This window comes from Dermacentor silvarum, chromosome 11 (assembly GCF_013339745.2).
Source record: "Dermacentor silvarum isolate Dsil-2018 chromosome 11, BIME_Dsil_1.4, whole genome shotgun sequence".
Classification (NCBI taxonomy): Eukaryota; Metazoa; Arthropoda; class Arachnida; order Ixodida; family Ixodidae; genus Dermacentor; species Dermacentor silvarum.
The window spans coordinates 86656194-86776696 of NC_051164.1; the positions used below are offsets into that span (position 1 = coordinate 86656194).

Here is a 120503-nt window from a genome sequence, read left to right on the forward strand (position 1 = left end):
ATAACATATATTCTACGGAGTAGCATGATTTCTATGCTGAGAAATTCGGAAGGCGAAGAGTGCATAGAAGCGACAATATCTGGGATTTATTCGTGACTCATGGTCCAACATTCTGTGCCAACAACAACGAGATTCAAAAAAAAAAAAAAAAAAACAATAACCTAATTTGGCAAACATTACATTTCCTTAGATGCTCTCACACAACGAATGAACAAGATGCCTAGAATTTTAAAACGAAGCTTTCCATGTCTCACTGATTCGTCCGTGAGCGCCGAAAACACTGCAGGAAAGCCAACATACACAATGGAACTATCTGCGCATCTGCGCACACAATAGTTTACAATAGTACAACGGCGCACGACATACGTATCGTAGAACACTACAGTTTACATTCGCAGTTGTACCGATAAGAACAATGGGAACTGCAACGCCACGCTACCTAGGCGAACTGTATACCGGGTGTTCAAAATTTACCATTGAACTGTAACGGAACGGAATATTTAAATATCGCCCGTGGCAGGTAACATAATTCTTATCGTTAAGCTGGGTCATTCGAAGAGGCGGACATTAGTAGCACGAGAAATCGAAACACATATTCAAGCACGTTCGCACAGCACCTTCAGCGAGTTGGGGTGCATGTTCTTGGGAATTGGGGCCACCGCGATCGAACATTGCGGTCTATCTGTGCCGTTTCCTCTCCGCAATACTGGGGCCTCAGTATTTAAAACAAGTTTTCTTGCAGACGCGCAACCACACGCGATGAAGCAAGATACCTTTGCACAGCAACACCAGGCAGGGCGCGTTGTCGTCTGCTGCGGAGCAACCACAAATATGGCGAACGGCGCCGAGGCACCCCATCGCGGCCGAGCACATATCGAAAAAAAAAAAAAAAATCATGTGCCATTCCACTCTGTGAAGGTGGATGACCAGCGAAGCCGTTTAGCACACGACACAAAACTTTGAAAAAAAAAAGTTACGAACACATTGTCTTGATCGGTGGACAATTGGTGTTTGCGGCCCGCCGGCGCCGATTGCACTCTCGCATATGTTCTCGCCGTCGCTCTTCGAAGGCGCGTTGCTTCTCGGGAGTCCGACTTTACACTGATGCCCCAGTATTGCGGAGAGGAAACGGCACAGATGGACCGCAATGTTCGATCCCACATCGCGGTGGCCCCAATTCCCAAGAACATGCACCCCAAGTACCATCCCGGACGACGCAGAGCAAGGGCAGACTCGTCACAAACACGGATGCTAGTCGAACCAACTCCGACACGTTCACCGTAGTCTCTACGTGTCAGAACAACGTTCTCCGGCATGCGTGGTAGAGGCTGCAGCCGTCGCCTTGGCCATTCAGGAACGCGCGAGCGCCAAACCGATTCGGCAGTCATACTATCCGACTCACAAGCGGCTTGCCGCCTGTTTCTAAATGGGACGGCACCCCAGTCAATGACCGAAATTTTGGGCAATCGACTAGAAGGGCACCACACTATCATATGGTGTCCGGCACACGAGGGACTGGTGGGGAACGCGAGGGCAGACCGTATTGCTCGAGGATTAAACGTCCGAGCAACGGCAGGGCCCAGCGACGACCTTCCACCGAATTCCCGTGACATCCTTTTACAGCAAAGGCAGCAGCGGAGACGTTTTGGACATCCTCACTCGAATTTTAACAGCCAGCAGGAGAGGGACTGGCGTCGTATTCAGACGAACACATGCCCCAACCTGCACCACCTACACAGAATACACCCCACGAGGTTCATTGACGAGTCCCCGTGGTGCACAGACGTACCCACTCTAAAACACATCACATGGGAGTGTCCCAAGAGGCATCCGCACATAGACAGCTCAATAGTACTCAAACATCTACTCATGAGGAATATGCAGTGGGAGGCATGGCTTGCGGACGAGGGCCGGGAGAGCCAATTGGCTCTTCTGAAGCCCAGCGAGCCGCTCGTGCCAGTGGAGCGCTGGAATAGGGGCCCTAACCATCGAGCCTTCTTTTATTTATTTATATTCAATAAAGTTTTTACTCACCCACTCCGGACTATACGCGGCCTCCCCATTACGACGACAGAAGTGAAATTCAAAATGGAGAACGGGAACTAGTTCCTGGTTTGTTTATAAGCCGCCACCACGGGAGAGCGGAACGAAAGGAAACTAGATACGCAAGTCATGTCATCCGAGATTTGCGCGCGTAAATGTCGGAGGCCATGCACAAGCGCTTGGAACGCCGACAGAGAGCGGGCGGTGCGAACGTAGACATGGCCGACGCGGATCGCACCGCGGCAAATCTTTGAGAAACATTTATTATCTCGGAGTCTACTGATCTCGAAAATGGTTCCTATTGATAACTAAGCTACTCAAAATGCATATCCGAGGGACGTCGACGAGCCATCTGTGGAAGACGACGAACGCGTGAACGCGTGAATTTTATATTTAATTCGTCGGCACGAGCGCGTTCGCGCGGGACCTGAGCTTTAGCATTCACATGAAAATACACGAAACCCTAGTCATAAACAGCTTCGCGCGCTGTAAAAATGAAGATCGCGATCACGTTTATACAAAGGCGCAAGCGGGGCGAGGTGCTTGCGACGGGCCAGCGAAAGGTCTCGTGGATTTTCACTGCCCATCGGCGCCGCGCATTGCCGTGAAACACACTTCAAGACTAAATTTGCGTATAACCGACACCTTGATTTTAAAATTCTCGTTTTGATGCAGGTTATAAGCGCCAAAATACGGTACATACCAGCGCCCTGGATCACCGCGAATACGCAACCATGCGATATCAGTATTATCACGTGGGATTTGCACTTTGGATTGCTGACTGCGGTTCAATTCAGCCAGCCGATTGCCGCTGGCCAAAACACGCACGCGCGCCCAGTATGTCCGCCGCTGCCGGCAGACTATTCGGACACGGAGGGGGAGCGCACATGGATCAGCACTCTGATACTACGGCCATCAGTCTGGCCTGTTCTGATCGCCGATAAGGCCTGCGAGTGTGAACATATTAACGGCGAGCTTGCCGCGACTGCTTATGTCGCTAGGCCTAACCAGCGCGGTTTCGTCGGCAACCAAAGTTGCGATTTCGTGCCAGTCATGACCTAACTTAATTCATGACCGTCGTGTTCGCGGCAGCGCGCACGCGGTTCATGCCCGAAACGTTGTGCGGGGTTTGAAATTTCGGTTATTTTAGTGTTAGCGGTAAGTGGCGTTGCTGCAGGGAAATCCGAATAATCGCACAGGTCTGAAAAATCGGTCAGCGACTGCATTTTACATTTTTTGTTACCAGATTATATATTTTGAGGCACCTATAAAGAAAAATTTGTTTCATTCCAAACGATACCAAGTTGGATACCACATTCTTGATTTCGCTATATATGGCGGCTGTAGAATATCTTTCAGATAAAGCATGGCCAACCAAATTTTATATTTAATTCGTTATATTGAGGTTCGACTACAGTGTCAACAGCAAATCAAATAGTTTTCGAATAAACCTTTTACTTGCTAATGTTCCAAAACTGGAACATGCGAAACCTAATTTTTTATTTTCTTCCCCATCTATCACAGTTTTTTCTTTTTGTTTTCGCATACTCATTGATACATGTAGAAAACATAGCAGTTAAAATTTTTATTATCAACCTATTTAGAAGCTTTGGATAAATGCTCACAAACAGGCATATTTTGCGTTCCTTCATCCCCATACGTTTGTTGAATTATTTCGCAGGAAAAAAGAAATGTTCAATGAGCAAAGCAGAACCAAAATATCGGCATATGGTTAGGTATTACTGGGCTAAAAAATAAAAAATAATAAATACACTCTAGTTTTCAATTTTTGGAGTTTTATGCGAATGTTCCATTTTTGGAACATTGGCGTTTTACGGTGTCAAAAGCAGCACAGACTCGCGCGTGCATTTCGCCTTGTTTTTCTTCTTTTTCGTTCGCTTCCTTTTGAGCGGATATCACTCAGTTCGATCTGAGGACTCGTATTGCAGCACCGCAGAAGACCTTTGTATGCCTTTAGTTGCGACAGTGATGGCCCGCAATAGGTTCCGGCAGCTGAAAAGGTTTTTTTCGTGTAGTGGGCGACACTCAGTTGAGAGCAGGCGAGAAGATGGGCAAGATTCAGCCGTTTTACGACGAAATCTCCAAATGTTTCCGCCAGTTTGGAGTGTTCCACGAAAGCCTCAGCATCGACGAGTAAATGGTACCTTATTATGGCCACCACTCGTGCAAAATGTTCAGTCGCGGTAAATCTATTCGATTTGGGTATAAGATATGGATGATGTGCTCTTCGAATGGGTACCCCTATGCAATGGAAATATATTGCGGAAGAAAGGAGAAGGACGAGAAGGCACCTCTCGGGCTGATGGCTGTTAGCAATATGGCATCTGTCCTGCCCGCCCCTGAACAGCACAAAGTCTACTTTGATAACTTTTTCACTTCGCACAGTTTCGTGACGAAACTGGCTGACCAGGGGATTCGAGTGACGGGGATTGTACGAGATACAAGAACCGCTGGTTGTCCACTGAAGAGCTTGAAAGACGTCGGAGGAGAGGAAAGAGGTTCTTTCCACTACAAGTGTGACGGGGTGGTCGACACATGCAGGTGGAACAACAATGCAGTCGTCACAGTTTCTTCAAACTACCTCTGCCATGAGACTCTTGGAACTGCAAAACACTTCTCACGACGCGCAAACAAAAGGGTAGACATTACTCAACCATATTTGATCAAAAAATACAATGAGGGCATGGGGGGAGTAGATGGTTTTGACTGCCTCCTCAGAAGTTACCGCCGAAGACTTCGAAGCAAAAAATGGTGGTGGAACCTTTTCAGCAATGGTCTGAACATGGCTGTCGTCGCAGGATGGCTCCTTCACTGCGAGCTTCACAAAGGAACTGATGCCACCATGACGCACATAGCATTTCGGCGGGACGTCGTCATATCCTTACTGCACCTCAAGCAGAGAATCAGTGTGCGGCCTGGACCTCGGGTTCATCCGAGACGGGAGGATAGGAAAACTGATGGCCATCACATCATCTCAGCGACTCGGGGGAAGTGGGCAGAGTGCAAGAAAAACACAACGAACCAGTGTCAGCAGTGCAAAAGTCGTCTGCACACGAAATGCTTTGCAGCATACCGTGGCTTGGGAAGTGTTCACTGACCTACAGCAAGTAAGATGAAAAAAGAAAAATTTGCAAGCATTGTTATAAACATTTATACTTTTGAAAGACCTTGTACGACGCTAATAGTTATTCTTCTGTTGATATGAGTAAGCAATCCCCATTTAACAGTCAATAAAAGTTGTTCCAGACAAAATTTGTGTTTTTCATATGGGAAACGCCAATGTTCCAAAAATGGAACATGCGAAAAAATCTACTAAGCCTTTGTGAATGCGGCTGTATTTTTTATCATAGTTAATTTAGAAGACCAATGCAAATTACCAACATTTATTTCAGTTTTTTTACTACTACTTCATGGTGCGGCGCTTAAAAGGTTAATATAAAAAAATCAGGTAAGCTTGCACTCGGTCGCACAAAGCTTAGGCACAGCGAAGCTTACTGGCTGCTACTGCTATAGGTATGAACTTGGTTGCTGCTAGGTCTTACCTTCGTTTAACTACGCATGTAGGAAGGTATTCTCGAGCGATCATTTTCGGAGGTACCTTCCCTTTCGCGACATTTCACGTAGCGCTGGATGTGTGGGCGCCTACGAGCGACAGCGCTCCTGGCATGTCACAAACGCAGGTAGGCTAACCAAGGTTGGCACAGTGCCAAGAACGCTGCTGCTTGCAGACGCCGAATGCGCTGGAAGCTAGCCGCTAGATATCAAACGGCCAGCTTCGCTGTGTCTTGAGCTATGCGCGGCCTAGTGCAAGCTTTCGCCTTTTAACGCGATAGCGTTCAGGGCCCCGTGTCGCAGAAAATCCGGCGTCGGCGTTGCCGCCCGCGGCCGAGAAAATAATCCTCAACCACGCAGGCCCTCCAAATATATTTTACCACTAATGTTGCTCACACTTTGTCTTGCATTCTTTACAAAGTTATTCCTCGGAATTCTGAGAGTGACAGCCCACAAACAATTGTTATGAAACAAAACACTGAAAGTGCATGCCTTTTATGCCAAATCTTCTCAGGCTGAAATATTCCCAGCAACTGCAGCAAGCTGCAGTTGCTGGGAAGTGTGAGAAACAGTCAAGGATCTTTTGATGCTACCGCGTTCCACTCTTGAAGGCGAAGCTTAAGCGTCCTCCATTTTTTTTTCCTCTCCTGGCTCAGCGCGCCGCGAAGAGAAGAGAGGCAGTGGCGCACCGACGGGGGGGGGGGGGGGGTTCGGGGGTTGTAACCCCCCCTGAGGCCGAGTTAACCTCCCCCCCCCCCTTTGTTTAACCCCTTTTCTTTCCTTGCGCCTTTGAGTACTGCCACTAAGATATAAGACGCGCATGATGCAAGATGTAGCCATGGTAGCCATGGCAACCCAGAAGAGATCGTGTGCATGCGCACGCGGTCTCCTCCGAGTTGCTATGGCTACCACGGCTACGCACCACAAATTACGGCTGGCTTAAACAGCGAAGCTGTTTAAATGTTTGCTAACCCACAGTCTCCCTGTCTCTTAACGTTACACATAACACTATTTGTTCCACCATTCGTTGCACGTCTTTTTCTTTTCTCAAGCTTCTTCGTTAGCCTCCATGTCTCTGCCCCTCATTAAAATTATATATTATAAATTATTATATTCTGGGGTTTTACATGCCATAATGACCATAGCTATGCGGCCGCTGAGGCTGCGATTGAACCATATGTTAGTACTGGCATTAACATAGAAAGATAAAACATTAAATAGTGCCACAAGGTCTGAAGCCAGAAGCACAAAGACTAGACATACTCATGCATACTGCATCTCGTTTGCATGATAGCACAGCAGTGCCACAGTCCTCCCTGCTAATTTCTGTAGGAAACTGAATAACACCAATTTATATGTAAGGACTAAAGAGATAGCTCCACAACCAGCAGAAGTACCTAATGAAGGGTTTAATGAACTAGATGTCATGCTCAGGAAAACATAGTTCACGGAAAATGAAGACAAAAAAAAAAAAAAAAGCCAGTAACAATGACAAAATTAGTGCATTTCTCAGGTTACATTACTTTCTCATTCAGCTCTTGCTATGAATGAAAAATGGAATGCAGGAACAAGAACAAGCACATGGCACAACCTTTGCCAGGTACAAAGTGATGCTCATTCGCGAAGTCATCTTGTTTTTTTTTTTTTTTTTTTTTACTGTCGCCATCAACACAAGCAAAGTGACAAAAAATAGTTGGGAAATGCATCACAGTCACACCTTAAAAACTAAATTTAAGAACACCCAAAGTGCTGCAAATATTACGAACATAAAAACTTTATAAAATGAATGCAAATGCTAATAGATTATTTCTCCCTTGAACATAAACTAAACATATTTGAAAGCAATTCCTCAGCCTCTGCCCACCATGCTATACACATTATAATGACTTTACCAAGATGACAAGATACTAGTGGTCAAAATAGCCTAAAAAGTGATGTATCGGCAGTGTGCATCTTTAATGACATCAATATGCAAAAGAGTTTGTTCTCCGGTCTTATGGCTAATGTAGCCAACATGCGCACATTAACAAAGAAAGCAAGAAGTCACTGCAAGAGCCAAACTGAGTGCAAGTTAACATGGCCTGACTTTCGAACTTGGCACGCATGCTCGTGGTAGTTGCCAGCTGGTCGACTGCGGACTGGAGCGCTGCTTCAACGGCTGTCAATTTACAATTGTACGATGTACTTACAGGGTCATCTACGCCTGATAAGTACTCAACCAAGTTTAACTTCAGCATTTGTTCTACACCATGTGGTAAATCTGCCTTATGCAACACCTAATGTTGGCATCTATTAACGGAGTAATTGTCTGCTGGGTCTCAAGCCAAACTTAAGCTGCTTTTACTAAATTTAAGCTGTGCTTGAATACTAATGGGGTGTTTGTTCCTAAAAAGAAAGGATGTCCCTGTATAAACGTTGTATGTTCAAAACAGACAACAATTCTTGCACCGAGGTAGTGTAAGTGCAGCCTCTTTGGTGTAATGTCTAGCACGCATATAGCAGCACCAGACTCGCCTTCTCAAAGTCTTTACCTACAACATGAACATCCTTGCCTCCTTTATTGAAACTGCAAACAATAAAATTAAAAACATACACGTCATTCACGCTTAAACAATAATGGCAGTAATTTGAACGGCAGACAATTACAATGTGTCTACGTGCAGACAATTTGCTTTGTTGTCTTCGAGTTCAATCCTTGCAAGTGGACCAAAGCACTTGCCAATGCTCTCGCTAAACTGCTAGCAACTCGCAATTGCAGGTGCTTCATAATAATACTAATAGTAATGACAACGTTAAAGTCACAGCACTGGTTTGACCAAGCACAATCTGTTTTGTTCCCGACGAATTGTGGCTGGTCAATGTGAGTCCACCAGTTGCCCACACTGTCGCTCCACATAAGCTGCCCCTTACTCGCAATTACAATTAAATATAAATGAACCCCTGTATCAACCACACCCCGCCTTTGCAGCACAGTTCTTTGGCTTGAACTCTGCTGGCTGAAGCTGGCTTTGGTAAGTTTGGCTAGGCTGTGCTTGGCTGTTCTGATGGTGTGCAGGGTCTGGACCAGCTGGTGCTGCTGTCCAGCCTGCTCCAGAGGCGCACCGGCTCAGTCTGGCCGATATAAGGCATCACTGCAGAGAGACACCAGCACATGTATGTTCTGAATCCACACAGCAGACAAGAAACTGCATGCACTTAGGAACGTTTTCCTGGCCTGCTGGCATCTGCTACAGTGGAATCTCGATGATACGATCACGGCTAATACGAATTTCCGGATGATACGAATTTTTCTGTGGTCCCGGTCGAGCCCCGTTAGTTTGCAACGTGCTAGAGAACGGTTGTTACGAATCGATTTTCGACCCGCGTCGGTTCATACGAATAAACGCCGCCCCACCGACGGCCGCGAAAGAGAACAGCGCGCAGGCACGCGCTTTCTCCCTTTCCCTGCGCGCTGTTCTCCCTTTCTCTTTTGGTGCGGAGGCAGGCGCGGAAGCGGCGCCGGAGAGCGCGGAGGCCGCGACTGGGCGCGAAGAGTTTGGAGTTTGAAGCGCGCTTTTGTGGCTTTTCCTCCTTTTCCGCGTGCCATCGGCCGGACCGAGAGGCTGCTGTGCTTCGGGCCGCGTTCTTTGTGTTTGTGCCATTTTGCCTAGTCGCAGCGAGCTATGTCTACCGAGATACGATCTCGGCTGATTCGCGCGGCCGTACGCCGAGGCGCGGGAGCCTCCGTTGGCGCGTCTTCCGTCGACTGCGTTATCGGTGCCGATGGCACAGGGCGATTGTCTGTTTCGCTGCCGGAGTCACACGGTGCAAGATAGCGCGGCAAGTAATCCACTGCGCAAAGTAGCGCGACACGTTCAGTTGGGTGCTCCTCCGCTTCTCCCGCTAATCGCCGTATTTTTCTTCCTGTAGGATGCTTGCGCTTCCGTATTCCGAAGAGTGCTTCGTCCAAAATTTCTTCTCCAACGAGCGACGATCCATCACTAACCTGGGAGCTCTCAGTAATCCGAATTCTGCGTGTCAGGTGAAGACGCCGGCGTGGTTTACGAAGCAGACAACTGCTGTTGCCATCTTGCCCCTGTCACAGCAGCAACCAATGGAGACGCCTTTCAGCACGGCAGCCAATCGGAGGCCCGCTTTCATCGGAGGGCCCGTGTGACTACCTATCGCAGACCCGCGCTTCTTTTGTGTTTGTGCGTTTGTTACAAGATGGCGACGACGGACGAATTGAGAAGCGGAACGGCGAAACTTTGAGCTTTCAAACGATACCAAGATGGTGGCGCTCGGTGGCGGGAAATACGAGATATGTCTCCGTGAGCTGCGGTGATTTTGCGCGATTTAAAGCTGTTTTCTCACCCTGCGCACTGAAGAATTAATCTTTTTCGGGCACTTTTAGTGCGTTTTCAGCCAAATCATTTTGATACAGCGTAGATTAGGCGTTGCAGATACCGAAATGCGTGGTTTTCAAAAATCGATTTTTCTAGCGATTTTCGCGATCTGATCCCCGCGTCCCGCCCCCCTTAATTTGGCTAGTTTTAATTGCGTTTCGATGATACGAATTTCGGCTAATACGAATATTTTTCGTGACCCCGTGAGATTCGTACCATCGAGACTTCACTGTATAGGGCAGTGCTAAAGAAGCAAATGCAATGGCAGGACACAAGAACTATCAAGTGCAAATTCATTGCATATATTTACATGCTACACATTTCCGCAATGCTACTTTATGCTGCCACACTGCCCACGTCGGTGATGAGTACTCACAACTGATACGCTAGTGTAACTGCTTTTAAAGACTCTGACTTGGAAACCATTGGCCAAATGAAGGTAAAATACAACTTGTTTCACTTCACTGATCATAAAAAGATTGCCATCAATAGAGATTTGTACATCTGGCCCCCCTATTTTACATCAAACAACCCTGATCCTACGTTTAAGGGCCACGACAGGAAAAATGTGAGCTCAAATTACATTCGACGCCCATTAAACCGCATAAATCCAAAAAGCAAACTAGCCGTGTGTTGCATTGTGTGCGTTATCCTGATATGGTGCATGATTGTCCATGCACCACATCACCACCACCCATGATTCTCACGGTGGTTGAACGACCAGCGACACCAGGTTTTATTCTAGTAACCACAACGCGAAATTGTGCCGAAACCAACTACACACTCCCCACTCCCCTCCGGAGCCCTGTTCTGTAGATCTGTGCGGAATGAAACAAGAACTCACCTCCGCTTGGTGACCGCTGCTGCTGGTCATGTGTCCTGAGAGCAGCTGTCATGATATTAGGGGTAGCAGCGCCCGGTGGGCGCTCGGCAGGGGGGCGCTGATAATAGAACACGTAGTAGAAACCTGCAGCCGCTGCTATAACAACAAAGAATGTGTTTTGCAGCCAGCTACTCCATCCACTCTCCTGTCCTGTGTTGAAGAAAGAAGTGGTAGCCATTATTTAAAGTCATGACTCATGTTACATTTTACTGATCGCTTTCTAGTGCTCCCAGTGCAATGCAGCGCAGTTTAAATTTGGCTGATCGAAATCGAGTGCTCAGAACACATTTGAGTAGTTCTTTTGTGCCCTTTCATCTCCTTTTCCACCCGCTCGCCAACATCGAAGGAGTGGAAGGCAGACTGGAACAGGGCGACAAAGGAGTGCCATGTGGAGTATGCGGCCCAAAAGCAAGCGTAGCAAAGCGGCTCACATTTATTATTTTTCCTTTCCTGGATTTCGTATTCCTTTTCTTTTCAACACAGACACCCAGTTGCCAGAATTAATTGTTATGGCCAATAATGCAGCACGGGAACATTCTAGTAAGCGGTTTATTTTACCGTAGAATACACACATGAGTTCACAGTGCGGCAGCTTCTCATTGTTACACCTGACTATTGTTTAAATGAGTTTTGCTATAAGTGGGTTCGACTGTACTTATTCCTAATTAAAATGTTTGAATGTTTGTCGCCTCTGCTTTTCTTTGTGCAACCCGGTTATAACAGTTATCGTTTATAACAACGGGATTTTCTTGGCACTTAAATATTGTTATAAGCGGGTTTGACTGTACATACTATTGAAGCAATAGTAGCAAAGCTGCACTCCTGTTAATTGGTGGCTAGTGGACATGACGCAAATCCCAGCTCGCTGCCTCGAAGATGCTGTCAAACTCTATCATGTTATGGCGAGCTGGTAGCGCCACCACTTTCCTTTCATATTTGCACCCTTTTCTGGCTTACTGATCACGGTAAGAATGTCTTTTTTTTGTTTGTTATTGTAGTCGGGGGTAATTTACCGCTACAGCTGAAATAATTTTTCTTTTTGTGTCCCTTTCGGAAGTTATTAGAGTAACGCCTCGTTAATTCGGATTGCATAGGACCGTAAAAAGAAGAAAAAAATTCACCGACAATTACGATACTCCCTAGTGCAAAACTTGATTGTCACTCTATACCTGTTTTCATTTCGCAATATAGTGGCTGGCGCGGACAATTTGTCGTGCGGCGCATTGCAAACGGAGCGAAGTGTGGCGCGACTGACTCGCTAATCTGGAGATTGCAAGAGCCGGCACGTGGGTGACGGGCCGGCTCTTGCAATGGGAGGTCATCCGCCGCCACCGCTAGACCTCCCAGACGCGCTGCTCTGGCACCACGTCGCAGCCATCGTTGCCACATTACGCTTTTCTTCTCGCGCTTTTGCCATACCCTCCTCGACTTTCCACCTCATGGTTCCGCTGCACCCTGCTCGCACCTTTCCTCCCCCACTGCAATCTGCGTTTGCTTTTATCTTTCGCTGTGCTTGTACGCTCGGTTACGCCGACGCTTGCCACTGGAATGGGTGCGTAAGAGCTGCGGTCTAAGAATTTTCCAAAAAAACCGATTGTCGAATTATGGAACATATGACAAAAACAAGAAATACGTGCCTACCACATCAACATGCCTTCGTTCAGTAAAGAAAGTCACAACAGACCGTCTCGGAGGGTCATCTGAATTAACTGTTCTTTCTGGGGTTTTATGTGCCAAAACCAGTTATGATTATGAGGCACGCCGTAGTGGAGGGCTCCGGATTAATTTTGACCACCTGGGGTTCTTTAACGTGCACTACAACGCAAGCACACGGGCGTTTTTGCATTTCGCCTCCATCAAAATGCGGCCGCCGCGGCCGGGATTCGATCCCGCGATCTCGTGCTCAGCAGCGCAATGCCTTAGCTGACTGAGCCACCCCGGTGGGCTGAATTAACTGGTGCGTGGCCAAATACATTCGAATTAAGGAGAGGTTCAATGCCATTAAAAAATGCACATGATGGCTAGGCTAGAGAGCAAGTCTGAATTATCCAATTTTTCGAATCAACATTGAACAAGACTTTTACTGTAGTAAAACTTCATGAATCAACTATTTGGCTCAACAAAGCTTGGAAGGAAGGAAGAAGCTTGGTACCTAAGTTGTACTTCTCCAAAGGCACACGCAACCTCTGCCCCGTGCTTGGACTCTCCAACACAAGCCACGAAGTGTGCGAGGGTGCCCGCAGCGTCACCTTCCAGTGGCTAGTTTCACCAATCCGCTCCGGTGCCTTGTAGGGGGCTATGTGAACCCCGTCCGGCCGCCGAATCTGCATAAAGTGTACGAGGGCCAAAGATTTCTTATGACAGCTTCAACATCGTCACCACCGCCAAAGCCAGACTGGTTCTGGAACTGACAGGTTCTGACCAACAGGTTCTGAAATCATGAAAGCCACAGCAAATTCGAGCAAAGCACACATTCGCAAAATCGTAGTACATGCCCAAACTTGTAAACTTTACGGAAATTTCGGTAGATGTGGTGATGTGTCGCGTGGGTCGAGGACGCATTGAGTACCACGCAGTTACTAGGAACACAACAAAAGCTGCAACCCATGGGCTGCAGTTGCCTTTTATTCTTTTCTACTGGCGTCAAGGAGCCACAGCTTCGCAGTGTTGCCAACATCATTCTTGCTTCCACGCATGCGGCTGGAGCATGCGAACGTAACACGTGGTAAGTGCAGGAATCCCATGTTCTTGAGCATACCTGGACCTTGGTGGCCACGCTGGGACCGGCCAGGTAGACCAGTTGAACGTGGCTTCCAACGGGTTCCACGCGGACGAGCTGGATAGGCGCTACCAGCGACAGAGAGACCGGCTCAGACTCTCCTCCTTTGGCTGGCAGGCTGACTCCAACCAGCAGGGGGAGCTCAAGCTCGGCTGGCTCTGCGACACTCCGCACCCGGCACCAGTGACCGCCTGTAAACCAGGAGACCAGTCGATGAAATGCTATGAACGACACCGATTGTCGTGCATTAATTTTTAATGGGATCATAATTTTTTTGCACACCTCACGCACTTTCCAGTATCATATCTGTTCCTAACCTGTTTCCCAACAACTTGGGGCATTTCATTATGTGCCACTGGGTATGTACCCGAATAGACAATTGGGGATAGACAGCTTGGGCCACAGGATATGTGCTACTGGACAAGTGCCATTAAGTATGCGCATGAACAGACAACTTCGTGCACTTGGTATATGCAACTGGGCATATGACACAAAGAATGTGAACATACTTGGCCAATCATTCAGAATGGGTGTGTATCACTGGGCAGACAAGCAGAACAAGAGACAAGAGGTGAAGAAGAGGGCAACAGAAAACTGAAGAAGTCAGCTCCAGAGAAGTGAAAATGTCGGCATCAAAAGCAGCCGAGTGCGGAGAAAGAAGTGAAGTGAACAGAATGTGAGGAGCTTTGAGGAGCATTTAGTGAGGAGCTTTGGGCTACAGATAAGTGGAAAAAGGTGTAGGTAAGGAAAAATCGAAGTCTGCTACACGGAAGTGAAGAATTTGGTGATACGGTGTTGCTACACTGCTTCAATGCAAATTGCATTGACACTGACATTTGTCGCGAGATGGGTCTGGCAGGAACTTTTTTTTTTTTAATTGCAATACAACTATATGGACATTCCAACAGCACTGGCAGCATCAGCGTCATGTCTCATATCTTTCTATATGCCGTCCCCGCCAGCTGTCGCAGCCCATTTTCACTTCTATCATGACAACACATCAACTAGCCCAGAAAAGCATCTTAGCCCGCTTTTGGTGGCAAGAGTGTCGCAGAACTGGCGTTGTGCATACATACACACAGCGTTCCTGTGCAAGGGAACACAGATATAGTTTTTCTTGGCATTTGATACATCATATTTGACTAGATTTGTCTAATTAAAAAAGTTGAAGACTGTGGGAAGCAAACTTATAATTCAGACAATCAACTGCTTTACAACAATTGTTGAAAATAGCAATATTTGAGAAAACAAGCATAAAGTTTGACTAACTCAGCAATAACAAACAATATCAAATTCCAGTAAACTGCACCTATAAGGACATCTAAAGCAGACAAAACGACACTCTGAAGTATAACACTTTTTGAAAGTAGGACTTTTATAGAATCCCCGTAAACACTGGAATGATTTCACACAAGCTGTCAAACCACGTCATATTTGTCTACTTCAGGTGCTTTAACAGGTGGGTTTACAGAACTGCAGTTGCCTATTCTTGATGCAGAATTACAAATTCGAGCTTCTATTTTTCTTAAACTTTTCGGCAATTTCTGTAGAAGCTATAAGTCCATAAATCGAAATTCTGTTTTGTAAAATCACTAGATTTTAAGCTTCTCTCTCAAACACAACATATTTCATTCAATTCAGTATGGCTGTTGTTCAATGAGAGCATTTCTGCATTTCGCATTTACTTGAGTAAAGAAATTAAAGTTGACCCTAAGGTAAAGCCTCCGCTTAACCCCATAACTGCTATGAATGATTAAAAATGTTTAAAATTTTTTACCTGCGTTTACCTTGCCATATACGTATCTCTAAAAAAATATGAGACCAGGAATGCCTATAGCAATTCTTTTATCTGCTCTTCTTTAAAAAATAGCAAAAGACACTGTGCATTGCAGTTAAAACTCCATTTAACGAAATGATGACCATGTTCAAATTATTTAAATTTTGTACAAACTTACTGAGTCATTAGGGTAGGTCCTTCTGATCATTAATTGACACATCTAAGTGCTCCACATAAAGTGTATAATTTATTATAAGGTTTTAAATATGTACATTGCTAGCGATCGCAACTAACCACTTGCCTGAGTTCTCAGCCGCCCCTGACCAGGCGATGTGAAGTGACCATATGATGCCATCTGATTGGCTACCCAGGGCGCGTCATCAATAATTTTTCCAACCTTATGGTGAACAAATGTTGTTCGTAATAGTCGAATAAAAAGAAAGTAACAGAAAGAGAATGCACAAGGACAATTTATCACTACACTCAAGCACTTCCGGCACACATCTTGATCTTTCTTTCCGCGAGCATCATGGTTCACCCTTGTTACGTTGTGGGCTGCAAACGTAGCGACTGGCAATATGTCAAGCTGCGACATCATGTCCCTCTGCAAGGCAGTAGACAAGCGGAGTGGCTGGCAGCACATCGGACTGTCAGTATCCGATCGACGCCAAGATTTCCACGTTTACGGCCAAAAATTTACTCTGGCGGATTACCACCACAATAGTGTTTCGTGTGTCTGGTATTCGAGTAAACTCAAGCGGACTGGACCTGGGCGTTTTACGGAATGAGCGGAGGCGCAAACGTGAAAAGCTTGCACGGTGCAGGCACCCTGGTGGCAAAGAGCCCAACCAAACACAGAACTAATAAAGCAGTAACGAAGTGTGTTCTACTTTGCTGCTGGTCTAAATTTTTGGCAGGAGTGTAATCGTGACACGTTTTTCTAAATGTTTAAAATGTTTTTCACTTGGTTACAGCAACATTAGCTCTTTGTTTGGCTGGTTTAAGTTCTGCACCACCAGTTGGCTGGCACCATGCAGACCAATCAGCCGCTTGCATACAGCAATAGTAGTATGGAGGAGCTTTAGTTTACGCCTCCATCCATCCGTCAAAAGGCCCAGCTTGCCTGTGGTTACCAGAATACCGGACACGCTTGGCGCTGCAACAGAATGCTTGCAATACACACTGCTTTGATAGTTCTCGCTTGGGATCGACTGCCAGGCAGCTGGCAAAGACGTTGGAAAGGCTTCGCGCACTCACTCCAAGACAACCGGAAGTAGATGGCACTATGTCCCATCATGACGCAGAGCTATAGTGAAGGCGGAGCTTAGGCCTTACCACTTGGCAAACGAGTTGAGGAGAAAAAGCATGGCTATGGAGGAAGGTAACTTGTAATTGTCCGTAGCTCTCTTAATATGAGACGCTTCACACAAATTATGGTGCGAATGTTTTACTGTAGCTTTACTATATGCGTCTACAAAATTTGTCCGAACCGTTCCAGGGACCCTTTAAATCGGGAAGTTCGTAAAATTCAGAAATGGATTTTTCGGTCCTTCGAAATCTAAAATTGTAAAGTAGGCACCCAAAGCTACTGCGGCATTGCATTTGCCGCTAACCCATGCCTGTGCCTGTGAAAAATTGCGCGAAACGTACATAAGTCGCACCGACGAAAAATTCAGAAAAAAAAAAATGCGTATTATACACCGGAAAATAGGGTAGTTTCGCTAATCCGGGTTGATGACAACATTGAACCCTATGGGTACCTGACGGGAATGGAAATTTCTTTGTTAGATTGGGAACTCCGTAAAATCGGGTTTCGTTTGATCGAACTTGGACTGTATTTATTTGTGTCAAAATTACAAGGTAGTGCAACCTTTGTCATGACGAGTTAACTCGTCATCAGCAGTTAGGATGTGAAAGGAACACTGAAGGCTAATATTAGGTCAACATGGACTGTTAAAATACCATTCCAGAAACCTCGCAGCAGTTGTTTGGTGCAAAGATGAAACTTCGTTAAGGAGAAAATTGCATCTGAAGGGTCCGCATACCTTTAGTGCAATTCAAGTTGCCTGCCCCTGAGCAGGAAGTTGTGACGTTGCATATGTCGCCATCACCCTTCACTACTGTCGGTGAGCAAATTGGCACCCGACAACCGGCACTACGGCGTTTTGTGCAAAGTGTAAAAGCGCAGCCAGAAACCAAGCCAAAACAGAGCCGACAGTGCGAAAGAGGAAAGGATAACGCATGCCGAATCGTAAATGCGATCTTCGACGCTCGTCCCAATGGGCCTCGTTGACGAGCCTGACAGCACATTGGCTCACGATGCATTCCCTGCTACTTGCCGTTTGTGTGAGTTTTGCGAGCCAACAAAACCAGTGCAGCACTACACGATAACGAAGCTACTGAAACGCGAAAGCGCTGGCGACGCAGAGTCGAGCGAAAACGCAACGTTTGGAACGACTGCGTCGTTGTCAAGCCTAACATCAAAAAGTTCTCTTTTTAAGAGTCGAATTCTACAATTTCTAAAATTGAATTCTGGGGTTTTATGTGCCAAAACCGCGATTTGATTATGAGGCACACCGTAGACAGGGTCTCTGGATTAATTTTGAGCACCAGGGATTCTTTAAAGTCAGCCCAATGCACGGTGCACGAGCGTTTTTTCATTTCACCCCCACTGCAATGCAGCTGCCGCGGCCGGGATTCGATCCCGCGCCCTCGTGCTCAGTTAGTACATGATGGGCGAACATAAATAGACAAGTAGCATTTTCTTCCGTCTTGTAATGCAATGCAATGTTTTCTTTTTTTCTTCCTTTATGAGTGGCTGAATAATAGTAAAGGAATTATAATGAGGAGTTTCTATGTCATCGGGCTAGTACTTTAATGTCCCGGGGAAGTCTCAAATCGTGTCCCACATTTACATCAATTTTGCGATTACTAATGCTCTGTTCGCGATAATATTGACGCCTTAGGTGCGTTTCGAGCATTATTCTATCACTTTAGCTTGACTTAATACTTGCCTTTAGTGTCCCTTTAAGAGGCAGTTATACCTCAAGACCAACCCCGTTGTAAAACACGGAAATGCTTTTATGAGTCAACCCCTGGACCGATTTGAAAGAAGCGCACTATTGATTGTGGAAAGTAAAACTGATTGAGGCCTGAAATTTCTTACAAAAGTTGCCAAACATTGGTAAGCTATTATTAAAAAAAATATAGAAACATGAGGTTTACAAATCTGTAACTGTGCACCAAAACAGATATCACAGTTCTATGAATTTCATTCACTAGAACATCTTAAGTGGACAAATTTGATGAATCAATTTACAGCTTACACGAGTTTGTTACAATGTTTACAATGATTTTGCAAAAGTCCAACTCACACAATAATGGCATATTTTAGAGCGGTGTATAAAATACCAATATTGCCCACTTTAGGTGTACTATTAGGTTATAATTTGTCCTGGGTATAACTGTGGGTCCACACTTTAAAAAGTTTGACATGAAAGTTCAAATCAGCCTAGAGCATTAATTCTTGTACCACTGCATACTCCCATTAATGAAGATCATTTTTATATGCTGATACATATATATATTACACCATACATAGTTTAGTAAATCGCATACCTCCAAGGCAATTTACGAATTTTTCAGATTTCTAGAAAACTATTTATCTCCGAAATTTTCATGAAAATCTACTCAGAAATAAAAAGAAAGTTTGTAGATGCAGATTCTCCCCTTAAGAGAATTTTGATATCATTTTTCATTTCCGAGTTACCCTTGTTTGTAAACTTTATAGTTTTGTTTTTTGAAAGCATGAAATTTTCAACAAATTTTCAACAAAAATTGTCGACCTAAATAAAAATTTGGGTACCAACAGTCAATAGATTTTAACCTTTTCTTTTAAATGCAAACAAACAAACAACATCAAATTATTGCAGTGGTTGCCAAGAAAAACGGTTTCTCCATTCCCATGTACATATTTAGATGGGATCCCCCGAGCTAAAGCTTCGAACTTTACCCTGAGCGCACACCTTTTGTGGCATACATGCGCACTTAAGGTACACAAGCAGCAACAAAACTTATAACAGTGGACACTGACAAGCAACACATTGTCTTTACATCACACTCACTTTTCCAATTACTTCACTGCTGTCGATCTTGCCTGCATAAGGAATTACACTAAATAAACTGGCACGAACCTAATTCCCCCCGGTACACGAAATCTCGCACTGCTGCAAGAAAGCCACTTTTTTTTTTGCATACTTATTTTTTTTTGCTATCTTGCATCAACCCCATCATACAACAGCTTTAAACCTTCTTCAGAAACAATTTATTTTTAGCAAACCATGACGCAGCATTTGCAAGATCTTGGAACGAGACAAAGTTTGCCAGCTTCCCGTAAAAATTGGTGAGTTGGCAGGCATAAACATGTGCCCTTTAATCCATGCACAAATTTTGACATTTTCATAGAGTAGCCACATCACCCCTTGGAAGCCGTAAAGGCAAAAAGAAGGCGCCTAGGGTTTATAGCAGCTTTTGTAGAAAAAATGCACTAGTGTTCAAAGACTAAATGGCAACATTACATTTGATGGATTGGAAAGAGTAACGTTGTTAACAAGTAAACTCCTTTTTTTTTTTCAGCGCACAGAAACGAACAAAAATGGGAGCCCGAAAAAGATTTAGCTAGCAAGCTAACACTAACTGCCATAAATAGGCTGGCTACCTACTAAACACTCCTAACCAGGAGCGCCATTCCAAACACCGTTAAGACCTGCCATGTTGCCAAATTCCACCATGTTGGCATTTTGAGCCAATCAGAGGCTTGGTATGTTCAGATAGCGAATTGGACAACACTGTTGAATTCAACAATGCCCATAAGAGCACCCCAGAAACCACAAAGCTGTCAACCGGACTGGACTACGAGTTTGATTTCATGTTAACGACAACATCATGGCCAAGCATCTAAACAACATCCACCAAGCTCAGGTAAAAATGAAATTCAAGAATTTTTAGGCACTTAGTGAAACTCAAGTTTGAAAAATGAAATTTCGATAACCAAGGATTTTCTAAGGGTTTCAAGGACTACGTGTATTACGAACCCTGGACGCCAATCTGCACAGTAACACCCGGTGCACATCAGTCTGGAACTTTCACGTGAGCTCTTGTGACCCTTACACTCAAGAGGAAGGTTGACTGAAAAAACATGCAGAAGGACTCGAGGTCCCCCTTTCACGGAAGGGAACACTCACCATAGGCCAAGCTGAAGCCCGCCGACACTTCCAGCAGGTCTGGCGTAGCATCTGTACCATTCTTGTAGTGCACCCAGCAGGTGAAGGGTGAATCGTAATCTTCCTGCTCCTCCAAAGTGAGCACTGTCGTGCAAGGCTCACCTGAGTTCACAGAAGACAGTCAGTTTCACTAATGAGGTCAAGGCAATATGAAGGCAAGAGCACGAAATACTGCTGATTCGAGAGGAAAGCTTTGTATTCTTCCAGTTTAGCATGAAACCACAAAAGAAACCTAAGTATATGGGACTTTCAAAGAAATCTTCGCAGCTCAAAGAAATATAAATCCTAGTTCAAGAAATGAATTGTGAGTAACAATATTTCCTTTCCCGAAAATTGCAAATTTCTGCAGAACTTTTTGTAAAAATACTGTACTGGCTTCTTATTTCCAATAGAATATTTTGCATGTGTTATTAATAAGTTACTTGATGCTCAGAAGAAGAGTGAGAAATACCATATAATTTTTCTCCTGTGCTTGTACGCTGCACTGTCGCAGACGACCGTTTTAACGCGATAGCGTTAAGGGCCCCGTGTCGCAGAAAATGCGGCGTTGGCAACTGGCGTCAGCGTGCGATGCGGGTGGTGGAGAAAATCATCCCCAACCATCCCGACCGCGCAGGCCCTCCACGTGGTGCAAGATTTTGGTGAACAAAAATTGAACTTCTCACAGTGAAATTCGTCAGGAAAATGTTAAAGTATGACTTTACCATTCGGCGTCAGATTCGGTGTAGGATTGTTTACCAATCGGCGTTGGATTGTAATTTGAATGTACGAGAAAACCTAATTCTGCTACGAGGAAACTAAAAAACAAACCCCTTTTTCCAGCATTTCTACCAGACCTACAGCCGCGCGTTGCGATGCGAACGGGTCTCGATAACGCCTATCGCGTTCTACTCTTAAGGGCGAAGCTTAAGCGTCCTCCAATTTTTTAACTGAACACCTGTGAACGGGTTTCTCTGTTTGTGCACAGGACAGATAGTCCAGGGCAGTATTCTCAGTCACTTCCAGAGATACTTGTACTTGCAGGAGGTAAACACTCAGTGAAGCACCTTATTGCAGTAATGAGCATCTTGTCTAAAAGATTAACTTCTTTCTGGGGTTTTACGTGCCAAAACCAGTTCTGATTATGAGGCACACCATAGTGGAGGGCTCCGGATTAATTTTGACCACCTGGGGTTTTTTAATGTGCACTACAACGCAAGCCCACGGACGTTTTTGCATTTCGCCTCCATCGAAATTATACCTGTACATTGAAGTGATACAGTAAGCTTCCGTTAATTTGACTCCAATCAATTTAATTTTTCAGTTAAGCTATCCCGGACGAAGGTCCCGTCCGGTGCCTATGCCCTTCTGTGAGCCCAAGCTTTCATTATTTCGATCTTAAAACTGGCCTTCGCCAGATAATTCGAACTTGACCACTTAGCATGCAAGTGCCCGACCCATATGGGAACCCCAATAGTGACTCCTTTAGTAGCAGCGTCTGTCTCGGCAGAGCTTGGGGAACAGTGAACGTGTTAAACACACCTCAATCTCCCATCAAAAATGACTATTTTCGGCCAGCCCATTGGAAGATTTTCAAGCAATAACTGTAGCTCACAATTCCAGGTTACAGTTATGAAAGAGAAATGCACATCCCCGCGACACAAAGAGCACACTATGTGACTACTACGTCACACTTTTATCAGGCAGCTGTGGTCCCTTCATAGCGTGCATTTGTGGGCGGCAGTAGCACGCAAACTTGGTGCTCACTGGGGAGGAGGCTCACCGTAATCGACGTCACAGATGGCCCCGCCTCTTATCCCTGGGAGAAGTGTGAATGCCGCTTGAAGCATGCCTTTGTTTTTTGTTTTTTTCAAGAAAACTGGATCAAGAATTGCCTGCACTATGCTATCGGATACCAAACCAATACTGCCTTCCAGTTTTCATATGCTTCACTGCACAACAGTTTTATTGCAGCGAAGCTGACTTTAGGAAACCGGCCACCACTGTGCAACATATCGTATTTACTTGCATAATGAGCACCCCCCCCCCCCCCCTTCCAACCAAGTGTGTTTTATTGCAATAGTCACTTTGAGGTTCCGCATAAAGTCTAAGGGTGATAACGCCATCGCCGTGCGATCTATGCTGTATGTACAAGTGAAAGCGTGCGAGGGGAGACGACGAGCGTGGCTCAATTTGCTTACTCATTGCTTTACTCCGGCTGCAAGTGCATGTGGTGGCTGCACGCGGTTGTATCTTGAGAGCGATCTGTGTTGGGGGCAGAGTTTACAGGTGCGTCGGCGGCTCGTAGCTTTTTGCGTGCTGTGTGTTCTTGGCGCTCAGTTTGCATTGAAGCGATAGACAACTGCACGAAGGTCACTTCGCTCGGTGCTGCTGCTGCGTTGCGACTGCCGCGCTGACACCATGCTTGTTAATCTACATAGTTAGCGAACATTTGCAAGTTTATATGGCCAATAAAACTACTATCCTCACTTCGTATAGTTGTCTACGCATTTGCTATCACAATCTATGGTTCTCTTTACGGGCGAAACTGCAGCTTAGAGGTGGCCGTGGAAAAAAAAATCGCTCGACGTTTTACCCCGCATAATGAACACATCCCCCAATTTTGCACATATTTGTTGGAAAAAAAAGTCCACTCATTAGGCAAGTAAGTACGGTATATTAGACTTTTGCCCATTTCTCTTGCTCAAGAAATGGGAGTGCGTTAGATTTCTGCTTTGTTTAGGAACTTAATGTCATTTCTATGTTCTTTATTTTGGACAGACATAATGATCCAATTGAATCAGCAGCGTGTCTGAGCATTTTTTCTGCACCTTGTTTAATTCGACCCGCCAGATGATTTGATTGATTTCGGCGGGTAAGTCAGGGTCAAAGTAACGCAAGTCGACTGTACTCACAAAAGAGATCATATGAGAATAAGAACCCCCACGTTACCACAAGATGGGGTTCAGACCCTGCGAAGGCACCTTCCATAGACCTGAGCCTGCACCCTTAAACACAGTTGTGTTGGGCATTGCTGTTCAAAATTAAAGTTGAAAGAAAGAGACCAAGTTAACCTATAGGATAACCAAGTGGAAAGTGTTACTAGTTTAAGCATACTTTTCTAAAGGAGTTGCCAGTGACAAGTCTAACTTGTTCACTTATGCTTCAGCAAAAGTGTCTTGCTCCACTTGATTGGTTTGCGTTAGCCTAGATGTGACAAACTTTTGGACAACATGACACACACAGGATTATCAGAAGTCGCCTGTCACCTGCCTGCTTGCGTCTACTGCTTCATGCAAACACTTGACAAGAACGTAAATCAAAGTGACATCGAGCACTGTGGTCTATTTTCCAAACGTAGTGAAATGCTCAGTGCCTATGCTGGACAGCTGAAAGGCCTGCTTGTAGCTTTCTATACCTACTTGTGTACAAGGAAAGTTGGCACTGCTGGCTATGGAAGACATCTACAAATATGCTAGTTATAGACGGTGCAAAATGCACACCGCACATCTTGCTCGCTATTTTGATAGACAATGCCTATGAATGGCACACTCGAAATATCTCAAAGCTGATGCAACAGTGGAAGTGGTAGATTACTGAGTGGTAGCACAGCTCCAATAAAGGGTTAAAGCAATGCAGGACTGCACAGAATAGACAAGGAGGTGCTAACAGTGGTTTTACAAGCAAAATTAGAAGCCAACCATGAACACTGGAGGTACGCCCATCGAAGCGAACAAACAGCAAGCGCTCCTGGCCAGTTGGAAGAAGCACGGGCATGCCCTCTTCCTTCACAAGGCTGGGGATCTCCAGGTGCACTCTAGTGGCTAGCTGCGCCTCCAAAGCGCGTCGAAGCTGTCCCTGGGGCGAACCCGTCCACAGGGCCAGGCCAGCGTCCCCCAGGCAGTACCATGTGGGCCAGCGCGCAGCCGGGTGCAGCTGATGTGATCCGCAAGGGACCATGCTCAGCGACCCAGTGGCCGGCAGCAAATGGTGCTTGCAGCCAAAAGCGCTCGCCCACGAGCAGTAGACTGCCAGGTCGTCCTTCACCACAGACAGCAGGGGCAGCAGAACCTCGGCATCGCTACTGCCACTGACTGACCAGTGCACCAGCGTCCAGCCAGCGCCTCGCACGCGCAGCTTCCAGCGACCACTGTCACCATCCTGCTCCTCCACCGACACAAGGTCACTCCTGCGTGCGCAAAATGATGGTTCAGTGAACATGGGTGGTAGTTTGGCCAAATTGGTTTAGAGGGTTCTTTAGGCAATGGTACAAGGTGAAGCCACATGCTATTTGAGCTTGCAACTCGCATCAAAACTATCACATTCAAAGCATGCAATGTTTGTCTTGTCCATCCTTCTGTGAAATGGTGTCTGCAGTCAACGAAAAACTTTTGGACACACCCATTTGGATGCCTTTGCAGCACCATTACAATCCCTATAGAGCCAATGTATAAGGAGGTCCGAAATTTTGGATACCGAAATCCCTCGCTGCCATCACAGCAATGCAGGGCTTCAACATTCGCTACCAAGCTCCTAAGTTCAGTGTAGTGTTTTTCATTGAAAGAATTCACCTCTGTCAGCACTGGGGCCGATTCCATTTTTGTCATCCTAGAGGATGGCTTCGAAGCGTGGAAAGTACAGCAAGGGTCAAATTCTGCATAATGCCAGTTCCCAAAAGTCAGCTTCGCGGCTGTAGCACATGTGCCGGCCGCAGCTGTGTGGGGGGCGCTGCGGCTCAGGGGTCAACGGGGCCAAGCCGTAACCTAGGCAACCTAGGCTATTGCATACTGGCGTCTCAACGAATGCTTGTCCCACCAGCACGTCCACCAGTTTTGCACCGAACATTATCTGGTCGTGCCATTGGGCGGACTGTCAACACCTGAATTATATTTCTTACACCATGCACGGGACACAGTATGTATTTTTTAAAGAGACACTCAAGGTAAGTATTAAGTCAAGCTAAAGTTACATATTAATGCTCAAGAACGTCTAAGGCATCAATATTATCGTGAGCAAACCTTTAGTAGTCGAGAAATAGAAGTAAATGCAGGACATGATTTGAGACTCGCCCAGAAAATTAGAGTCCCAGCTCGATGACGTAGGCACTCCTCATTATAATTCTGTCACTACTACTCAACCACTTGTAATAAAAAGATTATTTCATTGTATTATAAGAGGGAAGAAAATGCTAGTTGTCCTGTTCTACTTTAAAAAAAAAAGAACTCACTGATGTTACCCTTCACAATGATGCGGGTGGTCGAAAGGTTTTGTTTTTGCTCAACTCTGCGCCGCCTGCATTTTCGTGTTTCAATAGTTTCGTTATCACATAGTGCTGTGCTAGTTTTGCTGGCTCGTGAAACTCAACAAACTGCAAGTAGCAGAGAATTCCACGTCCATGTAATGTTGTGGGAGTCCACGCCACTTAAGGGCAGCTGCAACGGCGAATGCAACGCTCTGTTTTCGCTCGGTGTTTCCATAACCGCATGTTTGCGTTTTGTGCAAGAAACAGCAGCGCCATCTGTCGGGCGCTGTTTTACTCACCGACGGCAGTAAAGGGCAGTGATGGTGTATGCAATGTCCCCACTCCCTGCTCGGGCGGGCAATTTGAATTGCGGTAAAGGTATGCAGACCCTTCAGACACTATTTTCTCTTTAACTATGCAAGTCTTTTCTTTGTATGAAAAAAAGGCACTGCGAGGTTTCCGAGATGGTATTTTAGCAATCCACGTTGACTTAATATTTGCCTTTATTGTTCCTCTAATTATGCACGCATGCACTAGCTGTCTCCTGTCGCAGTACAAGCGCTGATATGCCGAATAGGCGCACTGGCACGCCTTCAGAGTAAACTCGAACCTCGTTATAACAAAATATAGGATATGTGGGATGCCATGTCGATGAAAGGACGCATCCCAACACGAAACATAATGACTGTTTATTAGCATAATAGCAGCGGCGGGGCGAGAATACCGCCGGTGCGCTCGAACGGTTAGCGAAGGAAGGAACGTTCGAGCATGGCAGCTTGGGTTTATATCCATCGTCGGTGACGTAAGCCTACAGTTACGCTGCGGTGGCGCTGTCCCTTATCGGAGGCGTGGTGCAGCATGCAGCTGTGTCACGCCGGGCTAGCAAGTGGCGAGGCGGAGGCTGCGCCGGTTTGTGTGCAGTGTGTTGCCACAGATATAACAAAGTAAATTAAACTCTCCTCAAAATCCCCATAGAGATCCATGTATATAAAACCTCGTTTAATGAAGTGAACTTGTCCTGCCAATGGATATAACAAACTAGATTCGTCTCCGAAACCCAAAAATACCCGACCTTTGCACACCAAGTAGCACATCGCTTTCCGCAGGGTTCGGCACTCGTTCACCATGGCAGTTCAAAATTCCCGCATTGAGCACATCATCGAGCAACACTGGTCTTTCTCCCCGCAGTGCACCTGCGCACAAGCGGCAGCTCACTATTGCACTTCTCCAATGAACTCGCTCTCTAGCATGTGCCTGGCTGCGCGAGCCGTGCCACGCTGCACGGCTAAGCGTGATGGTGCAAAAGATTAGTGCATTCACTTCTCTATTTCTTTCTGGTGCTTTTTCGCAGGCAGCCACAGATAGGCCTGGCCTCAGAGACCTCCCAGGTGCAAACTGGGGAATCCCGCCCAGGCCGAGCATTCACTTCTCCCTCTTCCTGCCGCGCGGGCTGGCAACTGGGCGTGGCTTCCGAGATCACATTGGCATCGGTGCATTCTCAGAGGCCATGAGCCGGCCAAGCCAAACCGGCGTAGCTACGCTCGCTTGCCTCGATCACACAGCGGAGCACTGTGTTGTGTGCCAGGTGCTGCTCAACCGCGACGAGCCAAGTGAAAATCGGACAGCGAAAGACCATCACAATGGGACAGAAGGCAGCTATCTAAAGGCTGTCGCGTCAGGTGCCAAGTCGCGTGTTGCACACGCCGAAGATACTTTTGCTGTTTTATTCAAATTCCATTGCATGCATGGCCATGTAGCGGTTCCGCGGGCCGCAACACCGTCTTCTCATTTCCATGTTTACAATTGTGCACCCCACTGCACTAATTGGCAATAATGAATATAACGAAGTAACGGATATAACAAGTAATTTCAGCTCCCCCTTCACCTTCGTTATAACGAGGTTCGAGTATATTTTGGACAGGCCTGTGGCAATTTGAACCCCTGAGTGCAGTTAAAGGCTTTCATTCATTTTTTCAGACTGCCAGATTTTCCGGACATTTTTGCAGCCCTTTGGGGGTAAAAAAATCAAACCCATTTGTGTTTAGTTACATGTACTACTTTTTTTATTGTAAAGTGTATAGGCATAAAAACTAGGCTGTTGCATGTGATTCCAACTTATTGCAGTAGTTTAGCCAATTACAAAGAAAGGAAGGTATTGAACTGATAAAGCTTTGTTCTGCCATTGCAACTCAGATCACTCAGGGTTCGTACAGGTTTCCAAGACAAAAATTCAAGGACTTTCCAGGACCCATCACAGGTTTTTCAAGGATTTAAAGTGGCATCCAAAGTAGGATTTTTTTACTCTAACATTTCCAAAAATGAATAGTTTTATTGCAGTTATAATAAATAAATGTACATCACAATTATAATAAAAATGTCTAGTCTTGATAACTTGTCAAGATCACAACACAAAATGAATGCTTACAACAGTGGCTGAGATTTCTCCAGTATAGGCAGGGTAAAGTTCACCAAACATATTCAAAACATTCAGCATAGTGTTATTGCACTAAAATAAAATGAATAAATGTATATATCACAATGATGTTAATAACGTCTAGCCTTGATCACTTTGCGAGTTCACAACAATACCGAAAAAAAAAAGTTCACCAAAACACAATGAACACTCCCAACAGCTACTCTGACTTCTCCAGTTTTAACGGGGCAAGTTCACCAAACATTTCCAAAACATTCAGCGTAGTCTTGCTACACATCCATTATATTATAACAAATAAACGTATACAGTCAAACCCGGATATATCGAACCCACATACAACGAATTATTGTGTATAACGAACAGCAGTAAAATCCCCTTGCAAATCTTCGTATAAAATTTTAATTTTATATATCGAATTACCTATACATCAAACTTTTTTTAGATTCCCTTCAGATTCGATATATTCGGGTTCAACTGTATTGCAATTATGTAAAACATGTCTAGTCTTGATCACTTCTCAAGTCCGCAATATTAAAAGTTTACACAATGAACACTCACAACAGCTCCTCAGGCTTCTGCAGTATTAGCTGGGTTGGTTCATCAGACATATCAAAACATTCCGCACAGTGTTATTGCACTTATACTATATTATAAATAAATGTATACCACAATTATATTTAAAATGCCCTGTCTCGATCATTTCTCAAGTCCACAATATTGAAAAAAGTTCCCAGCACAAAAAAAAAAAAAAAAAAAAAATGTGTACAACAGCTGCTGAGAGTTTCTAGTATTAACTAGGTAATGTTCACCAAACATTTCCTAAGCATTCTGCATAGTTTGATTGCGCTTATTTATAATAAATAAATGTACATCACAACTATATTAAAATGTTCAGTCTTGATCACTTCTCAAGCTTACAATACTGAAAAAAAGAGTTAACAAATGTTCACAACAACTGCTGGGACTTTTCTTGTATTAGCTTGGTACTGTTTACCACAATTATATAACAAACCTCCAGCCCTGAACACTTTTTGTGGTCACAACACAATAGAAATGTTCACAATAAACTATAACAAGTTCACAACAGCTTCTGGGACTTTTCTTGTATGAGCTGCGTGATATTTACCAGCTCTTCCGCTTTACTTTTCGCAGTCTTCCGCAAGCTGTTGGACTTCACCACAAATGTAATGTCATTTGATGCTTCTGCTTTTTCCGAATAGCGGTAAGCTGAAACAGTCAAATAAGCGATGACTGCTTTCAGTTCCCTTTTCCTTTTCTTCATGCTGTCGATCTCATCGTTGATCAGACACCTTTGTGAGTGCCTAGCGTCCTAAAGTTTCTCCTGTTTTTGAGCCTCGATGTGTGCATCATAGCAGTTCCTTGCTGCTGACACTGATGTCCTCAGCTCCTTCGTGATGAGGACACTCAGAATACCACCAGCTTCGTCTACTGCATGACATATGATGCGTTGTGATACGTAGGACAGGACTGCGAGGTTCTCTACAGCAACTTGATGGTTTATGCTAAACCCACGCTCGACTGTTGCTTGTCCATGGCTGAGAACAAGTAGCAATTTGACAACATTCCAAAGCTCGCCACACGAGGAATTTAAGCCCATAAGCTCATAGAAGAAATCATTCAGCCTATTTAGACCCTTCTGAAAGAGCCGAAGCTGATTCCTTTCCTGTTGCAACAACTCTGTTTTGAGCTAAAACAGAGTCTCGTTGCTTTTCGTCAAATCTGCGAGGTATCAAAAACTGCTTGCATTCCATTTTGAACTGGAACACATCTTTTGTACTTGCTCTGCAGTCTTTGACAATCTGCTCGCACATGTGGCTTATGTCCACTTTTTCCAGTAGAACATGTTTGTTCAAATCTTCAATGTTTAGCCTCAGAAGGCCACTGATCCCTGCTGCAGACGAAATTGAGCATTTCATGAACTTCGTCAGCAGCTTTCTTACAACTGTCTCCGTGTCTCTTGCCAGAAAGAAAACAATAGGTTTGCCTACTTGATATTCAATCAAGAAGGGTCTGACAGCCATGGCAACAGTTAGGGCAATGTTCAGCTTTGCTAGGACAAGAGGGTCATGGAGGAACCCGCACAAGTTCTCGAAAGACGCGCACCTTGGCAGGGTCACATTCTTACTCCTTGCTGCTTCTATGCATTTTCTGATGTTGCTCCAAAGAAGTAGTGCCCTTTCTATCACACCGACATTCTCCACCCAGCGATGCGCTACAAACTTCACTGGAAATGTGTTCTGCCCCGTTATCGCTCTAAAATCTTCCCTTCGTGCTGGGGAGTCGTCAAAGAGCATGCTCAGACTTGACAGTAGGTCATAAAAGTCCCCATTTACTCGCCACGACACCTGCCCTAAAGGCATTATGGACGGTGACTTCGCGGTGCTGAAGGCACGCATCCGCCGCACGCACCGAGTCAGAACGAAGCTACTGTACGCTGCAACAACTGCGGATGAAACCGCGGTCGCTATCTATGCGATCATCGATGGCGACTCCGCAGTTTTTTAGGCACGCGGCCGACACGCGTACCGAGTAAAAACGAAACTACTGTTTGCCGCAACCGTGGCCGCTATCGATGCGATCGTAGATGGCGACTCCACAATTATGAAAGCCCTCTTGCGGCAAACGCAAGAATAAAGCCTCTAAAGACACAAATAGGCATGAAGCGTTCCGGCGTTGCTGTCATTCATGTACAATTTCCGCTGATGAGTATGGTGATGCGGACTCCGCCACTTCGTTTCGGTTGAACGCTAGCGCCGTTCTTGCGCGGCACTCCTCGCTCGCCGAGCTCCAAAAGTTGTCCGAATTAACCTGATCTACGGCCAAGTATGTCCAAATTAACGAGAGTTTGATTGCATTGAATAATGCATATGCTGGCCGGGACCAGAGGACGAGTCCGAATTATCCGACTTTCCGAATTAACGAGGGTCGAATAAACAAGGTTTTACTGTAGCTCTCTAATTAGCTTCACCTCGCGTGCTAGAGGGAAAGTAGGACAAGGCAGACCGATGGGCGAGGAGTAAAATGAAAGATAGGGTGAGGAAAGCAGCGTAAACACTGCCAGCCGAGCCAGCACCGAAGCACGGCACGCATCTCTCGCTCCGTTTGCGGTTTGATGCAGTGAAGCCTTTTTTTTCCACGCAGTTCTGCAAAATGGAACCATACGCGCTCACACCGGCATATTGTTTCTGAAATGGAGAGTTTGTCAGACCAACGCCGATCTACCACAGAAAGGAGGTCGCAATGCCGATATCAGAGTGCATTGCTCACGAAATTCAAGGATTTTCAAGGAAGGAAAAAAATGACAGGACTTTCAAGGGCCTTGAAAACGCACTTTTCAATTTCAATGGTTTTCAAGGATTTCAAGGACCTGTACACAACCTGTCACTATGCTACGGAAGCCACTCACCGGGAGCTGTGGGCCTCCATGGTTAGGTTGGTCGCGTGGAAGCGCTGGCCGAGACTGTTGTAAAGTAGTACCTCCACCACGAGCTCCAGACCAACGGGCAAAGACAGAGGCGCATCGACGGCACCCCAAGGCTCACCACCGACTGGCCGTACCAGAGCGTACGCCACAGTGTCCACCTGCAATTCGAGGACGCCCGTGTGTACTATTCACGGCATATTCTCAATTAGTGCACATTTAGTGACGCTTTTGCCCTTGCGGCACGTGGTAGCCAATGTGACGATTCCCTGTTGCTTTGGTGACGGGCACTCGTTGACACTACAACGCTTATGCAGTATAGCAGCTATCAGTACACGGATTTGTCTAAACCATTCCTTTTCTTTGCTTCGAACGACTTTCTTGACTTTCCATTGCAAAATCTTGAGCTGAATGAGGACAGGATTTAAAACTCGCCCTGGAGAGTAGTTCAAGGTAGGCACCAAATGTGTTTGACCCACCTGGACCAGATAGATGCGCTGCTGCGACTTTCGTCGGACCGAGAGCAGGGCAGAGCCAGGGGCCAACAGGGCATGCAGCACGGGTGGTTGCCGTTCCAGTCGCACAGACATGCCACTGGGCTCCATGGGCTCTAAGGATGGCTCCCTGCAAGCCAATGGGCAGAGGCATTTCACTTGCTGTCCACACACACAACCTGCAAATCATGTTGCCAAAGGGATCACAAATTTAGCCTCCACCGCTGACTGATATAACAAGTTATCAGGCAGTGAAGTAAGTTAAGCTCAACTGCCATGTTTTTATCCAGCAGGTGCTCTATACAAACACCGTAAAGCCAGTCTCACAAAACTTCGGTCTCACCAGGTATGACTGCAATGTCCCAGGAACCACAGCAGAAAGTGAAACCTGTACTGCAATCAATTTGAACTCTTTGATTACCGTTAGAAATGTGCTCATTTGTAGTTCTTTTATGTTTTAACATTTTATTGGAAGACGTAGTAGTCGTAACTTACACTGCGATACATAAAATTATAGCCTGATCCCTGGTGTTTTCAATTTATGTATAGCAGTAATAATTGCTCATACAATTTTTCAGAATTATTATGTGAAACTTCAAAGAAGCACTTTAAGAAACAAGTGATTGGGAACAAGTGGTAACATCACTAGCACAGGCCAGGTCTTGGAATTCTTTGGCAAAACCTAGTATGGTCGGCAATTTAAAAACGTTGTGGACAGCTACCCAAACATAGCCTGTTGCTAACCTGACTATTGCAATAACAGCATGACAGCAACAATGGAAATGAAGAAGACAACAATGATGATGGAAGAGTGGTGATTATAACAGCCAACAATGGTTTATAAAGATAGTGCAACCAACACAATTACACTGTCAGCGCTACAACTCAAACATAATGAGACCGGCATTGAACCGTGGGTCAGCTTAAATAAGATATTCGCTGTTTGACAACTTTAAAATTCTGGGCTTTTACGTACTGAAATCACGGAACTGGTTATGAGCCACAACGTAGTTTGGCAGGACTTCGTATTACTTTTGCTCGCCCGGGGTTCTTTCATCATCATCAGCCTATATTTATGTCCACTGCAGGATGACGGCCTCTCCCTGCAATCTCAATTACCCCTGTCTTGCGCCAGCTGTCTTTAACGAGCGTCTTTGTCTTCAGAACAATGTGGCCAGGATTGAATTCGTGACCTTGTGCTCAACAGTACAATGCCATGTTCACTGGGCTACTGCAACGAGTCATCTGAGAACTTCTTTCAAAGAAACAAGATTGTGTACACATGACGGTACCTGCCACCGACTCCATGAAAGTTGGCCAAAGTGTCCTTGCCAGCTATTAATGTGGTACCATTTCCCTTACCCTGACACTTCGAGGGCCAGCTGTGCTCCAGGACCCAAAACCAGAGACTCAGGCTGTGCCAGGGCTGGTGCTAGAAGTTTTGCACGCGGGACCACCTGCACCAAGGGAAGGCTCATCAACTAACTGCTTGAAGACTTCGAACAAATGAGCAGGCACTGCAATCCCCTATCTCTGCATCAGTATATTGGAGTGAATAAGTAGAGATTGTAACAAGGGCACCACTAAGCTCAACACCGCCATAACATTGAACTACCAAATTTCAACAGTGGTAGAACAAGGAATATGGCTTTTGCTTACTTGGCCTACCGGCTTATTCACCTCCCCCAATAAGGTTGGGGGAGAGTGAGCTATGTGTACATAAAAACACTGCTAAGGAAAGCAGTTGCTGATCTGATGAAGACGAGTCGCATTTTGAAAACATTGTCTTCAGCGACATTCCTTGTTCTACTACTGTTAATCACTTCCAAGCCTCCATATTGAAGTGTACTGCCAGAGTAACATCGTCATAGCATCAGTGTATAGCTCTCCCAGCGGTTAATAATGTCACGGGAGCTGCGATCGACACGATGGTCAGTGCTGCGTCGCGGAGCGCTGCTACGAAAATGAGGATCGCAGGCGCATGCGCACCGAGCATACTCCTGTTCGAAGCATTATGTGTTAGGATATTTCATTAAGCTCCACACAAAGCCCGCCACATATCTGCTATCAACACAAACATAAATATAAGCACATGTGCTCGTGTACTACCAATGGTTATAATAAAAAGTTGCAAACAATAGAGGTGCTGATCAACAGCAGGAGCTATACAGAGCCAAAATTAGGCCGATATCACATGAACTGCAAGTGGTGGAAATGAAATTATGCGCATTAGTTAGTCCTAAGTTGACGAGTTTCATTCTGTGAGCACTGTATTATCCACCGTTCCCACAGCAGCTGAACGAGCACAACGCCAAAGTTTCCTCTAGTAATTGTATTGTGATAGCAATTACACAGACGCTCAAGGCACATTCACAGTGTCAGCGCCAAACCGCCGCCGTTGTTATGCTATCCTGCCGACTTTGCACGTGCGGCTCACAGGTGGAGGGTTTCCAGAGATGCGGAGTGCACCTGGCTGCAAAAACAATGAAACGAAGTGGACACACCATCAACACTACACTCAATTGCCTCTGTGGCGTAGAAAAGGCAGCGTTCTGCTTTCCACTGATGGCATGCGTGTTGGACCCATGTGCATTATAAGCACATTAGCATTCCTGCTAAGCTGCTGTATGCATGCTGGTCTGAGCAGTAGACGTCAAGCTAACATTATGCAATATTCACTGGGCAGTGACTAACGCCAAATTCCGAGGCGCCTGTTAGATGTCAGGGCACCTTCTATCTAGGCAGGAGTCGTCTTGTATGCTGCGTTGCACCAACATGTTGCACCCATATATTGTCGGAACACCATCTGAAAGAGTTCAAATGCAACGCTAAACCTCTATCACTAACAATGCTTTGGCCTTCGGGCAAAACTGACAAAATCATTCTGTGGGAAACTACGAGAAGAATACCATGACCAGATTCTAGGCTCGGATTGCTGATTCTAGGCTCAGCTTGCAGACGCACCTCGAGGGGCAATACTGCAGCAGTGCGGTTTCGCCACTGTAGGCGCAGCTCCAGATGCCCCGGAAGGAGGGCGCGTACGTGGGCCACACACAATCTATCAGGAGGTGCATCTTGTGTCAGAGGTGCCACCAGGGACACCAGGCCGTGCTCTGAAGCCACCCAGCGCATGGAGCGGGTCAGTTCGGCCGACAGGCACACCACCTTGGGACCCAGGCCACCCGAGGCCTCCACATGCACAGCCACCTGCAAGAACGACGACCTTGATTTCAGCATACTTTTCAATTACATCTTTTCAAACTTATTAGGATTGGGAAATCGGCAAGGTAATAACAATCCATGCTTCTAACAGCAGCATTTAGAGCAAGGACAAGCAGAGAAAACATAAAGCTTGCACTGACTACCAACCGAGTTTTGTTGCATAAATTACAGCAGCTTACATATGCCACAATGTCACTTCTGAAACATGAACCTGCACATACACAGTCTAACAAGAGACTACACACTGAGAATTGAAATCTCCTGGGAGCAACATCAGAAGCAAAAATTCACGCAGTGTAATCTATATCGCGGTAGGCACGCAAGGCTTGTGCTAATACAGTATAGTCGATACAAATCTGTGTCAAATATAACCTGTCTGTTATATTTTGACACTGGACCAGAAACTAGCCTTCCCTGGCTATCAGTGCAGATATCTGTATAATCATGGTTATGTGAAAATAAAGCAATTGCAAAACTCTTGGAAGAGTGCAAAAATCCATATCACCCAAAACATAAAAGAATTTGGAAATTAAGGCGGGACACGGCAAAATTTCCGACTCTTTACATTTTATTTTCTCGCAATCCCAAGTCCTTCCTCTATTGCATGGCAAAATATTTGGAAGAAATACGCATTTCCCCGCAATCCTAAGGCCTTCCTTTATCTCATGGCGAAATATTTGGAATATGCAACAGAAAATGAGAAAAGTGCACTTTTTTTAGTGCATTGTCTTTGAAATTGGGAAAAAAAAACCAGGCTTCGAGAAGTGCTATCACACCGCTCATCGCGCGAGCGCTGCTTTCTGTTGACGGCAGCGCTGCCATATTGGTATCGCCGTAAACACGATAGATCAGGGATTCAGATAGCCACAGCACTGTATTTCTTCATGCAGAAATAAAAGCAACAAACGAGCGCGAAAACGAAAAACTAACGTCGCGATTCATTATTTGGCAGTCACGTGGCATGCAGGGGATGCTCTTATTGGCTTACGCGAATTTGAATCACTGGCACACTTGTTTCGCGCACAATGTGACAGCAGTAAGGTACGCACTTCGCGTGTTTCAAGGCCGACATCTCAAGATCTGCCTGGTTATCTCGAGTTTCTTTCATTGCTGCGCTCTAGCTGCTGCCCGATCATGATAAGTACACGATTTGCGCAAGATAAAGGACTGTTTTCGTTGCAGCAGCGAAGCTACTTCGTATTGTGTGATTTGACATTGTAAAGTTAGAAAAGTATCGAATTGTCATCAGGTGACGAATATGACAGAAGGCGTGGAATGCAGAGATAAGGCTACCCATGGAAGCAAATGTCGCCGAACTTGCTGGCACGCCAAAACTGGGTCGCATGTGATTGCCGGCTACTGATAAAGTTGCAAGGTGTTTGAAAACGGCCGACAAATTGCATGATACCGCACAAAGCATAAGCTCTTTTTTTTTTCTCTTCTTTTTTGAGAGGGGTGTAGAAGAAGCACGGCGATGGAGTCAAGGAAGAATGACGCAGGTCGCCCTGGCAACAGGAATGCTACCGGTGCATCGGCATGACCCCTCTGCCAGCCTGACAACAGTCAGTGTCTGGTGCTACTGGCGCGCCGGGGCCTCTTCGCTGGCTCCGCCAGTTATCGCGCGGCGGCTCAATTGTTTGCATCATCTGCTGCTATGCAAAAAGCAGTTTGCAACATTAGAAATTTCGCACATAAACTAATAGACTAGGGCCGAGACTAGGTGAAAATTCGTATCACCCCAAAATTCATATCAATCGTGATTGTATCACCCAGATTCTACTGCACACTATAATCACACAGGCACCCATTCACATGGCCACGCACGCACACAAGGGCACACACACCTCTGTGCCCTGGATGATCTCACGCAAGGGGCAGTGCAGTCCCAGCTCCTTGATGGCCACCACATGCACCAGGGTCTCATCTCTGCCACCAGAAGCCACGGCCACGGCCTGCACGCGGCCCTGGCAAGGTGGGCCCCGTGCCTGCACCAGTCCACTTGGCGACACAGACAGGCATGGCACATCTTCGACTAGGTCAAACTTGACGGCCATGTTGATGGGACCTCCCGACCAGACCAGCTGCACATACGCACACACACAAAGCTCACGTCACCTTACACTCCCACCTTTGACACGATGCAAGAGGCAAATCCAGTGCTGTTGTCTGTGTGCTGCACCAATGTGGCTGTTCAACCAGCATTACACTAATGATAGGCCGTAAAATAAAAAGTTTGTTAATTCAGATTTCACGGGGAAGCTCACTGAATTCAAATTAAGTGGAATTCGAACTTACGAAAGTGATAAACAGAAGGCTATACTGTATTTACTCGCATAATGAATGCACTCGCGTAATGGATGCACCCCCCCACTTTTCCAATCAAGAAGTGTGTTCTTTCTTTTCCTCACATAATGAACACACCCTGAACTTGCTGCCGTGAAGTAGGAGAGACACGGTATGATTCGGTGTCTGATATGGCGTCTGGCGTGTACGATTGTACTGGACACCATATCAGAAGCCAAATTGTGCCTTGTGTTTTCTACTTTTATTGCGATAGCAATTATATGGACACTACAGGCGCATTTTTGCCGTCGGCGCCGACGATCGCGCGTTCGAGGGAGAAAAGTGGGGAGGAAACGAGCCATATTCCGTCACACACACGACGCCGGGGGGAAGGGAGAGAGGGGGGCGGCACAGCAACTGCACATTGCACGGCCCTGCACGCCTTATCTTGAAAGCAATCAGCGTTGCGTGCTAAGTCTCGGTGCGACGGTGGCTTATACCTTTGTGCATGCTTCGTTCTCGCCGCTCAGTTTGCGTTGAAGAGCACGAAGGTCACTTGCTGCTGCTGCCGCGCTTCCTCACGCCAACGTTTTGACAACGAATGTCCGCAGTCCATAGAGTGTCATGTATTTACGTTTGCCTGTGAGTGCTGGCATCATGCTTGTTAATTTACATAGTTAGCCAATGTTTGCAGGTTTATACGGTCGATAAAACTATTATCCTTACTTCGTGTAGCTGTCCACGCATTTGCTATCACAATTGATGGTTCCCCGTTCGGGCGAAACTGCAACGTTTTTAGAGGTTGCCGCGGAAAAGAAATCGCTAAAAATTTTACCCCACATAATGAATGCACCCCTCAACTTTGCGCATATTTTTCGGGAAAATAAGTGTGTTTATTATGTGAGTAAATACGGTATTTGATGATGAAAGAAGTCGGAGCACATCTCGAACCATCATTTTTTTTTATGAAAGAAATCTGATAGTTATCAGCTATTTTTCTCTGAATGCAATACAACTGCAAGCTTAACTTCATGAGCTCGAATGGGTCAGAAATCATCTTCCTTCCCCTCTTCAAAACTGAAGAACCGCTGCACATGACTTATTCCTTCCATCACCTGCGATAACAATAGGGCACTAACACAACAAAGTTGATAAACCATGACGCGGCTTATCTTGCTTGCTTGACCTCTGCGACTGGAGAGTTGCCAAACGGGCCGCATCTACCACATGTTCCACTGTCCATGTCGGTGCAACTAACCATTTGCAAAATTAAACGCAAGAACATGATGGCCATGACGTGATTCGGCTCCTTTAATCCCTTCCAGTGCAAGCAGTCCGCAAAAGCATAGCCTTTGAGATCTGAGGGAACGGCTGCTGGGTGTGCATCAATGACAATGGTGATAAACACGTCACAGCACCTGTCGCTCAGCTGGCAAAGTGACCACCAGCGCAAGCCAGGAAGCAGGATCCTGTCATGGTAGCACTCAGTTTGATTTTTCCGTTGCAATCCCGATTTGCGTGCAAATTAACAAGCTTGTGAATTAACAAGAGATGAGAACTGCAGCTTCCACACTGCTGTTGTGCAAAATAAAAACAGGATTTGCCAATTCATTCAGTAAATTAAAGTGCGTTGACATAGTAAGCATTTGTTTGTTTTCATGATACCCTCGATAATTTGACATTCGGTTAATTTTGACATTTTCTTTGGTCCCGCGACATTCAAATTAACGACATTCTACTGTAATTCGTTATATTGAAGTCCATCCTATCGAGGCTTGACTCGACATAGTTCTATGGAGCTTTGCCGGACTGCACCAGTTAGCTGGAATTGTCCAAAATTTTGAACTAATGATATGTACATTAACAAGCTTTTACTGTACATGAAGTTGCTTAAACTATGTCCTTTCTGCTTGAAATGAACCTGTTGATTCAAGCATTACCATTTATGCAGTTAAGTTTTCTTGTGGTGTCAGTATTCTAAGTGTTGTGGTCATGGTAACTTCAAATCACAGAGTTCCCTACAAGAAGTACTAGTCAACTGATATTTTGGACGCTTGATTTTTTGGAGATGCCCGTTAATTCGGAGGCCTTCGCGGCACCACTACATACCCCACAGACTAATGTATAAGGATGTGTTAAATTTCAGACGCTGAAACCCTTCACCATCCGATCTTTCAAACTTTATGCCGCGACCACAGGTACAAAACGGCATTAATCGAAGCCACCACCGTCATTTTGATGATCTCAAAGTCTTGAACCAGCGCTTTCAGACACACTGATTCGCTGGCAGCCATAGCCTCACAGCATGTATATTCTTTAGTTATACACGCCTGTGTGTACTGTGCCTTTGGCGATAGAAGGCATGCATTCATTTTTTCGAAGTGCCCGATTTTTCGAACGTCTGAAATATCGGACTGTAGAGGGAACTTTGGCACTTGTGCCCACTTGTGCCCATGGCAGCTGAAGCATGGCAGTTCCAGCCAGCACGACTCACATGATAGGCAGTACATAGATTTGACTAAACTTCGTCCTTCTGGAGTATCCGATAGAGATGGGAAATCAGTGGTCAGTATTGAGAGTCTTCAAGGCTTTATAGGCGTGAGCCCTCGGCTAAGACGAGCCAACCAAAGTATGTCACCTCAATGAGGTAAGCCACATTAACAACCACTTCAGCACCGCCAAAATTCATGGCACATTGAAAATAAGTGTATTTTAGGCCTGTGAGCTCTCCTTTCTGTTTATGTGCAGTTGGCAAGCCCACATGCAGAGTACACGACAAAGATCCCACTAGAACTGGCATGAAACAATTGTGGCATGGCTGCTGGCAGCCTTGCAGCCAGTGGCCTGGTTTTCACCTGGAATTCAGAGCCCACAGGCAGGGTCAGGTTGCGGGGCTCCAGGCGAAGTGGGGCGAACACATGGATGGTGGCTGGGGCGCTGAACAGCTGTTTAGGGAAGGCCTCGGCCATGAACTGCACGGTGCCGCTGCCCAGGGCTTTGCCATCGAATAGCAAAGCGGCGGCAGTTGCGTCCCTCCTCCAGGGGCCGTAGGAACAGAGGGCCTACGGTCTGGTCGACAAGGGCCAGCGAAGCGGACAGTGGCTTGCCCTCCGTGTCCTCCAGGTGCACCGTGACCTCCACTTCAGCGCCGACTTGCACGTGAGGGGAGGACAGCTCGAGCCTCAGTTGGGCGGGCCACACGACCGACACATGCAGTGGCAATGCGGGGGCCCGAGGCAGGCAGAGGTCCCGTAGGTGGACCTCAACACGACCTTCCCTCAAGCCGTGCAACTGCAGCTGTCTATGAGATAGTGTTAGCCCTGCCACGGGAGCACCATCTGCACCGTCCAGTGCAAAGTGGCCCGAGCCATCCAGTATGCTCACATTCACCTGCAGAGGTGAACAGAAAAGACGATGTCACCTAACTTTTTCACACATATAGCTTTGCTTCTACCAGTGAAGTGAATACTTCCAAAGCAATACTGGAAAGGTAAAAGAATAAAAAAGAAGGTTAGACCATGAAGGTTAGACCTTAGGTCCCCCATTTCTGCTCCTTGGAGTAGTATTCTAAAAACTAGAACCACTACTGCGCAGTGCCATTCTGAAACAGCTGGGATCCCTCACCTGATGGGATGGGTGCGCAAGCATTCGCACACTGCTGCTTGACAGGCGCGCAGCTTCCACTAGCTCCAGTTGCAACGAGCCGCTCACCGTCTGCACCTGCATGAGCAGCACACCAACACAGTGTTGAGCATTGGACCTATCTCCGAGCTGGTCTGACAGCAAAGTCCACGGAATTCTGATGATGCATTACTCTGTGCAAGTGATCCGATGCTTTAGCAAAGCGGTGGGTGACTATGCTCCTCTGGAGTGTGATCATGCCCACAGAACCACTAGCCTCGAAAGCTATTTAATCTAGACACATTTCAACACTACCACTGTTCTACGTGTTCAAAAATCCCTATTACCATCTTTACAAGAATCCCTAGCTTCTTAGGCATAGAAGATTCCTAGGTATAAGAATACTAAATTCATAGGGCTGGCAGAACTGATGCCTACCCAGGCAAAAGATTTGGTCTCCTACATGTCTTTTTCTCTGTGACCAAAAGGGTATTTCTCTTTCATTTACACTATGCAAAACCCAACGAATCGGTGAAGAAGCAGAGCTTTTCCACAGAACAAGACGAGATTACACACACAAGCCCTCTTGTTCTGTTCAAAAGCACCATGTCTTCATCCAAGTGCGTATCAACAAGCCCAATGCTCTCTGTAAACACCATGATAGCGCAGGTGACAGTTGCAACACACCTTGTACTGGTGCAAGGCTTCCTGCTGGAGCACCTGGACACTGAAGCCAAGCACTGTTGCAGTCACCGTAAGCAGTCCAGTCTTCCCTTGCGGCTGCAGAACCTGAAAGTCTGCCCAACCAGCCACACAAAAGGAGCGTTGTCAACATGGCTAACTAACACTGAAAATGACAAACTAAAGTTTATTTACTGTAAGCCACATTGCTCTGATCGTTAAGTATAACCTGATGAGGATGCAGCAGAAAACAGGAAAAAAAAATAGTCCTCCATGCAACTAGAGTACCATAATATGAACAGCTGTGGCAACTAACCAAACCTTCTTGTGTTCTGATAGTCAAAGCCTCTTCATAAAGAAGCAGGTTAAAATGAACTAAATGATATGGTGAAGTAATTACCATTCTCATTGAAATTCTCATAAAACCCCACACATGCACTCATACAACTTCAAGCAAGCTCTTATGAGTACATATTTCGATGCATTCAAACTGGCCAAAGCAGTAACAGCACCTTCTAGCTTTCAGTACAATCTTCAGATGCCAATTCTTACTGCGCCCACACGTTGAAGGCCACACAAATGACATTAATGTTATGTCCATGCTCTTTGCACCCCAAGTTTCCAGAGGAATTCCCCTGATGTCATGAATGCACCAACCCCGAACAACATGACGGTAACCAGCTGAGCCGTCCACATGGCTCGCCACGTCCCAGTCACTGGCCATCTTGGCCAGAGTGTGGTCTGACACTTCCCACAGCACGTCCAGAGATGATGTGTTGGCCAGTTGCCGGCCATCAGCATCCCGCACAACAAGCTCCACCTCTAGGGGACCACCGCTGCTTGGCACCTGCCACAACATGAGCACGAGAAGAAAATCCAACTGTTACCTATCGCAGCACCCTCTGCCATTCCCAATGCTGCTATTGATGCCACTGTCACCACTGCTATTGCCACTACCACAAGAACCACAACACTTGAGTCACCCAGGTGACCTACGAACCCATACGCAACAACAGTGCTTGTCCTGTGGTACCCATATTTCTTGGCATCCTTTTTTCAGTCAGGCTGTTTCAGCTTATATTGAACAGCGCTAATAGAATTTCTCTGGCATTGCATTCAGGCTTCAAGCAAAATTTTGCATGGGTAGGCCTGCTATGTAACAGCATAGATTTGACCTACCTGATATAAACCTATTTAGTTGCAGGCCGTGTTCTCGATCAATCACACTTAGTACACCTTCTGTGGATCGAGGCACGCCCCTTCATCTTTGTACGAGGGTTTGCCTATTCTCCCTTTTTCACCTGCGACGGGACAGGGCGACGGCTGAGCTGTCCATAAGCTGTTGCTCTGCTCCAGAGTAATTTTCTACTGGCCAGATGCCAAGGCAGCGCTTTGCCCTGCTGGCCATGACTGCGCAACTGGCACGACTGGGAAAGCGAACGCAGAGAGGAGGCCACTCGGGGACCGCACGGGATGCATACACATTTTTTCTCTCATCCACCAGCCCCTTCGTTTGGGTATTGCTCGGGCTTGAGCGTGTCGTTGATGCCTAGCAGCTATGGCAGGCATGTAACTTGTGTTGCCCCTTTTCCGAAAGCTATGCCAAATAGCGGTGCTTTGTGCTCGTGCGTGATCATACTACGCCAGGAGGCACTTATCGGAGGCTCAAGCTCACAGAGGTTGCCCTAGCTCTCATGAGCAGGTCTATTGGTCACCATGAGAGTATGCCGCACAGCCACGAAGACACTTTTCCCTTAGCGGCATGTCATGAGGAGTCATGCTCCCGCAGCAAAATGCTAGCGGCATCCTTTCTGTGCTTTCGTCCTTGGCATGGGAGCCTCTGCAATATTTGTCAAGGTCACTCTGATAAACATACAGAGATGTAGAGGGTCATGAAATAAAAGGCACAAAACGGCTAGCTTGTGTCCACTGCCCCCTTCACTTCGGGCAAGATGACTGTGACCAGTGCAAAAAAACAATATGTACTGCACCCACATTGACACACACACAAAAAATATATATATAAACGTGTGAGAGAAGAAAACAACATTTTTTGTGCAACATAAGTGACGGAACAGGAAAATTTCCCTCATTGATTGGTGCCCTGATGCACAGCACTGTTCTGATGACCTGTGTTCAGTCAGTTCTAGGAGGGGAGACCAGATGCTACAAGGCAAATGATGATGATGATTTATTGGCATCCCCTTTGAAACGGGGCAGTGACAAATAGTCCCCTAGCCTGCTTAAGTTAATCAGGTATGGTATACATGTTTTTCATTCTAGCAGTCTTGTGTGCATTTGCTTAATCTTTTTTCTCTTCCTCAGAACTTCTCTATCTACCTTGTTCTGGGGGTCACTGCCTCCCCTTGGTGCACACCTATGGCTTGGTATGACAGGAATGCCTATGAAGCACTTCTTGACGTAAAACAACGTTAAGTATGAGCAGCCAGATTAAACATACCAGCTGTAGGTGGCTGCCCAGAGATGTAACGAAACCTTTGCCCGCCAGTTATCACACCTCTTAGCCACACTCACCTTGTTCTCAGGGCATGACGCCGACGAACTTAGCCGAAGTTCCACAGATGCAGGTAAGGAACATGCAAACCTGCACAAGAAAGCATTTGGCTGAGCATCTTACAGTTGATGTTGCAATTCACAAAGTGAGTTAAACATGGTGATGGTTGATTGATTGGGCTCAATGCATCCAAAAAATGGATCCATTGAAATGAACCACAGCAGCAGCGTATCAAACTTGCAACCCAGTTTGTGTACCCAACAGTGTACCCAGTTTGTGCTTATCTTTGCGAAGTGTTCGTGCGTGAAATACCCGTTGAAAGTTATATACCTGTATCTCTGCGTTTATATGTGTACTGCGTTCATGGTTTCTTTTGCTTTATAACACATTTTTCAGGTTTTAGAACACACTTGTGCACTGCGTCAATATATGTTATTCTTTTTGGTTATTTTTTAAAGACGATGCTGTTTTTAAATTTTGTTGTCTCAGTTGCCCTATACCTGCATTTATGTGTTATGTGACAACTTGAAGCAGGCGAGACTGACAAGTAACATTGTTTTTAGATCACAGTGACCTTTTTATTGAATTTGCTGTTGCCAATTTCACCAGCTTCAGGAACTTGTCTGAATAAACTTGCTCCAAGCTAGTACCCCGCCGGCATACGGCAGTGCAGGTACAATTACTACCTCTTTTCACTTGCACATTCGTTTTGCAATACCATGCCACGTCATCTTTCGAAACGAAAACATTTTCACGAACAGAATTTCTTTGTAAATCTTGATGCAACATTCATAAAATCATAGAACATGGCAAATTCGTGAACCTTACGAAAAATTCGGGGAGTCGGCAGGTGTGCACTGTCACACCCCCTTTATTTGTTAAATAGCCTTGTGTGCTAACTTCATGCTATGACAGTGATGCCCTAGATTACAATTTAATTATTATTATTATTAGTTATTAAATTAAGGGGCTTAGCATCAAAAAAACTCCACAGTGGATTATGATGGATGCTGTTGTGGAGGGCTATAGATTAATTTTGACCAGCTGGGTGTTCTTTAACCTGCACCCAAAGCAGAACGTACACAAGCGTTTCTGCATCTGCCGCCATGTGTCAAATATGGGACCTTGTGCCAAGCAGCACAGTTCCTTAACCACTGAGCTACTTCGGCCGTTGTGAGATGACAATGGCTCATGGACAGCAACACTAGAAAACAGCCCTTGCCTGATGGAATTCTGGCTGGTAGCTGGGCTTGGCAAGGTGGCCGATGCATTGTTGCCCACTACGAGTTTCAGGTCCTGCATCATTAAAAATATATATATATATTCAGGGCACAAGCCATTCTCACCTTAGAAGTGATATGGAGCACAAACAAGATAGGACATGGACAAAAGCAACAAAACAACAAAAAGTCGCAGTTTCGCCCAAAAGGCTAAGCATTGATTGCGATAGCAAATTAGTGGACAGCTATATGAAGCAAGGATAGTAGTTTTATCGGCCGTATAAACTTGCAAACATAGCCATACTAACTAAATGAACAAGCATGGTGTCACACGTGCACAAGCAAACATGAACACATCTCACTCGATGAACGCGGAAACTCGCTGTCGAAATGCTGGAGTGAGGAAGCGTGGCAGAAACAGCGAGCGAATTCCTTCGTGCTGCACCTCGCATCAACACGAACTAAGCCACGAAAACACAGCGCATGGCAGACTGTGTCCCCGATGCAGATGGCTTCCAAGATACAGAAATACAGTGGCCCAGGCGGCTACGTGCGGCCGCCAGAGCTGCCTGGAATAGAACGCACCTCCCCTCCCTAGCCAACGGATTATTCAGACTCGGCAGAGATTGCCCGAAATACTCAATTACTAACACAGCTAAAACGCAAAATGGTGACCATGAAATATGGAGGAAGAGAGCTCCAACACGTGGAGTGTGGGTTATATGTGAATTTTTGCCTTTAAGTGTTGCTTCGCGGCAGCGCCAATATCGCCTTACAGTGTGGCTTCACAGCATCGTGGCGCGCGCTGCCGTAAAGCCACACTATAAGGCAAACGTCACGCTGCCGTGAAGCCACACTATACAGCGAAATTTGCACTGCCGTGAAGCCACCCCTAAAGGCAAAATTCTCGTATGTATAAGGCGGGGGGGGGGGGGGGGGGGGCTTTGAGGCTAATGATTCTGGGAAATAGCCTCGCCTTACAATCAAATAAATACGGTACTTGCTATCGCAATAAAACTAATGCCATATTCGAGTGGTCGTTTCAGAGTGCTCTGGCCGTGCTACAAAAGTGGTGAAAAACTTAAACTGTATTACGACAATAGCCGGGTATGGAAGTGATGATCCTCCTTCGTTATCATCAGAGGAACTCGTTTATGCAAACGGTAACGCTTAGTATACATTTTACATGAGCTTTGTAGCACTACCAGAACACTCTAGCACGACCACCCGAATATGCCATAACAAATAAATGTATGACAAACTGTGCACCAATATATATATATACATATATATCATAAGAAGCCAACAAAGACATCAAGGACAACATAGGGGAAATTACTTGTAATTACTAAATGAATTAAAGAAATGATAGATTAATGGAAATGAAAGTGGATGAAAAAAACAACTTGCCGAAGGTGGGAAGAAATCCCACATCTTTGCATTATGCGTACGATGCTCTTACCAACTGAGCTACCGCGGCGCCATTTTCCCATCCACTTTCTGGGCTATTTATGTTCTACTAGAACTAACCCTTGGATTGTTGTGGAAAAAACGTCACAACAAAACACACCTGAAAAGTGAACTATGATACAGGGTGTTAGCTAAAAGACATACACCCGGAGAGTTATCTAAGAAAAGCAGTTCCTAATTGAGGAGGGACACAAACTGCATGCTGATACAAGTATGCAGGTAGAAAATTCTAGAACCCCCCCCCCCCCCCCCCGCCAAGTTCCCCAACAATTCCAGATTTTTAAAAATCTTCGTTCCTAGTGGTAGACACCCTTGTCTAATGTTTGAGCAATGATTAGCTGAAAGCAAGGGCTCCCTGAATTTGTAATCTTTCTCTCCCGCCTTGTTTGCACTGCATATTGTCATTCCCCATTTCCCTTGCCACAACGCACTCACCGTTTCACCGAGTCCCTGGCACAGCACTCGAAACACGTGCAGGTCTCCTGCGTAGGAAGTGAGATGCTTGCTTGACAACCTCCCTTTTGCCCCCCGTACGACAGATAACTTCACTAAGCAGGTGACCCTCATAGCCCAAATAGGCAGATGAGCCTTCTCCTAAGGATGCCCAAAATAAGTGGAATACTCAAATCTAAGACTCTTACTCCAAGTATGGTTTGTACGAATCTAAAATGTGATTTGTATGTTATATCTTAATATATATTTTGGGAGATGGCTGAATTTATTTGAAAATATTTATTCATGGGGTCTAAACAAACAAACACTGGGGTTATAGAAACACTGTAGTGAAAGGCTGTTTTTCTTTTTTTATTTTTTATTGCACACTCAAAGCTCAAGATTTCAAAATATTTGAGAAAGAATGGCCAAAAACTGGCCATCTTCACTGATCAAAATTCTTTTTTTTTTTTTTGCGTTAAGCAGTGATCATGGTTTTTGTGCTGCTTTTGTCATCTGAGTAAAGTCACAGATTTAAATGAAGGGTGGCACTCATGGCGACCCTGCAATTTGATTATACAAAAGGACTCGTAAATGTGAGAATATAGTACATCCACGCCTGCCACCTAATGAACTTCAAAATTCGAAGAAAAGAAAACTCAGACTCATCACCAGAAGGGAGGGATAGCATGCATTTTGTTTAAAGCTTGCACCGAGCGCACACATTTTCTGGGATACATACTACGCACTTTATTAACAATTATTTACCTTTAGACGCAGCCCACAAGCAGCAGCAAATCTGGATCAGCAGAGAACTGACACATTGCTTTTAGATCAGTGACCTTTTTTAGTGATCTTGCTGCTGCTAATTTTGCCTGCCACAGAAACTTGTCTGAATAAAATTGCTGAAAGCAGGCACTCCTCCACTGTTCCTTCCCCATCAGAAGACTTCCAGGTGTATAGTCCGAGACAAACGAGCGAAATGTTTCGCCAACAGATTCGTACGTAAAACGTAATGCAAAATTCGCGAAATCCTCAAACAAGCACAAATTTATACTTTATAAAAAATTCGGGAGAGTTGGCAGGTATATACATCAAATTGAATTTTTATTTTTCCAATTACAAAATGTCAAATGCCAACAATCCCACAGCCACTTTAATACACATAACTGGTCAAGGTCATCCTGCATTGGTCAACACTCCCAGGAAGTGCTACTTAAGTTAAGCTACATTAGTAAATCACACTTCTCGTTAGTAAAATGACCACATGTACTGTGCAGTGCCAATCTACAGCATCGTGCTTGCACTTCTTTAACACAGATATCGATGCGAATTTATGCCATTATCAGAGCGCTACATTTAGAATGAATGTCGGACATGATGAAGGTATTTTAGAATTAGATGTGCCTTCATTATAGTGAGGTGGGTCTGTATAAAATACCACAGAGACGTTTGGAGTGAGAAAAAAAAAAAAAGTTTAGAGAAATCCACATACAGCCCCTATCCTTCCCACATTAGCTCAACCACCATGCCAGTACTGCATGCAGAGACATAAGCGTTACATTTCGTGCAGCAACTTTAGCATGAAACAAAATTTCACGTGTTTGCATTGAGCAATACAGTTATGGCTTGCGTAGCAGAACTTGCACACCCCTCGAGGGCCCTTCCACAATGCCATTTCTGCCTGGCTGCAGCAGCACCCACCGAAGAAAGATTACTCACTGTTTTTATGGAATGGATCCATGATGCGCATGATGGTCACTGGGTCAGCATTGCTCGGCGACACTGCGCAACATCAGAGTAGCACAATTATCAGCGATCACCCATTTGTTTGATGGAGCGCGGCTACACTGTACCCCTGACTGCAAAAGCTTTCAGAAAAGACACGTCGCTTTCAGTCCGATTACGAAATATCATTTAAAAGATAAGTTATTTCACATGCTAAGCTAGAAGCAACAGGTCGCATCGTATGTTTTTGGTATTCAGGAGAATTGCTGCAGGCGCAGGATCAACTAGAGAACTGTTTAGTCAAGGTGTGGGCCGCCATCCCGTTTGCGAATGCTATGTAGTTGTTTGACAAATGCAGAGCATTCAACGAGCAATGTACTGTACAGAGGACATGTCGTGATTTACAGACAGCAATAAAGTGGTGTCTGAGAGTGACAGCGATGGACATTAAGTGTAACTAAATTTTCACTCTGTAAAGCTAAAGTTTGCTGGTTTCAATCTTTCTTATTGCCAGAATCGAAGCGATGTTACATTTTTTTTCGCACTAAACAATCGGGTGTGCATTAGATGTTTAATTTGCTTAGGAGCTCTAATATCCCCTCTATGACTCTGTGCTGATGTATCCACCAACTGCCAGGTCAGCATACAAGCGCTATGTGCTTAGGCTGACCAGCAGATTCATGTGTATGAAAAACGGGCGAATAAAACTGTATTGTATTGTATGTTAATTTTCTACAATGAACTGCAAATTACTGCTCTTTGCACCACTTCACCATGAGAAAGGATGATAGTTGGCCACGATGGCTGTTGTGATGTCCAAATTGAATGAGTACAGTCGAACCCGGATTTATCGAATCTGAAGGGGATCACAAAAAAAGTTCGATATACCGTATTTTCGCGCGTATAACCCGCCCTTGCATATAACCCGCACCCCTAACTTTGAACTCCACGAAAAAGAAAAAAATAACCTCGCATATAACCCGCACGCTTATCCGAAAAAAATAGGACTAGGTAGTTACAACTACGCGCAGTCATCATTTTGTTTTCAAAACATTTTCAAAACGACCACCGCAACGTTGTCACTGCTGTCTGATTCACTGCTACCATCCAAGGCTTCATCGCCGCTCTCAAAGACGTAATCGTCTTCGGAACCATCTAAGCTGTTCCTTATGGCACATTTTTTGAAGCACTATGAAAGACTGCCGCCGAGACACACTCATAGTGCCTAAACAAGGCTGGCCAACTGCGCAAACTGGACGTACAAGAAACGGCACCTGACTCGTTGCAAAACCGTGCGAAAGGCGTTTAACCAGACTATGAATGTGGATCTGGCTATAACCTGTGTTGGCCTCTTATTGGCTTAACACACGCCGATGTCGATAGGCATGCGGACTCTGCACGGCAGGCCGTGCGTTGCCGTGAAGCCGACCCTCACCCCCTCCCCTTGACGAATATTCGCAGATAACCCACACCCCCACTTTTTAAGCTATTTTTTTTTTTCAATTTTTGGTGCGGGTTATATGCGAGAAATTATGGTATAGGTAATTCGATATGCAAAATAAAAACTTTATACAACTATGTTTAAGGGGGTTTTACTGCTGTTCGTTATAGACAATAATTCGTGATATGTAAGTTCGATATATCCGGGTTTGACTGTATTTGTTTCCTTGACCAAAGGACCGCGCATGCCGACAGACTGAGAAAGCATTCTAGGCTAAACCCTGCGTTCAACTGCTAGAATCCGGATGTGTGAAATAGCTCGGCATTTTCCGTCCATGTAAGGATGGCATCAATCCATGTACAGTGGTATCTCGTTGATACAATCTTCACAGGAACCGGAAAATAAAGCCTATCAGAAAATCGTATCATCCAATGTATTATCCAACTAAATCGTATTATGCAGAATCGTATCAACGAGGTTCCACTGTATTCACGTAATTCACGCATGGTAAATGCAAATGTTTTTGTCATGTGGATACACTATAGACAACAGGTTGGGTGGAAGTTCAGCTGTGGTACGACAACAGTTGCAGCCACTTACATTGCACACGGTGGCCTGAAGGCAGCAAGGGCCAGGGCCGGGGGCCCCCCTCAAAGGCCACCTCTTTGTAGGACCCGTAGGCAACTGCGACACTCTTCACCGGGTGCACAGCCTACACAAAGGACAGCAGATGTGCTTAAAAACAAAACAGGGAAGTAAAAAATTTATGACTAATTTCAATGACAGGTTCAGAGCCCTCCGAAGCACCTTGTCCACCTTTTGCTGCTCCTATCAAAACAAGACTTTAAATGGCAGATCAAAAACTGCTGCCAAGTTAAGGACACACCACAGAGCACCTGAGACTGCACTGCAAAAACCAGCTGGGCGGACAGTAACTCCAGGATACTGAGCAAGTTCGGTGAGAAAATCCAACTAGCTAAAACATGTTTTCTTTAATGTTCATATGAAATGTAGTGACCTCTTCATTATCAGTTGAGGAGTTGCCAACCACAAACGAGACTTCAGACACCAATTAAGCTGGCCCCGTATTTTCGCAGTGATGATGCCAATGCCATCCAACACATTTAAGCAGGGGTGTGCAAATACTAAAGTATCAGCAAATCAATTCGAATAAAGAACGTTCGAATAATTCGATTCGTGAATCGAATATCTACTAGCTGATTTTTTTATTATTGGATATATTCGGCGAAGAGACCCGTACAGTGCCACATGTCGCATGCATTCTCCCTCGTGCTTGAAGCCAGACAAGCGAGAGCGCCTCACTTCATTGTTTTCGGTGCTAAAGGAACTGACTCGATCACAAGCTTTGTTGCTGAAAATGCTTCTGCCCTACTGCATGCGCTGCCAGACGTAGGCCAAATACGGGGTTTGCACACAGCGCTTGAACACTACAATTCGCAGAACGATGTCGCATCAGCCGCCCCTCTGTCGGTTGAAGGTTCGTCCAAGTGAACAGGACCGATCAAAACGATAATACATCCTGAACAGAGGGATAATTCGGAAAGTGTGAAAGCATGTGCGAAGATCGGGACGATTAGCCACCAGAGGCACGCAAATCATATTGGATACGCCGAGACGAACTTCACGCCACTTTAACAGCTGTCAATCTAACCTGTAGGCGTGATCTCAGGACCGATCATTGATGAGCCAACCGTCCGGAAATATTAGCGGCAAGCATACCGCGACAGCTTGCAGGCCATTACCCCATCGACCTGCAAATTTTTGTCACAACCACACTGCCTAGGCCATTAGGCCTAATCAGCACTGCTTCGTCGGGTGTTGGCAACTAAAGTTACGGTTTGGTGCTGAATCGACACAGATCTATTCTCAGCAGCTTGAAAAGCCAACAAACAAGTCACTCGGAAAGCCAACAAACTGCCTCACAGCCGATAGAGAGTGTATAGGATGGCAACGAAATTGTTCACGGCCTCCATCTTTGTGACACATTTTAATGTGGCCGTTCATAGACCACATTGTTCTCTTTTTTGTAGCTTTGTACAACCAATCACTAGACTAACATTGGATTTACACAACGGGTGCAAAAGTGTTATACGACTAGTGCGCTGGCTACCCGACTGCATACCGAAGGACAGGAGGGGGGGGGGGGGGGGCAAATTGTTTCACGCAAATTAGCTGTGGCGCTTTTGCTTACAGAACATTTGACAGGTGCCAAATGACGCTGAACCTGACAATGAAAAGGTGCCTGCTCTTTACAGTCTGTGCCAACAGCAGTTGATCCGCACAGCACCAACAATGGCTATACACGGAGCGGTGATTGAGTGGCATGACGCACGGTTCGAGCCTGTCAAGCAGATTGGCCTTACTATAACACAACTGCTGTAAAGATGCGAAAACCCTTCCGTATCTTGGAGGAAAACTGGAAAGCAAATTTTCTATGCAATAAATGATTGCCATAAAATACAGGTTCACTATTAAACTGAGAGCCTCATTGGTATTCAGTACAACATACAGTAAATCAGTTCTGTGGAAGCCTGCAAGGTGGAGAAAAGTACACGAAAGGGAAAAATTATCCTCTGCCCCAATTGCAGCATGAAGCTACAACGGAAACCCACATGGGTTTTTCAGAAAGAAAGCCTCACAGTTAAGAAAGATTCGTCCTGGTCCGGTATTCGAACCCGGGACCAACGCCCTTCCGTGGTGGTCGTTCTACCATCTGAGCTAACCAGGAGGCTAGCAGATCGCAGAGCGAGGACGAATTAGTTGACAACTCTAGGCACTGGGACACTGAAAACTATTCAGTATCCCGGTGCCTCGGTTTCTCACAACCAAGCATGCATAAGGAAGAGGGGGGGCACGTTGCCATGTGCCTTTTCCCACGGCCGTGGCTTCACACCCCCAGCTGTAAGCACAGCTGAGCGCATACTCAGCCCACACGCCCTGTTTTAGATGTCATCTGCAGCGTGTGCAAAGGTAATCGTAGTAAGAGACATCACCCAGGGCACAGCACAAGTCGTAGCACCGTCTGCTGAATTTATTGTCTTTTCAAGCTTTTAATAACCTCTACGCACATGAGGGGATTGCCAATGGGGGTCGAATTAACCGAAGTGACATGCTTATGCGTTCAAACTAAGCAAGTCTGCCTTTCACAGCATTGCGTGCTTTTATTGCCGGGAATTTTCCGTGGGTTCGAATTAAGTGAGAAGTCTAATTAACTGAGGTCAAATTAATGGGATTCGACGGTATCTGGCTAGTTGGAATTATTGTACCCAAAGGGCACTAAATGCCATTTTTGCCAATCTGCACTACTGCACTCCCATTTCCTTTTCTGGGATGAACTCTTTAAACATGCATCCTTCATCATCAACAGTGAAACGTACCATGTCAGAACCTCAGGCTACTAATACTGACCTGCAGGGACTCGTAGCAGCCAAGCAGCAGGGTGGATTGCAATGCGCCATGGCTCAGTTGCACGCGTGTGTGCCCAGCAGCCTGGCACTGCACCCGAACACTCGTGCAGCCACGCCCTACAGGTGGACCTCCTTCCACCACATCTGCGCCACCCAACGAGCACAACAGTCAGTGTCTGGCGAGGCACCAACTTCCTACAATACTACTGACACAAAAAATCTGGTGCCACTGCCTGTTGAAGGAAAGTCATGGAGGTAAATCAGAAATTACCAAGAGAGCTTTTGAGAATTCTGCTGAGAAGTTGCAAAGAAGCACTCCAAGAAACAAATTTAAAAGATAATTTGCAATCTTTACTAAAAGTAGCAAGAGGAAAAAAATTATCTGGAATATAAAAAATATGCGCTTTGCTCCTGGCTTCCAACGTCTCCAAGATACCGTCCCATGAAAAATTGTAGATTTGTTGGCTTGAATTTGCTCCTGGCTTCCAACGTCTCCAAGATACCGTCCCATGAAAAATTGTAGATTTGTTGGCTTGAATTTTATCCATGCCGACGCCACGCTGTGTGGGTAAACCACATCCACTAGTCTTTTTTTACTGAATTATTTTGCCTGATCAGCTTTGCTCTGTAAGCAAGTTGCCCTAGTCATGCATCTTTGACTGACGCTGGAGCCTCTGCATGCTTTCTGCCGTATCTTACAATAAGGAATAATGACATTTGCACAGACTGTGTTCAAACAGTAAGATATCAGACCTGTCTAGATGCTGTCAAAATCCATGCTACTATCAGGGTAAACCAGTAAAATAAATTCGTGGCAGCGTCACCACCTATCTTCTGTTTTTGCATCTTTTATGGTTTACCAAGCTCGCTCTCAGAATACGAGTGACCTATTGGCTAACGCACAAGTGCAACTTTCTAATACATAGCTGAATATTCTTCTTTAGTGTCCTTTAAGCACACTAAGAAAACTACACAGAGCAAAGAGACACAATGCAATCAATGCGAAGAACTGGTGTCTCACTCTTAACCAAATGAATGAAATTACGGGTGTCAGCAGCAGCCTACCTGGCACAGGTTTGAGGACTCCCTTGTCCAGAACTTCCATGGCAAGTGGCACCTGGCTGCAGTTATCAAACCGCCTCAGCTGTTGGTTCTCGGCTGCATTAAAAATGGTCAAGCGGACAATGTCACACAGGCAGCAGAGTGATTGACCGACCTTAGACTACTTCACAGCCTAAAGCGGGGGTCTTAAAACACGCAGGCCAGCAAGCAACATCGAGTCTGCAGACTTAAAGGAAAGTGTCACTGCATGGTGAACAGCATAGACAAAAAGACAAGAAAGGAAAACCTTTGTACTGTCCTGTCTGCACTGTTCACCGAGCTATTTACAAGCCAGCTAGTTCAATTTTATGCTCTTGAACGTGTTGCTGGTCTTGTTTAAACTTGCAAATATGAACTAACAAGTCTAAATGTTCAAGCCTGCAAATTTAAATGTGTAAACCTGCATATCTGTAGAACAGTTGGCTGTCGCCCACATGGCCAGGCCCCTGATTGTTCATCTCCCCTTCCTCACTAATTTGTTTTGACCATCAGCAATCTCTTGCTACACTTGCGCAAACATGCCCATGTGCAGTCAGCAGGCTGTGTGTACCATGTACAAAGCCCAATGCCTGGCATGAGCTTTAGGTTGAGCACCAGCATCATAATTCCACAGATGGCCCATCTGAGTCCTCACACTCCCTTCTAACTTTTCTAAGCGTCCCACAACTCCTACTCTCCTGAGCACAAAGAAGAGGCTCACGATTGGTTACGTTTGGAAAAAAAAAATAAAATGCCAGAAAGGACGTACACAAACATATTACGCAGACTCAACTGACATCTGCGTCATACGAAGGGTTGCACGAGTCATTGCAGCATGAGACACCAAGGCGTATAGCTGATGGGGCTTGAGCAGCCTCAAGGCGTGCGTTGTCGTTTTCCTTTTGCGTAGCGTTTTAAGACAGCGGCAGGAAACAAAAACGAAATCGAGCAGGTGTGCAACGCTGGAATATGATGCTGGCAGAGCGATACAATGCTGGCAGAGCATACGATGTCACTAGAGCTCACTTCGTGCTGCCTGCAGCAGGGAACAACGGCGCATTTGAGTTATCACCTACTGCATGCAGTATGCTTCCAACGGCACTACGCCACATGCGCTGTGAAACACAGGTGAAGATGTTTACCATAAGAGAGTTGGCGGCGCTAGCTGTGAATGTGACATGCAATGACCCGCAAGGAGATTTGCTGGTATCGGACAAGGAAACTGAGTGCATACCGGCATATTCGTAAATATGACCTACTAGATATGCCCCCCCCTCATGTAAAACCCCAAATGCGGTATTTGAGGTATCAATAAATTTTAAAATATATGTACTCGTCCACAGTACTCGTCCACCACACAGGTGGACGAGTACTAAGGGGAAGCTGCCGTGACGAGTACATGATGCTCTCGATCTCATGTGCCTCACGCCTTTTCTTGTACGCATGGGTTCTAGCAGCTGGAAAAATCACATGATCGCAACTTGGTGATGTACAAAAGATAAATGCTGAACAATTGTTTTCTGTGAACGTGTTGATCTGTAAAAAAAGAGAAGCTGTAATGGGTCATGTTCTCGTGTTCTGGATCGCTAACATTGGCACCGGTAAATCGTACGAAACAGGATCGTATCAATGAGGTTCTGCCGTAAATGGATAAATAAAATTGCACTCACAGTCACGACCATACATAGCAATGGCCACCAGCAGCTCGCCAGCAGGTAGCTCCGCCTCGAGCGCAGGAGCACCGTGGGCCTCCAGCTCAACAACAGGGACGATTGATACCCGCATACTGGCAGGGGCAAAGTGGCTGTCGCGTGCCACAAGCTGCACCTGGCCAGGGCCTCCCCGAGTCATCACTGTGGCTGATGGGCCCAGAGTGGGGCCCTCGATGCTGGCCCATGCTGGTGCTTCTTGGTCCAGCTGCCATCGCACGGGAGCTCCCGTGCCTCCATAGGCGTGCGCTTCTACAGTGTACGCTGGCTGCTTCTCGGGCTCCCAGGGCAGCCAAACCTCCTCAGGTTGCACTGTCAGCCGCTCTTGGATGGACACTGACTGCTCTCCCAACGCCGTGGCTGGTACCAGCGACCCGTCCTGGGAGTCAAAATTGTAAGGTTAAACATCACAAAGCAACACACGAGCTATGAAGGGCACTGTAGTAAGAGGGCTCCGGATTAATTTTGACCACCTGGTATTTTTTAATGCGCACGCAAATAGAAACACAGAAGCATTTCTGGATTCCACCCCCATTGAAACATGGCTGCAGCTGTTGAGAATCAAACTCGCCATCTCGTGCTGAGCAAAAATTTAAGTTCTGAGGTATTACGTGCCAAAAGCACTCATTATGAGGCACACTGCAGAGAAGCTTTTGATTAATTTGGACTTAGAGTTCTTTATTATGCGCCCAACGCACGTTAGATGAGCATTTTTGCATTCCAGCCTAATCGTATTGAGGCTGCCGTGGCTGAGATCAAACCTTTTCTTAGGCTCTGCAACACAACCCGCTAGCCACTGAGCTACAGTGGCAGGTCATGGTGAACCGCAGAATGCCACTGCTACCGAGTCACAGCAGGTGGTTTATGTTAGGAGCAAAAGCACCACTTTCTGTAGGTATGCTAGTAGCATTAGAATGTTTCAGAGAGGAAATAAGGTACCCTGTTTAGGTACCTCTTCCGCCCTGTACAACTCACCGGCTGCCGGCAACCCACCAGCTCAGCCCGAATCACGGTGCGGCCAGTCTGAAGGGCACGCACCCAGTGAAGTGTGCCGTTTTCCGTAGAGTAGTTCACCTCGAAATATTCTGGCGGGAAATGCACATCCATGTTGAGACCCTGCAAGAAAAGCAAAAAAAAAAAAGAAGAAAATTTGTTGTTTCACTGATTACAATGCAGAGCAATCCAGACGCAGTCGAAACTGATGACAGGTCAAGAATGATGGGACAAACGCCCTTAGGAAGCCGGTATTCATCCGCAAGATAATCCCAGTTGCCCATCGGTCCTATCACAGAATGCACAGATGTGCATTTGCATTTGTTTGTCACACACCAGCCAATCATCGTCCCTCATTTTTGTTGTAGTTGTGCCCTCTTTCACAGCTGGCATGCAGGTGCTATTCTCGCACATTAATGACCTCCCTAATTCTCTACATAACTCAAACGTCCTAATGTACGCAGATGACACAGCTTTATTATTTACAGGAGACACACTCTCTGCACTGCAAACAGATGAGATGGCCAAGTTATCAAGAATTTCCTCGTGATTTTTAGAAATCAAATTAACATTAAATAGCAATAAGACAAAATATGTAGTTTTCTTATTGAGGAAAAACAATGTTGACACCAGTCAAATAAATATTAGGTTAAATAATAGCCCCATCCAAGAAGTTGATTCGTTTAAATATCTGGGCGTCATATTTGACCAACATACACACTGGGAAACACATCTTCATAATGTATGCAAGGTCGCATACGGTCGTTACTCCCTAATTAAAGCAAAGCAATATTTCCCTCGTGAAGTACTGCAATCCCTTTACTACGTGTTTTGCCATAGCCATAATAGTTATTGTTTAGAATCCTGGGGCATGACTTACATGACATACCGTATTTACTCGATTCTAACGCGCCCTCAATTGTAACCCGTACCCGCTTTCCGTGACAAAAAAAAAAAAAATTACAGTACCGCGCATCTCATGCTTTCATACAGAAATACAATTTTCTCTCATTTGGAAAAACAATGATTTACTCCTGGTGCACTATAGTTGCGATGAATAAAAAAAGTCACAGTCACGCCCAAAAGGCAAAGCATCGATTGCAATAGCAAATTAATAGACCGCTATACGAAGTAAGGATAGTAGTTTTATCGGCCGTATAAACTTTCAAACATTCGCTTACTAAATAAATTAACAAGCACGGTGTCACGCGCGCACAAGCAAACATGAACATTCTCGCTCGTTGACTGCGGAAACTCGCAGTCAAAACGCTGGAGTGAGGAAGCGCGGCGAGCGAATTGACCTTCGTGCTAGCATGCCTCTCGCTTCAACGCGGCCCGGCGAAAACACAGTGCGCGGCAGACTCTCCACATCGCAGATCGCTTTCAAGATAGGGCCGAGGCGATCGTATCGCCGAAGTGGATAGTCGCAGAATACGTCCTGCTTCGGTGCAATGAAACCCTTCCGCGTTGCTTTGCTGGCGAAAATCCTCTCCTTCCATTTGCGCCAGTCCTGCACGCAAGTTTCGGATTCATCGAACGCCCGTGATGCGACCCAATTTTCGTCCGTCTCCGCACACATGATCACTTTCCTTTTAAATGCGGCATCATGATGAACTCGGCACTTTACGATGATAGAGCAGACGCAGAAAATGGGAAGACAGACGGTAGACTAATGCCTAAGCACATGTACTGCAGCACATGGAGGAAGCTACGGCAGCTAGGCTAGTGTGTAGCTAAACTCGAAGCGCGTGCGAGGTGGCCATTTTGAAATGCCAACGCAGATTTAGGGTCGTACTCAATTCTAACGCGCACGCAATTTTTGGACCTGTTTTATCGGAAAAGAAGTGCGCGTTACATTCGAGTAAATACGGTACTTACAACCTTATAAAAACTAGAGAAAAGGGCCCTGAAAATAATTACCACTTCAAACTACACCAGTGACATGCGTTATCGGTTAAGGCACTATGTAATCGTAAGATCTCAATTTCAGTGACTAATATATTGTGCACTAACTTTCCTCGAAATGTCCTTTCTTTTCTAACTCGCAGTACTAAACATGCTCTGAAAGGTAATCTCAACTTACCAAAGTGTTCCAATGTATATGGCAAAAGGGTAATTGAATTCAGTGGCACAAAAATCTGGAATATTTAACCCCTTGAGGTTAAAACAGCACGTAATTTCAAGCAGTGTAGCAAATTCTTTTTTCTTGATAACCAGCCATCTCTAACTTACTGGCATTGATTAATTAGGAGTATTTCTGAATGTTTCTTGTCTGTTATAAATCATGATGTGTTCCGAAATACTTTGCTGTTAAAATCTGCACCTGACCTGTCTGTTATATTTTGACACTGTACCGGAAACTGGCCTTCCCTGGCTATCGGTCCAGATATTTGTATAATCATGATAATGTGAAGGAAAATTAAGCACTTGCACTTAAAAAGAAAGAAAAAAAAAAGAAAAAAGAAAAACAGCATACCGCGGGGCAATGGCTGCACCACTTTCAGGATGAGCAGCTTGTCATCGAGCGTCACTGCCATTCACGCGTGTATATTCATGCAAGCTACTCAGTGCCTGCATCGTAAGGTTGCCCCCTGGCCAATTTTACAGCAGCAGAACTGGTTTTTCCCTTGCAGTGCCGGCTGCCAGTTTTTCAGTTCTGCCTAACACGCCACATAACAAGCTGCATCACAAATGTGCTGTCCGTTATCTCCTTGTCACTACTGGATTCATTCCCAATTCCTTAAACAGTCATGTTATCTGAACTTGCAGGACCAAACCGTCCGTCCTACTATTTTCTTCTTTAATTAATACCTACCGTATTTTCGCGCATATAACCCGCACAAAAAATTACAGAAAGTTAACAGTAAAGTTGGGGTGCGGGTTATACGCGAATTTTACTTGGGCATGTGGCTTCACGGCAGCGCGGCCCCGCGTTGCCATGAAGCCACACTGCGAGGCAAAGTTGTCCGCCATTTAGTTTCGTTATCTCCTAGGGAATCACACCCTCTCCCCACCACTGTTTGTTGAAGCTCCTTTTCTCCTTCCTTCGTGGTCATTCAATATCATCCTCTTTACAGGTCGGCATTTTGCATATATTTAATAGTGCACACGGCGCCGGCGAACTCGTACGGCACCCGTTCCCACGGCGCTCCTTCAGTCCATACGAAGTGCTTCGCGATACGGCGGACAGCGAAATCGCCATTGCCCATGCGAAGGCTGCTGCGGCCGCACGGTCATCCTCTGTCGCGTGAATGTTAGCTGCGCCAGCGAAGTAATCCGTTTCACGTAAGATGTCACGTGACTGATTCGTCTGCGATTACGTCCGTCGTGTGAATCCAGTTTTATCAGCATTGCCGAAGAGGGGGGAACAGAGCCGCTGGCCAAAGATACGACGCGGACAAGTCGTGCATCCGTGAATGGACTGTATTTGCAAAGTTTTGAGTGTTGTTGCATGCGGTGGATGTTTGTTTTTTTCCTTCCCGGCTGTTGTAATTGGGGGTGCGGGTTATATGCACGAAATACGGTATATATTCAAAAGTGACAGCAAGAATGGGTGCATTGAATATTTGTGTCCGTTTTGGTGGAAGTGCAGATGATGCATTTTATCATCTGGGCTTGAAACATTTTGCTGGCTTGTGTGTAGACACAACCTAGCAAAAAGAATGCCTTGCAAATAAATCGTTTGCAACAACAGCAGCATGTAGATTTTAATTAAAAAGTGCCCCAAATTGTTTACAAAGCGTTACCAAAAATTTCAATCATGCAGAATTTGTATGCAGTGTATTGCAACCTTGTTTTTCCTTCGTTTTGTTTGTAGAACTTTGTTTCTATGTAGTCCCTTTACTTTATTTTTACATTTCAATTAAACATTTATTGACAGCACATATAAATACCCATCAAAAATGTTTATTTTATATCTAAATGTGCAAAACACATTGAGAATATGCATAATTAACAAAAAAGCAAAATGTTTTACAAAAACTTTTTTAGCAATAGGGGGGAAACACCAGGCAGAGAACTCGAAGTGGGCTTCACCCCAAGCCACCTACGGCTTCATCTGAAATTAGCACAGACAGCTCTCATCAGATGTGACCCACAGGTGTACATTTCATTTGCTTTACATTAGGTGTAACACCACTGCAGTCAGAGATCTTACACTTGTCTCTCTCCTCTGATCATGCTTTCGAGTCACGTGCCAAACTTCTTCCTCATCCTGTGTTCCTGCTCTAAAGCAACAAATAATGCCTACTACCTGTTATTCAGTGTTGGCCGAAGACATTTAGCCAGGAACTTTGTACTCAATACCAAAACTCAGCAAGAAAAAAAAAAAGATCCTTTTCTGGTATGTTGCCAGTAGGCATCACTCGTCAATAAAGGGTTAAACATAATTTTCCCTAAATTATTTCTGGCTTCGTTGTCTAACTCTTAAATGGCTGTGACTAAAAAATATATATATATACTCCTTGGATCTCCTTATTCTCTTTCATCGATCAAAGCAGATGTACATTTACATTGTTTTGCTTGTTTGTTCACGTGGTTTTCTGATGCCCCAAAGCTGAGTTTTTTTTTTTCTTTAATGCTTTGCCGAGAAAGTGCGACAGGCTACTCTGTAGCCTTAATCTCTTCTTGACCCTTCTCAGTACAACACCTCTAAAGAGCAGTCAAGCTGCAGTCTAAAAAAAATTAAGTTCTGCAGTTTTACGTGCCAAAACCACGATACGATTATGAAGCACAGCAAAGCCAGCAGGGAACAGTTGTGGCAGCTTACCTCACTGGCGTGGATCCGATGATGCTGCTCATCAAAAATATGCACCTGCACCCAGTACAAGGCCTGACGCTCAAGTACCCAAGCATCTCCCGGGGACACCGAGAAGCCTGCAAAGTATAGTACAGGTGTGGGGAGGGTAAAGGGTGCTTGCAATGTCCTGGATGCATCAACTATTGCCCAACATCAAGTACAACAAAGTGCGGCGTACGACACAAGCTTGGGCAGTTTTAATTGCTGCCGTCTCTTATGTTTTAATTTCAAGCCCGTTCCTATCAAACTAAATAGAAATGATTACCAGTTCAATATTCATACCATGCACGTGATAGCCTAATACGACAGGAACCCCTTTGTTGATTTGTTTACTGTAAACACTACCCTAAGGTAGGCCCTAGCAGAAGAGGCATTTGTAAATGCAACTTACAAAGAAGCTTACAGCAATGAAACATGTAGTAGACAGGCAATCCAATGCAATCCATAACAGTACTACAGCTTTACTAACTGCTTTTGATATAGTTAAAAATCTCACTTTCTAGTGCTTCCCGAGTATCTTCTGTTGAATGTACTTTCTGAAGTATCTTTTAAAATCAAACTCTGAAGAAATAATGGTGTCAAATGGCACATGCCACAGCGGCGATGCTGCCAGCCTGCATATACAGGGTGTTCATTTTTAATTTTTATGGAAATTTGAAAAAGTGCCTGTGGCAGGTAGCATAATTCTTATCATTGAGCTGCGTTATTGCATGAGGCAGACATTAGTAGCACGAGAAATCGAAACACATATTCAACAAATTAACAAAAATTGGCTAATGAACTTCTTAGTTAATTACTTTATGACACATATTGCAATTTACAAATTGTAGCCGGTGAGTTTTCAAAATGCATCCACTTGAATTTCCAGGATGCATCAGTTTCGAGATGATATTTCCCAAAGTGCGGGACGAAATACATGGGTGTTCCAGTTACTTTTGTGCTGCAATGTATAAAACAACATTTTAGTAAAAAAGGAAATGGAACAACAGTGCATTTTTACAGCGAGTTTGAAGGCGCATATCTCCAAACTGGTGTCATTCTGGAAATTCATTCCGAGTGGATACGCCTGACAAGCTCACCGGCTACAATTCGTAAATTGCAATATGTGTTGTAACGTAATTAACTAAGAAGTTAATTAGTAAATTTTTGTTGATTAGTTCAATATGTGTCGATTTCTTGAGCTACCAATGTCCGGCTCATTGAATAAACCAGCTCAATGATAAGAATAATTCTACCTGCCACAGGCGATTTCTAAAAATTCTATAAAACTTAAAAATGAACACCCTGTATAGTACAAATCTATTGCAGCCCCTAGTCTGGCAAAAAACAGCTTTAGTTTAACATTAGCCAATGCCTCCTTTACAAGATGACTGCCGCGTTGTCCGATAAAACCCGGTTCCGTGCCCTCTCCCTTTTCTCGTCTCCGCGAAAAGGCAACGAGCGCCGCTTGTGGCGCACGTCTGCAACCTAGATCACGTGCTGCGGCCTCTGAGATTACCGTGGCATCTGTTACCGTCTTGGAGGCGGCAGGCGCTATCGACGCGCTGGCGGAAGCATTTGGCCGCTGCCAAAAGTTTGAAAAAGCACTGAGCGCCGCCTCACGGAATTTATGCAGAACTAAGGGAACTGCCGCCCCAATGGGAAAGCGAGCGATGCAGTGGGCATCTAGTAAAGGGGGCATTGCATTAGTATAATAGCAAGGTTAAGGGAAATAGTGTTACCATTCCACAAACAAACTTTGCAAAAAGTGAGTTTTAGTATAGCTTGATAGCCTTGTTTACACCCCGGGAACGATATTAAATTACGCTCAACTTTTGCACACATGGCACACATTAGTAATATTTATCTATTCCCCTAGCACTGTATACGTGTGTGAGCAAAAATCCTGAGAAACGGTGCATCGACAGCCAGGAGCACGTAGTATTTGGTAGTATTTGGACTTTCCATGACTGCCGATCCACGGCGAAATCAGTACAAGCCTTCCATCCATGGCCTCTGAGATCACCGCATCTCGGAGGCCATGTGCCATCGCGCCTAGCTCTCAACCTCACCGGTAGGTGGCGCTACTATCCAAGAAGTTTTTCTTGATAGGCCTGGCAGCGTTCGAAATGAGAAGCAATATCAAAAACTGCACAAAATTCTCTAAATACTTTGTCGGCGAAGCAGCCTGCAACTAAGCGAAAAATGTTCTACAGACTAATTTGCATGATACAAATGAATTCTACAGCAGCAGCACGAAATTCAGTTCGAAGCAGGCGGCCAGGGCAAGCACGATGTTGCCACGTTACATAGGGGACTACGCAGAGCCGGGAACATTAAATCTGAAAAACAGTGTGCGTTTACTAAGCATTATGGGTCATTTAGAGTTCTGCACATTCACATGATCCCACTATTCAGCTAATCTCGCTATTACGCTAAACACACTAAACTAAATCTGTCTAATGTCATTTCAAGCCGCACTGGCTGCTTGCACTATTTCTTTACTGACTGCATGCATTCTATAGCCCTTTCTATACCGACATGTGGTTCTTTCATGCCTCCTCATTGTCACATGCCCTTGTTTTTGCTTTCGTTTGTTTTCACCTGACGTGTGCCTTGTGATTGCTGACCACCACACGTGTGGCAAGCTGTGCTAGTTTGTATATATATTCCCACTTCGTTCCATTACAATCTTATTGAAAGTTAGCGCTGCTTCATGACATCTCATTCGTTCAATTCAGTACGAACCACCCACATGCATATTCATATATTGTGTTACCTAAAGCACACTACAGGCGTTTCTTTCCATTCCATCTTTATCGAAATATGGCCACAGTGGCCTGCAATCACACACGCAATGTCGTGCTCAGCAGTACGCCATAGTCACTGAGCAATTCTGGCCCCACTGCTATAACAATAGCCTCTATGACACAAACACCAGTGGCTAGTTCTTTTTCTAAAACTGCCTATCTTTGCAGGAACAAGCAAGCTTCCTCACGCAAATAGCTTGGCTTGACGACGAGCACATCAGCAGACGGCTGACGGCCATCCACGGACAGGTCTTGAAGCTGCTGTTAAGGAGTCATGACATGCTAAGAAAGTTGTGGAAGGTTGGGGGAAGGGGCGACAAGATACAATCTGTCACATGAGCGTACGTTGTAAAAAATAACGCTAAAAAGCTTTTTTTTTACTAGATAAAAACGAATGTTGTACTACACTAAGGCTGACATCATCTGCAAGACAAGAACGTAACATTAAGGCGCAGGAAGTTGACCCAGCTGCTTCATATAAACAATGAAATATGTTTCTTAAACAAAAACTAAGCAGTAAAGAGGTCACTGCAGCACTGTGCACGACACACGAAACACAATCTGCATCACACAGAGATTTAGTCCCACAACCTTCTCTAAAGAAGTTTGTCAAAAAATATCAAAAATCAAGCGGTTTAACGTCCCACAGCAAGCATGGGTTGAGACGTCTTAGTGGAGGGGAGGCTCTAGATTAAGTCAGAGCACTTGGGTTTCTTTAATGTGCACCTGAATCTAAGTGTACAAGTGCTTTTGCATTCCACTACCATCAGAATGTGGCTGCCACAGCCAGGGAACAAGAAGGTTTGTTAGTGATGATTATCACTGCTATCACACATATGGCACCACTTCAAAGTTGGCATCTGAGAAAGGAGCAGTGACAGGAAGGGCGGCACATGTTAAAAAACATTGTTTTCTCATTTGCTGCCAGAAGATTAAAGGGGTGTGCATACGTTCCACAAGCTTTCGCTTGGAATAATTCATGGTAGTGCACAATCACTCAATGGCTGGAATCTATGCACTGTCGTGCAGTCAAAGACATCATTGATGTCAGACCTTCCAAAGGGACACCAGTCATCGAGCGTGATGGTGGCAGAAGGGGGCCTAGAAAGCCTCAGGAGAGAACAATCTTTTCAATCACTCACTCAATCAATCAATCAATCAACGTTTGATTACAGTTTGCAGAAAAACTGAGGGCGGCAAGAGAAAAGCACTGCTCGGCAAGCCTCACCACCCCTCAAGTCAGCAGCGTACACAGAAAAATATCAATCAATACAGTAAAACCTCGATAATTCGAAGGTCGCCGGACCGCGAAAATTCTTCGAATTAAGCGGATTTTCGAATTAACCGAAATGAATAAAAAAAAAGAAAACAAGCAAGAACTTGCCGCAAAAAGAAATCGCGCTGGTTCGCCGCCCCTAGTGCCATGCTCTCCAGCTGGCTCAAAAAACGTAGCATACAAATATCATCCGCACTGCCCTCAACAAAGTTGCGGACGATGTTCACGGAATCGATAACTGCCGCGAAAGCGGGCGTGGTGGTGCTTGACTCCAAAAATTTGGACTTGCTGGATATTCCGGACTTCAAAAATGCACCATCAGGGTTCCCATTGAGTTCATGCATTTTCGCACCCAATTTTTCGGACGAATTGAGACCCCAAAGTTCGATTTTGCGGACTAAATCGCTCTTTCCTAGCCGCGCTACCCAATCTTGGAGGCCGCCATGTTGGATTTTGCACTGGCTTGAATTCCAGTGACTCGCTGTATAGCCTCCAAGATTAGAACACGCGCTATCAATAGAGAGCTCGCGCAATCCTCCAGTCTCGGAGGCCATGCCATCGTTGTAACCATTTATTGTGGGATTTTTTTAATTCGACAGCAATTATATGGACACTTCAAGCGGATTTTCGCCGTCGGCGTCGCCGCCCTGAGGATCCATACAAAGTCCAAGGGCGATAAAATCATCGCCGCGCGCCCGCCGTATGTGCGAGTGACAGCGCGCGGGGGACGCGCGCTTTCATGGAGAGCGAACGCACGGCGGAGGCGACTTCCTCCCTCGTGCGAAAGGCCGTGGGGTGGGGGCGGGCGACTTCTACTCTTCTAACAACTGCGTACTTAGCGCCAGAGCGGTTTCTCGCGCGCAGCGTATCTTGAAAGCGATCTCCAGACGGCTCTGACGTTTCGTATGGGCTGTGCTCTCACCGCTCGCAGCGATAGACCGCACGAACCTTCGCTCGCTGTGGGCTGCGGCGGCCGCGCTCGCTCGTGCGCGCTGACACCACGCGTGTTATTTCAGTGAGTTTTTTTTTTTTTTTTTTTTCTCAAGTTTCGGTTGCTATTTTGAACGTGGCGTGTACACCGAGCAGGTGTCTCGGAGACCCATGTCTCAGTGATCGGCGCTACCTCCTGTACCTTCGCGAGAGCTAAGCGGTGCGAAGCTCGTTTCTTGGATCTCCATGGCGAACTCCGTTGGCAGAGATCGCCAACGCGGTGGCGTTCGTGTCGACTGTACACGGAGACGACGTCATTGCTGCGCAAATCCAAGCAAGTCGATCCTCTCCAAGCGTAGTATGAGGCAGGGCATTATTAAAGATTTTTTTAAAGCCGCACTAATGACTTTTTTTTTTTCGGCCGAACGAGTTTTCCGGACTATTTTTCAGTGCCCACGAGCTCGGAAAATCGGTTGGCGACTGTACGGAGCGCCCTAACCTAACCGCCGCACGTTGCTACTAGCCGGAAACTTCGAATTATCCGAATAGAGCCGCGCGGGCCATTCACATTATCCGGTAGAATTTGCATTGAGAATGACGGGACCGCTCAAATTCTTCGAATTAACCGAAATTTCGAATTAACCGAGTTCGAATTATCGAGGTTTTACTGTACATGTTTCAGCACACTTATAGCATTTATACATTAGTCAAGCTACAGAACATGTTTCATAGAAAATATAAAGCTATACATTTTCAACAGACTTCATATAGTTACACACTACTTAACGTAAATACATGTTTGATGACAAAAATGCATCTACATTTGCAACAGATCGCATAGACAACTTCAAGGTGCTACATAGACACACACTGTTTACCAGACAAGGAGGAGTTCATGAATTTGGGCAATATATATCTGAACATAATAATATACCTTGTGGGCTCCATGCTGAATGCGGAGGAATAATATTTACATTCATGGCAGCATTGTCCATTGTAGGTCAACATCGACCTACTGTGTTTGAGAGGCGTTGCAGTGCCTCTTTGAGGCAGTTTCTACCACAAGAAGGTAAAGCACAATATACATTATACTTTGAAAGATGTTTACACCCTTTAGGGGCGTATCTTGTGCCCAACCAATAATCGTCATGAGTCTTGCATGCATTTCCTTTCTTGAAAATTCAGTGCTCACTATTTTGCTGTCAGGAAGGCTAAGTCACGCTGATAGCACACATGCCCTTCGTGACCTGGAAGTAGTACCAGGCACACAGCGTTAGGGGAAGGAAAGGCACGCAAAAGCAATGATGATTATAATTTAAGGACAGCACACGCCAAAGGGCGCAGTGTTTTCTCAGAGTGTGAAGGAGGAAAGTGTAGCATATTAGCAGCAAAGGATACGTGCGTTGGTCAGCAGCAGCTGTGTTTGACCCAGTCTTTGGGCCAACACGCACAGCCCCGTCAGTCGTGCCACCCGGCTGTCCTCAATGCGTTGGGTGTATCGCTCCGATGGGGCCACCGCTGCAAACATGCACACATGTTCCATTTACTGTGACCAGCAGGCACACCAACGATCCACTCAGAAATAGTACACCGCTGAATTTCGCAGCAGGTCATCTTAACGTTACACCAATTGCAAAAAATTTCATTTTGTTTTTAGTACGCTATTATGCTAGTATTGTCATACGTACATTCTTTTACTTCTGTCAGCAACATTTTCCGTGGATTATCACTGTTATCCTGTTATCACCAACTGCAAGACACGACTACTGAATGCAAAATTTTTTTAATGCTATCACCTATTCCAGCGAACGAGACCTGTTTAATCAGATCGTGCGCGCTAAGCAAATAGTATTGTACATTCTCGAACATATGCAAGAACCAGAGATTACTCTTGAAAGTACGGTGAGGCATGGATAAATATTGGATGAACTTGACTTCGGGTTCAAATTCGACAACTGACAGCTTTTCTCATCACTTTCGTTGCGGTTTTTAGCGTTGCTTGACTTTCAAGGCACCAGTCCACTAAATAAAGTGAAACCACTTCGCTATGTACCTGGTGGGAACACAGCTTAACTGCACACTAAACGGCAGTACAGTGGAACCCCGTTGATACATTCCTCGCTGTTGCATTTTCTCGGCTTCTACGCTGTGATATTGCACTTCCAACCTAAATTCCATTGACTACCATGTATTACGTTCCAATTTGATATGTCGCCATTCCGTAATGGTCCCGCAGATGCCATTGTGTTTGAACACAGCAGTCATGTAAATTTAGTGGTGCGGAGAGAAAACTGCTCTCTTATGTTGCAACAAGCAACTCGTATATTGAGACAAGTAATCAGTACTTTGCAACAAGCGATCAGTACTTTGCAACAAGCGACCGGTATGTTGCGACAAGTGGCCAGTATGTTGCAATAAGCCAGGCGCTGCACAAGCATCGGAAGAAAACGTGCACACAGCAGTTTGCGAAGCACCTGAAAAAGTGTGCATTGGTTAAAACCTACCGGGAACAACACACACTGCGGCAAATCTGCCGAGCACAGGGCTACATTTATTCTGGGACCTGAAAGGGTCTTATTTGCGTTGCATAATTGGTGTTTTTTTCTCTTTAGTTAGCTTAGTCGCAATAGAGGTGTGTTATGCAGTGAAGTATATGCGTAATACTATTGTGGTGAAGTATATCAAGAGTGGAAGGGTGTCACTGTCAAGAAACATTGCACATGTCCTTTAGTTACCGTATTTGCACGATTCTACTGCACCCCCGGCAGTAACACAGTTATACTACCGCCCGAATATTTAAAAAATAATAATTTGGTGCCGATTCTACCGTGCAAATGAAGTCAATGCATACCGTGTTGAAATGATTTTATGGAACATACAAAGGCACACAGACACACACACAGAGCTGAATCTTAGTGGCTAGTCGCTATCGAAGTCCGACGACCCCTCCTTTTCACTGTCTACCAACCACAGAAAGTCATCTTCAGTTCCATCTAATGCATTAGAAATACCACACGTACAGCAGACTGGAAAATGGCGACCGCAAACCAAGGCAGAAAAAAAAAATGGCAGTGTGGCTACCTACCTTGCATTGAGCTTTCTTTTTAAGTAAACAACAGTTTCGTTTTTCAGTAGAATTAGTTACGACTAATGCGCATGCAAACTTGAATGCACTTGTTATCCAAAGAATCATGCAAATACGGTATATGCATACACGTGCCATTCCCGGTCCAAGTACGAGCACAGAGATGTCTAATAACTGTACTGGCAGCCATTCAGAGACGTTTCTGACTTTGTTATGGCGATCTGCGCCCTTCTTCACTGTTATGTTTTCCCGGCTGTTCTTTTTTTTTTTTTTAAACAGTCCCTTGAAAAATGTATCAACAGGGTTCTGCTGTACACAATAATGGGCAACTGCAATTACACAACAAAAAGTGATCACGGTATACACTAACTAGTTGTCGTACTACACGCCCCTATGCCTTAAGCGGTCAACCAGAATATTAGGCTCTATGAAGACTGTGTCAGGGATTCGTCATAACCAACATTTTCACCATCAGGAGGTTTAAAGTGGGTATATATTTACAAGATTTAACTGTAAAGGGTTAGATTCTTAACTCACAGTTCTGGCAGTGTTTGGTTCTTCTTCATCACTACAACATAAAACTATCAGACTAGAACACTGTTTCAGCACTGACGGCTTGGTGGGCGTCCCTGCATGAGTCGCTGCAGCCGGAAGCAGGCCTGACAGCCAGGTAGCAGGTACACAGCCAAGGGTTCGAGTTGCACGCTGTCCACCACCCGGAGCTCAAGATCTTGAGTTGCCAAGTGCTTGTAGGCTGTGTGCGTGGGGCGCACTGACAGTCGCGCCGTGCCCGCCGCCCTGCCCTCCAGCAGCACTGCCCAGCCACGGAGGCCCCTCGACTCCCACAAGAGCAGTCCAGGGCTCGGCAGTTCGTACGGCCACTCGGACACGGGCACAAACCTGAATGAAGTGAAACGCCGATCACTTCACGGCTCCAGTCAATAGATGACTGAACATACAGTGAAAATGCGTGATAAAATGCATTTAGATTCCTAGTGGGAGACTAGTTGATATCTATAATGCAGAATTTACAGAAGGCAGCGCACATATATGGAACATTTCAAAGTTAATGGCACACATCAGGAAAAGTCTGTGGTGAATATGACCTAAATTGGAGGAAAGGAGATCATAATAACAAGTGATGTATGAAAATTAACTGCCCGTTTTACTTCTGTGGGTAGACTGCTCCCCAGGACTGTGCCAACACTTGAAATTCTTGGTATACCATGCACATTGTGGCATACACCATGCTCAGCAAACAGAATGGTCATTCCATTGTGTGGGTTACAGAATGTGGTGACAATGGAAATGAAAACAAAACTGATACTAAAAGCACACATTCAGTGGACAAACTGAGGGGTTATGGTCCCAAATCAATGCATCTGCTATGAAAGTCCATAGTGGCAAGGTGTCCAGATTAATTTAGAACCCCTAGGGTTGTATTCTGCCTCCACTGGAACGCAACTACCATGGCCGGCATTCAAATTCCCATCCTTGCGCATAGCAGCAGAACACCATATCCACTGAGCCACTATGGCTGGTATAACACAAACAGCTAAGAAAGAAAGTTGTCTTAGTTGATGCACTGAACGTGGCACAGAATGAACAGAAGAATGGAAAGAAGTGAACAAGGCGCTGCACTAATTGTGTACTGAAAAGAATGAATGCACAACGGCCATAGTACAGTAATGTGGCCTGTGCCATAGCCTCCTATATACATACTGTGCCCGTGCAATCGCTCCGGTTGTGCGATTCAACCTCCTTGCCTTGCCTCCTCGCATTTTCATTCTGGGCTGATAGCGCCCTCTCTAGGGGAGATATCGAAGCATCTGCGGGTCATGGTGGGTGTGCAGAAAAGGCGCAGAGGTAGCACGTGCACATCTGGAAACCTACTAAAATCTGACAAAACCTTTTTGCCTGGATAAAGTAGAGGCTTAGGATAAAAAATAAAATCAGTATAAAGCAGTGACTGTTGTTCATAAAGCAGTAAAAAGGTGCTTTCATCTGAGACGTTGATTAGGGGCATGTCCTTAGAGCAATCTCTTATGCTCGTTAGTTTCTCGTACTCATTTTTTTTGCAGCAGACAGAATTTGCAGTACACTGTTCTTGCCAGTGCAGGTGTTGATGGCGCTTAAATTCAGTAAAGCAATAGAAGCTGCGCTGAAGAAAGGTCAGCTTTAGTGGGCACCACGCTATAGCATCAGCTGCTCTATTCTGTGCCGGCACTGCTGACTAGCCGCAAGCGGCGAAACTAGGCGCACCGGCCGGCACCCTATGCTTCTTGCATTGATGGCCAACATGAAAATATATATAGGAGGCTATGTCTGCGCATACTACCGTTGTCGTGCATTCATTCAGGAGATGGGGACACTGATACATCAAGAACATTGCCAGGCACGAGATGCATATTATGACAAAACTGCCTTCTGGGCTACTTGGTTACACTTCGTTTTTACTTCTGTCTTCCTATTCCTGCGTTTTTAGTTCTCTCATCCTTAATAGACACATTTAAACTAAATCGCACACACAGTGGCATCACTATGGGTGAAGTTTTCAAGGCCTCCATTGGCAAGTTTTTGAGAGCAGGCATTTCCCCCTCATTCATCCCAGTGGCACTATCATCAAATACCCCCTCAAATACACCAAGTCAAAGCAGCCACTAATCAGTTTTGGTAAACTGGAGGTTACCACGTCAAGACAGCATACCCCTTTCAGACAAAAATGTTTACTTGTGGCTGTCTGAATTTGGCTCAAGGTGAACGAGCAACCAGTGAGTAACTAGCACAGACTTAGCATCGCAAAATTCGGTGTTATGCCTGTTGGTTAAATAAAGTCCTGCAAGACATTCCATCCCAGCAGCACTGAAAATAGGACCAATGCATGCCCAATGTCGAGTCAATATTAGCATTCTCTCCTGTGCTGCTAGTACAGCCTTAAAGATGGAAGTGTGGGAAGCACTTAGAGTCGCAAAGGAGCTCTTTCGGTCGCACCATCCGAACCCTACTTCTCATTCAAATGCGCCCTTGTCATGCACTCACCTGAGCACAGGCTCTTGCTGTTGCAGGCTCCATTCGAAGGACAAGCCCTCAATGGAGGAGAAGGTGTCCCCTGCAAAGCAGCAAGGAAAGCCTCACCACAACAATACGCGAGGCAAAAAAAAAAAAAAAGTGCAGAAACCATTTACGATGGTTGACAATGTAAGCAAACGGCTGAATGTTTTTAGAAAGCTATTCACTTTATTATAGGAATGAGTCACTTGAAGGTGTTTATTGGTTACAGTGAGCGTATTTACATAGTTAACGTTTGTTGTTTCATTGGGTAATACTGTACTGTCGAGGCCAGAGCCATTAAACACATCTGTAGCCCTAGCATGGGTGGCTATACACATTAGCCAATTCATCGTATGTGTGTTTCCAGCAGCGTAAATGGCGGCACGGAAGGCGACTGCCATCCTCCTTTCCCGCTGCCAGAGCCCTCTTCCTCCTTTCTGGGGTTTTACGTGCCAAAACCAGTTCTGATTATGAGGCATGCCATAGTGGAAGGCTCCGGATTAATTTTGACCACCCGGGGTTCTTTAACGTACACTACAACGCTGTGATGGGAGTAGACTATGTTTGAATTGCGCGGCCGAATCTGCGTGACTGTTCTGCTGCGTGATGGACGAGGAAGAGGAAGAGCCAGAGCCAGGCGCTGAAGGGGCAGCCATGTCACCAGTCTGAGCTGCTTGGTCTGGGCTTACGTCCCGAACGAGCCGAGCAGTCCACCTGCCCCAGGCCGGTGTTCCTTGTTGAGCTGGGAGAGCGGTCCGGGCTGTCGCTGTACTTGGGCTGAGCCTGTGCCCGGTCTGAGCCTGTGCTTGGTCTGGGCTTTCGTCCCGAACGAGCCGAGCTGTCCATCTACCCTGGGCCAGTGTTCCTGGGTGAGCTGCAAAACTGGCTTGGCTGTTCGTGTGCCTGATCCGGCCTGCTCCACTGCTGTGTAGGCATATGACGCCGGCGTGTTCCGGTGCAGCTGAGGCATGTTCCGGTGCAGCCGAGGCGTGTTCAGGTGCAGCCGTGGCGGGCTGACGTCCCGACCCAGCTGTCACGGGAGTGACTCGTCGTGTGCCGGGCCTCCATCCTCGGCGCCATCCGCTGCTAGAGTCATCACTGCGACTTCTCGTGATGTGAGTGTGTGATACCGACACGCTATTAGACTTCATCCGAAAGTGATGCTGTATAAGCGACAGACCTCTTAGAAGTGAATTTTGTGTGTGATCGTGTACGTCGTCATAGTCCCGTCCCCGTGTCATTAAAGCCTCTCTGTGTTCATTGTGCCATCTATGTCTTGAGGCCTGGGCCCACAACATAACCATCACAAACGCACACAGCCACCACAAAAGGAAGAGGGTGGTGGGACAAGAGAAAGGCTGCGCTTTCCGAGTGCTCAGCCACAGCACCTAAATCTTCCGATGTCCCAAACTTGTGCAACGGCACGTGTGTCTCAAACAGCTATAATAGTTGGCATTCAGTGACAAAACTAACCCCGCAACTCAGTTGCGCGAGAGCATAAACCCTTTGCATTGACACCTTTGTATCAGTGGTCAAACTCCGGCCACCACAAGAACGGGCAAAAGACCCAAAGGAAGTTATTCACTTTAAAAAACTTGCACCCTGGCAGTACCTTGGTGGGTTAAGCCCTGCACTTCAAGGAGCTCAGGCGAGTCCTCAAGCAGCAGCACTCGCGTCGTGGTCAACATCTTGAGCGAGGCCAGCTGGTCGATGATCACATCGCAGCGCAGCGTCTCACCAGTGCCTGTATGCATATGTAAAGAAAGTCAAAAGAGAATGTATGCTTGCCAGCAAGGCTGCTAGGCTTGACTCCCTTCATGCTAATTTCACTGCTTTAGGGGCCCCCTGGCCAAAAGAATTTTCATGTCTCTGCTACTTGGCCTGCTCTCATACTAAAACAGGCACCATCAAGCGCCATAACATTACTAGCAGCACTGGGTCTTGCATATAGAGTCATTCTCTGCTGTACAAATAGTGTGCCATAAACTATACCAAATATTTACGCCTCTGGTGCCAAGAAAAGCGTTAACAGCACAATTTATTAAAGTGCAATATATGTCCACACTCAAGCAAACAGCTGAATTTGAATTTCATCCCACCATTGACTAGTGCAAGTTCATTATTTTGCAACTTGGCTACATTCTTCAAGTATAATCAAAGGCTGGCTACAAATCGAGCCACTTTCAAGAATTTTGTAGCTGCAATATTTTAGTTTGAGATCTGGCAACCCTGCTCTCCAGCAGGAAGTGAAAATGTGCGCTCGTGTCACAGTTCCCAGCACAGCTGCAGTACAGTTGAACCCGGATACATCGAACTCACATATAATGAATTATTGTAAGTAATGAACAGCAGTAAATTTTTTGTACACAATTTTTATTTTATATATCAAAATATCTATATTACGGATTTTTTTGTGATCCTCTTCAGATTCGATATATCCGGGTTCGACTGTATTCACTAGTTTTGCATTGACCCTAGTGATAAAGCACAATAGACCAGCAACAATAATGAAAAAGGCAAAAATGTGGCAGTTATAAATTTATCGCTACATGCAGGCTAATTTGAAAAACACCTTCAACAATGTAGTGAACAATACGCATCAACGTAGCTAATAATTATAAGCAGTATGACCCTTTTGGGCGCTGCATGCCAAAGCATGCATACTATGATAGTGCACAAAAAGGAAAAGCACTGATGAAAATAATGGTATCTAAACTGTGCTGCATACATCTACAAAAACACTTCTCATTGGACTTGTGTGCCACAAGTTTGGATGGTACCATCTATTATGTGTAAAGTGCTTTAGCAAAATGGGTTGGAAGGTAGATGGCTGGGTCTTTGCTGTGGGCATCAGTCTGTCGTCATGTAGTAGCAGGTTCACTTCTTTTACGGCTTTTGACAATATTTTGCACCGGGCATATTTTCCAAGTGGCTGGATAAGTGCTTTCCAAGTATGCTAGACATGAAATGGTTGATGTTCTCACATCTGACGTTCGTGTAGAGTATCCTCACATGGGGTCAACAGTCTGTGAACTTGAGAAAACTTCTTTAAAGAAATGAAAATTCTGAATCCGATCTGATGCTGTATGCTTTTCATGATTTTGAAAATGCAAGAAATGTGGTAAAACTAAATTTTCAGTGAACAGAATTTAATACTGAAGGGGATAGTTAAAACTGCATAGCACTGCACATGTGCAGCACTCACAATTTGTCTTTGTAAGTCTGCACAAGGGGAGCACACATTAAAGTTTTTGCATGAACAACACTCGTCGCTCGCTAGACAATTTTTCATGAAATTATAAACTATTCACACGTAGCACTGTCCGCACCTCCATATTATCTAACTGTTCTTAACCGTGGCAGGCAAAAGGCAAGTGGCATTCGTCCCCTCCCTGTAGACCAGCATTGATAAGTGTAGCGAAACCTGGGATGAACAAACGTATGCATGTGGATAAGTGACTATGGTAGTGCAACACATTAGGACACAGGAAAAGATTGAAAGATACCCTGGCTTCTGACTAGCTATAAATAGCACATGGAAACCAGCACTTGTGCTTGTCACTTCCTTGTTTGCGGTCATCTGTTTCGCCATGTCACCAGTCATACAATAGACATCCCCATCTTGTACCTCGTCACGGGCCCAGCCCCGTGAAGCCATCACCTGCAACCGTCCAGTGCCATGGAGGCAATCGCCCTGGCCACATCAGCAACCCAGCCCCCTACCCACTACGACCACATCCTGCGCCACGCGAGTCCAGGTGCACTGTTGCCAATGTGGAAACCAGCCCCATCAAGCAACAGTGACAGAGGCTGACAGAGTCTGCATCACGTCCAAGCTACAACTGCATCTTGTGCCATGTGGGACTCGCTCCCACCACGTTGTGACAGTCAGACTGTTTGCTCTTCACCTCCTTAGGAACTGAGAGACTACAGTTTAAGTGTTGACGTGCTGTGTATGAATAGCTAGGCTATAGATTTAGCTTGTGTTTGCACAGTTATTGTTTGTAGTATCTTTGTAGCTTCTTTTTACTCGTTTTTATGTTGTAAATGTGTTTTTTTTTTATGTACACATTGTCTCCTGCAAGTCTATAGAGTGCTTAAATTCGTGACAAGTCTCACTAGTTAACAAAACATGATAACATGGTATCAAATACATTATTTCATCCTTCCAACCCTTTGTATGCTGCTAACGAGTGTTGGTTGCTCAGAAAATTTTCCGCAAAGTCTGGCAAGAACAAGTCTGGCTTGCCCACTCGTTTTACAGCTTAGAATGCAACCAGGAACAGTCATCCCTTCAACTTTGTCATTGCAGTAAGTTCCCTTTTTAGCCACCGCATGGCGGCAAGGCACAAAAAGCATTAGCTCTTGGTACACGGTACTACAGTTGCAACAGCACACGGCATAAATCAGACGGTTCTTGTCTTCACCTATTTTCCCACAGAACTAATGAATTTATTACACGTCAAAAATATCTGAAATCACTTTTCTATTTTTGAGCAAATGCACAGAAATTATCATATGGCAGCAAAAGAGATAGCAAGAAGTAAGTCTTGCAGCAGACAGTGCTTACTATTGTCTACTACCTCAATAAAGTAGCTAGTAACCAAATGAGATGCGCGCACGCGCACACACGCACACACATGCACCCACAACCTATATTTCCAAAACCCTCTGCTAAGAGCTTCTGCAGTAGCCATTGTTCGGCTGTCCCCCACTTTAAAAGCGAACGGCGTGATAACGGCAATTTGGTGACAGCCAATTGCAGAGAACTGCAGAGGGCACATTTGCAAAATAAATTTTGTGAAAGTGGGCCTGTCTTTTTGTCATGGAGGAAGGAAAAATGCTTTTTGTCAACTGTTGTATGTGCAGACAATGGGTGCGTGTTTATCCCACTTCATTTATCCTTCCTACAGCAGGCGGCACATCAAAGGAGGGGGAGGATGCACTCACTTGTTTCACGTGCCAACACTGTGGCCGTCTGTCGCCTAGGTTGGCCCCATACCGCCGACACTGTCGCATACTGTGAGCAGTTGCCCTGTGCGGACACGGTTGCCACCTCTGGTCGGCTTGAGTGCCTGCACACACGAAATTGACACCAAAATGCTCACTGAAATGCCACTGACATTTCCTGGGAAAAAAAAAAAAAAAAGAAAACGTGGACTGTTCTTAAAGGGACGCTAGGAGAAACAGTAAATCAGTTCAGACTTAATTTAGAACACTATTTTTTAAATTTTATGGTAACAAAACGAAAAGTGAAAGCCAAAGTTCAATATATATATATCTATTTTTAAATTCTTGGGGGAATCATAGCGCCTTTATGTTAGTAACAAGTTATCGATTTGTAGGAATTTTCTTTTTTTCACATTCCAGGTGTTGTCGTTGAGTAAAGGTTCTTCGAAGTTGGTAATTTCAATGATTCGCTCTCTTTGCATTCAATGTAGTCCACCTTTAGCCAATAAAAAAATATTGACTAGGTCATTGACACAGAGGCCATTGAAATGCACAACATTATGGAGAGCTGGTGCAAGAACATCAAGACATCTTCAAAGTGTTTTTGCGTCCTTTTTGGCTTCACAAGCCTCTTCTAAAAGTAATACTGGCTTTTTTTTTTTTTGGTATTGCTCCCCAAAAAGGTGAATAAAACAGCTCAACATTTTCTCTTTGGTGTTCCTTAAAGCTTTGGAGGCATACCATAATGCAGGTGTACGCACGTGGGAAAAAGAGGTTACATGGTTCACTATTTCAAACTGCTTAGCCCATTTTCTGACAAATACTATGTGTGGGGTGTGGCCCTACGTTCCAATTATTTTTACCTAGTACACCTAATACATATCTTTCCACTGTTGCATTCATATATAGTGCTGTATGCAATGAACAGTGCAAAATTTCAAATAATGTTTTATTTTACAAAATGAAGCAGCACCTTTCAGTTCAGAACTGTTAGTCACAGATTCATTTTTTGTGAACCTTGAGAGAATGAAGCATGTGGAGAAATGCATCGCACTTTACTGCAACACTGCACTGCCATGATGGATTTTGTTTTTCGTGATTCGGCGAAATATTACGTGGGAAATGCACCCATTGCACTGCTTCAAGGCGCATGCAAATGTTCTACAAATATCAACCCAAAATTTTTTGTTTGTAACATTTGAACCCCCCCTTGAACCCGCGTGCCATCTAGTGCGAACATTTCCACTTATCCAGCGTATATTGGTTGTCACACCATCTATTAATAGCTTTTTAACCTCTCTCCCAGCAAATTGCCAGCATTAGCAATATAGGGCGCCAGTCTTACGTCCAGCAGTTCGCCTGCATTGAGCACAAAACAGACAAGGACATTGATTAACAGTAGGCGAACAACAGTGGCGCACCGACGGGGGGGGGGGGGGGGGGGGGGATTCGGGGGTTGTAACCCCCCCCCCTGAGGCTGACTTAACCCCCCTTTTGTTTACCCCTTTTTTCTTTCCTTACGCATTTGAGTACTGCAACTAAGATGTAAGACGCGATATCGTCTGCACACTCGCAAAAAGCGCATTTTTTGACAATTTCCCATGAAGAAATCGAAATTAGTGCTGTTTAGATGGTATTGGCAAACTGTAAACCCCCCCCCCCCCCCCCTGGCAGAGATCCTGGGTGCGCTACTGGCGAACAAGGCCAGCCATCAGCCCCACACCAACATCGTAACACAGGAAAGACAAGTACACTCGTCGAATGTTTGATTCCAGGCTGAGGATTGCCTTGCTTAAAAATAAATGTTCTGAAGTTTAGCATACCAAAGCTGCACAGTGGGCTATGAGGGACACTGTTGTGAAATTCTCTAGATTCATCTTGACCACCTGGATTCCTTTAACTTGCACCGAAAGCATGATGCACAATCTTTAAATTTTGCCCCCATTGGAAAGCGGCAACCTCGGCAGGGAATCAAACCAGTCACTGTGTTTAGCAGCTAAACACCATACCCACTGAGCCACCACTCAATAATATTTCTCTTTTGTTAACTCAAGCCTCCATTTTTTCCCAACCCCTCTGCCTTGTTTAGCCAACGACACTGGACATTCTTTCTGACGTGCTGGTCTGCCTGGTGCTGTTTATAAGGGTAAACGTTTGATTGCAGTTTAATAAGTAGTTTTTAAATACAGTAGACTCACCTCAAGTTTCACTTTCTTGAAACAAATTCTGTGTTAAGCAACACAGTTTTGTTGACTTCATCATAGATTCCCATAGATGCACTGCACTTCTTTTAAGCTAAAGTTTAGACAGAGACGAAGTTTTTACCATTGCTCTTTTGCATTTTTCCCAGAGGAAATCTACAGTACTACAAACAGCCGGATAGGCCAAGGAACAACACGAGAATCATATAAGAACATGCGGCACTTGGGTATGTCAACAATGCTACCTCTCTGAGCTTCAGAAGCCTATCCTTGTACTTAAAATGCATGACAAACTCAATGCAGACAGTTTCTTTTCTTTGAAGTATGCAAGCGTATATTTGTATATCCTGTGCTAGTTCATATGCAACTCCTAAGACACAGCTATAAAATATGTGGCTTTATTTTAGCAGTTATGAACGACGCCACCACAGAGCAAGCAAGTGGTGCGACTTCTTCAACTAACCAAGTCACCGCTGAGTTAAGTTCCATGTTACCGACAAGTCAGTGAAAAAAAAGAAAGCTATGCCACAGTTGTTTCCCACCAAAATGACAGGATCACCAGATTTCATAAAAAAGAATGAATATGAGGGCCCTTTTCGATTCACCTTGCAGTTTGTGAACTAGTTCCTACTAGTTTCCGCTGCACCTCCTGAACTATTTTGGAAAGTGATGGCGAATCTAATGAACCTACAATTTCTTTAGCTGTCTTGCACAAGCAGCTTCAAATATAGTTTGCGGGGAAATTGGCGTCGGGTGACTGTTGTAATTTTGTAAGTGCTTTTTTTTTGGCTGCCCAAGTTTTGCCGACAAGGGGATGGACATTTGCAGAAGCTATGGAAGGAAGCTAATGTTCGAAGTTCTAGTTCTCCTGCACAAGTACGACAACGCAGATTAGCCACGTTTGAAGCCATGTGCTGCACTAGATGACTGCACGAGTCAAGTGTCTGCCAAGTTGGGAATGTTGCATTTCTGTCACCATGTTTAGAGAATGAACAAGTGCACAAGTTTACAACATCTAAGCAAAACATTTAGTCCTGGTGAGACTACTGTACTTATCTTCCCACACGCCAGCACTGTCCACGTAGCCATCTCTTCCTAAACAAAATTCATCCATTAATCTCGTTTTCAAATTATGGCCGTCCATTTAGGAACATAAATTTCTCATACTGTGTCTGCCAATGTTGCCGTCAGCAGCACATAACCAAAACTACACTACTATGGCATTGCTATGTGGCGACCACTTACATCTATGCCATGTACCGACGAAGCAGCCCTTAGACAATTTGCAGCGAAGCACACAGAAACACAGCCAATTTTTTTTCCCCCACTGTTTCAGTCTTATTCCTCTTCCAGCATTCACCTCACTTAGCATCAACAGCATGCTCTTCTAACAATGTGGGAAGATGTGGCAAGTTAACCATACAGCAAAAGAAGCACATTCGAAACGCCTTATGGCCCAGACTGCCAGGCTCGTCCGCCTGTAGCAAACACTAGAGTTAATGTATATGCTACCAAATGCTACCTTTGGTAGCTATTGGTGGCATATACATTAACTCTAGCAAACACCTTATACAGGTGTCACACGGCGCACTTTTAATTGCGATCGGGTTTTAATTTTTCAGTCGTGATTGGCTGCTTTGCTCAAGCTAAGGTAGAGAGCCCAATCACACTCGAGAATTTCAATTCGGATCGGGCTCAATCGTGATTGAAAGTGGCCATGTGACACCGGTATTAACCAACCAACCAGACAGCTCTATCAAAAGAATGTGAAAAAAGCAGTGTGAAAGAAGTAGCCGAACCACAATATTTCAATATAATTTCTTTTTTCAAGGCCCCTAGGATCCATAGGTCGGCCTATTCACCCATGAGCGCACTGACTTATATTCGCTCCACACTTTCAAAGACATGGGAAGGAATGAACAGCGTGTTCATTTGGGCTGGTTGGTACATCTTGTTAAACAGCTTTAAACAGCACGACACAGCAAAAAAGCACAGGACAGAGTGCTGACTATTAGTACTAGTGATCAATCTGTCCTGCGGTTCTTTTGCTCTGTCCTATCTCGCGCTGTTTTGAGGTAGAATGGAGTGCGAGTAACGAAAGGCGTGCTGTTATTGGGATAATAGGTTTTGAGATTCTTGGTTTATGTTACCAGTGCGATATAAACATGCTAGTAACATTAATCAAGGCAAAAGGTTTGACTGGATGCGAGTTTGAACGGAATTGCAGAAGTCGCAGGGCCCTTTTTCGTTTACGATTGATTAGATAGTTTACAACTACTGGCACTAGGATGGCACATGTAACCGGCAAACTGAGGCCTCAGGAAAGCACCTGAGCTTATAATAAAGCAGGCGGCAAAGGATCTCCAGGAAACCCAAGGGACAGCGGGGGAATAAAAGCTGTAAGCAGGGTGGTCCGTGGATTGGGGCCACCGAGGCCAGAGCCGTGATAGCACACCGTTGGCACCCGCAGGCCTCGGCGAACCCCAACCCAAGGACTAGTCCGGGTTCCAGCTTTGGTGTCCCTGATCCCGCTTTAATATCCCGGAGGTGCCGTCGATAATACGAAATAATGACACGTTGTTCCAACTAGTAAATGAAAAAGCGATTAGAGAAATATAATCACGCCCAACCACCAACTTGTGACGCAAAGTTCAGCGCCACTGGGCCCACCGCGACTTCTGCAACACCAGTCAGAACTTCGCCCGGAATTAATGCCTGTGAAATTTGAGTGAACGGGAGTAAGAAGTGCAGCGAGTGCCAGTTGACGCGAGTATCAACGAGTCAGAGTGACAGCGAGCTTCTTTGGATGTATGAATGCCAGTGACTGTCGGCGAGTGTGAGCGGACTCGAGTATAAGAAGCGTGAATGAAAGCGAGTGAGTGAGTAGTGCCGACTTATGCGCCTAGCATTACCCCACGCAATTGAAAGCGGCGCAATTCGAAACCGACACGCCCACGTACTCGTTCGATCGACACTTCGCCTAGGCTCGAACACAAGCGCTCAGCCCGCAATGACGTTCCAAAAATACACTACCCAAGAACGCCGGTATTTCGGCAATACAACACAGCGGAGCGCGTGGACGCTACGTCGGCCCCTGGAGAAAAAGAAAGCACTTGCGACCATGCGTTTTGCACATGCACACCTACCACTCATAGCAGCTGCGCTCATCCACATCCACCAGGTGAAGGGTGAAATTTGAGGCGACTTCGACAAGATGCGGTAATAAAAGTCGCGGCACATTCAACCTTGCCTCTTCCGTCACGCTCAGCACTAGTACCAAGAGGCAGCAGTAACTCGGCACCCATCCCACTATCCCCATGCTTCAAATAGACCCAGATAATAAACGAATCTCGAAATTACGGCCGGTAAGGCTATACACAATCCGAGTAGTTCGCCTTTCTTCAACCAAGGCGTTCTTTTGAACGACAAGAAGCGCGCGCACGAACGGCGCATGGCATGGTCGCCGGTGGATCTGCCTGGCTATGTATGGCTAGCTCTGTGTCGTCCTCTCCCGATCATATCCAACTTTATAAATCCATACTGTGCGTACTCTTTGTACTCAATCTATAACAAATAATATACACTATATATTAGTGTAAACGGTTACCACCTGGCATCTCACATTTCTAGCTGTTTCTCGCGTTACTTTCTTTCTCCTTGCGTCTGAAAGAGGGCGCTAGCTCAGTTTTTATTAAGTTTCGGTTCACTACCAAAGTCGCGAAGTGACCTACACGTAACCTGCAGCAGGCACGTCAGGATTAGGGCGCTGGTAGTGCTACCAAATGACCAGTGTGCCATACGCGGTAAACAACATCGTTTCACGTATGTGCACGTAGCATTCGAACGGACGACACCACCAAACAGTCACATTGAATCCCCAAACATCGCAGTTGCTTATCAGCGCTCGCTCTCAGAAATGCGCGTATCAAGACTGTATGCCTAATAAAAAAAAAATAATTAAAAAAGGTGTGCCGAGAGAATTCATTTAGGCTTTAGTAGCGAGACAAAGGTGGCGCACCTTCCAACGGCTCACTAAAGTTTTGAGCTCGCATTGCAACCGCGTGAACTGGAGCGGCTGTGGCGAGCACGCTTTTTGAGCAGACGACGCAGTGGAGTAATCACGTGGCCCGTTGCTCCAGTTTCGCCCGCGTTTTAGGTCAATTAATTGCTGCTGCTGCTGCCGCTGTAGAGGAAGAAATTCTGCTGCGGCGTTCCGACAGCAGGAGCTGTAGGCCCGTAGTGACCCTTGATGGATGGAGGGATGAAAAACTTTATTGTTGTCGTTGAGACCGTAGTGAAATGGGTGAAATACAATCGCATGCTTAGATGTATTGTGTGCAGCTGGTCGTAATTTGATGCCCGATGGCTCTACGCCCTTCCGCGATGAAAAATGCGCGAAGCTGCTGCCGCGCGCAAATCCTGCCGCGGAGCAACAGAACCACGCGCTGAGTCGCCGGAGTCGCTACACCTTCCCTACGGACGCGCTGCACCGTTTTTGCGCCAGCTCTCGAGGGCTTGGGACGGTCGCAGCGTCGACCGCGCCGCGCAGGCTTCTCGGAGTCGCGACCTTGGAGCGCGGGAGGCCCCCGCGCACTTTCCCGGGGGCCGCATCGCCGCATCGCACCGGGAGTGAGGATAATCGTTGTCGATAAGCGGTCGCGTCCGCACACGCGCGCGTTTAACAGCGAGACATGGAGGCAACACGAGAGTGGGTCGGCACCGTCGCCGGCGTCGTGACTCTGGCCAGCTTCGTCGGCGGCCTGTCGCTCGCCTGGCGCGTCCGGCGAGCGGGCACCTCGGCGGGCGTCGCGTTCGCGCCCGTGGCGGCGGGCGCGGTCTGCTGCCACTCCTGGCTCCTCTACGGCCGCTTCGCGAACGAGCCCGCCGTGGTGTGGGTGAACGCGTGCGGCTTGCCCCTGGTGCTCGTCAACGCCGTTGTGCACCGCGCGTACGCGCGGGACAGTGGACCCGGTTGGGTTTTGCTCGCGGCGCTGGGCGCGCTGCAGTTGGCGGCGCCGATGATGACCGTGGTGTGGCTGGGCCGCGTCGCCTCGCTCTACACGGTGGCCTGCAACGCGGCGCCGGTCTCCCGGATCTGGACGGGCCCGTTGCCCGAGCTCGCCGTCTGGGCGCTGGCAGCGTGCGGGCTCTGGTCGACGTACGGGGCTCTTGGAGGAGACGTGCCGCTGTGCGCGTCCAACCTGCTCGGGGCCCTGGTGGCGGTGGCCGAGTTGACCGCGGCCGCTTTGAACAGGCGGCAGCGCAAGCAGGAGTAGCATATATGTCTGTGATACTATACACGAGGTGAGTGCGCGATATAGACGGCTTCTTTTCTCCTTATTTGTAGGCCGGGCATAAAAGCAAATGACCATAAATTAATATCACTGGCTTATCGTCTAATCTCAAGCTTTTGAATCTGCATGGCTGTGGATGACGTTCAGCTTTATACTGCGCAGCGGAAGGCTTCGTGCTGCTGCGCGCGAGGTCTCGGGTTCGATTGTCGGGCTCGCGGTGGACGCTTTCTAGGAAGGTGGCGAGTTATACACGTGTACATATGCCTCCGCGGTACTTGTAGGTTAAAATTAATTGATCACCTCACAGCTGGTCAACATCCGCCGCAGACTGAATGGAATCAGCTGTCCAATGATGTTGTGTTGCAGCCATCCCTGAATTTGTTTATGTCCCATATTGTGTAATTTCCTCATTTTTCTTTTTCGCTCTGTTACATTTGCACTTGCAGTAGACGCATTGATTCAGTTGTACTCGAAGCATATCTTTCATTTCATGATATCTGTATTCTCTTTTCTAGTACGTGTACATGTATTTTTTTTTTTTGCCCTGCAAATTATGTCATAATGTTGCATCCCCATCCTGCGAAAATCCCGTAACGGGATTGCAGTATTAGTAAATAAATAAAAAAAAATACGAACAGCGGCGACCGGGCAGCGCGATATGTTGGTACACACGCCGTAGCGCGTACTGCCGCAAGTGCGCGTCGAATAATGGCACGTACACACTAGCGGCAAAACGCGCGCGGCGCGCCGCCGGCGGCAAACCGCAGCAGCGGCAGGGCGGCCACACCAACCGGCGGCGCGCCGCTGCGGCAATCACGTGACAGACTAGACTCCTCTCCCCTTCTCGAACTATCCGGGAGCTCACGCGTGCAGATGATAGTGCTTAAACGAGAAACAAGCGGTCGGGCGGGTCCGCATGGCACCAGTTTCCCACGCGCACGTCACGGAAGCGGGCCGCTCTCATTGGTCTCCTTCATCCGCGGCACGCGGCAAACCGCAAAAAATCGGTCCAGGAGCGATCCCTGCCGCGGCAACAAAAACCCGTTTCGCGGCTGCTGTCGCGGCGCGCGTTTTTCCGCTAGTGTGTACGTGGCATTAGAGATGTGCCTGTGATGCGCTGTTGTGTGTTGCAGCTACCAATCCGCAGTAAAGGAAGATAAGCTAAAGACGAATTAAGTGATGGACATGTCCGGGTTTTTTTTTTCGTTAATTAGCATTTTCCAAGGTGTCCACACCTGTGTGCGAAAAAGTAGGGAGCTTTCCGAGCAGCTACGACGCGATCTGGATCAACTCGCTACCGACCTACCGTCATAGACTATGCGTATTTGTCCCGTGCGGTCGGATCGTGGTCATTTTCACGGCGGCTTTCCAAGCAGGGCCGTATGCGCAGATGTATAGCACCTTGTATAAAATCGGCACTAATATCATGACATCTAGCTTGCACGTACGTGTCACTGCATAGTCTGGACAATTTGGAAACGCGGCGTGTAAACTAATATAGGCTCCACTTTACTGCGTTTTCGTGTTGTCGGCCACCGGTTGGAACTCTTCGATGACTGCAACCGTTCAGTCGTAACATACGTCGCCCCGGCTGGCGTACACGTGTACTACTCTGTCTACAGGTGCGTCCGACTTAGAACGCGCCATTTTTTTTTCTTTTTTTCAGTTCAGGTTAACCAATTCCACACATGTGATGAGCGCTCCACGGCGGATGCATTAAGCGCACACCCGATATGTGCTGTGACGGAGTCCAGTAGGGGTGGCCTACAACATAGAAACGCAGAAATTAAAGTCTGCAGTGAGACGTGCAAGCTAGAAGTAATATTAGCGCTGATTTTATGTAAACAAGATGTTACATCTGCGCATATACGGCCCCGCTTGCAAAACCACAGCGGAAAAAAAAAATGTGCATGACCGTGATCCATAAGCACATAAGCATAAGCATAGTCTAACAACCGATGATTCACATATACGTACTTGCAACAAAGTGCCGAAAACAAACCCTGTATTTGTAAGGATTCACAGCGAGTTGATCCACGCATGTTGATCCGGGAGATTGATCGCGTGGTCGGTGTTCGTAAAGTTCCCTATTTTATTGCGATATCAATTATATGGACACGTACTCCAGGCGCATTTGTGCCGTCGCCGTGAGGTTCTACGCCGCGCGCGCCCGGCCGGGCTTCTGCGGCGGGGAGAGGGTCCATCCTGCGCTGTTTTAGTTGGCGTTGATGCGAGCGGAGGCACGAAGGTCAATTCGCTCGCTGCTTCAGCCGCGCTTACTCACTACAGCGTTTTGACAGCGAGTTTCCGCGGTTATCGAATGAGATGCGTTCATGTTTGCTGGTGCGCGCATGACACCATGCTTGTTCATTCAGTTAGTATATGCCTATGTTTACAAGTTCATACGACCGATAAAACTACTATATATCCTTACTTAGCATAGCTGTCCACTAATTTGCTATCGCAATCGACGCTTCGCCTTTCGGGCGAAACTGCGACTTTTTTATCGCACACGCCGGTGCACATCTTGGAAAAATGCTAAATCAACGCACATTTTCGTTACTTCGTCTTTAGCGTATCTTCTTTTACTTTGGAGCGATTGCTGCAACACACGACAGCGTATCACACCATTTATTCGACGCGCACTTGCGGTACCATGTGGTACGCTGCCCGGTCACCGCCGTTCGTGCATACACCGTATAGTCTGTGAACGTGCGCGGTTAATTAATTAATTCGTTATATCAGAATGTGCAAACAGTCAACCAAATTTTGTTCAGTAGCACCGAGGCAATTTGATTACACGGGTGGGAAAAAGACCTCTGGCATAACCCAGGGGTTTCGTCCGTTGCTCGACGTACTCCAGGCTCCCCAGGTATCGACCTTGTACATATACTTTGCTTTGCAGCTGTGCTGCCACACGCATACCAATTAGGCGGGCGCACTGCGAATTGGGGTCAGAATGACCCAGATTCCGTGGACGGTTTACCTAAGCGCTCGCGTAAACTTTCGGAGAACGACAGCATATAAAAAGAGCTTAAAAATCGTAAATCCTTCTTGCGCAAAAAAAAAAAAAACTATAGAAAACGGCATCGTCAGAATCGATTATGGTTTTGCAGATTAGCATAAATTTAAGAGAGAGCTGATTGTCGGTAGATTGTTGCGTTAAAGTTTAATTTGTATGTCCTTGGAAGAAAATTATTGGTGTAAAATGAACATCAGACTTTCTTTTTTTTTTTTTCATAATCTTTGCGCCAAAACTGACGTCACGGATTCTGACGTCACGGATTCGGTGGCGCGCTCGGGGTGTTTAGGTTCTCTTTTCATTCAGTAAGCATTTACTTAAGTTACCAGGCTCAGTCTTTGCTTACAGTGAAACGTAACGTAATTGGTTTTATATAAGGCACAATCAACTAGCGCTGTACAAACGCAACTCTACTGACGCCCTGCATTGTATTCTGATGAAGGCCGGTCCCCGGCCGAAACGTCAATAAACCGCTTCATACGCGCGTCTACTTCACTGTGAATGCCAAAATCCATGATATCGCGGCGATCTGGGGCGGAGATTCCTAGGTAGAAGACACCACTTATTTTTTGCGTTTAGCTTAACAAGGCTCCCCAAACAAAAAGGTCGACGCGTAAGCATTTTCCCACAAGTGTAATCCATCAATGTCAGTCAACTCATTATTTTACACTCTCTTCAGTATGTGTGCGTCCATAATAGGCTCGGAGGTGCTAAATTCTTGGACAGCGTCTATTCACACCATGTCGCCAAATTCACCATCTTGCCAGCTCTGACTACCGAGCCCGTAGAGTTTTCCATTCCCCAATGGATTAGGCAACGAATAACCTCGAGTACTGATCGGCTATACAACATTTCCGATTGTCTCAAGAACCAGACAATGCCAGCATTCGACAGCGCTGCATCTACAACAGCGCTCGGGTCTTTGTGTTCAATTTGGACCTGACACCGGCTCGAAAGCTTCGAGCATCCGGGCGCGCAGGTTTGTGTATAAGCACGATGTCTGTTCAATGACTTAATGCATGTTCACCCCCCCCCCCCCCCCCCTCATTTTCGCAAAGTGTATACAACGTGGTTTTGGTGGGCGAAAGAAATATATAATATTTGTCTTTTGATCTCTTTCAGGGCGGGACAGGGTGTTGTAGCAAGCCTCGAAGCGCCGTCTACGACGTGACGCCGTCTACGACGATGCTGCAGTGGCTTGGCACAATGCAGGCTCCTGCCCAGACAGGGTACAAAACAGTGTTGGCGGTTCCAGCATGCCTCTGCGATGTTTGCGAGGGCTGCAGGGTGCCTACACGAATGGGGTGTGTGCAATATACCGTCAAGCAATACAAGCCATACGCCTGCTGCGTTTGGACGTGGCCACTGCAAATGTGCCTGTCGAGTGGCAAACAAAAAAGAACGAAGCAGTATTTGCGCTACGAATGACGGATCATCGCGTACAATACCTTTATATAGCTCAAAAAAGATAATGTCTATTATACATACAAAACTTTAGCCAATGTTACTTCGCTTGGGCAAGCTTCTCCTATAATGACATTTCCTGTTGACAGAAGTGTTTTCTCTAGGACTGTGCAATAAATGCTCTGTTAAAGCTGTGCGGCAGTTCTTTTCTGTCTTGAAGGAATAGTCTTAGTAGTGGAGTGTATTACAATGGCGTCTTTTCGCACCATTACATCGCTGTGCCAGAGCACGTGCCACGAGCTGCTGGAACGCAACCTGCACAAGCGCACAAGACAGGCACTCCACTTTGTAGCGTGTATGCCCACTACAGTACGTGGACAGGTTGAGGAGGTACCGAGACAGCTTCGTTGAGAAAGTGCACAACTCAAACGGAACATACCAGGGGTACTATTATATAGACAGTGTGAAATTCTGCCATACTCTCGTATTCGCCTCACAGGACTGCTATGCACTCTCTAATTGGTACAAAAAATCCAGCGTGGCGGAATTTGACTATATATGCACAGAATAGCATCCCAGGGACACGCGTGCAGGACAAGCGCTTACTGAAGCTTTTTTTTATTCACAAGCATTAAATTTGTATTCAGCAGAGAGCCCATGAGTGACGCAGGAACCGGGAACCATAAAGCACACAATTAAGAAAACCAGAAACGGAGCGGGGGGGGGGGGGGGGGGGGGGGATGACATACCACGGCATGAAACAAGTGCATCGTAAACATATGACAATTCACGCGCTATCTGAGTGTTCTGTTTGTGCGTTAAGATACGCATACCTGTACTGCATTTAACTTACTCAGAAGCAGCAAAGTTATACACACCTGAACTTCCTCTATCCCGATATGTTTCACGGTGCGTTCACAACAAAAAGAAGAAAAAAAAAACGTTTAGGTATTTTTGTTTAGCCTTAGTTTTCCTAACATTTTTTTTTTTTTTCAGTGGGTCAATTCCTCACTGCATAGACTCGATCGTATCGCGTTTAGATGGCATAGGCCTTTTACAGCGAGCAGCCTGTGCACCGTGCACTAGGGTCTGCCACAGGCCCACCGCCATTGAACGCCTTTCGAATCGAGAGAAAGCAGGCATGAGCCGCCGCTCAAGCAACGTTCCGCCGAGAGGCCACAATTCGCTTGGTACTTTTTATGTAAAATGCAGAAGAGCGAAGGGAAGACGTGCTCTGTCATGAACTGCGAGAACGGTGACTGTTCTTGAATGTGATGTGGGACATGAGACTGCTTGCGAGCTTCATCCGCCTCAGCTGCACAAGGGGTGCCCGTATTTACGACCGTTCGTCATGCACATGTGCACCTTTTCCGCTAGGCGAGCACAACAAGCTCTACCGCCAGCGCCGGATAGGCAATCGCCGGCACTGACTTCGAGGCCGACACCGCGCCTGTACGTAACAACGCAGCGTTGGCTCCACCGCTGGCACAAAATATCACGGAATGTCGAACTTCGACAAGCACGCAATCAAGCGCTTTACGTCCACTCCAAGCAAGCGCGACTGACATATTTGAGCAACTTCACTTTTTATAGCAGCGAAGTCAAACGTGGAATAACAGGCGTGCACCGCGAGTTTCTCATTTTCATTTTTTTTTTTTTTTTTTTTGCGCCGGGAATCAAACAGCAGGCGATTGCGCGCGATTAGTGCACTTGAAACATTTTTGACCACAGCTACGCGAATACATTTTAATCCGCACTGTAAGTGATCAGAAAATCATTCCAAGTTATCTAATTAACGCTGGAAACAAGAATTAAGCGGTCCAAACCGAACACCGTGGTCAGAACCGCGGTCGTAAACAGGCATTTTGTGCCTGTTTATCTACGTTATCTACGCACATCTGTCCCAACTCGCACGAAAACTTACGCCCACTCTATCGCTAACGTATTAAGAATATGGAATGGGCGCACACCTCAATCAATGCGCCAAAGCATGGGTGACATCTACTACATGTGCACCGACAGTACACGAATGGTCGAAGCTGAATATTTCCTGACGGCCCACAGGAGTAAGCGAGTTATAACTATAGCGATAAAACATATTTGCTACAAGCTATTATTACAAACAGCCACGCTCCAAGCCTTGTGCACAGCAAAAACAAATCTATTGCAACTAAGCTCACCCGCGAGCAATTAGGCAGAAAATAATCAGACAGTGATCGCACCAACGAACTTCACTGAGTCAGAAACGTCACAAGCCGCTGCTTCAAAGTATTTGCCAAATAAAGAACAAAGAGCAAAGCACACTGATCCCGATTCAATCCATAAGCGGAAAGTTTGGATAGCTAATACAGTAATACAGCCGCACCGGAAGTCATGTGTGCATCCATTTTAAACACGGAGGCTGCTGAGGCAAGCAATGGACGCGTCACCACGCGATCAAACATGGCAGCGCCCACGGAATTGCCGCGAAAGAAGTCAGTAAAAGGTAAAAGCAAACATGAGGCTGCTCCCTTCGTCGCCTTCAGCCGGTAAGCTTCCTGACTAGGCTTACAGTGCAGACAGCTAGACTAGATAAATGAAAGGCATATATACTCGCACCGCCTCTGCAGCTTCAACCAAAGTTTTCCGTCGTCTACCCACTCACTGTTCATCGTGGTAGCCGAAATAGCAGTCTGAGCCGTGGTTGCGGCTGCCGTGTACATTGTAAAGAAGCAAGCAAACGCCGATGGAGGGCGCTGTCACTCAATGCGGGCGCTGTCACGTGAGCATATGGCGGCGCCCATGAGTATACCACAGCCTTTTCATGGGTTCATTGCGCATGTGAGCCAGTACATGCTTTCATTTGTTTGATGACGATGCTGTTTGACTTGTGCATTAAACATCCTTCTGCCGGCGTGTGACGAACGCTTTTCATTCATGGTGCCTGTTCTGCGTAGATATAGCTTTCGCGCGTACATCGCTTTATGAGAGCGTTGATGGGCTAAGCCACGGTGACTTGCAGGGTGTTCCGTCGAGACGTCGCGTAGGGCGAAAAAGCACACCCAGAGGTTTATATACATACCCTCCGCGCATCGCTCTGATATCCTATCAAGAGCAAAATTGATTTGCCTTTGAGACGTATACAATATATGTAACGTATAATGCCGCAGTGTGTCAGTCATGACCCGCGATTGATGGTTCTAACTAAGCAAAGCAAGCATATATTTACTATCTAGCCTTTTACGAAGAAAGAACGAAATGAACGTCGAAACAGTCGCACTCGGCGCTCTCACAACACGCGCAGTAGCCGTGGAAGACGCAGCCCGAGAATGGGTCGGTCGCGTCGCGGGCATCGTGACCCTGGCCAGCTTCGTCGGCAGCCTGTCGATGTCCTGGCGGGTCTGGCGCGCCAGAAACTCGATGGGCGTCGCCTTCTCGCCCCTAGCCGCGGCCATTATCTGCCTACACGCCTGGCTACTCTACGGCCGCGCCGCCGGCGACCCCAACGTGGTGTGGGTGAACGCCTGCGGCCTCATCCTGATGCTGGTCAACGCGCTCGTGCACCGCCTCTACTCTCGGGACAACGGGCCCGGCTTGGCTCTGCTAACGACACTCGCGGCCTTGCAGCTCGTGTCGCCGGTGTTGACCGTGGTGTGGCTGGGCAACGTCGCGTTTGTTTGCACCCTGGCTTGCAACGCGGCGCCCATCGCCCGCATCAGGACGGTCCCGCTGCCGGAGATCGCCGCGTGGACTCTGTGCGCTTGCGGCCTCTGGACGGCGTACGGGGTGCTCGCTCGGGACATGCCGCTGTTCGCGAGCAACCTGATCGGCGCCGTGTTCGCCGCGGTCGAGCTGACCGTGGCCATGTGGAGGCGGTGTCGACGCGATGTGGACCTGCTCGCGCTAATGGTGTGATACGTTGTCCGAGGTAAGCGCGCGTATATACAGGGTATCCCAGCTATCACGCAGCACGATTTTAAAAAAACGGAGGAACGGCGTTACGCGAAGCAAACCTAGTGCGAATTGTTTCCAGTACAGTGGAGCAACCGCAAGTACTTTTTGTTGCTGAGATTTAATTAGGTAATTGTAATTATCTAACTCGAGAAGTACTATCCTAATTATCAAAGTGTCAATGAGAAAATTGCAGAGCAACGTGAAAAACTCCCCATGCAGCTTTCTGTTGCTCAATTTGTGCTACATCAGTGTTTTTCCGAGCGTGAAATAAGCCCGCGAATACACGCAAAGTGCCTCGAGCGCCGCTTCGTCAGATCTGTGATCTCCGAGCTATTGTGTAAAGTTCAACACGCACTCGTTGCCTCTTTCCTTGACTCCGCTAAAATTTCGTTCCGAATTTCCCTTTTATAATATATACGATATCCCTTTTATTCTGTTTCAGGGCGTGACTAGGTGTCCCTGAAGGCCTCGGGACACCATGCATCCCCGGCTTAGCAGTACGCATCTACTGCAGCCCGGATTCCTTGGTTCATTCACTTCCGGCGCCCCACTTGCCCTCGGATTCGTTTCTATGGGAGAATGGCGCTGTGGCGTCGCCGGGATTCGCGTATATGGACGTCGTGTTAGTTTTCGCCTGGCTTTATATTATATTGTATCGCCCTTTAAGAAATACTGTAGCCATGGGCGGAAGCAGAAGCTCTGCTGGTGACGTCGTTTGACACTAACCGCGACATCTTAAAACCACCTTTGCGCGTGGCAGGTGCATTAGTAAAATTTTGCGTGATTAAACGTATGACGCACGAGAGGCTTCAGACAAGCGGCTTTACGAACTAGCGCGAACACTATAAGTATAACTTGCTATGCACATAGTAGCACATAGTCCGTGGTTATTTACAATAATATGCATGTGTACTTTACTACAACGCAGTGTCACAAAGATGTCTCCAACAATGTACTCCTTGCTCCCGTGTCTCTTCTGTATTGCGCAAACTGTGATCCGTACACGGACGAGCTAAACCTCTCTGAAATGCCTTTTTGGCTGTATTTTTCAGAGAATGTGTGCGTGTGAAATGGTAGCGCAATATTGTGCGCTGCGATTAGCGTATTTTGAAGAACTTTGGAGAGCCCACCTGACATGGCCGAAAGTTACCAGCGTTACCAGTTATCGACGCCTTTTGTCGACAAATGTGTTTTATGGGCGATGTTTTTATTGTAAATAAAGGTCTTCAATTTTTTTTTTGTTTTTGTGTCGAAATCTCGGTCAGAGCCCTGCACGGGCACGGGCTGCTTGGAGCCCGAGCCCACCCCAGGCCCACCAAAAAATCGCTTTACCGGGCCCGGGCTTTCGGGCCAGGTAAAGCGATTTTTAGTGGGCCCGGAGCTTCTATCCTAAGTCGGACTTTCGAACGCAAGAGAGCGCTCTGCACGGATTCGAGGCATTCTGTGCGAAGCTCAAGTGCCAAGTTGGAAAAAAACTAGGTCTTAATAATCTTAGGAAACAAAATAAGAGTTCTAATTCTTTTTAGAGCGCAGCTCTAGGCGCCCGTTCCTGAGTTGGCGTCCCTCGGCGTAACCGAGCGAACGAATCGCAGTGAAGGATGAAAGAGAGAACGCGGAGCGCAGCATGGGGTGAAAGACGGCGAGAACGAAGAGAACGCGAGGAGGAAAGCGGAGGAGGAGGGCAGCGGAAGCATGAGGAAATCGGAGATGAGTGTGGCGAAAGGGTGAGGAGGAAAGGGGAGTGCTGCACGAGACGTACTTCAAGGCGGCGAGCGCGTCCGCCGATACCATATATGGAAACAAAGCGCTGGCTTGGGCTTCGGTCCCACTGCACGTGCGCTACTTCGCCTGCGCCGCCGCCGCCGCTAGAGAATGCGCTCCGCGCGAGTCACGCCTACCCGAGTTCACGCTTTCCTGCTGAACAATGAGCGACGCAACCGGTGGAAATGCTTCGTCTGCCGCTACCGCTAATGGAGCTGCCCGTGCAGAAGTTGAGCGCCGCCGCCGCCGCCGCTGAGGAACCTGTCGTTCAGAATCAAATTCTCTTCCACAATATATATAGCGAATTCAAAACACCTAAACAGCTGCGCTCAAAATTCGCATTAGGGAGTATCATAATCGTCGGTGAATATAATTTTTTTTATTTTGAAGAAAAAATATATACTATCAAATACTCTCGGATACGGTCTGTTACCGCTTTTTGCGATTGTACTACTTCATCACTCGATACGATTATTTTATTGCTGCGTCATTTTACGACTATTATTTGCTACAACGCATTGACGATATAGCTTTGCGGTCAGCGCAGCACCCATGAATAGCGCTTGCAGTACGTGTTTCTTCATGAGCCTTAAATTTATGCATGACAACTGCTTCGTCCTTGGCTCAGAAGGGTTGCTGTGGCAAGCACTTCCACCTTCACATTTTTTTCGTGCCCAAGCTATAGAATATGCGTGTTTGAACTTTCAGCTGCATTTGCTCCCGATATAACTTTAACCGTTTTCTTGCTGCAAGAACTATTTTATTGCGATATCATTTAGGACTCTGAAAGAACGTTCCCGCCGCCGTATTGTCATGGTATGGACGCGCATACGTGGTACGGCGCGTCGAGGGATTGGAAAGGGTATGTGAAGACGCGGAGTGCGTTTAGCCGCAAAAAGCGTCGAAGCCAAGTCCCCCTCACGTACCGTATGAGAGCAGGCTAGCTGGTGTTCCATTTTGTTCCGCGTTATTTATCACCTTCCGGCTCATGTGGAGCTGCAGTACCGCGTTCTGGCATTTCACAGCTACCACGAGCGTTGTCGGCACACACATTATATAGCGTTCCCAAATTAGAAGCTGCGCGCTCACCATGCCGTCGTGCATACACGTGGTTTGGGCGCGGAAAGAACAGTGAACGTCAAGCTAAATCTAGTGCTGCCAAACGCCAAGATTTGTTTCTCAGTTTTCCGCCTGTCTCATCTCGTGCACGTTCGAGGCATACGACGCCATGTGATGCCGTTGCCAGATATTCTTCACGCGCCAGCGTATATGTATACATTGACAGGGCAGGTATCGGTCCAGGGCGCTGTCCCTTCTGCGCATGCCGCAGTATCAATGTTTAAAATAATTTACACCCCTAAAACGCCCGGGGAAAAGGCTGCGGGATCTCGAGATGATCTTCACGAAGGCGAAAAAAGTGTAAACTAATATTTTAATCTATAAAGTGTTCCAAACGGCTCTTCTGTTCTTTGCACCGCTCTGTCGCCTTCGCACAGTCGTTAGTTATATTTAAGCGCACCTGCGAACGTTCCCCATTTATATCGTAAAATGCCCGCTTTATAAAGATTCTTCGCGATTGCCGTAATGGCACAAATAATCTTACATTCTTTTTCCTTTCTTTTTTTTTTGCTTTTGCATCACGCCCTGACATGACGTCACTTAAATGCAGATTAAGAAAGAAGACTTAAAAGGCTAATATTGTCGTTTAGTTGTTTAACCCTTTGTCAGGCGCGATAAATCTACTCATGGATCCAGCTATACCTTTTCCCAAACGAACCGTACCACATGGAAGAACAGGAAAAAAAATTATTTCTTGCACAAGAATATTATCTGAAAAATCTGTGGGACAACACCTGTCCCCCAGATAACTTGAGGCCATGAGCGATAGTGGGACACACTTTGTCCCTCTGTACACCTTGGACTTCATCCTTTCAGACCCTTGGGTGATCACAGCTTCTGATAGAAGGGTTCAAAGCATGCAAGGCAAAGAGGCACTTGGCAGGCTTTACACACACGCTTTGTGCTCGTTTCCTGCGAAGTTCTTGAGCACCATTGGTACATTTTGCACGTATGGTGGTGGTGGACGGGTACTGCCTATACCCACTGAACCGAACGTCTTTTGGCACCGCTGTCATAATTGAGCAGTTCTTGCGTCCTCTCTTGTGATATACTAGACTGCGCCGACCATTGCAAAAACACCTCCCATTGATGAGCTCTCTGCACAGTATTACCCGAAAGAACAGGTATGCCATGCCGTTTCTGCAGTAGTGCTGGACGTCTTCAACCACTACGTTCAGCGTATTTGCAGCAGGCAGCTGAAAACAATGGCTCACTTTTCATGTCAAACCTCTCTACAGTAGATCGAACTGCATTCATTAGTGGAGTGCAAGGAGTAATTTTTGCACTTACCGGTCAATTTATTCGTGGCGCAAGAGCTACGAAATTCACGCGCTTGAAGAGCGACAACAGCCAAAAACATAGGAAAAAGCAAAACAACTCGTACTATTAGTGTCACCTCCCATTTCAAATAAAAACTTAAAATTATAGTTGTTTTACCTTCTAAGAGATGGCGCTACCTGTTTCTGTAGGTCTCTCTGCGCACTTCTCTGTAGGTCTCTGTAGGTCTCTCTGCGCACTGTAGGCTACGTAGGTCTCTCTGCGCACTTCAGGCAGCTTTCGCTTGCGGTTGCACGTGGGACATATATGTCCCATGTGACCAAAAAAGGGTTTAATGCAATACGTAGGTATTATTATTTGGTGTCGCGTCCTCAAATCGAAAATGGCCCGCGACCGCGTGCTTAGCAGCCCAACACCATAGTCACTAAGCAATCACGGCGTCGTCGTCGTCGTTGTTGTATTCGACGGCCACACACGCACGCAGCCCGCGGATTGCTGTGAGGGTTGTCATTGCTTCGGTGGTGTATAAAACTGCATGCAGTGACAATAAAACATTGCGAACAACTTTCGCCGATAGAGCACGCGTATAGCTAACATGCAAAGGCAGACAGAAGCGAAACCTGGGTTAAAAATTTCTCGCAAGACCCCTATTTCATTGTACACAAGTGTAGGTATACACTAAGTCTTGTGTAAACGTGATGTTGTGTAAGACACATGAACTTACGCACTTTAAGGGTGTAAATTATTTTACAGTGCGAGGAGCTATAGCGACAACGCTGAACCTCCGTTATCGCTATCAATGCTTCGCCTTCTGGCGAAACTATCACTCACATCTGACAAGTATGTGTTTACTTAATCAGATTATGTTTACTGCAATTGCCGCTGCCACTACAGCTACGAGCCTTACACTTCGTGTAATATTCCAACATGTTGCCATCGAATTCGTTGCTTCTCCATTATGGCGAAACTGTGATCCTTTAGATAAATCAATCAATAAAATTGTCCAGTGGCCGGGAACAGATAAACTCTAGCGCAGACGCTCGACACTGCAACCATTACGCCATTGAAGCAGTTTTCCCCTACAACGGCGTGCCTCATAAAACACATAGCAGTTTTGGCACGTAAAGCCCAGGAAATTAGTTTAAATTATTTAACACGTCTTCATACGTCAAAACGCTGGCCGATCCAGAAAATAGTGCAAACAAAACAATTTAGAGTTCAATACTACTCCTAATCCCCTCACGCGAGGGGTGCCGCGATTGAGTGCGGTGCACAGTGACTGCGTACTTATCTCACGCACAACTGGCCCAGGAAGACTTTATCCTTTATCGACTTCAACTGGAGGTTCAATCGCCTTCCAGCTTTTTTACAGCGAAAGCTGTATATGGCTAGGCGAAACGAAAAACCGTTCGCCACATGTGTCGATAAACGTCTCCATTGGCTGCGCCGTCAGTTACGTCGTTCTCTACGTCGCACCGAAGCGCGCGCGCCATTGTTAGTGAGTTCGTTCTCTGCGTCGTACCTGCTCTGCCCGCAACGCCGCCTCCTCGGCTCGCCGTTGTCGCATGCGTTCGATATCTCGAGTTAGCTCGGCGTCGTGGTTAGCAGCATCCGCCCGCCATTGGCGCTTGCGTTCCGCTAGTAACACAAACATGTAACCAATAATTGAGAAACGCTTCAATACAGCGTCGGGATTAACCCACTGCTAAACACCGGGGCCGCACATTTCAGCTTCGCTAGTTGACCATCTGTACGGAGTGCTCACGCGGTGTTTTTTTTTTACTTGCCCACAGCTGTATACTGCTTCAATAAAGAGCAGTTTTAGTTCAACGTCTTTCCAGTCTTCCGTGGGAACAAAAAAAAAAAAACAAAAAAATTTATCGCTTGAAATCACGGCTGATATCACTTGGACAACCACGCTTTCCGAGTTTAAATGCACGCAGCTCTAACAATTCGTTGCTCTTTTACAGCGAAGCTGTTAGCCTCTAGTTGGTCGGGATTTTTCGTGTCCGCACGCGCGGTGCTCACCAAAATGTGGGCCGATCCCGGAGACAGTGCAAAGCGCGCAGTGTGCCGCTTCTCCAAGAGGCATCGCATGACGTCATCAGGTGACATCATCACTTGGCGAATACGTCATCGCGTGACGTCACGTTCGACGTGATGACGTCACCAGATTGCGTCATCCGGCGATATCGTCACGTGACGATGCCGTTATTCTCGTGCATTCGAAGTGTACAATACGAAGCTATCATGTCTGCAGCTTGTGTGTAAGTCGTACTTTACGATTTTTCTCACGCAATTTAGTTTGAAAAATTAGTTCAACAACACACTTGCGCTTGGCGGAGGGCCTAGACGAATGAGGGTGTATGCTGCACTTCCGCACACGGGCCTGCGCGCATGACGTGCGCCGCTTGTGGTGGTGGTGCTTGTCTAACGTCGGCAACAGCTTCGCTGTACATTCACTTTCACAGGGTGGAATGGAGGCGGATTTTCTTCTTCATCGCGTTTAACTAACATTTACTCTTCAATTGAGACATTAAATGGTCCTGTCACAGTTGCACGCTATAAAGTGCAAAAATAACGTTGACTGATAAATAAATCGAAATGTGTCTCCTCCCGGTATTTTAAGACGGCTCGTCTAGTCCGGACGGTGGTTGCTTCTCTGTCGGCAGTGCGTCGGGCTTATCGGCATCGACCAGTGCGGGCACCGGCACGGCGACGACGACGGCGACGTCCTTCTTGGCGGCGGGCGCCCTCACCCTCGAGTCAAAGTTCATGCCGGCGAACAGCGCGAACGCCGTGAGGAAGCTGATTATCTCCAGGAGCAGGAAGACCGCCGACCAGCTGTAGTATTCGGCCACCAGGCTGAGCGGGAAGCCCGATATGACGCCGCCCACTGCGCGCCGGCATCATGACGTCAAACAGAATAAATAATGCTAATGAACATTAAAAAAAAAACGGTACGTTAAAGTGTATTGGCAGATTATGATTCCGTAAGCAGTGAAGCGGCTTGTTCAAAGCAGTGTCAAATTCCTACCTGTGCGAAAGCCTTATTTCACACGTTTCATCTCGCGTTGATCATCGCCACAAGGTTGGAATTTGGCACTTGCACACTATAGAGCCTGTCACGAGTCTTTTATTACGAGGACTTCTCAAGAACGGAACCACTTTGCCGTCGCGGTTATTGTAATTGAAGCTAACGCGAAATTTCGCACGACCATGCATATAGCCGACATCCTCGCTCCATGCAGGCTTCACTTGACCTTAACCATCATATCTTGGTGCATTTTTTGTCGTTTCAATTTTTTTTACTCGCTGCCTTCTGTGATAACTTTGGTTTTGCGGGCATAATAAAATAAAATAAAATAAAATAAAATAAAGGAGTACTGAAAGGGCAGTGCCAGTATGGTAGAAAGTTGGGCTGGTTAGAACGACCACAAACTTTAAATCAGCACGCGGGACGACTGCAACACGAGAAGAAGGGCATGGAGATGAGTGTTGTCTAACAATTGAAGTTTATGAAGAACAACAAACAAAAGAAAAACACCAACCTGCGCTCGCATGGCACTGAGTGATATGGAATAAATCATTAAGTGACATCGTTATTGTCACTTGATGGCATGCACATGCAGTATAATTGATGTTTCCCAGTGATCGAGCGTCTGCGAGTTTGCAATCGGCCCTGAACGAATCTTGCGATCAAGCCGTGCAAGCTGTAGGTTTGACTTGCAAGTTTTCCGTCTCATTAAGGCTGACCTTGCCAGTGCGGTCCTAGCTTTTGTCGCTAAAACACTGCTAAATAAATTCAAAGGTAAGCCTCCGAGTTCCGAAGTTTAGTGGGGCAGAATGCCATATTACGCTGCCATATTACATCGTGTTTTACTAATTCCTCCTCTTTCCCTTTTATTATGTGTTTCCCCTCGCACTCTGCGCGTCACTCACGGCTTCCGCCGAAGGCCACGATGGCGTGCGACGTGCCCGACAGGTGCACAGGCACGCACTCGGAGGCGACCACGCCGAAGATGGCCATGGCTCCGTACAGGCAGCCGCCCAAGGCGAGGCCGATGACGCCGATCAGCAGCTGCGCGCATGAGCGGGGAATAAGGGTGGGAAAGGTCGAGCACCGGTGGAATTATATATACATTGAGCAGAATGGGGTCACTCGCAATTCATCATCATAAAAAAAAACAATTCATCACACAAAACAAATTGGCTGAGGTTTAATTCTTGTAAACCTAGATTATAACTAGCGAAAGGTCTATTTGGCTTGGTTTTGCAAAGACTATGCATACAGTGTTTCATTAAAGTTATGCTTTATTGCAAATCTGACGGTGTGTCTCTCTGTGTTTCTTGAATGGTGACGAAGACGGTCTTTGCTTGAGATTTCGCAGCCCGCCGTCTAGCTATATATTCAGCCTGCCGCTTGCGCTGGAGCGTACGCATGCAGACAGCCCAGCCGGCGCGCCATCCATGGCGAGACTGAGCGACCGGCGAAGCAGCCGTTAAACCCTCGCCTAGTCACGTGGTACTGCAGCGGCGAGGCTCCGAGCGAGCACAGCTGCGACGCCTCTCCGCAGTGGATCACGTGGGGTGACGTCACACCTGCTACGCTTGTGCTCAAGGTCATTGCGACGCGATGAATGACCTTTGCGAGACATGGCGTAGTAGAGCTTTCGCTCTAAAAAAGAAACTGAATTCTGGAGTTTTATGTGCCAAGACCACGCTCTTATTGTAAGGCACTCCGGAATAATTTTTGACCACCCGAGGTTCTCTAACGCGCACCCAAATGCACGGTATACACGAGCGTCATCGCATTCCTCACCAATCAGGAATGCGGCCGCCGCGGCTGCGGGGTCGCACCCCCGACCTCGTGCTCATGCAGCGCAAAACACCATAGCCACTGAGTATACCGTCGTGTCCGGGTAATCATCGTAATCATCATTAACATATTTTATGCCCACTGCATGGACGAAGGCCTCTCCCAGCCGTCACCAACTACCCCTGTCTCGGTTTAAACATTGTTAAAGAGAAGTGATCTGAGGGCAAACAGATGCACTATATTGCTGTAAATAGTTGGTAGTCTTACTGACTGGTCCTTCGCGTAACAATATGAAAAACGATAGTTCTCATCGTCTATACGTCTTGCGTGTGTCTGCTCATTCGCGCCCAGGACCTTTTCTGAACAATAGGGAGTTTCAGAAACATGGAACCCGAAGTTAGGGGACATAGCATATAATACAAAGTTTTAGAATAGATACCCAAGCCACACTCAAGCGTTGGGGGACGCAAACTCCATTGTGGGCCCTTCGCGATCTTTTTGTGCTCGCTTTGCGTTCTTTTGCATAGGCCGGGGCGGTTTGCCTTCCCCGAAGCTTAGGCACCCTAACCTAAAACTCTCTAATATTGACCAGGCGTGCAAAAGAACGCAAAGAGAGTACAAAAGAACGTAAAAGGCGCACGAAGGAGCTTCTGTATTTGAACGTGCGCAAAAGCCGCATGGGCACACTGTTTCTAAAACTCCCTAATGTTTCGTGGTATAGATTTTCGGGATACATATCTCGGAACTAGTGCTATAATCCTATAGGATTAGTGCTAAGCGGATGATATGTGCCACGATCTTGAACCGCTGCCGATTTCGCCACGGCAGCCGAAGCATCAGCATCGCCCTCGCCCGTTCAGGACGCTGAGGTTCAAGTGAGCGTATCCCGTAACCCGAACCCAGCTATGCAGCTCAGCAGTGCCTTTAGACGGGAAGTGACTCAAGCAACGCAGCACGGGCATGATACCAATTAGCAACCATGCAGTACGCTTTGCTTTTACCAAGTTAAGAGTTAACTGAATTTTAAACATCACCTGCGGCAGATAGCGCAATTTTAATGATGATATATATGGGTTTTTATGGCGCTATTTACGAATTCTAGCCGGTGAGTTCGCAAGGCATATCCACTTAAAACGAACTTTGAAAGCAGCAACACTTTTGACATAAGCATGCATCAAACTTACTTTCCTTTTTTTTTTATCAAAACGCCTTTTTATGCAATGCAAGATAAAACTAACCGGAACACCAATACATTTCGTTGCGCTATTGGAAGCGCATGTCTCGGAAACTGATGTCGTTCCCAGAATTAGTTCCGAGTGGAAATGGCTCGCGAACTCACCAGCTGGAATTCGCAAACTGCAATATACGTACCCGAACGTATTTAGTTATAAACTGAATTAGTGAAAATCATTCAATTAGCCGATTGTGTATTTCGATTTCTCGTGCAACTAATGTCCGCCTCTACGAGTAATCCAGTTCAAGAAGTAATATTGTGCTATCTGCCACAGGCGATATTTCAGTTTAATCTGAAAAAAAAAATAAGCTAAGCGCCCTATATATGAAAAAAAAAAAGTTTTATAAGGAACATATAGCATGTCACGCCTTAAGCACTGACCAAATAGCAACATGCGATTCTGGCAAATTAAACAGTTGTTTAGCGAATTCTAGTCAATAATTCGTTATCCAGCTATTACCTCAGTGTACTAATCTTCGCTTTCGTTAATAATGATTTGCCGGAGAAGGTAGCGTTGTTTGAATGGCTTTAAGAACTTCTATTCTAAGTATAGCACACGGGACAAACAATAGACCGATTTCACCACGTTCTGACCGCATGAGCAGCGGCCCTATCGGCGATTTTTCGACTGTACTTGGGTTCAAGGCAGCATTGAGGCGGACGCCGCTGACAATGTCATTCTAGATCATGGTATAAACGCAACACGCTTCTTACCGTAGTTGCCCTTCTGTCCGCTAGGGAGGCGGAGTACTACTACCGGCATGCTTTGCGGCTGCGCTGGAATAGCGAAACTCGCTGCAGAATCGGTCTGTTGTTCTTAAAGTGCGCGCATATACCTCCGACGAGTGTTCCGTGATGCTGTAGCTGAACACGTGAAAGGCCACCGCGGCGCCAGCCGTTAGAACAACCGACACGGGAACCCTGGGGCTCGCTCCGCAAGCGCCGCCCTGCGATTGCACGAAACAAACATCTGTCCTTGCGCATGGCCTCTGAGATTCGGCGGCCGATCTCGGAGGCCACTATATTGTGGTTGGATTGGTTGTGCGTGTGTGTCAGCATTTATGTAGGCGGCGCGGTGTTCAGACTTCTGCCAAAGGGACACTAAATACAAAAAAAAAAAAATTTGCTTGAGCTTTATTAGTAAATTACCACGTCCACAATACCAGAAAAGCCACTCTTAATGCGAGAGGGGGGGGGGGGGGGGGGGCTTGGTAAGCCAGAAAAAAAAAAAAAAGATAATGCAAGAACGAAAAACGGTTGGCGACGCCACCTTGAAGTCCTCGCACACGCTCGCCGGGAGGTCGTTTGGATTTTGACGGCCTCTGCTCGAGCCTAGTTAACTCTTTATCAGCTAAAAACTGACTACATTAGATTCTAAAAGAGCTAAAGGTCGAAAGTAGCAAGTGTCGAGAAAATTTATAGTGAGCCACAGCGGTCCAAATACTCCCCCCTCCCCCCAAAAAAGAAAGAAAGAAAGCAAGAATGCTATCCATGACGTCACACTGACTTATCGAAATTAAAAAAAAGTAGAACTCTGGTTTATGTATACACATATATATTTCCTTGCCTTCATTGGCTATTGGCCTTATATGTTCGTGATTAAGAAAACTCGAGTCCCTCTCCTTTTCTCATCGCTTATACAGGGTGTCCCAACTATCATGTACCAAATTTTAAAAATGTGCAAATATTTTTAATGTTGGTGGACAGAACCAAGGTAATGTTGTTTGTCGTCGCTTGGAGATACTGAGATTATTTTTTGCATTGATCCTAATTACCTAATTACTCTAAATTAACTTCTCAAATAATATAATTAGATGAAAAGTCAATGAAAAAATTGTAGAGCAACATGAAAAACTCCCGATACAGCTTTCTGGTGCTCAATACGTGCTACGTAAAAGTGTTCTGAGCGTGAAAGAAGCCCGCGCGTACACGCAAAATTGCCGCGCGACTGGCCGCTCAAGGCACTTTGCGTGTATTCGCGGGCTTCTTTCACGCTCGGAAAAACAGTCTTATGTAGCACGTATTGAGCACCAGAAAGCTGTATCGGTAGTTTTTCATGTTGCTCTATAATTTTCTCATTGACACCTTTCGTCTAGTAATATTGAAGAAGTTTATTAATTAAGACTAATTATCTAATTAAGCGGAATGCAAAAAATAATGTATCTGCAAGCGACGACAAACAAGATTACATTGGTTCTCTCCAGCTACGTGGTATTTGTATATTTTAAAATCTTGGTGCATGATACATAGTTGGGACACCCTGCATATTATGGCGCCTTTAACGTGTTACGCAAGAAACGGCCGTTTCACATGACGCGATTGGGGCGAAAAAAATTGTTCTGTCGCGCACGTCGCAGAGCGATTTTCGCTGGCAGCTTTCACATGCGTCTTTGACCGCGCGATTTCCGTCGCAGCGACGCCCAATGTTGCTCCCTGCTCACAAAGTATCCATGCCTGCACCGTTAAATAAAAACAACATGGAAACTAGTCAAACATTACAATTTCATATTATTATTTTTTTTAAATAGAATAGTACACAATTTTTCAGCCTTTAAACGCGTTGAGACTGCGATCGCTTAGTCCGCAGTTGCGGCTAGTGAAAATGCTGCACAAACCGCATAAGCGTGCGGCGTGGTGGGGTGGTTTTGTTTTGTACACTGTAGTTGTGTTGTTGCGGTACGATGGAAGCCACAACTCTTCTCCTGCAGGAGTATTTGCCTCTCCAAAAGAAGCTACTATTAAGTGTGCAAGTGTCTGGCACAATTTGTGCAATGAAGATGTTGACGATGGCGACGATCGTGAGGGTACGTGCCGTATGTTGAAGGCGGCGTCAGCTCCCGACCTGGATAGCATGCAGCTTCTCCTTTTAAATGAATTGTGCGAGCTGGAGAAAAAAATTGTTGATAAAGCTCCTGAGCCACAGGCGCTGGTGGGTACGCTCTGTTAAAACATAATTGAAACTGGTGCGCGACATTGCTCCGCTGAGCTTCCAACACGTGGTAAAACAGGAAAGTGCCTATTTCGACGGCGCTTGCTGTTACGTCACGTTGCTCCGCCCACATCGCGCCGATCGCTGCGACTCGTTGGAATCCCGTCGCGGAGACCTGCGACGTCGCGGCGGTCGCTGAGCGACGGAATTCGCTGTGTCGCTGTGTGAAAATCGCGCCATGTGAAACGGCCTAAATACGTACGACGACAATTGTGGAGAAGTTCACGATCGTCAAGAGCCTATAACATATGTATCAAACTATATACATATACACTTTGGCTAACGGTCGGTGCACGGTCACGTCACAATGCCACTAAGGGAACGGAAACAAGAGGGAAGAAGTGGGTGACAGTTACAAGTGATAGGCATATGCAGGCTCCCGCGTCCTGTCACTCGCTTGTTAGCTCATATATGCTGACAATTGCGCTTGTGACAGTCACATGCATTCGTGTCTTTCGTTTTTCCCCGTTTTGTTTCTGTCCCCTTAGGTGCTCTCCTGACGTTCCAAAGCCAATAACAGCGTTCGCTGCAACGATGCTTCTGCGTAGAAAGAGAAGCCACGTGACTCGACAGCCGCATCGCAAAGGTGACCGACCTTGCTGGCGTGCCAGAGGATCATCCAGTCCGTTATGTAACCAGCCAGGATGCCACCCAGGAAACCGCCACCTTCAATGCAGCTCATGAAGGCATTGGCTGCGAGTTCGTATATAGCAGATCATTCATTCATTCATTCATTCATTGGTTCACATTACAAAAACATAGTGAAAATACGCGGCGACAAATCAACAAAAATCTTGGGAGACGCTTAAGCTTCGCCTTTAAGAATAGAACGCGATAGCATTAAAGGGTCCCTGACTGCTTGTCACGCTTCCCGGCAACTGCAACTAATGCAACCGCATTCTTTACCGGGAAACGCTGGCGGCGAATGCTATATGCACGAAGACGAGCTTTCTGGTTCCTTTGTTTTCTTTCCCCCGCACGCCCGGCGCCGCAGATGCGCGGAGACGAGAGCCATCTGGTGGTGCTGCAAGGAACCGAGCAACGCCGCTCTGTGATTGGTAGAAACGCAGCCCACGCCGCGCTATGATTGGTAGACAATTTTCACTCACGGTCAACGCCGGCAACCCGCGTATAGCGGGGCCTTTAAAGTATCGCTTTAAAACAGAAACATCCGTCTATCACCAAAGAACGTGGCTATGTGCCTTGGGCGCGTGAGCGCTGCAATAAAACCACGCAACAACAAAACGAACGAGCAATGGAACCGATTTAAGCGATTTATTCGGCTCGGAACTCATTCTCTGCGGCAGGAGCAGGCTCTCGCAGCGTACCCTGTTATCTTCTCAGGAACGCTTTATATTCCTTGCCGTGTTCACGGTCGACAGACGCCAACGTGCACTCTCAGAGTCGACGTGGGGCACAAGATTTCGCGCAAGTTGATCAAGCGGCAAAGCTCAGTGGTTGTCAGTGCTGAAACGACCACGTATACTTATAGCAAGGAGCAACCAAGAAAGAACGTTAGAAAGCACTTGGCCAGGAAAGAAAAAGGAAGGGACAGATGGCGAGAAAAGAAAAGGGATAAATCAGTGGTGTCTAAGACGTGGCGACCGTGACGTATTTCTGTCTCTGCAATCACTTTCGGCACTTGCAGTCCGCAAAAGCATAGTCTTCGAGATCTGTTTTCTCTGAATCAGAGGCAACCGTCACTAGGGCGTAGATTAGGAAACACGCACGCACGCAGCGTGCGTGCGTTTTTTCTGACACATGCTACCTGACCAGACAAATTTTCATCGAATTATTGACCACGCGGAACTTTCCAGCGGAGTTGCGTACCGGCAAACTGGGTCTGCTTGAGGTCCTCGATAATGTAGATCTGACCCCAGTCGGCGGCACCCGTGCGTGCGAAGAACATGGTCAGGTACGACGCGGACAGCAGCCAGATAAACGGGCTGCTCAGCAGGTTCACAGTGGTCGCCGCGGAGCTGGTGAGTTCCTGCTCCTGCTGCTCCCTGGTCGTTGCGCTTTTGAGCGCGACCTCTGTGGTTGGTGAGAGAAGAAGCCAGTCGTTCGGCTTAGCTTGTCCGGTAATCGGATAACGCAGGCGGACTGCGCGTCGGGTCGGAGGCGTAAACGTGAGCGACCTATATGGTGCTGCCACCTGGTGGCGCAGAGCTCAAACATACAAAAACAGCTAATGTTGCAGTAACCAAGTGTATTATGCTTCGCTGCTGGCGTAAATTATCGGAAGCAACACGATTACGCCACTGCCGAAAATTTACACCAGCAGCGAAGTAGAATACACTTGGTTACTGCAACATTGGCTGTTTTTGTCTGTAAATTTAAAAGCAACACGATTACGCCACTGCCGAAAATTTACACCAGCAGCGAAGTAGAATGCACTTGGTTACTGCAACATTAGCTGTTTGTCTGTTTGAGCTCTGCGCCACCAGGTGGCAGCACCGCACAGGCCGCTCACGTTTACGCCTCCGCCCCAACGCCCAGTCCGCCTGCGTTTACCCGATTACCGGACAAGCTAAACCTCTCTCATGTTGAATCTCGTCAGGAAGTGTGTTCAGGCTGGACGCGAACTTTTTTTGAATTCTTGAAACCTCTTCGTCCTCATTACTCTCCGCAGAACTCATCGTGTATTAATCGTTCCGAACACCAGAGCGAGCGTCCAGTTGAATTTTGAGAATGAACGTGAATCGGGCCGAATGTCAGATGGGACGTATGTCGTATCGGTCCATCGAATTCGATCGGATGAGTCGACTCGAGCAGTAGTTGGTCGAGAGCGTAGGACTCAATGTGCCTCATTTGTACGCCCCGATTCATGTACTGCCGACTATAAAATCATCCATTTGATTGAGTACTCGATTGGCTATCGAATCGAATATACCACCGCAGTTGGGAGAATTAGCCCCTTATTTAAAACGAGGCGCTTACGAGAATGCGTGGTGGAAACTGGCCAAAAAGCTTCTCACGTGGAATCGAATAACCGAGTGTGTGTCGAATTGTACATAGGAATCGAATTACGTGTGTAAAACTGCGCATCGGAATGAATACCGGAGGATGGAGTGTACATAAAGACGAGTATCGCATTGAACTTAGTCAAATATCAATTCAAGGTCAATCGAATGATGCCTGTCGAATTCCCCACTGTATCAATTTGTTCAACTAAATGTAAAATCCCATATCAATATGTTGATTACGGTAACCGCGGTGACACATGGTCCCGAAGATAACTGCGAATCAATGCTTCTCCACATACACACCGTTAATGCGAAGAAGTCAGCTTTCGCAAAATTCGCAACTGCCGGTTCAACGCACGCACACATGGACAGCTCATATGCTGTCCATGTGTTTGTCTGTGCGGTATAATTATTGACATAATTAAGTCAGTCAACCAAATAGTTGTATGTTCCTTGTTGGAAAGTGTCAGTTTCATTCGAAGTTACTATATTGTTTTTTTCGTCCGAAGGCGATACGTTGAAAACGATAACAATTAGGCTTAGCGCTGCGCTGAATTGCGTCTCAGAACCCCGGCATGATAAAAAGCGCCGCCAGGGGCATTGCAGACGTCGCACATCGATAGTGCACTAGAGATGAGACCGAAATTAGTCCGCGCCTAACCAAAGGATAAGATAGATTTAGCTTGGCGTCTACTGTTCGTTCCGTTCAGGCAGCACGATCTGATAAATATACACAGCTCCTAAGCGAAAACGCTATAATGTGTACGCGCACAACGCTCAAGTCAGCGAAGCCAGAACGCTGACCTGGCTCCGGCAGAGCAGATTGAGCGTGACGGGGCGCTTGCTTCGATTTTGCAGCCAAACGCATTGCGCGTATCAGGAGACCTAACCTACCACGCGCGACCCGCGCGTCGATACTGGGACAACACGACGATGGTGGCGGTGCGAATGCGCATCGAGCGTCAGTTTAATTGCTATCGCAATAAAGGTGTTTTCAGTTGGGTGCTTATCTACTAAGCAAGAAGATCATGATATGTACGTCTCGTCTCACCTTTGCCGGCAGGCAAGCCGGTGTCCGGACACTTAACACTCGATCTCCGGCTTTCGGTCACACTGAGGCCGACGTCGTTTGGCTTGTTGACGATAGTGAACAGAGACAGGAGGCCCATAATGGCGCATATCACGCCTGCAGGGCCGAGAGATGACGCAATCAGCCGGTGCCCAGTTGTCATTGCGACCCGTTCACTTTCGGTAAAACAGAAATTTGTTGTTTGCGAGTTTGTATAGTACGGCCAACCATTCCAAAATGTAGCACGAAAATACTAAGCACGAGCACGTGGGCGGAGACACGCACGCGTACTGCGTCTAAAAGGAGACTGAATAGCAACATTAGATCAGTTTGCAGCGTGTGTTTCAGTGATCAAATTAAATAGCTGGGTTTAACGTCCTTAAACTGCAGTGTGTTGTGAGGGATGCTGTAGCGGAGGGCTCCGGGTTAATTTTAACGCGACCGCGTTAAAGGCCCCATGTCGCAGAAAAACCGGGATCGGCGGCGGCGTTTGTGTTAAGAATCGACGTTTGGCGGAAATAATCATGCCGAACCACATCATTTCGAACCTACCCGACCACACAGGCCCTCCACGTGGCGCAAGGCGTTAGTGAACAAAAAGTGAATTTCTCAAAGTAAAATCCGCCATAAAAATCGTACAGTACCACTTAACCACAACTTACAGACATGATAGCGTCGGATTGTAATTTGAAAATACGAGAAAAAAAAGCCTGATAAGCAGCCAACGATTCTTGAATGCTATCGCGTTCCACTCTTAAAGGCGAAGCTTAAGCGCCCTCCAATTCTGATGGTGTTTCGCTGTAATTTGGTTCTAGGCAACATTGAGGGCAATGTTGAAAACCGAGCCTTTTAAATTTTGATTGGGCCCCATGTTGCAGAAAATACGGTGTCGGTGTCGGCGTCAACGGCGTCCAATAACGCTACCGCGTTCCACTCTTACAGGCGAAGCTTAAGCGTACTCCAAGTTTTGACAACCTGGGGTTCTTCGCGTAGTGCCGGGTCTCTGGCGCCAGAAGTCGTGTCAGGTGGTCACATTTCATTTGTTATACGTAGCGTGCTTATCTGTACGCGCATAATCTGTTACAACCGCTTCCTATCATTTGACTCTTTCGTACTTCATGAAAGCTGCAATCATGTGGGGAGTAGAAGTTACTCACTTAATGGAATAAACTATCCAGCAATTCTTTATTTTTTTATTTTTGTAAAACCACAGAAAAACAATGAACAGAATGTTTGGGTGAAATCAAAGAAAACAAGCTAACAGGAAAAAGAAGAGTACAGATAAAGATGTAACAAAAACTACCAGACTTTTTCTGTTTCTTTTTCTTTAAAAAAAATAACAGTGTACACTGACTGAACAGGCGCAAAGCTTATCGGCGCCACCGTTAGACTGCGCTGATAGTACTGAATGCCGCGGATGTCCCATATGTTCGCGCTCACAAGGATCAACATAGTACACGACATTTTGCATTTACACCAATCAAAACGGAACGCCGCGGCCGGGAACACAACCAAGAACCTTGCAGCAGAACGCATAGCAATTGAGCCACCATGGTGGAACTAAATGTTTGAATGAAGTCTATGATTATTGAAAACTGGGAGATTCGAATGAAAATGTCGATTTTTTGATGGCAAAGTCTCATAGCAGTGGTGGACATCAGGAATTGCGCGGTAATCGCCAGTACGATCATTTCTGAAATTTCACTAGTTACGTTTTTTTTTTTATTGATGGCGTGCTTTAGGAGGGTCATGTTGTAATTGCAGGATTGAAGTCAGATGGTAGCCCTAAAGTACAACCATGTGTTAGAAGCTTTGATCCTACAGCACCAGTTTCGATAAATATTGACTCATAATTTGTCGTGAGACACCGACATATTCTAGTATAGTAAGCACGCTTCGTGCTCCGTCAAGAGTGTACAGATTTCGCAGCTTATCGTAAATATATGATCTCGCTGCGAAATCTGAGCGACATAACAAAGTAGCGCTAAGCGAAAAAAAAATTCCATATAAACTTGCTAAAGCAAGAAATTCTGGAAGAACTCGTCTACGATGACTATCCAAGTATGTCAATTGGTCGAAACGCGTCATGGCGACGCCATGGAAAGGCTTGTACTCGAGCCGGCTCCTCTCTGGACATGCTACGCCATCTGGCGACGCCGCCACGAAGTCCGCGCATACCCATTGACACAAACCCGCTGAACCATGATGGCGTCAAAAAAGTTAATTAAAGAGCTGTAAATACCCAGTGGCAACTACCCAGAGACACGTGCCCACTGAGAACGGCCCATAATTTTAGACAGCACCACCTTCTGGATCGGCCCAAATTTTTGGTTAGACAGATAGATAACCGGAAAGAAGAAAAACTTGTCTCCCGATGTCAGGAATGCTGTTCGCATTAAGAGGAAGCTTTAGCACGGGTGCTCCTATGTAAATACATGTAAAAAAAAAAGAGAAGTCGTTTTTCTCGGCAATCACTGGCACGAAATGTGACGAGGTTTGTTGCATTTAAAAGAAGAAAAAAAAAAAACTTAAAATCTTGCGACTGTTTGTTTCGAATTTTTTATTTAGGTCGTCAATTTTTTATTAAAAATTGGCCAGAATCGCAAATTTTCGGAAAACGAAACTATCACGTTTACAACTCTGTAACTTGGCAATGAAAGATGATATCACAATTCTGTGAATTTCATCTAATAGTGAATCTAAAGCGGACAATATTGATATTCTACACATGAACCTCAAAATGCTTAGTAATATGGAAATACAGCTTTTGCAGAACCCTTGCACACAACGTAACGAATTCACGTAAGATCTAAATTGACAAATGTAATTTGTCCGCTTTGAACAATCTAATGGATGTCGTTTACAGAACCGCGACATCTGTTCTTGACGCAAGGCCATTAATTTGTAAACTTCGTGCTTCTATTTCTTTCCATCTTTAAAATTTTTGAAAATTCGTTTACCAAAATTCAGGCGCTAAATCGAAATTCTGCTTGAGACAGTCACTACAATTTAACTCTCTCTCTAAAATGCAACAAATTTCATTAAAATAGGTTCAGGAGTTATCTCAGAAAAGCGTTTCTCCGTTTTACATGTATTTGAATAGGCCGTGTCGGAGTTGGGCCCGAGCTAAAGCTTCTTCGTAAAATGCCAACCATGGATGTATATTGCGCGGCGGATGACCCACCGGTTCTGCCGCGCGAGCGCAAGCAGATTTGAAATGCCGTGGAGTATACACGCCGCGGCTGGGAACTGTAGTCCGTAAATTACGGTATTCATCGAAATAACAAAGTCTATATATACGCACGCGTAGTGCAGACACGAGGTCAGTTGCGCATACAAATGAGGCACTCACCCGTGAACCCGACGCTTACTCTCCAGTTGTAAGTGAGCATCAGATACGAAGACAGGAATGGGGCTACAGTCAGCGAAATGTTGGCCGAAGCTGACAGCACACCGTACAACGTTCCAAACTGCGCTTGTAAAAACCACTGCGAGGTAAAAAATACGTCTATTACTGCTAAGGGACATATTTTCTGCTACAGGGACGAATACGCAGCGAGAAACAAAAGTGACACCAATTCAGTGCCGCGCAGGCTAGGGGTCGCGAGAGCCAACAGCGTGTTTTGAGTAATGGCGAGAGGAACCGCTAATTGTGCGCTAATAATCCTTCTCCTTTTTGGGGTTTTACATACGAAGCTTCCACTTCCTCCACTTAGATGATTACCGCACAAGTGCCTTCCAGTTTCACCCTCTCAAAAATCCCACTAATATTAGCGCGTAAATAGCAAAATATAATTTACAATAGCCTGTAAATATTGCAGGACACTCCAGCTGGCACTGACTTCGCTACGCAGTTAGGACACTGTTTGATAGATAAACGCACAAGAAAGCCATACATACGTGAACTCAATGCACAAAGCATGTTCCTTATATTTGAACACATTCGAAACATTTAGCTGTAGTTAATGATATAGGTCAAAGACACGTGGGCTCGATTCACAGCAGCCGCCGCAGACAGACCATCCAGACGACGCGCGCTACTCTGACGCCATCTCGTAGCCATCGTCGCCGCAGTGCGTGTCTTGCGTGGCACTACGTTTTCTTCTCCCGCTTTCGCCATACCCTCCTCCTCCGTTTTCCTCCTCACGCTCTCTTCGCTTTTTATTGCGATTTATATGAACACTCCAAGCGCAATTCTGACGTCGTCGTCGCCGTCGCCTCACGGCGACGGCGACAACGACGTGGGGGGAGGGGGGGGGTGCGTTCTGCTCCGTCGGCTGCTGCTCGCAGCGCGGCCGCGCGGGCGCTGTCTTGAAAGCGATCTGCGATGTGGGCGAAGTGCGCGCCAGCGCGGGCCTCATCTTCAAAACGATCTGCGATGGGGACAAAGTGCATGCGCCGAGTACCGGTAGCTTCGCATGCGCTGTGCTTTCGACGTTTAGTTCGCGTTAAAGCGAGACGAGAGATGGCGCGAAGGTCAACTCGCCCGCTGCTGCTGCTGGCGCACTTTCTCATTCCGGCGAGTTTCCAGGTTCATCGAGCGAGATGTGTTCAAGTTTACCTGTGAGCGCGTGACACCGTGCTTGTCTATTTAGTTAGTAAGCGAATGTTTACAACTTTCTACGGCCCATTAAACTACTATCCTTGCTTAGTATAGCCATCTACTAATTTGCTATTGCAATCGATGCTGCGCCTTTCGGGCGAAACTGCGACTTTTTTCATCCCCCGGTGCACTCCGCGTCATCCGCTGCGCTCGTCCGCCCGGTTACGCCAACGCGCTCACCTCAGAAACGAGCGAGAGCTGCGCTCTAAAAGGCGCGACCGGAAGTTTTCCGGGGCCACAAATACACGACTGCCGCAGTGCGGATCAAAGAATGCTGACCTGTTGGAGGACCTTGATGAGCGAGGGCCAGCCGCAGCCCTGGGCGCAGCCGTTGAGAAACCAGAGCACCGCAATCACTTCGGCGGATACGGACGCCGCCGCAGCCAGCACGATGGTGAACACGGCCGACATCAACAGGCCCGCGGCGAACATCAGGCGAGAGCTGACGCGGTCTGACAGCACGCCGAACAGGAACTTGCTGCCGGCGTACGCCAGGTTCTGGCTGCTCAGGATCGCGCCTGCCAGGCGTGGACGTCACAGGGTTCGCTCTATATATACTCATGAGCAAGAGGACCACGATCGTCGCAAGGATTGTACACTCTGAACACGGTAACCCCCTCAACTTGCGAAGGCAAGTTACACCGAGTGTTTGCACTGGTTCGTGACGATCTCTCGTCTGAAGCCTCTTGTGTGTCCTATGCGCCTCCGAGATTAGTAATCACGTAAAACCTAACGTGCGAAGGCAAGTATTCTTAATGCTTGCCGTGATTCATGAATGCATTTTGCCTAAAGCCTGTTGTGTGTCATACACGGCTCCGGTAGGTGTAATCCCGGACAACTTGCGACAGCAAGGTATACTACTGCGGTTTGCACTGATTTGTGAAGACCTCTTGTCTGAAGCCTCTTGTGCGTCATACGTGCCTCCGAGATGTGTAATCAAGCAAGATCTTGCTTGCGATATCAAGTTATAGCATTTGCACTGGTTCGTATCGTATTGTAGTACCGTGCTGAGGACACGGAACCTCAGGTGGTCGAAGTTAATCAAGAGTCCCCCACTATAGAGCGTGCCTCATAATCATATCGTAATTTTGGCGCGTGAAGTCACACAATTTAATTTAATCGTCATTTAGAGTGACTCGAGCTCACGAATTGGAAAAGTAGCGATCCAGTTGAACGCGTTTCCTGAGTGCACTTCAAGAGGGACGCTGAAGAGAAATAATCTTATTAACTTGCGCTTCTGCTAGAGTGTCTTGGTAAGCCACAAAAGACACAATACCGAGGACGGGGGCGAGTTCCCACATCTCGCCACGACGTCATGGATTTTGACAGCGTTTATTCGGCTCTGTTTGACTTGATAAACGGTAAAGATTGGCTACATTGCAGCGCAAAAGTATCTATAGGACTCAATCTAGCAAGCTTCATGAACTTTGCCTGTGCCCAAAATGGACCAAAATTCAACAAATATACAGCAAAATACTTTAAAATCCAAGACGTCACACTGGAGTTACCGCGATAAGGTTCGGGCGCGGAATTCAAGAAACATATAGAGGTTTGGTCGTTATGTTGTCGCGTAAACTATCATTTTTCAGCCAAATGATTGAACATGAGGATTTGGCAGAATAGTTCATCGGTATAAATAATTTAGTGCTTACCACGATGACCACGCCAATAATAATACGCCCGAACTGCGCTAACCATGTGGTTACCGTTGAAGTCGAGGGAATATAGGGACGTGCCACACATTCGGCCGCTGCAGTGCACAACGTCGTATACAGAACGTGTGTGGACCCCAGTTCGGAGTGAGGTCATCACTCGACATAAATGGGCGCGTCGCCAGTGCGCTATATATAACACGACAGGAAATGCGCCAACGGTGGGATTGTAGCTTTAGCACGGCTCTCTACAGCCAATAGAAGGGGACGGAGTACTTACCAGCTTCATCTTTGCGCAGTCCGTTAGCGAGAAGTGCGGGCAGCACAAATGTGACGCTTTTGCGGTTGTAGCCGTAGCAGGCGTACCCGAAGAACAGGGTCGCGAATATCATGCCCTGGTAGCGCTTGATACCCGTAGCCATCAAAAATGATTTTGAGGCCTGCTACTCAAGCCAAGGCGTAATGAAGATCTCATCTACTTCTTCTTCTTCTTTCTTGCTTATAGTGATGGCATACAGCCGCTGCCCTTTGAAGCGGGCGATCAGACGAGTGCATAGGACAAAGAAATTATAAAAGGAAAAAAAATCACATTTCTCGCCTTTTAATTCCATCGGAATCCTGGTCAATCTTCCATAGCGTGTATGAGCCATCAAGAGAGGGCGAATAAACAAACAAACAAGCAACCAAAAAAAAAAAGAAAGAAAAAAACTAGCTAACTAACAAGCAGTTTGTCACCTCACAACGTTGGATGGTGGTGGTGGTGGCGGTGGCGGCGGTAGTAGTAGTAGTAGTAGTAGTAGTAGTAGTAGTAGTAGTAGTAGTCAAAGAAGAAGAAGAAGGAGGTCTAGAATATAACAGTTGCAATATAAATTAATATAGGCACAAGGAACACGCATCTCGATTACATGAAATTCCCATGTGCTCCTAGTCACTCTGCTGTACATGTGTTACTCTCACCCCCTTTCGACTATAGTTCTCACGGACGTTTCCAACATAGTCTTTTTTTTTTTTAAATTCTTTTTCTTTTTTTTTCGTGACAGCTTTTTCTCTCCCCTATTCTTTCCGCCTTTCATTTCGACTGTAATGCGTCACAATTTTCGTCTCCCTATGGATAGTCTTATAGCTTCTCGGCCTTTTGGCTAAGATCAAAGTGCGCTTACATCGATGATTGTATAATACTTATCTTGCTCTCTATTTTTTCCTGTTTCATCTTCTATTATCCTATCATATTGTAACGGCGGAACCGAGAGTGGCGCCAGTCAGAAGACGACGATTTGACGTGTAGAAGTGGACTCGGTCTCGAAAGCCATCTTGCATATGTATCGTTGTCTCTCTTGTAAATAGTGTAAATACATCTTTATACGTGACTTCCACATCGTAACAATATCTTATATTACTTCCTGTTTCCATCCATCGATCCATCCATCCGTCCGTCCGTCCGTCCGTCCGTCCGTCTATCTATCTATCTATCTATCTATCTATCTATCTATCTATCTATCTATCTATCTATCTATCTATCTATCTATCTATCTATCTATCTATCTATCTATCTATCTATCTATCTATCTATCTATCTATTTTCTTGTCACGTTTTTGTTACTTCTACATTCTTATTTTTTTCTATCTATCCCCTTTTATACTGCACGAGTATTATTTTTTCAGCCCATAATGTTTGGTCATAGTTGTATTGCATTTCTACCTTTTCTGTTTCTCTTTGCACCAGCACTCAGGCGTCACTGTTGTTCCTGGTCACGTTCAAGTAATTTCTTCTTCTTCTTCTTCTTATTATTATTATTATTATTATTATTATTATTATTATTATTATTATTATTATTATTATTATAATGAAGAAATGAAGAGAAGGACATCCCGGCGATCATCATCACGAGGAGAAGGCACGAGATTGGCGTTCGGACACCACCATCTTGTTCTCCCTGCCTACTGTTCCGAGCTGCCGCCTGTTTGTTGGATTCGCCCAATAAACCAGGTGCCTTTAGCAGAGGCCGACCGTTCAAAGACAGCCTTCGTCACGCCTGACGGTCTATATGAATTTAATGTCATGCCCTTCGGCCTCTGCAATGCGCCTGCCACCTTCGAGCGCATGATGGACTCGGTTCTGCGGGGTTTGAAGTGGCACATATGTC

The 120503-nt window shown here is 46.2% G+C and overlaps 5 protein-coding genes across 6 annotated transcripts; 2 read left to right on the forward strand and 3 right to left on the reverse strand.

Annotated features, from left to right (window-relative positions):
- Positions 1-6623: 6623 nt before the first annotated feature.
- On the reverse strand, positions 6624-84681 carry LOC119433123 (nuclear pore membrane glycoprotein 210-like). The gene is given in 33 exon segments (XM_037700264.2): positions 6624-8747; positions 10846-11034; positions 13037-13208; positions 13643-13854; positions 20684-20824; positions 24403-24890; positions 31805-31980; positions 32299-32443; positions 33676-33770; positions 35278-35520; positions 37380-37616; positions 40674-40820; positions 40822-41208; positions 41443-41538; positions 42127-42236; positions 42778-42967; positions 44656-44725; positions 45858-45931; positions 47761-47807; positions 49480-49542; positions 51527-51638; positions 54356-54498; positions 55420-55512; positions 57105-57522; positions 58119-58259; positions 62905-63011; positions 65912-65974; positions 69328-69447; positions 71628-71914; positions 74054-74123; positions 75678-75809; positions 79016-79140; positions 84363-84681. Coding segments are annotated over 33 exon segments (5376 nt in total). The 5' UTR covers positions 84536-84681; the 3' UTR covers positions 6624-8637.
- Positions 84682-85718: 1037 nt separating this feature from the next.
- LOC119432868 (uncharacterized) lies at positions 85719-91126 on the forward strand. Its single transcript, XM_037700019.2, has 2 exons — positions 85719-86520; positions 90655-91126. The coding sequence occupies exon 1, from the start codon at positions 85908-85910 to the stop codon at positions 86490-86492; it is 585 nt and encodes a 194-aa protein (XP_037555947.1). The 5' UTR covers positions 85719-85907; the 3' UTR covers positions 86493-86520; positions 90655-91126.
- A 2939-nt stretch (positions 91127-94065) lies between these two features.
- On the forward strand, positions 94066-96019 carry LOC119432723 (uncharacterized). 2 transcript variants are annotated; one of them, XR_007464310.1, is made up of 3 exons: positions 94066-94843; positions 95312-95366; positions 95922-96019. XR_007464310.1 is itself a non-coding variant. In XM_037699878.2 (2 exons), exon 1 carries the CDS (start codon positions 94174-94176, stop codon positions 94828-94830), a length of 657 nt encoding a protein of 218 aa, XP_037555806.1. In that variant the 5' UTR covers positions 94066-94173; the 3' UTR covers positions 94831-94843; positions 95312-96019. The 2 variants fall into 2 exon arrangements, 1 of the variants encoding a protein (XP_037555806.1); XM_037699878.2 differs by having other exon boundaries at positions 95312-96019.
- Positions 96020-101651: 5632 nt separating this feature from the next.
- LOC125941335 (glucose-6-phosphate exchanger SLC37A4-like) lies at positions 101652-108782 on the reverse strand. The gene is made up of 4 exons (XM_049658370.1): positions 108665-108782; positions 105917-106027; positions 102970-103108; positions 101652-101923 (listed from the first exon to the last, which is right to left on the reverse strand). The coding sequence occupies exons 1-4, from the start codon at positions 108749-108751 to the stop codon at positions 101652-101654; spliced, it is 609 nt and encodes a 202-aa protein (XP_049514327.1). The 5' UTR covers positions 108752-108782.
- A 916-nt stretch (positions 108783-109698) lies between these two features.
- LOC119432724 (glucose-6-phosphate exchanger SLC37A4) lies at positions 109699-118781 on the reverse strand. The gene is made up of 6 exons (XM_049658371.1): positions 118640-118781; positions 116987-117225; positions 115457-115592; positions 112087-112221; positions 109900-110103; positions 109699-109751 (listed from the first exon to the last, which is right to left on the reverse strand). The coding sequence occupies exons 1-6, from the start codon at positions 118779-118781 to the stop codon at positions 109699-109701; spliced, it is 909 nt and encodes a 302-aa protein (XP_049514328.1).
- Positions 118782-120503: the final 1722 nt, after the last annotated feature.

Coding starts and splice junctions, on each gene's coding strand:
- LOC125941335 (XM_049658370.1), bottom strand. CDS start 108,751: ATGAGCTGCATTGAAGGTGGCGGTTTCCTGGGTGGCATCCTGGCTGGT. Junction 103,109..105,916: donor TCACGGAACACTCGTCGGAG/GTATATGCGCGC, acceptor TCATGCGCGCAG/CTGCTGATCGGCGTCATCGG. Junction 101,924..102,969: donor CGTGGCCTTCGGCGGAAGCC/GTGAGTGACGCG, acceptor GCCGGCGCGCAG/TGGGCGGCGTCATATCGGGC.
- LOC119432723 (XM_037699878.2), top strand. CDS start 94,174: ATGAACGTCGAAACAGTCGCACTCGGCGCTCTCACAACACGCGCAGTA.
- LOC119432724 (XM_049658371.1), bottom strand. CDS start 118,781: ATGGCTACGGGTATCAAGCGCTACCAGGGCATGATATTCGCGACCCTG. Junction 110,104..112,086: donor CGGCTTGCCTGCCGGCAAAG/GTGAGACGAGAC, acceptor CACCAACCACAG/AGGTCGCGCTCAAAAGCGCA. Junction 109,752..109,899: donor CAAGCAGACCCAGTTTGCCG/GTACGCAACTCC, acceptor CCTCTGATTCAG/AGAAAACAGATCTCGAAGAC.
- LOC119432868 (XM_037700019.2), top strand. CDS start 85,908: ATGGAGGCAACACGAGAGTGGGTCGGCACCGTCGCCGGCGTCGTGACT.